This window comes from Delphinapterus leucas, chromosome 17 (assembly GCF_059928025.1).
Source record: "Delphinapterus leucas isolate spDelLeu-1000000601 "Yukka" chromosome 17, BTC_Dleu_Yukka2, whole genome shotgun sequence".
NCBI classification, from domain to species: domain Eukaryota; kingdom Metazoa; phylum Chordata; class Mammalia; order Artiodactyla; family Monodontidae; genus Delphinapterus; species Delphinapterus leucas.
Window position 1 is genome coordinate 26,128,755 of NC_143145.1, and position 144,179 is coordinate 26,272,933.

Genomic DNA, 144,179 nt, shown 5'->3' on the forward strand with positions numbered 1-144,179 from the left:
CAATGTCAAAAAAACAAACAATCCAACTAAATGGATAGAGGATCTGAATAGACATTTTTTCAAGAAGACATACAAATGGCCAACAGGCACAAGAAAATATTCTGAAAGTCACTTATTGTCAGGGAAATGCATACCAAAACCACAATGAGATATCAACTCACACCTGTCAGAATAGCTATTATCAAAAAGACAACAAATAACAACTGTTGGTGAGTATGTGGAGAAAAGGAAACCCTTGTGTACTGTTGGTGAGGGTGTAAATTGGTGCAGCCAGTATGGAAAAATTATGGAGATTCCTCCAAAAGTTAAAAATACAACTACCATATAATCCAGCAATTCCACTCCTAGGTATTTATCCAAGGAAAATGAAATACTAATTCAAAAAGATATATGCACCCCTATGTTCATGGGAGCATTATTTACAATAGCCAAGATATGGAAGCAACCTAAGTGTCCATAGATAGATGAATGGATAAAAAATATGTGGTACATAGATACAATGGAATATTACTCAGCCATAAAAGAATTAAACCTTGCCATTTGTTACAACACAGATAGACCTCAAGGGTATTATGCTAAATGAGCTAAGTCAGACAGAGGAAGGAAGAAAAATACTGTATGATTTCACTTGAATGTGGAATCTAAAAAACAAAACAAATGAACAAAACAGAAACATAATTATTGATACAGAGAACACACAGGTGGTTGCCAGAGGGGAAAAGGATGGAGGAAGAAGAGCAATAGGTAAGGGAGATTAAGGGGTACAAATTTAAGTTACAAAATAAAAGAGTCACAGGTATGAAATGTACATTTTGGGGAATATAGTCAATAATTATATATTATCTTTTTATGCTGATATAGATGACAGACTTATTATGGTGATCATTTTGAAATGTATAGAAAAACCAAATCACTATGTTGTGTAATAGGAAATAACATAGTGTTGTAGGTCAAATATACTTCAAAAACAAACTCACAGAAAAATAGATAAGATTTATGGTTACCAGAGGCAGGGGTTGGGGGGAAGAGGAGTTGAGTGAATGCAGTCAAAAGGTTCAAACTTCCAATTATAAGATAAATAAGTACTAGTGATGTAATGTACAATATAATCAACACTGTTTTATGTTATCTATGAAAGTTTTTAAGAGAGTAAATCCTAAGTAAATTTTTTCTATTTATTTAATTTTATATCTATATGTGATGATGGATGTTCACTAAACTTATGATAATCACTTCATAATGTACGTAAATCAAATCAATCATGCTGTAAACCTTAAACTTATACAGTGCTGTATGTTAACTATACCTCAATAAAACTGGAAGAAAAAAATTGGAGGAGAGGATGAGAATTACTTTCAATCACGAAATCAAGTGCTGTGACAGAGTTTATAGTTCTTCCCACTCATTTCTGTCTTCTGAGTTTTCTCTTAGGGAAGGAAGCCCACAGGAGTCAAGGATGAGCTGCTCTCCAAACTTATGTGGAGAAATAGACCACTATGGCACAAAGTATGGACTGTGGCAGGCATAAAATACAATATTCAGATCTCCTGCTCATGCAGTGTAATTGACTGCTGGTCCCAGGTTCTGCTCTCTGAATCTAGCAGTGCATTTGCACTAGGCCAGGTGTCTCCTGGGCTGTTTCTAGCCAGTGACTAAATGCAGCAAGGATACAGATGCAGGCTCATTTTTGCAAGATGTGGGACTCTTCTGATGGGTGGCTTTGGCTGAAAATTTCTAATAACCATACTGCACTCTGAGACTCTTTCTATCCAACCGACAGGTCTTCTGTCTCTGACAGTGTTGTCAAACTTGCACTGCAGTCTGAAATCTCTTCCAGCCTCCCTGCCCACCCTCACTTTCCCTCACGGGTATTTCTCACAATAAAATCTCCTCCACGTCAAGCATCTCCTTCTCCAAGAACCCAAACTACACAAATGAAAGTCTTACTCTAAAGATATCACATTTATTGTCATAATGTCCATACGACTCTCTCTAAATAATGCTAGTCATTGGGGAGAGTACTTTAAAATTAAATAATTTAGTTTAAATAAAATAAATATTAACAAATGGGGAATACCGAGTCGTGACTTGTTTTTTCCGCTCTCTTGTTTACCTTAATGTAAACTGGTGCTTTCTTAATTATAGGTGTATAATGTTAAAAAAAGTAAACAGCTTTGTTTCTTGATTGCATTTCTAAAATTGATTTCAGTATATTGATCCTGATTTGCTGTTTACTTTATCTGAATGCCATCAACTGTCATCATTTAATCTTAAAGTACTGAATTAAATATCATGTGCATATATTAACCTTAATGTCATAAGTGTATTATATTTTAAATAAACATAACTTGTTTGACACGCTCCAAATATTATTAGAGGAAAACATTATTACCACAAGAAGATGAGAAAAAAATGGTGTGTCATGTGGGGATACATATATATTAGATTCTAGTATTATCCTCCAAAACATGGTTTCCTAAAATCTATTCTTTTAGTGCTTTATATCCATGCATTATTCAATTATTCTTTGGATTGCATATGATAATTTTTGTTACTTGAATTGGTTTAAATAAAGGTAGCAGAATAAAAAAAAAGCTGTCAAATGAAAAAGTTTAACAATGCAATTGGATACAGTAATATTTGTAACTATAGGCTTAAATGCTTCTAGGTATTTCTGTCTCCTTCCTCTTTAATTCTCTGAAAGGTTGTTTCATTTTTTCCTCACCAAATACTGTCTTTAATTTCATGCTGCCCAAGTCTTGAGATGTATATTTTAATATTTCTGCCACTTAAGATTTTTGAATAATTAAATTTGAGAAATTACAGAAATGTTCTCTGGTTATTTTATCTTATATCAGCACCTTCTCTTGGACCAAGAACTTGCAGTTAATGGGACTATAGTAAAATATGAAAGATTTTTCTAGAATCAAATGTTTAGAGTAAGAATAAGAGTAGGACCTATAGGACCTAGTAGAAGCAACTATTTCAAGAATAAAGGAAGAGGTTATTTAGTTTAAAAAAAGAAAGAAAAAGATATTGTCCACTTTATTCTGAAATTTATGTCAGTCTTTCAGGATTTATGTTAAAATAGACAGATGTTAGAACAGGACCTTTTGTATTAATGTGATTAGCTAGATTGGGAAATATTGTTAAAATTAACTCAAATAACAGAGGAAGTTCAGGGATGGTTTGATCTAAAAGGTTTGCACTCATTAGCAATTTGTAAAAACTTTTAGATGAGTATTTTGTTTGAAAGGACAGAAAAACAATACTCTCATGAGTCAGGTTCATTAGTCATTCTAAGTCAGAAATCATTCTAGACTGCAAAACATTTATTAAATACAGTTCAGAGTCTTCCACTGATAAAGATCTAAGCACAGAAAGTTACATACAATCTTAATAATGTAATACCCTACTAGATTGATATATATATATTTTTTACAATTCTATACCTTGTCTACGTCATATCACTCATATGTACTGAAGTTATTTATGTATTTGCCATTGCTGCTTGACAGTAAGCTTCTTGAAGGTGAGGACACTTTTTTTTTTTTTTAAAGTGAGCTACACTGATTTCTCACTGAGATTTGCAGTTCTGGTATGTCTTTTTGTTTGCTTGTTTGTTTGTTTTTTGCGGTATGGGCCTCTCACTGTTGTGGCCTCTCCCGTCGCGGAGCACAGGCTCTGGACGCGCAGGCCCAGTGGCCATGGCCCACGGGCCCAGCCGCTCCGCGGCACGCGGTATCCCCCCAGACCGAGTCACGAACCTGCATCCCCCGCATCAGCAGGCGGACTCCCAACCACTGCGCCACCAGGGAAGCCCGAGGACACTTTTAAATTCATATTTATATCCTTTGTATTCTATAAAATGCCTAGAAGTGTGCACTCTGTAAAAAATTATTTTTTAATAAGGAAGAACTAACCCAAAACAAATTTATTACTACACATTCAGGATTCATGGGATATAGAGGAAAGACCATCTATTTAAGGTTTTTAGGTCCTAAACAAGAGAAAATTACACAGAAGGCTAAAGAAGTAACATACTTATTGGAAGCATCTTTTACAAAGAACAAGTTCAGACCTACTCAATATTGAGTCATTGAACTACAGACCACAACCAAGGTCAAGTGTGACTCAGGGTTTAAAGCATACTTAAGCATTCAGGTAAAAGTCAAGAGGATCAAGAGGATGTAACTTCAAAGCTGAAGATAAAACAAGAGTAGAAACTATTTCTTCCTTGTACATAGCAAGAAATTCCCATGAATTTCTGGCACTGTAACAGAACTGGATTATACATTGTGCTATTAAAACAGTTAAACTGTATTTTCTAAACTGTTTTAGACATGGTATTTCTGTTATAAATATGTTTTAAATATAAAGTGAGGAAAATCTAGAAAAACAGGAAGCAAAGGTATAGATAGGATAGTTCAGTTTTTCAAATGCCTGCTTTTTAAAATATGAGTAAAATTAAATAACAGGTAAAACAAAAACAATTGGCAAGTCTTCATGTGCTTTTTTTTTCCTGTAGTTGGTACTGATAGAGATAACTAGAGGAGTATAACGTGTTTAATAACTTAGGTTAAAATCTAACTATCCAAATAAAAGAATGAAATGCAGAACAATGTAAGTGGTGATTTTTTCACATGAAATATAAAAAAGAAATGAGAATGATATACTGAAAAAGCTATAATTATATGCTTCACTTTCATAATACTAGGCATAATGATAAATGATGATGAGAAAAATATTCTAGGGATATACTGTTTATTCTCAGGAGCTATGGAAGTCTTAAGGCATCAGGTATTAGTTGTAAATTACTTCTTTCTGGGCACTAAATGGCAGCCTGCTGCTCAGGAAAAATTAATTTAGTGTTTTATGTCTTTAGAATACACAAGTTAATGTCAAATCATGAAATAATATCACATAGTTTTATTAATAATAGTAATATATTCATATTATACTCCAAAATCAGCAAGATTCTTCCAGTAAGCCACTCCGTAAAAATAAGTTAAATACTTTGGAAGCTAATTAACTTTTTTAGGCTACCAAGCACCATTTAACATACTAAAGTTGCAATTTACTAGGTGGCAGAAGTTGACCTAAAAAAGACATATGCAGCTTTGCAATTCAAAATTATTGCAGTTTTGTGATCTCTAAAACTTCCGTTCTGTAGTGGGTCTCACCTGAGAAATACTCTTACAAATATTTAAAGAGGATACATTTATTCAGATTGTTATCCCTACTATCACACTATTGCAACCAAGACCATGGACTGCTCAGTTCTGGGTGCTGAGCACAAGCTCCATTGGCTGGCTTCTAATGACACATTCACAGGAGAATTCAGCACTATGCCCATGACAAAATTAATAGATGAGAAAGTTCTTAGTGCCAGCACATATTTCTTCAAGGAAGCCTTTCATGCAATTGGTCACATTTTAAAATTTCACACGATACTGTAACATCAGAAATCATGCTTACTTAGTCTTTTTCCTTATTTGTCAACACTAAGAAATAATCATTTCCAGTTTCTTAATCTATGACAAAGGAGGCAAGAATATAAATCAGGAAAGGACAGTCTCTTCAATAAGTGGTGCTGGGAAAACTGGACAGCTACATGTAAAATAATGAAATTAGAACATTTTCTCACACCATATACAAAAATAAATTCAAAATGTATTAAAAGCCTAAATGTAAGACTGAAAACCATAAAACTCCTGGAAGAAAACATATGCAGAACATTCTTTGACATAAATTGTAGTAATATTTTTTGGATGTGTGTCCTAAGGCAAAAGAAACAAAAGCAAAAATAAACAAATGGGACCTAATTAAACGTAAAAGCTTTTTCACAGCAAAGGAAACCACTGACAAAATAAAAAGACAACTTACAGAATGGGAGAAAATATTTGAAAATGATATGACCAATGAAGGATTAATATCCAAAATATATAAACAGCTCATGCAACTCAATAACAAAAAAATGATTAAAAAATGGGCAGAAGATCTGAACAGGTATTTTTCCAAGGAGGATATGCAGATGTCCAACAAGGACATGAAAAGATGCTCAACATCATTAATCATCAGAGAAACGCAAATCAAAACTACAATGAGTAATCACCTCACACCTGTCAGAATGGCTATCATCAAAGAGAACACAAATAACAAATGTTGGTGAGGATCTGGAAAAAAGTAGACCCTTGTACACTGTTGATGGGAATGTAAACTGGTGCAGCCACTGTGGAAAACAGTATGAAGATTCCTCAAAAAATTAAAAACAGAACTACCACATGAGTCAGCACTTCCATACCTGAGTATATATCCAAATAAAATGAAAACACTAATTTGAAAAGATACATGTAACCCAATGTTCATAGCAGCATTATTTACAATAGCCAAAATATGGAAGCAACCTAAGTGTCCACCAACAGATGAATGGATAAAGAAGATCTGGTATATACATACAAAATAGAATATTACTCACCCATTTAAAAAATGAAAATTTGCCATTTACAACAACATGGATGGACCTGGAGGGTATTACGCTTAATGAAATAAGTCAGAGAGAGAAAGAGAAATACCGTGTGTTATCACTTATATGTGGAATTTAAGAAACGAAACAAACAAATGAATATAATGAAACAGAAATAGACTTACAGATATAGAGAATATACTAGTGGTTACCAGTGGGGAGAGGGAAGGAGGGAGGAGAAAGATAGGAGTAAGGAATAAAGAGGCAGAAACTACGATGTTTAAAATAAATAAGCTACAAGTATATATTGTACACCACATGGAATTTAGTCAATATTTTATAACTTCAAATGGAGTATAGTCTATAAAAGTTTTGAATTACTATGTTGTACACCTACTATTAACATATTGTAAATTAACTATACCTCAAGAAAAGACATGTATCAATCATAATAGTATCATACAGAATAGTTTAACTGCTCTAAAAATCCTCTGTGCTCTGCCTATTCATCTCTTTTTCCCTTGGCATCCTCTGATCTTTTTATTGTGTCCATAGTTTTGCCTTTCTCAGAATGTCATACCATTGGAATCACAGTATATGTAGCCTTTTCATATTGGCTTCTTTCACTTGGTAATATGCATTTAAGGTTCCTCCATGTTTTTTCATGGCTTGATAGCTCATTTCTTCTTAGCACTGAATAATATTCCACTGTTTGGATGTATCACAATTTACTTAACCATTCACCTACGATGGACCTCTCGGTTGTTTCCAAGTTTTGGCATTCATGAATAAAGATAGCTGCTGTTTACCGCCTTTGCAGGATTTTGTGTGAACATAAGTTTTCCACTCATTTTGGTAAATAAATAACAGAGTGCAATTGCTGATTTGGAGTGTATAGTTTTGTAAAAAACTATCAAACTGTCTTTCAAAGTGGCTATACTATTTTGCATTCCCATCAGCATTGAATTAGGGTTATTATGACCTTTTTTTTTTTTCAATGAGTGCTGGAGCTATTAGGAATCTCAGTGACAATATCCCTCGATAATAGCTTAAAATAACATGTTCACATGTGGCTAAAAATTTTTTCTCTTCTCTTTTTTCTCTTTCTTTCTTAATTTCTTTTTTTCTATCTTTTTGGTGATAAAAGATAATGGAGATTTTGGTGGCCACAATTTGGGGGTATAGAAGACTAAACTTATCCATGGAAAAATGATAAAGTACAGGATTTAAAGATGTAGAAAGTAGGATACTATCACTTTAATCTATTACTCAGGTCATCCAGAGTCTGGTATTCTGAACTGCTTGAATAATTTTCTTCTTTAATTGCAAAATTGGTATCTTAAATCTGCTTCATGACATTCATATTCTCTATTAAAGCAGTTTTTAACAGAGACAGAATTAATGTTCAAGAAATTCCTGGAGAAAGGACTAATGAGAATGATTCTGAGTAGCCAATTTCTTGCTCTGTTCATGATGCATTATATATTCTGGACAGAGACAAACTACCTGATCATAGTATTTTTCTTTAGAAAACTAGTTCCTTAAAACCATAAAAACCATAGTAGAGAATTAATAAAATTTAAAGTGATTCGTTCAATGGCAGAAAGAGTTAAACTCTCAGAATCAACTATATCTAGGTCAAAAGCCTTGACAGATGATCAACTTGGACAGTAAAAAGTTCTGGGAAAGAAGCCAAGAGGGATAGCACCAAGATCAAGAGCTGTAAATTTTAAGAATGAAGTTCTCCCTGAATCTAAAGGACCACCTTACTTATCCATCTCTTTTAAAATTTAAGAATATTTGCCTTTGGGGGCTTCCCTGGTGGCGCAGTGGTTGAGAGTCCACCTGCCGATGCAGGGGACACGGGCTCGTGCCCCGGTCCGGGAAGATCTCACATGCCGCGGAGTGGCTAGGCCCGTAAGCCATGGCCGCTGAGCCTGCGCGTCCGGAGCCTGTGCTCCGCAACGGGAGAGGCCGCAACAGTGAGAGGCCCGCGTACCGCAAAAAAAAAAAAAAAAAAAAGAATATTTGCCTTATAAACTCTGAGGCAGATAGTCAGGACCCATCAAAGGTAGGGGCAATAAGCCTTAATCTTTCTCTCCAGATTCATTAAAATATCAGAACTGTCAGGAGGGACCCTAAGCTGTATGCCAGAGTTTAGGTATTTTGGATGAGATAAGGTTTTGTTTTGTTTTATTTTTTTTCTTTTTGCGGTACGTGGGCCTCTCACTGCTGTGGCCTCTCCCATTGTGGAGCACAGGCTCCGGACGCGCAGGCTCAGCTGCCATGGCTCACGGGCCCAGCCGCTCCGCGGCATGTGGGATCTTCCCGGACCAGGGCACGAACCCGTGTCCACTGTATCGGCAGGTGGACTCTCAACCACTGCGCCACCAGGGAAGCCCTTGTTTTGTTTTTTTAAATGGTGGGATTACATTAAAAGAGAAAGACTAATTTTTGAATAAGGGACATAAATATGAGTTTTCTAGGTTGGAAATGTTTTAATGTTTCCCTAGGTGAGTTTTGGAATTAATTTATGCAGCTGTTGCAAAAAGGCCATTCTTGACTAAATACATCACATACAGTACAGACCACTAAAAACTGGACATTGTAAATGATAGAGCTCAGAGACCCTAATCATGACCAAAATAGTAAAAAAGAAAACAATACTGAGTACTAGAGTTAGTGAGTAAAATTACAATTATAGTCCAGAATTTGAAGAAATGATCTAATCCACTATTTATGATTTACTTATCTAGATGACACCTGGAAATAACCTCTGGGTATTAAAAAACTAAATAAAGATATGCCATCCATGTATAGGACATTTACTATAACATTTATTTTGAAAAATCTCTCTACATTCCAATATCTTTGATAAGAAGTCAGTGATCTGAGAAATGGATTAATTCAATACAAGTACACGTTGACCATGAACAATAGTTTCACATGATTTTGGTAAAGAAAAAATTTCTATTTCCTGTTTTTTTTTTATACCAGAACATATAAATCTATCAGATGTTTCATAATTTTAAAAATCAGAATATAAAAAAGTGGGCTTTGAAGTTGGGTACTCTGGGAAACAGAATCTGAGACTGAAGTTTATGTCCAAGAGATTAATTGGGGAGTGCTCTTTTGATGACTTGCTTTTAGTAGACAGTACCCATTCGTCTAGGATTACTTATAGTAAATAACTCTGCAATATGTGAATTTTTGAGGTATGACTTCCTGGAAAATGTCAGGTAAGCCATTTAGCTATCTGAGTACAAAATTGAGATGTTTCAGATCCTGGCTCCTATGTCAGTATAGTTACTGCCCACCTAATTTAGAAATGTAGCTTTTAATCTGGGCCAGTCCATATCAGATGAGAAAAGGAAAGACGGAGGGGCATCATGCCATAAGTCCTGACCCTCTTCATATTTTACCTTGTACTTATTTGAAAAGCTTGATACTACAATCTTTGACTCATGAGAGTTTTATTGGAAAATCTAATACCTGTGCTATTTTAGCAATATAATATAAAAGCAAGCATTATCCTGAATCATCTAGACCAAATCAGTGCTGGCAATGTACCTGTGCTGGCTTGTCACACAGCTCTTAGGTTAATGTAATTTTAGGGCTGTCTATTTTTTGTTCTCATTTTCTGAGGAGATTCAGTAGGTCAAAGGCAGATAGATATTTACAGATATACTACTAATGGAATTACTAGTCTCTACATTCAGTAAAACATATCCTCAGTGGAAAAGTTATAAACATTGTTAATTCAGATAAATATGTCAATTAGAATACACAATTTATTTGAACAACAAAAAGAGACCTAAGATAATGGTGGGAGTCTATTTAAGACCCCTGCCTGGGATATAATAAGAACATTGTGATATCAGGCAGTTGCTGGATTTGTCACAATTTTACTTACAGCACTCAGAGGGTATAATATTATACTTCAGATCCAAATACATGAAAATGTGTGGCTATTCACTAAATAAAGACATAATCTTCAAAAGTGTAAACAGTAAATTGAAATGATAAGGGAATGAAGTGCATTTCCTTTCTAATAAAACCATTAAAAATAATTTGATTTTCTTTATGCTTGAAACAAAACTTAAACATATAGCAACAATTAAGATATAAGCATAAAATTAATCTGATAGAGGAAGAACAATATTTTGATCAAAATATTTCATACTTTGTTATAAAACATCAAAACACTTAAAACTTTACTGAAAAACAATGTAATAGATATTTTAATTTCAAACAAGTATAGTCTTATATTTCCCATGTTTACCTTCATAAAAATATTCATTACTTCCCTAGGCTTTGGGGCATTGCTTCTCCCCTCCGTAATTTAGCTTCAGAGTTATTTTATACACATACAATCTTCTACTTGGTCAAAGGGAGTTTTCATTTTAACTTCACCATTCTTGGTATACTGTCACGTATCAATCATCAGGTTGCTTTTGTAAACTGTATAAAGATGTATGTGGATATTTAGTTTGAATACCACATGTATCATTATAGTTACCATCATGATTTTAATATTTGATTTATTTAGGCAACTGTAGTGATACTGTGGTATGTTGCTTAGATACCATCTCTACTTCTTTCAGGAATAAAATACTCTTCCCCCAACCCCTGTGTTGAGCATGTTAATGGTTGAGAGTCAACAGCTGAGTCAGTATCAAGTATGGACTTAGCTGTCACCAGGTTTCAGTTCAACTTCTCTTTCTGCCTTACTCTTGTCTCCAGACTGTCCAAATGACAAGACTTTTCCTCTGCTCCTCAAAGTTGTCTACGAAACTGGTTGTGTTTGTACAGTTTCTATGAGTCTAGTGGAGACTGGTGTTCTTAAACCCAGCATGGTGGTCACATTTGCTCTAGTCAACAATACTACTGACTAGAAATTTCCATTGAAATTGCACCACGAAGCTTTGAATAAAGCTCTTCCTGGTGACAGAATGGGCTTCAACGTGTCTGTCCAAGATATCCGTTATGGCAACATAGCTGATAACAGCAAAAATGACCCACTAATGGAAGCAGCTGGCTTCACTGCTTAGATGATTATCCTGAATCGTCTAGGCCAAATCAGTGCTGGCAATGTACCTGTGCTGGCTTGTCACACAGCTCTCATTGCTTGCAAGTTTGCTGAGCTGGAGGAGGATTTTTCATTATTCTGCTAAGAAGCTGGATGATGGCTCTAAAGCCATCATCTGGAAGTCCATGTGTGTTGAGTGTTTCTCTGACTAGCCTCCTCTGGGTTGTTTTGCTCTTCTTGATATTAGATAGACTGTTGCTGTGGGTATCTTCCAAGCACTGGACAGGAAGACTGCTAGAGCTAGCAATGTCACCAAGTCTGCTCAGAAAGCTCAGAAGGTTAAGTGAATATTATCTGTAACACCTGCCACCACAGTCTTAATCAGTGGTGGAAAAAATGGTCTTAGAACTGTTTGTTTTAATTGCCCATTTAAGTTTAATAGTAAAAGAGATTAATGATAACCATCTGTAGTAAAACCTTTGGGAGGAGGATAATTTACAGACCATTGTGGGGGGCAGTTTTAAATCATTAGTTTTTAAAATCAGTACTTTTTAAATAAAAACAAGGACCAAAAATCTCTCAAAATTTTGAAGCTCATTAAAACAAACTTAATGAGAGAAAAGAATCCCCTGCCCCAAACAGATTGACCCCACTTCTACCCCAGTTTGAAGACTTAGTGGCTCCTGCCTCTCCCATTCCCTTGCTCACCGGAAAGATCCACAACACTGGCTCTACTTTCAAGCTGATCACAGCTATTTTACCTATCCAGACTTCAGTGGGACACAAAATATTTAGAGAAACCAGATGTCTTTCAAGGGATTTGTTGCTAAGTGTAATAGTAACGACTACTTGTATTACTACTACTTTCTAATCAAGAAAGAACTCAAAGCTCTGTCCTATGAAGAGTTCACAACATGAAGGCATTGCTTTAAATTCTCTTTTTACATCATTTTGTCAGTCTTTCTGAATTATCTTTGATGCTAGCTGAGACTCAAATTTACATAAGAGCTAGAAATCATCTAGCTATTTCCCAGCCTCTTCACCTTCTAATGTTTACATTGTTCCTTTTAAAAAGGATTTAAAACTGAGGCTGAGGTAGGAGGTGGTGGTAGTGATGGAGATTTAAGAAAATGTGCTTTCTATTTCCTGCAGAGGAAATATTGTACCCTCAACATCTTTTTCCTACCCGTTTGCTTCCTGCCTGTTTTGTGTCATAATTATAATCCTATTACCTCATCATGCTGCAGAGATCGTAGAAGGAGAAGAAAGAATGAACATCCCTGGGTTCTTCTCACTTTCACAAGGTGTTCTGGCTGAGGGCTAATTACAGAACCAAATGGGAGAGGCCCTGCAACCATTATAAATCCTGCAATTACAAGGTCTGGACCAATCCAAGAGCTGGAAGAGGGACTCAGAGCAGGCCCATTGGGACCTTGGACTACATTTACCAGAAGCCTTCGCCTCAGGAACAGGGCCTTTACTGGGGGGGAGGGGGAGTTCTTTAGAGAGGGCTGCCATAGAAGGTGGGGCAGGAGAGCAGATGAGGGGAGCCTTGGCTAATTCTATTACGTGGCCTGAAAAACACAAATGTAGATCCTGAGAGTAACACCCCCCACTCCCACTCCCACCCCCTGACCAGAAGGTCTTGTGTGTAAATCCCAGTCTCAGAGTCAGCTTCCCAGAGAACCTGGCCAATAGACAATTGAAGCCGGGAATCATCCAAAGTAACCAACTGGAAAATGGGAGTTTAGAGCTGGATTGCTTGCTGGCTGGTTGGCAGTGAAGACCTCATTAATAGTGGTAGTTGAATCACTAATAGCCCATGTGGCAGTGGTATAATTATTAAAATCCCATTGCTGTTGAACTAAGATGAAATATCAGTGAAAGGGAATATATGGAAAGTGAAATGGCTTAGGATTTGAGAGTTGCATAAGAATTAGTAAGAATAACTTTATGAAATCCAATGGCTACTGCTGCATTCAATTGAAGCCTTAGAAAGGATAAGGATGATTAATCTCCAATTAAAACTGAAGTGTGAAAGCCAGATGGCCTTGGCAGCATATAGAGGAACTCTCATTTACTGCACCTGAAACATAGAAAATATACAGGATCTGGGCTGAGGCTTAATTATGAGAGAAGCAGAGCTCCAGAGAAGGTTGTATTCTCATTCCCAGCAAAATGTTACACTAAGGTAGGGGTCCTGACAGGAAGGATTGAGACTCTAGATTTCCTATGGAGTTTTTTGTATATGCACTCAGAAGTGTTCAAATCTCAGATTATTCTGGGAACTTTACACTTGCAAAATTGCCCCTCTGTGTATCTGTCAAAACATAGAACCCACCTCGTGGCTGAAGAAAATACAAATGTCTCCTCCTTGTAGGAATGTGTTTCCCTCATCGTTAACTCCATATCTCCTATCAGCCACAATTTCAATAATTAGCATTGTATTAGTTTCCTGTGGCTGCTGTAACAAATTGCCACTATTTTGGTGCTTACAAAAACAAACATTTATTCTCTCAAATTCCAAAATCAGTATTACCTAGTCAAAATCAAAGAGGTGTTAGAAACGTGCTCTAGAGAGAGAGAGGCTCTAGAGAAGAATCCATTCCTTGCCTCTTCTAGCTTACAACTTTACTCTTTTCTAGCTTTTGGTGGATCCCGGCATTCCTTGGTTTGTGGTCTTAACACTAAAATCTCTGCCTCCATTTTCACTTTTCTTTTTCCTCTCCTGTGTAAAATCTTCCACTGCCTCCCTTATATGAGGATGCATGTGATTATATACATGCTCACCCTGAAAATCCAAGATAATCTTTCCATCTTAAGATCCTTAGCGCAATCTCATCTCAAAGACCCCTTTTCCTCATAAGATAACATTTACAGGCCTCAAGGATTATGACTTGATATAGTTGGCCATTATTTAGCCTACTAGAAGCACTACTTTGCATACTATCTGATGTGGAAAGAACTAGGCAGAGTAAAAAAGGAACAGACTATACTATACTTGTATACTTTAGTCATCAAATACTAGCAGGAGATAAAATGATATGATTGGATCCTGATGATGCTGAATCAAGCAGTGATTTTCACCACTGATTAAGACTGTGGTGGCAGGTGTTACAGATAATATTCACTTAACCTTCTGAGCTTTCTGAGCAGACTTGGTGACATTGCTAGCTCTAGCAGTCTTCCTGTCCAGTGCTTGGAAGATACCCACAGCAACAGTCTATCTAATATCAAGAAGAGCAAAACAACCCAGAGGAGGCTAGTCAGAGAAACACTCAACACACATGGACTTCCAGATGATGGCTTTAGAGCCATCATCCAGCTTCTTAGCAGAATAATGAAAAATCCTCCTCCAGCTCAGCAAACTTGCAAGCAATGAGAGCTGTGTGACAAGCCAGCACAGGTACATTGCCAGCACTGATTTGGCCTAGACGATTCAGGATAATCATCTAAGCAGTGAAGCCAGCTGCTTCCATTAGTGGGTCATTTTTGCTGTTATCAGCTATGTTGCCATAACGGATATCTTGGACAGACACGTTGAAGCCCATTCTGTCACCAGGAAGAGCTTTATTCAAAGCTTCATAGTGCAATTTCAATGGAAATTTCTAGTCAGTAGTATTGTTGACTAGAGCAAATGTGACCACCATGCTGGGTTTAAGAACACCAGTCTCCACTAGACTCATAGAAACTGTACAAACACAACCAGTTTCGTAGACAACTTTGAGGAGCAGAGGAAAAGTCTTGTCATTTGGACAGTCTGGCGACAAGAGTAAGGCAGAAAGAGAAGTTGAACTGAAACCTGGTGACAGCTAAGTCCATACTTGATACTAACTCAGCTGTTGACTCTCAACCATCAACATGCTCAACACAGGGGTTGGGGGAAGAGTATTTTATTCCTGAAAGAAGTAGAGATGGTATCTAAGCAACATACCACAGTATCACTACAGTTGCCTAAATAAATCAAATATTAAAATCATGATGGTAATTATAATGATACATGTGGTATTCAAACTAAATATCCACATACATCTTTATACAGTTTACAAAAGCAACTTGATGATTGATACGTGACAGTATACCAAGAATGGTGAAGTTAAAATGAAAACTCCCTTTGACCAAGTAGAAGATTGTATGTGTATAAAATAACTCTGAAGCTAAATTACGGAGGGGAGAAGCAATGCCCCAAAGCCTAGGGAAGTAATGAATATTTTTATGAAGGTAAACATGGGAAATATAAGACTATACTTGTTTGAAATTAAAATATCTATTACATTGTTTTTCAGTAAAGTTTTAAGTGTTTTGATGTTTTATAACAAAGTATGAAATATTTTGATCAAAATATTGTTCTTCCTCTATCAGATTAATTTTATGCTTATATCTTAATTGTTGCTATATGTTTAAGTTTTGTTTCAAGCATAAAGAAAATCAAATTATTTTTAATGGTTTTATTAGAAAGGAAATGCACTTCATTCCCTTATCATTTCAATTTACTGTTTATACTTTTGAAGATTATGTCTTTATTTAGTGAATAGCCACACATTTTCACGTATTTTGATCTGGAGTATAATTTTTTTTTTTTTTTTTTTTTTTGCGGTATGTGGGCCTCTCCCCGCCGCGGCCTCTCCCGCAGCGGAGCACAGGCTCCGGACGCGCAGGCCCAGCGGCCATGGCCCACAGGCCCAGCCGCTCCGCGGCACATGGGATCCTCCCAGACCAGGGCACGAACCCGCGCCCCTGCATCGGCAGGCGGACCCCCAACCATTGCGCCACCAGGGAAGCCCTGAAGTATAATAATATTTGTTAAAAATACATCAAGACATTTATGCAAGATATGAAAACATAATACGTGAAAATTAGAAATAATGTGAAATGGAGTGATAGAATCAAAGAAATAAAGTAAAATAAAAAATATTAATTAGGCTTTAAGATTAAAGAAATAAGAATGCAAGAGTGAATTAAAGTGATGATAATATTTTAAGAAACATAGAAGGTAAAAAGGACAATTTAAAAGTCAAACTCGAAAAAGTGATATAAATTATTCAAGAGAAAGTAATGTATATTAAATATAGACAATGAAACTCTAAGTTAACAGGAATTCTTGAAAAAGAAAACAAGCTAGGAAGCAGAACATATACTAAAATTCATTATTTAGGAAAACTTTGTTGATATAAAATAAATGAAAACTACGTAATGACCCAGAATTAGCAATACATATTCCAATAAAACTACTAGACTTTGAGACACAGCAGTCCTTTGAGCATCTAGGCAGAAAAAGAGCACATGATGTGTAAGGAAAAAGTGTTGTAAGTTTTTTTGTTTGTTTTGCGGTACGCGGGCCCCTCATTGCTGCGGCCTCTCACGCTGCGGAGCACAGGCTCCGGATGCGCAGGCCCAGCGGCCATGGCTCACGGGCCCAGCCGCTCCGCGGCACGTGGGACCCTCCCGGACCGGAGCAGGAACCCTTGTCCCCTGCATCGGCAAGCGGACTCCCAACCACTGCGCCACCAGGGAAGCCCTGTTGTAAGTCTTTGATAGCACCAATTTATGCCAGAAGAATATATCAGAAATAATATTTTAAAATTCTCAAGGAAAGAAAATGTTACCTTATACTTCAACCATTGCTGACCAGATGAATATTTAAGTTCCAAAAGTTCATAACTCTTCCTCCAGTAGAGAAGAGAATGGCTGAGTTAAATGTAACCTTTCACTTGTAATAAGCATTCTTTTTTTATTATTTATTTATTTATTTTTTACATCTTTATTGGAGTATAATTGCTTTACAATGGTGTTAGTTTCTGCTTCATAACAAAGTGGATCAGTTATACATACACATATGTTCTCATATCTCTTCCCTCTTGCGTCTCCCTCCCTCCCACCCTCCCTATCCCACCCCTCCAGGCGGTCACAAGGCACCAAGCTGATCTCCCTGTGCTATGCCGCTGCTTCCCACTAGCTATCTACCTTACGTTTGGTAGTGTATATATGTCCATGCCTCTCTCGTGCTTTGTCACAGCTTACCCTACCCGCTCCCCATATCCTCAAGTCCATTCTCTAGTAGGTCTGTGTCTTTATTCCTGTCTTAAGCATTCTTTAGAGGTGAATAAAGCTATGAAAGTGTCTCTTTCGAAGTACATAATTACCCTAGGAGATAGGTGCCAGAGAGGATCACAACTGCTCATGAGTAAAGGCCTGGTAATAGGAAAGGGCAGTTGTAATGTTCAAACTTCATCTTTGAATAATATTTTGTGAACTGAATGGACATGAGAGCTTCCCACAAATGAATAAACTATTTAATTAGAAGCCTAAACTGCAGATGACAGCCACTGAGGAGTCAACTTTATCAGGAGAGACAATGCTTAGCCACAAAAATAATACTGCTTGAGGATGAAGGATGGAAGCCTAAAAGGGTATGGAGTTGTTTTCAGTTCTTTCTCCTTGGACCATTGCTGTTTATCACGGCAAAGGAAAAGAAATCGAAGAATCATACCTAAGCTTTCCACCATTTCAGTAAAAAAAAATTATGAAATCAAACAGACTATATTTTTCTTTGCCAAAACAAGTCACTTTACCTTGAGCTTACTTCCAGGGGACTGGGAAATGAAGGAGTAAATGGAATATTTGGTGAGTACCATGATATTCACACAATTAAATATTATTTCCATTATTCAGGTGAGGAAACTGATGCTGGAAGTACTAAAGCACTTATGAAGGTAACAGTTTTTGAGTGATGGAGAAAAAATCCACCTCAAGCAGTCTGACCCAAGAACTCACATGCTAAGACACTATGCTATGGTACCTCTCTTTACATTCCACAGATTGTACCATTAGAGCCACGTTAAATTATATTCATAGGCACTATCCTGGCTTTATGCAGGAGAATCCTGATTTCTAGTTGGAGTATTCCTTCTGTGGAATTTACTGCCTTTATGGACTAATGAAATTGTGAAAAAGAAAAAATCTGAGATATTACATAATAAAAAAAATAAGTGCCATTACTTTAGTTATAAATAAACATCTCAGAGTTAATTAACTGAAATTGAAGTGAGAAATTCATATTAGAAATACTACTAGCAATGAGATAAACATCAAATATTAATTTAATGTACTGGACAAATGCAGTAGCTGAAATAAAGAAAAATTTAGGGCACTATAAATATACTGTCTGGGTGTGAAAAATAAAAAGTACAATAGCTATATAGATACTTCATATGTCTTCTGAAAAACAAGTCCAGTGATGTACTACAACAACTGAAAGATACTGCACACTAAACTAATTCTATATTCAGAGATGAGGGATGGGGAAGCACATTTTAGCAATAATTCAGATAGATTCCAAAGCTAGGAGTAAAGGCATGCAGAAATTAGTTTTTGAGGTTACAAATTAAAGGGTGGTGATTATGCAGTTTTATGCTCAATGTCTTACAACTTACCATTATTTTTATCCATAATAATTGATGTAAAAATTAATGTTATTTTTCCAAAGAATAGCTTATTATAATTATATGTGTCAGCCTGCATTGTTGAAGATTAAGTTCATTTGTATGTTAGGAAAAAAGCTTAACAGCCTTGAATTAATCAAAGCTTTAAAAATATTTCTTTCATACAAAAGAAGTCTGGAGTAAGCAATCCGGAGTTGAGCATCTCCATGGAGCTCTGTATACACATCTTCACCATATTTACATGGGGTTTCTATACCTAAGTCAACTGATATTTCTCTTTGACTTCTGGAACTGCAATCATGACAACATAGGCCAGCATAAGAAGGAAAGGGAGAAGGGCAAGCCCTTCCCTTATGAATCAGTTCCATCAAAGTTCCACTGGCAATCTCACCCAACACCTGTACTTATAATTCACTATCCAGAACTTGACAATGTGGCAAAAAAAAAAAAAAGTGTTGCAGTTGAAATTTGAAAACATATTCCTTTTTTTCCTCCTAAGGAATATTGTGCCCAGATTTTTTTTTTAATATTTATTTATTTATTTGCCTGCATCAGGTCTTCGTTGCAGCATGCGAGCTCTTCATTGTGGCACAGGGTTTCTCCACGGGTTTCTCTCTAGCTGCGGGGCACAGGCTCTAGAGCGCACAAGCTCAGTGGTTGTGGCACACGGGCTTAGTTGCCCCACAGCATATGGGATCTTAGTTCCCTAACCAGGGATAGAACCTGCGTCCCCTGCATTGGAAGGCAGACTCTTAACCACTGGACAGCCAGGGAAGTCTCTGTGCCCAGATTTTAAAATAAGGAAAGAGGGTTTGTGTTTCTAAGGAAAAAGAGTAACATGGATGTTGTAATCTCTGCCAGAGTCCAAAATGAAATGGCCCACTTGTAAACTGAACAGTTGTAGAGTACTGAACTCAAAGTTTTCAGATTTTCAATTATGTAAACAGGGTGAATTAAGCCCATAAACATTAAATCACTTTCCCAAAGTCACACCAATGCTTAATGGAACTACAAGAATATGAATCTTGATCTCCTGGTCACTAGTTCATCACTGATTTGTGCCACCTTCAAATTTAATTGTTTCTAACTGAGAACAAAAAAATTTACATCTTAAACAAAAAGTGGCCTTAAAGCTTTGTTTTTTTAAACCTTTTTTGTTAATTTTTTAAATGCAGTGTAACACATAGATGTAAGTGCCCAAATCATGTGTTCATTTCAATAACTTATCACAAAATAAACAAATCTATAACTACCCACCAATTAAAAAAATTACTAGAACTCTGATGCCCCTGATCTGCCACCTCCTATTCAATAGTTCCTCCCACCAACCAGAGTTAAGCACAGGCTTAATTTTTAACACCAAAAATTAATTTTGCCTGACTTTGTTTTTTTATTTATAGAATCATACATTTGTATGTATTATTTTGTCAAATTTATCCTTTTATGTAGCAGTAACTCATTAATTCTCATTTTGTACAGATAAATATTCTATTGATAGACATTTGAGTCATTTCAGTGTTCTGAATACTGCCTCTATGAATATTCTGGTATGTGGGTTTTGAAACACGCATACAGACATTCCGATTTGCTATATAAAGCTTAAGAGAAGAATTGCTGTGTTATATTGTGTGTGGGTATTCAATTCTGTTAAACTCGCCGAAGTGTTTGCACCAATTTCACTTCTACCATTAGTACTGAGAGTTCTACTTTGTTCCACGTTCTTAACAAGATACAGGATATCTGTTATAAATCAACAGTTCTTCATAGTTATGCTGTATTGCAGAGAAGGGGCCAGGTCTTTATAGCCCTACATCGGCATTAATTGGGGGAAGCTCTTTCCATTTCAGGACAATTTCTTAGAAGAAGGTTAGCAGCAGAGTAGCCAGAAGACCCCAGCAGCTGGAGGAATAAGTCATTTATTTACTGAAAGGGCATATGCCTGATGCATACAAACACTACATTAGTCCAGCTCACGATTATGTAGAAATGGCAGTTTTAGGAATAGAGCAATTAAATGGTTAAAATACTGGAGCTATTTAGAAGTAAATGCTTTTTTCCCTTCAACAACAATGCTGACTTCATGAGGGATACTAAAGTCATCCTAATAAGTCATCCTGATAAGAATTACAGATATTACTATAGCTATTCCTTTAGATATTTGAAAGAATGCATGTTGTTTTTAATGTATCTTGATTTGGTCTTTTAAATTTTAATTCAAAATCAAGTCACAGTCTTAATAATCGGGAATAAGCTTGTCTTAAAAGTGATTCAGGCCATTGCTAATGTAAAATCAATTAGGTGTAACACTCCTTAAGTCTTAGAAAAGGAGCTGGTTAATACTGTTATTACCCTGAGCTGTGATTAGGAATGTGTTTTATATGTGATTGACATCTTGATTAAGATGCCTTTTCCAGTGCTTACAAACACAACACTTGTTCAGAGATATGCTCTATGGTGGTAGAAAAGGTATCATTTATCATGATATATTTTATATGAATATTTTCATTGTTAAGATATATTTCTAAATTTGTATTTTTGTAATTTTCTGAGCATAGAGATTGAACATACACCATATAGGTAAATTTCTTTTAAAATTATTCCAATCTTAAGCCAAAAACAACATCAACAGAAAAAAACTGACAAAGAGACTGCTAGATATAAGAAAAGACAATATCTTAATATTTCAGAGAAAACAAACAGGTCAAGAAAAAATTATGGCAGTGGCCTTTGTGGGTTTTTTTTTTTAATGGAAGATGCATTGACCTATACAAGTGGAATCCCACTTGATAATACAAAATGTGTATTGTAAAGCTTTATAGAAATAGTCATTTTCCCACAACCTCTACCAATAAATACTCTATCCATCATTCATGGATCATGTCAAATACCAACTTTGAAGCAATCATACCTGAATTGTTCAACTGGATGTTTTACACTCTTTCCTCTCTATGTCTCTTATTTTTCACGTATGTTTTCTCATCCATTTGAGGATGTTTCTTACTACAGACAAAAATATGTATTTAGGTTTGGTTTACCCAGGGATTGTTGAACATTTTCTTGCATTTAATTGGTGTATAACATTTCTTTCAATGAATAATGATTTCTGTCTCTGAGCAGTTATAATACATTTTACAACACAGTTATAATACAATACAGATGTGGCTCAGTTATTTTGATCATATCCTATAAAATATGTATTCAAAAAGATAAGAAAATACACATTTTCACTATTTGCATAAATAGATAATCTCTGGAAGTGTTTAGGTACTCTCCATATTTAAGAGTATGTGTGTCTGTGTGTATGATTTTCCCCAAAATTTCATGATGAAACAAAAAGATTTTAGCAATGGTAACGTCTATGCATTGTGGCTCAGCCATAAAATGGTAATTAGGTAATCATGTAACCTGGTACATCGCCTTTGTATGTGCACACATGTACGTGTGTGTTAGGCTTTATTCTTGTTTTACAAATGAAGAGACAAGTTCCTAGGACTTTAAGTGATTTATACAAAATCATAGAAATAGTAAATGAAGAAAATCACTTGCACTCAGGTAGCTTTTATATTTGCATTGTTGTTTCTCTTGTTTTTCTCTTAATTCCACTCTATTACCAGTAAACAATTTATGTTTCCATTTTTACTCATTGTGATACTACATGAATTATTTTTTACGCTTGTAATCTTACATAATTTAAACTGATAAATGCCATCTTATTTATTGATAATGTCCATTTAAATATTTATTAATAATAATAAAAGTTAATAAGTGCATGTTTCTAATATATTTCAGAGATAATCTAGCCTAGAACCTGGGTCCTTATTAATATTTACTTCATATTTCATTGCAACACTGGACATTATAATGACCAAGTCCTTACTAGCAAATGATTATAAAGCTTTGTATGTAACAAATAAAATTTTAATAACATTCTTTTAACAGAGAAATATTTTGAAAGATTGAATTTAAATGTATACTGTGTATGTTTATTTAGTATGAAAATTTCCAGGTAAAGTACAAGAATTGGTGTACAGTTTCTAATTAATTGCATGCTTTAGATTTGTACTTTAACATATTTTGGAACACTTATTATATACAAAACTTTTTTCATGGCATTCCTTACCAAAATCATGTAATGATTAATGAGCAGAATGAGTATATACATACTTATCAGAGAGCTGGTGCCCCAGGGCTGAATCATCCCATAGGAATAAGAGGTTCATACGAGCTGCCTAACTTGGAAAGTTCCCAATTTGTATCTGGGCCTTTTCCTCAACCAGTAGCGACTTTTATTCTTATGACTTCAATTAGAAGATCCCTGACTCACTGTCCCTATAATAAATCACTCAGGAGGCGAGGGCACCCTGTAATGGAGGAGCAGCCATTGTGAGTGTAGTCCACTGGGCACAGCTCACTATGAGACCATGGGAGCCTGGGGATCTTGTGTGCTCTGCTTTCTCTCTGCTTGTAAGCCCTCCTCTACACCCTCTTCAAAAACCCTATGTTTTATAACTATACTATGTGGCACTAATCTATGTGCTCCTGTTCCTCTGCAATAAATCCTGATTAAACAGATAAGTAGTGAATATAATCTTTTACAAGTAATTATTTTAAAACACATTTCAAAAGAGAAAAACATCTAGCACTTCTTTGAGCAATCAGTTTTATTTTTTTCCTTATATTTCCTTCAATAAGAAATTTTCAATCACTGAAAAGCATATCCTTTGGGAAGAGTGATAGTATATGAAATAAAATATAGGTACAACATGAGGTAATCTCTCTGAAGCCCAGTAACAATTTTAAGAAACTCTTCAGGTAAAAACAGAAAGCCTCATTAATATCACTAGCTTATTTGGAAAGAAGACAAAAGAGTTCTAAAATGTAATTATAAGTAAAAATGCAATTTATTCATTCTCCCAGTTTTAATGGTTTTTTACATAAATAAAAAGAATAAAGCAAGATATATGTTTATTTTTTAGTTTTCAGTTTTACCTCAGTGAGAAAGGAGTGATCATTAGTTTTTCAGAAATAAAATGCTCAAATTATTTAAATAATTATATAATAGTAATAATTTTTTTTTTTTTTTTTTTGCAGTACACGGGCCTCTCACTGTTGTGGCCTCTCCCATTGCAGAGCACAGGCTCCAGACATGCAGGCTCAGCGGCCATGGCTCACGGGCCTAGCCGCTCCATGGCATGTGGGATCTTCCCGGACCGGGGCACGAACCCGTGTCCCCTGAATTGGCAGGCAGACTCTCAACCACTGCGCCACCAGGGAAGCCCAAGAGTAATAATAATTTTAATAATAATAATAAAGGGTGTGACTTAAGCTGCAAATTAATTTGCTGAGTGTAGAAGTTGCACCACATCAGTGAATTAGAAATAAATAAATAAATCTGTTTTCAATTTTATACTTTTTCAAACCTTTTGTGTGGACAGTAGGTTAGTATCTTTCAAGCCCTTGATAACCCAAGTGCAGTCCATGAACCACAAGCACCAGCACCATCTATGAGTTTTTTAGAAGTTCAGAATCCGAGAATCCCCCAGGACTACTCAGAGTCTACATTTTAACTAGAACCTCAGTAGATCAATTTTTAGGTATGAGAACCCTTGTTGCAGGCCTATAATTCTTGTAGCTGGCTGTACATTAGAATCACCTGGGAGGATATCAAAACTGCTGATGTCTGGATTCCATCCACGAATTATTCCAAGGTGATACCAAGTTTGAAAACTTATTATTGATGCTTTTTAAGAGTGTCTAGACAGACATTATTGCCTCCAATTTGTATATGAAAAGTGAGGGCACAAAGAACTGAAGCTTTCATGTGGCAGAGCTAGTATTTAAATTATACCCACCATTTTTCTGTAAAAGACATATTGACTCCAGTATATGGTCATAGGTCTGAGAGAAACTCAAGAGCACATATATTAAGCCATATATATATATTTTTTTTTAATTTAAAAAGAAAACTCTTGGGTTATTCTCTTTACCAAAGAATCATTAAGACTAAAGAGATTTACCAGCCTATTTCAATTAAAACCTGGCTTTTACTGTTTACCCTTATTTTCTATGAAATATCACAGAGTACCATAAAAGTTGAAGAGTGTCTTTAACTACTAATTAAGTCTTTTAAGTGTATGATATTTGTTTTTCTGTGTGTGTGTAGTTTTATGTATAAACAGGCTATTCCAAAAAGCATTTGGATACATGATGGATACATGTAAATTAGTAAAATGAAAGTTTCCCAATTAGGTGCCACACTGAAAGAATAAAGGAAAGTTTGGTTAGGGGCAAACAGATATCCTGAGTTTATTTGCCTACTTGAAAGTCATATTAATTGCTTTATGTAGGGCACATGCTCATTGCTACATTCTTGCAACAAATATGAAAATAGAAACTTCAGCAGTTTCAATAATCACACTTTTCATTAGACAAAAGTAAAATGATTGTACAGAAATAGAAAAAAAACTAGATATTAAGCCCTGAAAAAGCTTCTTCATAGAGAAAAAATAATCTCCAAATAGATAAAAAACAACTGAATATTTGTGGGTTTTTAAAAATATTTATAAAAGCTTTTTAAACAACTGAACATAAAGATGAAGAAATCTTAATCTATAATTTTAAATTATGTTTTAGCAGAAGACTAATTATATGACAGTATTACATGTATCTGTAAAATACAAGGCAACAACTGTAAATTTGGCCAAGTGCTTATATGATACTAGATAATTTATAAATTTTATTTTATACATACTTAGTAACAGCTTTTTAGAAAGATATAATTCTCATTACATTTTATAGATGAGGAAAGCAGAGATTAGATTAAATTATTAGAGTAGATTTAGTTTAACTAATGGCTTGTGAAAGTAACAGCTATTAGACTGAGCAGCTATAAGTGAAGCATAGAAGATCTTGGTCTACTTACTCTCCCTTATTTTCACCAATAAAGCACATCCTTTTATCATAGGCCTTGTGAACTACAGATTGAGAATAGGTGATATGGATTAGGAATCAGCCAACAAATGGGCAAATCTAGGCTTCTTCAGAATTTTGTATATGAAATTTTATTGGAACACAGTCACGCCCATTTTGTTTCTGTCTGCTTACGGCTGCTTTCACACTACAATGGTAGACTTCAGCAGTGGTGATAGAGATAACAGAGACTTTCTGGCCTGTAAAGCAAAAAATATTTACTCTATGGCCCCTTATTGAAAAAGTTTGCCAAGCCATGATATAGAAAAAAGTTTTCTTAAATGTTAAACTTGGAATATTAAGATGATAATTGGTGGGCCTTGAAAAAAGTTTTTCATTATCAGGTATTTCTGGGAAATGATAAAGAAGCTAAACTTTTTTTTAACTGTTTCTTGGAGTTTCAAATAAATTAATATCTTTTGTGAATCTTAAGGAAACTATAAGGTACAGCTTTAATAAAAATTTTTTTTAACTACAGATTTTTTTTCTTTAGAACAACTAGTTTGTGAATGTTAGGGTTTCAGGAGAGCACGACTCTTTAACATTGCGCTAGATAATTACAAGTTAATTTCTTATTTCAAAAAACATACTTTCTATTGTGTATTTTATTTTACCATTAAATTAGAGAATATGACGTTTGTGTAATCATTGTCTATAAACAATGTCTTTTAAAGGTCAAATAAATAATAATTCTGAAAAGCTAGGAAATTATTGCTTTTTTATATTAACTTTAAACTGATTGAATATCCAAGTTTATTTTCTTCTACATAATTACTTTTGAAATCATCAGCTCTTTCCATAAAATCTTTATAGGAATACAAAGATGTTTTCATTGGGCATTTTCTTATATTGTCCCTGCAAAAACACAAGCAAGTCAAAGCAATAAAACAGAGAGTGTTGTTAAGATTCTGTCCTGGTTCCTAGCCCCTCTAGTGGCTACAGTAAGTCTTAGAGTTGATTTTATAGTAATGGAAGGTGGGGTCAGAGAAAATAATCTTAGTGTAATACTCCAAGAAGCATTCGTTTCTCTGTTTAGATACTGATAGCTGTTTGACAGTAGTAGGTTTGAGGTCACACTCTCCAGAAAGAATCATTGAAAGGTTGCTCTTTTACCATCGCTAAGAAATTCAAACATTTATGCTTCAACAGCATTCAGTCATTGACAGGACTGACACTGAGGAACTGGACAGGGATACTGGTTATTGTAGAAGTCCATACTCTCTGAGTCGGTGACATTTCCAAAGGCCAAGTTTGCTTTAGAAAAAATATTTTTAAACATTTGTTTGTGAAGTCAAGTTGGTGGCTGACGTCTACACATTATTTCACATGGTCAGAATAAAAATGTGCTAGTGTGAAAAAATTTAAAGAGGAATGAATCTAAAATTCCATAACTTTAAGCCAAAAAAAAGGTAAATATGAAAAAGGGAAGAAAAATTTAAAAAAAACTAACATTGGTTAAAATATCAATAGCCCTCTACTTGACAAGAGTTTATCCTATCCAGAGTTTATGATGTTTCTCAATTACTTTGTTACTTTGATTTAGTTTTAAAATATATTGGCAAAGATTTTAGTGTGTTGATATATTAAATGCACTATGGATCATAAGATGTGAAATCTCTTTAAATAGGGTTAAATGATTTCTAGTATTACTTTTAGGAATATGCTGCAAAAGTATATAAGGCAGCAGTTAGCAACATGTATATTAATAAATCTGTCTAATGGTAGAAAATAAAAATATTACAAAAATAAAAATGTTACAAAATCTTATTATCACTATATCTATCTAAAAAGGTCAAAATCATTTACAAAACCTCAAACAAAATGTGTTTTATCTTATGCATTGTCCTGTTATACTCTTGAGGGAAAAGTAAGAACCATACTATCAACTCTATTTAGGGAAAGAGAAAAGGACCTCTTTTAAAAAACGTCAACTTAAAACCCCAGGTAATTTAGTTTGTGTGTTTAACTGGACTCTCCCGTTTTCTGATGTTGGTATAATGCCATGACACATGTGATTCAAAAAAAAAAGAATAACAGAAAAATGGACAAGAGAAATGCATGGGCAAGAATATTCTGTTGAGAAATATGGCAAAGTTAAAGTAACTGACCTTGCTTAGCCTATGTGAGTAAGGTATAACTGAATGGAACTGGCATTAAAAAAAGTGTCTGTTATTCAATTTTCCATCAAATGTTCATAAATGACTGTGGTATTGACTGCTGTACTCAGCCCACATCTGTTCTCAGGAGCACTGCAATAACCAGTTTGGTTGCAAAGATAGCTTTTCATTAGTTAGGGCATTCCACAATAGCCAGGGTATTTTTAATCTGGATTTGCAGTTTGTGAAGAAGGAGCTTGAAAAGAGACTCATAGATTGAAAAGGACTCATAGACTCAGACTTGTTTGACAGTTATAGTAATATGCTGTTTAAAAAACAATAACAAAGAGGAATAAATGCACTTTATTGATCTTAAAAGTCACAGCATTCACAGTTTTTTGTGCATGAATTTTAAGAGGCTCAAAGTTGACAATCTCAACAGATACTCCAAACACTACATTTGATTTTCTTAAGGGTAAATGCTTACAAGGAAAGATATTTGCCTTTTTAGTATAAAAAGACCCCTTCCTATTTCCATAAATTCAAAATAAGTTGCTTATTTTGGTGAGAGCATGAAAAAGAAAATGGGTAAAATTTTATATATCTCTTATGTAATGAGGGATGATGTAAAGTATACCATTTCAGAAGGCATGGCATGTTTAGTGAGGTCAGTAAGTTCAGAATAAGTAAATACATATTAAATAATTTGCCCCAACCTATGGAAACTTTGTCATTACCCTTATCAATGTTTTATCAAATGTACATTCTAATTGCTGATTTTATACTCACTGCTTAACTAGAAGATACTTTTTTATAGTTACATTTTACCACTGTTTAAAATCAAGACTGATTCATTACATGTGTGTGTGTTTGTGTAGAAAACTAGTTCAACTGCATGGCACACACAGGTAACACTTTCAGAATTAACTCCTTATATGATTTTTGTGTACATTTGTTTGTATTTTACTTCATATGTACTAGTCTTCCTTTGTATATTAAGCCATTTTAAATGTAACTTATACAACAGGGAAATAAAACCATTTACTGAAGTCATTTTGGGGTGATATATATATATATATGTATATATATATGTACATGTAAAACATTCAAGGATTTCTAATCCATAGCCACCAAACATACATCTGAGAAAAACAAAACATGCTACCTATTTCATTTCACTAATGAAATAAAAAAATACACCATTAGCACTTTAAACCTAAAATGATAACATATACTCAAAAATAACTTATTGAAGATTTATGTGCATGAGAAAGAGCTAAGCAGTAGAGAAAAAAACAAATAATTATTTCTAATTATTTCTAGGCTTATATCTTCAACAGTTAGCTATTAAGAGCACACTTCTATACAAATAACTACAAAGATACTGCTGTAAAAGATAAGATTGGTAAATTAATGTAATATTATGGTAATAAAAGAAGTGGTGGCTAACCTTCCCTGGAAAAGGTAAATGTTTTACAGAGCAGAAAATACTGTAGGGGGAATCATTATTGTTGTTTTTCTTTTTATAATTAGAATTTTGCCATTTGGGAATGGAGTACAAGACAATTCTGGAGCATAAGGAGAAAATTACATACCAAACTACAGTTTAAGGAAGGGTCTTGACTATTTTGAGGACAAGGCTATTACTTTAACCAAAGTACACAGTACCAGTCAAAGTAATAAAAAGTAAATGAGAAGAGGTATGTTGTGATTAATGCTTTGGGCAATCAAACAAACAAACAAAAAAACTAATATTCCCTGAGAAAGTGGATTATATTATGTAAGTTTTTAGGAGTTAGAAGGTGAATATTTCAAAGCAGTAAATGACATAATTAATATATATATATTTAATAAAAGGAAGTTGGCTTTTATCAACTCTATATATTTCAATCCTTATCTTTTTTAAACTTGTAATTAATAACACATTGAACAATATATAAAATATTGTTAAATTAATGAAAAAATAGGTGAACAAATATCTTGGAAACAAACTATGATGGATAATTAAAGACTATTGAATAATCAAAAAATGTGAAATCTAATCCTTCAAAGAGTTGGGGAAAAGAAAGAAAAAGTCAATAAGCAAAATTATGTTTGTTAAGAATTAGAACACTTCTTGGACATGGAGACACCATATACCTCAGAAGCCAGGGATGCAGAGTAGGACTGAGAACAAGGATTGGTGGAAAGATTTATGAGGAAGTGTTAAATATTTAGATCCCCTTTCGTACATCACATAGCATATGAGTGACCCACCTGTAACAGGGAAGAATCTGAGGGGTAGGGTAGAGAGGAATTACTTTTTGCCCTTTGGAAATGTTTGCACAACAGGAAAAGAGAAACTAGTATATAAAAGTAAGATAATGAAAAGAAATGTTGCATTCTGATAATCCCAGTCTACCTTTTCTTTACCAGGTCCCAGAATTCTGACCACCAGTCTCAAAGCCTCAAAGTAGATTTGACATATATCTCTCTAGGGAACTAACCAAAACAAGAAAACAAAACTATCAATAAAAAAATTTAAGGAACCCATACTGAAAAGTGTCTTGCAGTTTTCCACCAAATTTGTGAATATAACAAGTCAATACACACTTTAATATTGTTTTAAATTATAGAGGGAAATGTAGCATCAGGAATCAGTAGAAATAAAGCCTCTGAATGAAAGAGAAAAATAGTAAAAGAAAAAGGAAAGAGAAAAGCAAGAGATTACAAGGACCAAAAAAAATTATACAAAAACTATAAATGATTATTTCATAAAAATCCAATAGTAGAATAAGAACATAATTATAAAGATAAATATATATTTTTATTTACTTAACACAATAATAATATTACTATATATATCAAGTATATATAATAAAAATAGAAAGTCATTATGAAGAGTGGAAGATAAAGTGAAGAGACCTCCAAGAAAGTGTACTAAAAAACAAAGATATATTATATGGGAGGAAAAAAGATAAAGTTAAAGAATTAATCTGTAGGAGCAATGTCTGCTCATGAAAGACAATGTAGAAAAACAGAGCACAGAAAGAAATAAGAATTATCAAATGCATAGTTTAATAAAAATGCCCAAGATTTAAAAAGAAAAGTTTTCATAGTGGAATGGCCCACCCAATAAGATGAATAAAGATTCACACCAGTGTGTATAATAATGAGTTATCAGAGCACTGAAGATGAACAGAAGTATATAAAGAGTCCAGAAAGAAACAAAGTAACAAAAAATCTCCTTGAGAGAACAAAGTTGGAGGCATCACAAGCCCTGATTTCAAACTACATTATAAAGCTATACTAAATAAAACAGTATGGTATTGGCATAAAAAAGACACATAGATCAGTGGAACAGAATAGATACCCCAGAAATAAACCATGTGTATGTGGTCAATTAATTTATACAAAAAAGCCAAGAATATACAATAGTCTCTTCAATAAATGGTGTTTTTTCACATGCAAAAGAATGAAACCTGACCACTATCTTATATTACACACAAAATAATATACGCACACAAAAAAATTCCAAATGGACTAAAGCCTTGAATATAGACTTGAAACCATAAAACTCCTATAAGAAAACACAGGCAGTAAAGCTCCTTGACATAGGTCTTGGTGATGATTTTTAAATCTGACACCAAAAGCAAAAACACAAAATCAAAAATAAATAATTGGGACTATATCATACTAAAAAGCTTTTGCACAGCAAAGGAAATCATCAAAAAAAATTAAAAGGTAACCTATTGAATAGGAGAAAATAATTGAAAATCAGTATCTGATGAGGGGCTAATATCAAAAATATTTAAATACTCATAAAACTCAATAGCAAAAAAAAAAAAACGATTAAAAAATAGACAGAAGATCTGAATAGACAATTTTCCAAAGAAGACGTACAGATGGTCAACAGGTACATTAAAAGTTGCTCAAAAAAAAAAAAAAAGTTGCTCAATAGGACTTCCCTGGTGGCACAGTGGTTAAGAGTCCCCCTGCCAATGCAGGGGACATGAGTTCAAGCCCTGGTCCAGGAAGATCCCACATGCCATGGAGCAACTAAGCCCATGTGCCACATCTACTGAGCCTGTGCTCTTAAGCCCATGAACCACAGCTACAGAGCCCGCGTGCCACAACTACTGAAGCCCATGCACCTAGAGCCCGTGTTCCACAACAAAGAGAACCCACCACAATGAGAAGCCTTTGCACTGCAATGGAGTAGCCCCCTCTTGCTGCAACTAGAGAAAGCTCATGCACAGTAAAAAAGAGCCAATGCACCCAAAATAATAAAAATAAAAAAGAAATAAATAAAAGTTGCTCAATATAATTAATCATCAGGGAAATGCAAATCAACACTATAATAACATATCACCTCACACCTGTTAGAATAACTATTATCAAAAAGACAAGAAATATCTGGGCTTCCCTGGTGGTGCAGTGGTTGGGAGTCCGCCTGCCGATGCAGGAGACACAGGTTTGTGCCCCCGTCCGGGAGGATCCCGCATGCCGTGGAGTGGCTGGGCCCGTAAGTCATGGCCGCTAAGCCTGCGCGTCTGCAGCCTGTGCTCTGCAGCGGGAGAGGCCGCAACGGTGAGAGGCCCACGTACAGCAAAAAAAAAAAAAAAAAAAAAAAGACAAGAAATATCAAGTGTTGGGAAGGATATGGAGAAAAGGGAGCCCTTGTGCACTGTTGATGGGAATGTAAATTGGTGCAGCCACTTTGGAAAACAGTATGAAGTTCCTCAAAAAATTAAAAATAGAACTTCCATATGATCCAGCAATTCCGCTTCTGGATATTTATCCAAAGAAAATGAAAACACTAACTCAAAAATATATGCACCCCATGTTCACTGCAGCATTATTTACAATAGCCAAGACATGGAAATAAGCTAAGTGTCCACTGATGGATGAATGGATAAAGAAAATATAATATATATGTATATATGTAGAGATTATTCAGCCATAAATAAGAATGAAATCTTGCCATTTGTAATGACATGAATGGACCTTGAGGGCATAATGCTAAGTGACATGAATCAGACAAAAAAAGACAAATATCATATGATCTACCTTATATGTGCAACTGAAAAACAACAACAAGCTCATAGATACAGAGAACAGATTGGAGGTTGCCAGATGGGGGGAAGGGGAGTGGGAGAAATGAGCAAAGGGAATCAAAAGGAAAAGAAGAACAAAAACAATATTGCCAAATACTGATTAATATTTAGTGTGGACTTTAGGGTTTTCATGACACAGGATATTTTCCAATTCTAGCTTTGTGTCTCAGGAGTCATTTAAATTACACTTACAGCTAAATAAGGGAAAACACACACAAACACACACACACAAAAGATATAGTCAGAGAAGTCTTACAGATAACTAGTTTCATTTGTTTCTGGTTTATCCTGCCTTTTCTTTTTTCCTTTTTTGTTTTATGTTTGTTTGTGTGTGTGTTTCAATAATAAGCATGTATATTCTTACTTCTTTTTTAAAAAAGCAACAAATAATAAAAATAACATCATCTGCAAAGGATAAGGGTTAAAAACGGCATTGGATGTCTTGATGATAATGCTGGAAGACAGAAGCAATGTGAACAAAGTCTTCAATTATAAAAGAGAAATATTTCCATCTAGAATTCTACCTCTAGCCAAATTCTAAATCTAAACTTAGGATAGAATAAAGACATATTCAGATTGTAGCATTTTAATAAATTGATCTTCCATCCATTTACATTGGAAAGCCACTGGGAGATCTGTTACATACCAAATGTGCTGTAGTAAACCAAGAAAAAAATAGACACAAATCTCAAGAAACAATAGAAGTGTGAGAGCCATCACTTCCAGAAGGATGTTTAAAGAATTCTGTGGATGATGATTAAGGAATAAGCCAGGATGCCTAATGTAGAGAAGACACAGTGAGCAAACATTCCAAACTGGGAAGGACAGAGGGTTCCACAGTGGATGACAGAGGTAAGAGAGTGAGGAAGAATGCTGATGGATGATGATGATGTGATGTGCTCAATCCATACTGAATAAAGTTTCAGAGCTGCAGTAGGTGACTGGGAAGAGTCAGTGAAAGGTACATATAAAAGTAAGCCTAAGGAAGACAGGTTTCCCTTTAACTCCAGAGAAATCACGCAATTAAAGAAACAAACAGGGACTTCCCTGGTGGCGCAGTGGTTAAGAATCCACTTGCCAATGCAGGGGTCATGGGTTCGAGCCCTGGTCTGGGAAGATCCCACATGCAGCAGAGCAACTAAGCCCTTGTACCATAGCTACTGAAGCCTGTGCACCTAGAGCCCATGCTCTGCAATGAGAAGCCACTGAAATGAGAAGCCCATGCACCGCAACGAAGAGTAGCCCCTGCTCGCCACAACTAGAGAAAGCACGTGCACAGCAAAGAAGACACAAAGCAGTCATAAATAAATTTAAACAAACAAAAAAAACCCACAAAAGTTAGTCTAGATATGCACAATTTAGTCTTATTTTTTCTTCTCTATATCTCATCATTTTTAATCTAATATTTGTTTTACAAATAGCTATTCCTGTTTTTGTTGTTGTCATGATTCGCACTTTAAATTTACGATATAATTATTAATTGATATCATTACCCATTTGTTTAAAAATCTCATTTAATATTTCTTGAGATAATCTTTGTGCCTTGTATAGGATCAAGTTTGGAAAATATCCTGTAAGTGATACATGTACATTATTTTGTTTGAGTTTATTGATTGATGTATAATTGACATCAAAAAAAGTTTAACATATTCTCATTTTGTTTAATTTACTGCGTTTGGTGTCTCCTTTTCGCAGGATGCAGGTTTGTAGTTCCCATTGCTTTTGTTGTGTGCCCCCCATTGGTGATTTTGGCTCAGTGGCTTGTGTAGGCTTTGGTGGAGGGGACTGGTGCCTGTGTTCTGGTGGCTGAGGCTGGATCTTGTCTTTCTGGTGAGCAGGGCCGTGTCTGGTGGTGTGTTTTGGGGTGTCTGTGAACTTAGTATGATTTTAGACAGCGTCTCTGCTAATGGGCGGGGTTGTGTTCCTCTCTTGCTAGTTGTTTGGCATGGGGCATCCAGCAATGGATCTTGCTGGCCATTGGGTGGAGCTGGGTCTTAGCGTTGAGATGGAGATCTCTGGGAGAGTTCTCGTGAATTGCTATTACGTGGGTCTGGGAGTTTTCTGGTGGTCCAATGTCCTGAACTTGGCTCTCCCACCTCTGAGGCTCAGGCTTGACACCAGGTCAGAGCACCAAGACCCTGTCAGCCACACGGCTCAGAAGAAAAGGGAGAAAAAAGAGAAAGAAAATTAAAAAGATTAAAATTAAAGAAATAAAATAAAAATAAATTATTAAAATAAAAATATTTAAAAATTAAATTAAAAAAAGAGAGCAACCAAACAAAGAAATCCATGAATGATAACCAGCGCTAAAAACTAAACTAAGGTAAACATAAAAGTCAGAAATAAATCAGTTGCCAACAGCAAACCCCAAGTCTACATTTGCTCCCAAAGTCCACTGCCTAAATTTTGGGACAGTTCATTGTCTATTCAGGTATTCCACAGATGAATGGTACATCAAGTTGACTATGGGGATTTAACCCGCTGCTCCTGAGGCTGCACAAAGAAATTTCCCTTTCTCTTCTTTGTGGTCACAGCTCCTAGGGTTCAGCTTTGGTTTTGGCTCCACCTCTGCGTGTAGGTAGCCCTCAGGTGTCTGTCCCCCCGCCCAGATAGGAGGGGGTTAAAGCAGCGGCTGATTAGGGAGCTCTTGGTCACTCAGGCCAGAGGGGAGGGAGGGGTACTGTAGTCATAATTGGAATGCAGAGCAAGCTTGCAGTGGCAGAGGCCCTTGTGATATTGTAACAGTCTGAGGCATTCCATGTACTCTCCCGGGGAAATTGTCTCTGGATCACAGGACCCTGGCAGTGGCGGGCTACACAGGATCCCAGGAGGGGAGGTGTGGATAGTGACCTGTGCTTGCACACAGGATTCTTGGTGGCTGCAGCAGCAGCGTTAGCACTTCATGCCTGTCTCTGGGGTCTGAGCTGATAGCCGCAGCTCGCAGCCATCTCTGGAGCTTGCTTAGGTGGTGCTCTGCCTCCTGTGGGCACATGGGGAAGGGATCCCCTCCCTTCCTGCACTCCAAAACAATGGTCTCTTGACTCTTCGGCAGGTCCAGAACTTTTCCCGGACTCCTTCCCAGATAGCTGTGGCACACTAGCCCCCTCATGCTGTCTTCACGCAGCCAACTCCAGTCCTCTCCCTGGGATCTGACCTCCAAGGCCCGAGCCTCAGCTCCCAGCCCCCACTTGCCCTGGCGGGTGAGCAGACCAGCCTCTCAGGCTGGTGAGCTGGTCAGCACCGATCCTCTGTGTGGGGATCTCTCCACTTTGCCCTCTGCACCCCTGTTGCTGCACTCTCCTCCGCGGCTCCGAAACTTCCCCCTCTGCCCATCCCCCATCTCTGCCAGTAAAGGGGCTTCCTAGTGTGTGGAAATTTTCCTCTTCACAGCTCCCTCCCACAGGTGCAGGTCTCATCTGTATTCTTTTGTCTCTGTTTTTTCTTTTTTCTTTTGTCCTAACCAGGTATGTGGGGAGTTTCTTGCCTTTTGGGAAGTCTGAGGTCTTCTGTCAGCGTTCAGTAGGTGTTCTGTAGGAGTTGTTCTACATGTAGATGTATTTTTGATGTATTTGTTGGGAGGAAGGTGATGTCCACATCTTACTTCTCCACCATCTTGAAGGTCTCTCGCTTCTACCCAAATACGATATTTTAAACTAAAGCCATATAAAATCTTCCAACTAGCAAATGACTACTGGCTTGTATATCCAAAGGGAAAATTATTGTGCAAATGTTCATTTGATATTAATGGAATTTTACATTTATATGATAGCAATTTTTATTGAAAATATTTGACATCACTCTCTTTAAGATTACTTATTAGAAATGATTTAACTAGTTCATTATTAAAAATATATCATAAATCAATTTGAAAGCCATAAAATGTAGGCTGGAAAAGTTTCTGAATATAAATGGCAGTATAAATGTATGAAATGAAACGATGGAGTGAAGAACAAGAAATGGCATGGAAATAAGATGGAAAGGATGGGAAATATATCAAGGTCAAGACAGTAGTTAAGCTTCACTTTCTGATTTCAATGTTTCAAAGGACATAACTATAGTCTTTTAAAATATAGAGTAAAATCAATGGGAAAAAAATCAATAAAAATAACTCAGAATGATCACTAACTAGTCTATGGTCATACCACCATGAATGCGCTTGATATCGTCAGAATGATCGTGAACTAACCAGTTCAACAGTGACACCCTGCATACAAATTATTTGAAGTCAAATTGAATATACAAGGATATAATAAACTCTTGCAGAATTAAGAAAAAATTCACTTTGTTATTTTGCATTTTAATATTCTTCCATTTAAAGAATTATTTTTTAAATAATAAATAGAGTGGAAGGAAACTTTTGGAGATGATGGATATGTTTACAGCATAGATTGTGGTGATGGTTTCAAGAGTGTATACTTATCTCCAAACTCATGAAATTGTACACGTTATATATGGAGAATTTTTGGCATGCCAATCATACCTCAATAAAATGTTTTAAAGATTATTTTCATGTTTATCTCATCAAGGCTGTTTGCTTCTTGGAACATACATTATCTTAGACTAATGTGTATCAATAGCTGCTACATAAAACTGTATAGTAACTACTCATTATGTATTTGTTAGAAGTTTAAGTTTGTTCCGTATAATGATGCATTCTCATATAACTACCCAATCATCCACTGGTAGGCATAATGTTGGAAATACAGAAGTAAATGTCATTTTATGGGGGAAGCATTATTCCCAAGTGAGAAGGGGAAACAATCAGAGGCAAATGAAAAAATAACTAGGCTTCATCTTTGTCCTTTCATCATTACCCATCTTGGTTTTTATTGAAGCTCCATAGCTTTAATTAAGTGTATAGTCTAGAGTCACGGAACATGGAATCCAATTTTTAATCTACCATTTCTAGATATGTGATTTTAACTTATAAGAGACTCTGTTTATTCCTTGCTAAAATGAATACAGAATTGATACCTACAAACAGGATTGCTTTTGTTAATTAAATAGGTTATTTAGTTAATTTCTTAGTTACTACTATAAAGTAACTAATTTCTTAGTATTATAAAGTAACTAATTACTTTTATAAAGTAATGTCTTAGTTACTATTATAAACTATCTCACTTTATAATGGGAATCTGGATTTTTTTTACCATACCTACTCTTTCATATTTTCTTTACTCTGTTGATATAACAATTGAATAGGAAATGACCCAACATAAGGGCTTATTTGAAACATAACCTAGTGGCTCTATAAAGAGATTTTCCTTTTTCAGCATCTTCTGTTTTCAAGAGCTTCAATATATAAGTTATGTGTGTATCTTTGATGTTTGTGTATATTTGCTCCAAAAGAACAAAGCCCCAGCAGATTAAATTTATATTGTTACAGAATGAAAAAATATTACATTTCTTATTGTGGCCATGATTAGTAAATTTTAAAAGATTATGTCAAAATATGTATTACGTATCTCAAAGTGACACCCAGTAAATATCCCCACCTTCATACCAGGAAAAACTATGAGAAAACAAAGAGAAAGATACAAACTTTATTTATGATTAAGTCTAATGTGGAGGTTACAATTTGTCAGCCAAACTGACCCACTAGCTTAATCTCTGAATCAAGTAGATTACCCATTCAGTCACAGTATAACTAAATGAAGGTACTTTTCCCCCTCTTCAGGATCAGAACCCTCTCCTGTGGGAAACTCATGCCCAAGGGAAAGAAGGACATAGCAGTGTTAATTAAGCATTGTTTTTTAAATCATTTCCAAGTTTCCCTTGGTGAAATTAGTTAAAGGGGGTTGGAGTGAGAAGAGTTTTAAGAGAATTCTTACTACTTGGAAAGAACCATCAGGAAGAGAGACTAAATAATGCCCCCATGATCATTCCTCAGCTGCTTTTCCTTAAGCTATCTGACTTAATCGTTAAGACCATGATTAACCAAAGACAAGGTTATTTGTCTTGTTATAGGTGATTAACAGTCTGAGAGCACAAGCCTGCTCCCACCTTCCTGACACTGCCCCTCGGAAAACAACCCCTCCTTCCTTGAATATGGTTAACATTTTGCTGTCTGGGGCTCTGAAATGATCTGAATAATACACTAATTAAATTTCATGTCAAATCTACTCTGCTCCAAGGCTGAAAATCTATTCTCTATTCCATTTCTCATCTCAAATTAGGTTTATCCAGATTACAACATAGCCTATCAGAAATTATCCAATTAATTTAAATGACTTAGAAATTTAATAATAAAATCCATAAAGACATTCAATAATAAAATGTCAACACCACAGACATGCCATAAATTTGAATATAAGCCCCTTAGCAATATGAACTTTACAAGAACGTATTAAAGTTCAAAGATTAAATCCTCCCACTAGTTAAATTTCAAGTCTGAAATAAAAAAATCCTGCCTTAGTATATATGTTAAAGATCCAAAGGAATTAAAATCTGTCCCAATATCATATATCGCTTTGCCTTAGCCAAAGTGGTTCTTTAACATCAGGCAGTGTTTGAGTTCTATCAGCTGCTTGAATATGAGATATCTTTTGTTGGAACTATTGTGGTTCTTTTTTTTTTTTTTTTGCTGTACGCGGGCCTCTCACTGTTGTGGCCTCTCCCGTTGCGGAGCACAGGCTCCGGGCGCGCAGGCTCAGCGGCCATGGCTCACGGGCCTAGCCGCTTCCCGGACCAAGGCACGAACCTGTGTCCCCTGCATCGGCAGGCGGACTCTCAACCACCGAGCCACGAGGGAAGCCCTATTGTGGTTATTTTAGATACCCCAAAGTTGTATTAGCTTAAGGCCAAGTCTTGAGGTATCTCATATTGTTATTTAATAGGGCAAAAATATTACAGAACTCACAACTATTTAAAAACAAGCTTATTCCCACTTTGAGAGGAATTAAGTCTAGGCAAAATTATGTTTTCAGAATCAATCTCTTGGTGATGTCCAAGACTGTAGCAAAGATTCAGTGATATTTGAGGGAGCAAGTGTCTATGAAGATTTTTGTTTTCATATGCATCATTCATCAAATGCATGATATTAAATCGGTTAATGGCTTTTGTTCAGAGTTAACAATGTGTGAACTTGAGTTAAACTCGCTGAACAGCAATGAGTGTTATTCAACTATAGATAGACTTTTGTTTAGCTTTATGTGTTTCCTATATCTGGGCTAAAAATATGCTTAAATCTCTTAGGTCCAAGAACCCTGACTCCTAAAACAGACTTTCAGGTGGTATTCATATGTCTTTAGCTAGTAAACAACATTTAGGAGAACATAACTAAAGTTAAAATTTTAAATCTGAATCTTATTTCCACTCAACCAACAGAGAACCAGTACCTCTGTCTTGTTCTTCAGGTGCTGCCTGTCTTCTCTTTAGATTTTTATATTTTTGTAGGCAAATTTGTAAGCCCATGTACATAAATGTTAGCAGCTTAAAATTAAATAATCATTTCTCCCCTACTCTTGATCCCATGATCAAGCTACATGCACTTAAGGTTAGTTCTTCTAAAGATTTCCTTGTCTATTTATGCCTATTCAAATTTAAAGGAATGGATCTAAAGTTACTTATCTAAATCTCATACTGGTAATTTCTCAGTAGTTGCTCTCTAAGGCAAGCAAAACTCATTAGTTCAAAAGGTCTAGAAAGATTACATTATTTCAAAAACAAAACCATGCCTACTAGAAAAATGCATGTCTGTGTAGAGACAAATAGCAGCCTTTCATTCTAAAGTTGTGTGCCTCTGCTACAGGCCCTCCAGGCTGGTTCCTTGCTGAAATTTGTTTGGGTAGTATATACTTCTTGGACACTGCAGCAGTCTACTGAAATTACCCACAAATTTGCCAAGACTGGACACACAGCACTCATTTCTGCTAAGGCCTAAAATTTACTAACTGTATTCAAGGTGACTCAGTGGATAGCCTTACTATAAGTAGGAGTCAAAATACTGTGTGGCTCCTTCTTTAGGTCAGAACAGTTTAAAATCACCTAATTACTGCAACAACCTGCTCAGCCACACTGAAGCCTCTACAAACTACCAAGTTCAAAATGCCCTGTGCACATATTAACCAATGTTTCTACACTGTACCTCACCACAGGACACTGACATGTTATTTTGGTCTGAAATTCTATTCCCTACTTTGTTTTTCTCCATTTCTGACCAATGCCCAATTGTTGGAGACTTTGTGGCAACTCCCCAAATTGTCCCTCTATTCTCTGACAGAGAAATAAAGGAATAAAAGATGGTGATTCAAATATTACTCTTGTTGCTAATAACTTAATTGGCAATGTTGCTTTGCAGATCAAAATGGGCCTGCAAACTGAACCCCAGATTGGGAAGACCCTAGACACACAGAGGCAATCCTGTAGTGGCAGGGACCCCCACATAGTGGAGGAGAGCCTGTCCTCTGGAGGATATGGGGAAGCTATCTTCCAATAGAGACGGGTATAACTGAACTGAAGATGTCCAGTTCATTTTCTGACTTTTTACAAAAGGCAAATAAGCCTACCTTTTCTTGAGGAGAATGAGTAAGGAAAGGTGAAAAGTGAAGGCAAAACAGCTGTATGGGACTATTTTGTTACTTATATTTGAGTAGAGTGATGAAGAGAATCACCTAAAAGCTCACAAACTAGAGAATGTATAACATTCAGTAACTTCCGGTTTTAGATATCATTTAATGCAAAAAACTATTACTAAATATTCAATAACATACTAAATTGCTAAATATATAACAACAATTACTAAAAATAAAAACTGTATCTTTAAAGAAAGTTTATGGAAACAAGTTATGGGCTAATTGTTTTTGCATTAATCACATCTGTAAGTCAAAGCAAGTATTTGATAAAATTCAAGCTTACATCTTTATTTCTACATATGGATCCTAAAATAGTTATACTGATTGGTTTAACTTCTAGGAGATGGAGGGAAGATCTTTTTTTGAGAAATAGTGATTGTATTTGAGATTTAAATATAAACAACAAATAAACATTTTATGATGAATGGATAATTTCATTTAGGCAGAAATGTTTAGTTGCTTCTCAGTCTTTCAAAAACTAAAGATTTTTCTATTGATATTTATTAAAGTTCAAAAATCAATACAATCTACTCTCCTTCTTCTTCTGTCAGTATAATTAATAAATTATTATTTTACCAAGGTTTAATTTATAACCAAAAGACATGTTAGGTCTGCCTAAATAGTAGAAAAGCTCATTTAGATGGCTGGTCATTGGAGTTGAAGGGCATTTCAAAAATCATCCAGCCCAACCCTCTAAATTGTGTTAGGTCCCACAGCAAAGTATGTGGTAATAATGGGATGATACTCAGTTCTTCTGATTTCTGTTTCAGTACCCTTTATCTGTAGCAAATAGCCTCTTACTTTTTTTTGTACAACTACTGCCACATTCAAGATGATTTCAGTGAGCTCTCAGAAGAATCACATTAAATGATTCATTTCTGCATACTGATAACCTGAAATAGAATCAGCGTAGGGACAATCCTTGAGTCCTTAGGAGTATTAGGAGTCTGGCTGACAGCAAACCCTATACTATTTTTCAGTTACAGGAGGTGCACTGAAGCTTGTTAACTCTATGTCATGCAGCTCAAGAAACAGTGATAGACTGAGTCAATCCAAGATTAAGCATTAACACAATACTAGTTTCAGAACAGGTGTAGTTAATGTACTCAGAAAGGAAAATACTTATTTCAATTAGTTCAATTCTGTTGACATGAAAGGATTTTATAAAATAAGATGCTACTATATAGTAAGAATAATGTTTATGCACTGAATATATTACAGAAGGTTGAAAGTTAACAATTTGGTAACAAACAAAATATGCCTTCTATGAAAAAATGTGTAGAAAATTTCTTACTTTATACGACTTCTGGAGTGCCAGGAAAGCTCCAGATCCCTAAACTATTTTTCTCATGAGAATGTTCCTATATCTGAAATTCCACTGTTATAAATTACTGATTTACTTTTAACTTATTATTCTCTGTTAAAATGGAATTGTATCTTTATAAGATGGTACCTGAATAAGATAGAAGAGAAACAAAACAAAACAAAACAAAACCCTCTGGAGTAAGGAAGTATAGCTAATTACCAAACTCTAATTCACACAAAAGGGCTCATTCAAAAAAAGCACATTCTAGGAAGTAGGGAGTCTAATCTATTAAGGCACTGGACAAAAATAAGGCAGAAAGAAATTTTACTACATCCCTAATGTCTTGCATTAGCCTCACACTATTCATCCTCCACTTGAATTGATACACTATGATGGGTATGATAGTGGTCACTCTTCTTGAAACATGGCTTTATATCTATAAAGTTCATTGTTCTCCTTCTCCTTCTCCTTCCCCTCTCCCTCCTTCTCCTTCTTCTTCTCCTTTTTTGGGTGAGAGCTGATGCACCTGGACAAGCCTTAAAGTATTGTACACACATGCAGAAATTTGTACCATAACTGTTCTAGTCTGGAATGAGGAATCAATTTTCTTTCTTTTGTTAAATTTCAGTCTCTAGAAATAGAGTCTGATTTCTCTCTGCCTCGTTACTCTCTAAATTAAAAATATTATGAAGAAAGCCTCACCTCTAAGACACCTTTTCTTTGAAGACTCCCACAATGAGCTACAACTTTCTCCTTATTGGCTGAACATGTCACAGCCTCAGTAATCAGAATGTATAGTGTATTAATGTAACTGCTGCTTTCTTTATTAATTCATTTGGACAACATTTATTTATTGAACAATGTAAAAATAAGTGTCTTGCAAGGAAATGAGAAACATTCTAGGTATTTTGTTCAGTCATAATTTTATACAGGGAACTGTGTAGATAGTACAGGACCTGAAAAGATAAAGAAGAGATGGTGAAGTGACATGAACAACAATTGGGAGGATAGTTAACATCCAGGATAGGACAGACACAGAAATGAAATAGTATTACTAGAACTCAGAAGCCAAACCACCTGTAACTATACAGGGACTCCCAGGAAGGATCTGGACAAGTAACAAGGCAAACAGGGGAGATGCACCTGCTGTAGAAAACTCAACTTGAGAGGGAGCTAGAGAAAGAGGAATACACTGGATTCTCCCCTTGTCTCTTTCATTTTACAACAGTGGCTCAATGGCTAAACTAGTAGCCACTTAGCAAAAGAAAAACAAATACAAAAACAAAAAAAACCCCTAAAAAATAGAGTTTTCAGGATAACAGTAAGGAATTAATTGAAATTCAAGTAATAAAAATTGGTACAAATGCCAACTATGCACCAGGCACTCTTTTAAGTAACAGGAATTCAGTAATAAACAAAATTGACCAATTCCCTATCCTTGGGAGGTTTACATGTAGTACTTAATATGTACCAGTTACTCAAAATTACTGTAAATATACCAACATACTTTAAAAACACGAATCCATTAAACCTTATAAAACTCTATGGGGTGAATATTATTACTGTCTCTCCCATTGAGATGAGAAGTGGAAAGACAGGGAGGTTGAACCCCTTCAGGCACAATGCTCACAAGTGACAGAGCCAGGATTCTAAACAAGCATTCTAGCTCAGAGTATGTTCTCTTTAATCCTATTCTACCTTATGATGCTTATAGTTTCTATCCTTTACTTAATATCATAAATTAAGATAACCATACACATAACATTGAGGAAAATTTTAAAAATCTTAAAGTGTTTACATACTAAGATTTAGAATATTTCAAACCCTTAGCATAAATTTGTTCACTAACCCCTGCAAATATAAAAATTATTTCAAACATAAGTGGATGGCCATGTATTATTAATGTTGCACAAAAGCACACTGAATTTCATGAGCAACAACAAAAAAAAGAGAACTTCTAGGGAATGTTTCTACACCTCAGTTTTTAGGATTTTCAGATGGTGAGGACAAAGACTCAGAACCAGAAAATAGTATTGTAAATTAAATGTCACATGGAGATAGGGGGGCCCATAAGGGCAATGAGAATATTTGAATATAGAATATGAACTTAGCCTACTTTACAATTTCTCCATGGCTACACAAAATCAAAGAAAGCTAATAGAGGGATTTTCTAAATTACTGAGTGTAGCATTCTAAATGCTCGTTACAAGGCACCAGAAGAATTCACCAGAAGAGTCTATGCTGTGATTTCCTTCGTAAATGTGTCAATGTGAAAGCATTTTGATGCAAAATACATTTTACCTCTTTCCCCCTTATGTATTCAGAGGATCAGAGATAACATTTGTGAAACCATCATTTATTGTGCGGTACTTCACATAGAACAATAAAACAAAAAAATGTTTCCTCATAAAAGACTGAGCCATTTTGACAGTAGTTTCTTTCCTCTATTCATGGTTCTTACAAGAATACTTGCTGTGCCTTGGCCCAAATGAATGGCACATCTTCTGGTTTAAAATTATATGGATGCAGGTCATAATGACTGACTATATGATCTTTGATTCTTTTTAACTTAAAAACTCCTAAAGTTTAAAACAATTGAAGTGTGAACTGACGACTGTGGAATCCTTGCTGCTCTTTGTGAATGATATATGAAGTGAAAATCTCTGCCTAGTGCATGGAATACTGACATCATGTAATTATAGCCATGCAAGCCAGCAGTCCATTTAGTCAGAAGGCCATCAGAAAAAACACACCTGTTCTATAAGTAGTGGGGTCTGCATGAAGGATACTACATGATGGGAGCCTTAGGTCTGCAGTCTAAACTTTTATTTTCCCATTCCCATTTCTCAGCTACAAGGTTTATGTTTAAAAGTCATTCACATCCCAAATTCCTTCTTATCCTAATTTCAAATAGGTGTAAAATTTAATTTCTTAAAAATATTGAAATTCTAGTTATCCACTTACATGTTGTTACATAAAAGCAATTTTTAAAAACCTATTCACCTGTTTGTGGAACTCTCCTTTTGTGAATATTAAGAGGAACTGGGGCTTCCCTGTTGGTGCAGTGGTTAAGAATCCACCTGCCAATGCAGGGGAAACAGGTTTGAGCCCTGGTCCGGGAAGATCCCACAGGCCACGGAGCAATTAATCCTGTGTGCCACAAATACTGAGCCTGTGCTCTAGAGCCTGTGAGCCACAACTACTGAGACCACGTGTCACAACTACTGAAGCCTGCATGCCTAGAGTCCATGCTCCACAACAAGAGAAGCCACTGCAATGAGAAGCCTGTGCACCACAACGAAGAGTAGCCCTAACTCACTGCAACTAGAGAAAGCCTGCGCACAGCAATGAAGACCCAACACAGCCAAAAAATAATAATAATAAAAAATAAATAATAAAAAAATTATCAAGAGGAACTAAAGAGTAAAAAAAGAGAACAGAGGCTTGACCATGATAATTGTCTTGAAATAAATGTGAGGCTTCATTTATTTTCTAAAGACAAATGAGAAGGTGGGTCTGCTATTCACAACTAAGAATTATTTATTGCAAAAATTCTGTAAATATATCTTTTTAAGTATTTGCGCATATCTATAAATATGCTTTTAGGACTTCCCTGGTGGCACAGTGATTAAGAATCTGCGTGCCAATGCAGGGGACATGGGTGCGATCCCTGGTCTGGGAAGATCCCACATGCTGCAGAGCAACTAAGCCAGTGCGTCACAACTACTGAGCCTGCACTCTAGAGCCTGTGAGCCACAACTACTGAGCCCACAAGCCACAATTACTGAAGCCTGTGTGCTCTAGGGCCTGTGTGCCACAACTACTGAAGCCCATGTGCCTAGAGCCCGTGCTCCACTGCAGTGAGAAGCCCATGCACCGCAACGAAGAGTAGTTCCTGCTCGCTGCAACCAGAGAAAGCCCACGCCCAGCAACAAAGACCCAATGCAGCCAATAAATAAATAAAACTTGTACTTATCTTTAAAAAAAAAATAAATATGCTTTTAAATAAAATATGTACATGTAAAATATTTCTTATAATTCTATGGTAGAATTGAACTCTTTATATTGGCACACTATATATATGTGGTGTAAATAAAAGTAACGATACTGATAAGAAAAAAAACAAAAATACATATTAGACCTTAAATACCCCAGTACATGTTATCTTTATAAGTAGCCATCCTTGGAGTCTGTGAATTTATTAAAATAATGTGATCACTGAACTTAATTTTGAAGTTGTCTTGAGACTTGTAAGACTCATAGAACTTAATAAATTTTTTAATACAGGAAAAATCATAACTTTTGTATAATATGATATTTAGGTAAGGGTTACTGAACATTGGAGACATTATGAAAGTCAACATCAGGAAGTATGTCTTTTATTAGCGTTGCAATTTCATAGTAAATTAATTTATGATATGTTTCCCCTATAATTATCCACTAAGGTACAGGGATTTTTACATCCAGAACTGTTACTCAGACTTAAACCCCCAAGACCACACTGGGCTTTGTAATGCAGGGGCAGAGAGTATACAAAAAATATTTCTGCTCTGACTGCTGCCTCTTTGTCATGCTCACCTGTAGGGGGTACAAGAGGGAGTGAAAAGGCTAGAGGGAGAACAGACTCTCCTTTCTGTTTTCTACCTGTTGATTTTTCTTTCTTTTTCTATTTGCTTCCTATTTGATTCACTACAGTGACATAGTAGTAGGCCATCACAACAGTGACATAGTAGTAGGCCATTCACAACAGTGACAACCAGTGAACAGTTTGTTCTAGTAAGAGTATGATTCCTTTCCTAAAAGTCAACACTTTCAAAACCATCCTCATCATATACCTTCAGAGATGCCAGCATTTATGAAAGACTGAATGAGATTGAATAGAGGGTTAATATGCTAATATGTAAAATGTCTGGACCCATCCATGGGGCCCTCTGTTGGCTTTGAGAAAACAGTATCAGCTGAGTAGTACCTTCTCATCAGGAGTCCAGACTCATGTGGCTTTTATTCCTATCTTTTAAGTTTTAATTATCCCCCTCTCTTCTCTTTGTTCCAACAACCCTAGGTGGAGAGCTACCTTTTGCAGTTGCTACCGCCATGTACTTCATGTTTTCTTAATGCCTTGTCTTCAATGACAATTGTCCACTATTCTCCCATCCTTGTATATTTTTGCAATTCCTCCCATTAAGTGGAGTTACTTCCCTTCCTCCTGAATCTGAGTTGGCATTGCAACATGCTTTGACCAATAGCATGGGACAGAAATGAAGCGAGGCAACTTTATATTTGCTCTCTTAGAGTTTTGCACCACCATGTAAGAAGTCCAACTTTGCTGTTTTCAGAGAAGCAGAAGCAGACCCTGACATTTCAGCTACCCTGAGATGCCAGACATGTGGATGAGCTGTTAGGATTTTCTAGCTCCAGCTGAGCTCCCAGTTGCATGAAGTTGCATGATTTATACTAGTTGGACCATTTGGAATAGAAGGACAGCCCGGATGATCCCTGCCAACCCACAGAATCATTAGAAAAAATAAATCATGATTGTGTTAAGTCATTAGGTAAAGGAGTAGTTGGTTACATAGTAGTATACAACTGATAAAGCCTTTTTAGTTTTTCAAGAACTAAACTTTATAATAAATATTGTCTGTTAAAATAATTGTGTTTTTGTTTTTGTTCTTTTTTTTAATTGGGGTATAGTTTTTTACAATGTAGTGTTAATTTCTACTGTTGTGCAGTTTCTATTTCCTGGCTGGACCAGGACAGATTCAAACATAAATACTGAAACCAATAAAATAATTTGTGCAAAGTGAGATTATATGTTTTGCTAGTGTTTTCTACATGCTAAACTGGTATTTTAAAAATAACATTAATTCTAAGCCATAAAGCAACTAATTATAACAGGAATCTGATTTTCAGAAAAATTTAAACAGGATAATGATGGGACAGGCTAATAGCTACTTTTGAAGAAACAGCACATTTTATTAAAGGAAATGTTTGGTATTTAACTACACACCTACTATTTGTCTTAAATCTATTGTACAGGTCACTGACAATATATTAAACAGAATGACATTCAGGTCACTTTATATAGTCTTCAGATGAAGATAATAAAGCTAATATTATGTTACCAATGAAACTATTATAATGAAACTGTTATAATATATTAATAGCATTTTTTATTGTAGGGTAAAATACTAATGTCAGTGTGAGGTGCTATGAATGGATAATAATTACAGCAGTGAGTGTTAATAGGTATAAGTTGATGGATAAATTGTAACTATAATGGGTTTAAAACATTGAGTCTTAAATTTGGTTTACGAGAAGATATCAATGAGAAATGATATTAGAAAGTTTGTAATAGTAAAAGGCCATAAGACAGAGACATTTTACTTTACAAAGCATTTCAACAGAGGAGCTTATGATATTAAAGAAGACTGTCTTCCACAGACAGATCTGAGCAGGATTTAGCATAATTTTCTTGGAATCAGGTACTCCTAAGACCATCGAGACATAGAAAGAAAACATTCCTAGGAACCACATAATATCAATTTATTTATATCAGAGCATTCTATCAAGGCAGGATTTTAGTACATCAAGATGCATAGAAGACCACCAAGTCTGCAAGTATAAGGATTATCTGAGCATGCAAAAATGTGGAAGGAATGAATCTCCAAATTTTACCCTCATGAGTCTTTAATAACAATCAGTCCTCAATCAGGGGAGAGGGAAGGATGCACAAGCCCTATAATAGCAATGGTATACTGTGTTTCCTTCTTCTTTTTCCTTTTAGTGAGTCTTCCCTAATACCCTCAGGTGAAAGATCTGAAATAACTTCTTCCTGCTATGATTTTAACGTGTATATCTCATATAAAACCAATTTATACTCTTGTTTAAATACATATAATGCTTGAAATAAAGTTTCATGCCTATTTGTAACATCCTAAAACTAGGAATGCTGTGAGTTTCCTCCAGTGAGTACAAAGTGTGTGTGTGGTGGGGTGGGCATACTTAGAAATGAATAGTTGATAAACAAAGGTAGGAAGTAACTTCCACTTCTGCAAAATAGTATTGAAAAATATGTGTATGTGGGTAGGCAATTGGAAAAGACACACGGAGGACAATAAAGATAGTCAAATCATATTCCTCTGTATGCCTGTCTGAATAAAAGTTCCACATCTGGGGCTTCCCTGGTGGCGCAGTGGTTGAGAGTCCGCCTGCCAATGCAGGGGGGACGGGATGGTGCCCCGGTCCGGGAGGATCCCACATGCCGTGGAGCGGCTGGGCCCGTGAGCCATGGCCGCTGAGCCTGCGCGTCTGAAGACTGCGTGTCTGGAGCCTGTGCTCCGCAACGGGAGAGGCCACAGCAGTGAGAGGCCCGCCTACCACACACAAAAAAAGAAAGTTCCACATCTGAAAAAAAGTTACTTTAATAACTTTTATAAGGTGCCTACTCTCTGCCAGGCACTGTTCTAAATTCTTTATACATATCAAGTAGATCAGTCCTCACAACATTATTACTTAATCACAATTATTACTACCATTTTATAGATGAAGAAACAAATAAATAGTAGGTAAAATCACTACTCATATCATATAGCTAATTAATGGTGTAGTCAGGATTTAAAAACAAGCTATGTATATACTGCTGTGACTATGCTTAAAATTATGCTGTTGTCACTAAAACATATGTGATTAAGTTTCACCACAAAATAATAAATCAAATTAGATAAAAAAGATGTTCTGTAACATTTAACTTGCATATCAAGTCAATAAAAACCTATTTTCTTGAGTTCATTGTAAAAGGAGAAGAATTCTGACCATCAAAGGTGGGAAGAATTGTCTTTTTCATGCTTATTAAAAAGTACACATATTTATATAAATAGCATAGAAAGCAGACATTTTTACAGTGAACACATACTGTGTCCAACATTGTAGGGCATGCACTCTATAACACAGTAATTTTCCACATTATGAGCCTAGGTTTCCTAAGGTAAAAACTAGGCAATAAATGTTTCCAGATTCCTTTGCTTCTGGTGTGCATGCACCTTCCTAGGTACTGCCAGTTCAAAGCAACCCAATGAGTCCTTAATTCAAAAGTGGTTGTAGTTGCATATTCTAGCAAACATTTGGGAGAGGTGCAACTATCTTTGAGGGTGGCAGAGGTGGTTTAATTTATTAAGTATGTTGCTGTGGTTAGAAACTTGTTATTCCTAAATGTTTGGTGTTTGTATAAATGTTTTGGCATGTGTGTACAATATTGGCTAATATTTTCAAATCTTTCTCTCAGAAGATAGAGTCCCAGGGCTCACTTATATGGGTGTACTAATGTACATGGGGTATTTAAGTATTTTCATAAATGTCTTATTAACTTACACAACTCTGATCAGCTTTGAATGTCTTGAATACTGCCTTACCTTCAAGTTAAATATTATAATTAAAAAATGCCAATCTGATGGGTGAAAAATGCTGTCTTACACTTAATGCTTATTTCTTTGTTCATATTTTATTTGTGTTCATATTTTATTATCCATGTGTATTTTGTTTTTAGTTTTCTGCTGATGTCCTTTAAGCATTTTGTTTGTATTCTTTTATTTTTTTTCTTTTATACTTGCAAGCTAGAAATATATTAAATATGTTAAATCTTGTTTCATATTGGTTAAAAGTAGTTTTATATTTGTTTTAGAAAAAATAAATTATAATTACAGGTGTTTATGATATTAACAATAATAATTTTGTTTACTGTTTTACTTTTCATGTACAACATCCCCTGACAAGTGGAGAAACAACTTTGGTTATTCATGTTTTATTTTAAAATTATTTTTGAAAAGCTCTTATTTGTTCAAACCATAACAATGGTTTTAGAATTCAAAGAGCTAACAAAAGGCTAGAATATGCAAGGAAAATTTAGGTATTGAAAGCTTATTCTTACATAAATATAAGTGAAATGACATATGTTAAAGTATATATAAAAATATGATTTTATTAACTCGCAAATATGTACTAAGTACTATTTATACTGTTTTTTATTGGTAACATAAAAGATACAAAGTGAATCATAATGAAATTTTTCTTAATGCACTTTTGCTTGGTAAATGAATAATAGTTTAAAAAACAATAGTTTTAAAAAATACTATTTGAAAATGTTCTATTGTTTTACCACCATAAAAATTCAATTAGTGAAATCAATGTCAGTTTTTTTTAGTGGGCTTTTTTTCTCTTTTCATAAATGTTGCTATACTTCTTTCTACACAACAAATACAATGACTGAGCAATTCTAACAAGGGGATATACATGGAGCTCCTGAAAGGGAGGAAGAACAAGAAAAAGTAAAGAACTATGGAAAAATAATCAAGCGTCCTGTGCAGATGGGAAAAGGAAGTTTTCCATGAGAAAATGTTTATCAGCACCAGATAAGTATCTGAGGAATGCCACATTGAAGTCTGTCAAAGGTGATGTGGAAAATCTTGGAGTCTAAAGGTTAGGTAATGGAATCAGTGATGCTTACTTTTTTTTCGGAACTGAGACTAATTTGCTGTCTTAGTTTTAACTCTCAAATTTTACTAGTTAGAATGTGCAAACTAAAAATAACTGAAGCTGACACTTTGATCAAGATGTGGATTATGATAGAGGAATGGAGTGTGGAAAACTTTGAGGCTGATAAGCATTTTAAATGTAGACCAAACAATGTGTGCATTTTTTTCCTTTTTGTAAGTTAGAATAATAAGTGTCCAATATTTGCCCTTCTCATTCCCTGTGAGAAACAGGAAAGGGCATTTCCCTCATATTGTCAATTTAAAAATATAACTGGGAGCATAAATTTTACAGTGGTTAGAGTAGGTGATTTGAAGCATCACCAAGGTTTGCCTGTTTATTCTGTTTAGAAGGACTTTAAAAATCTGTATAGGAATTTGGAGTGCTGCACTTTTGTATGGGCAAGGGAATGTAGGAAAAGGATCATCTACAATTTGGCATGTTTATCAGGTAGGGACCAATGTGAAATCGATGTTATTGGGATATAACAATGCAAATTATTAAGCAATAATATTGAACAAAAACAGCTGGTATATTATATGATTGTTTACTTATAAGAAGGAAATCATATGGCTTTGTGAATGCATACTTAAGAAATAGACACTGAAGCAAAAATTCCAAATGAAGACTTGTGAAATGAGTTTTGTTTAGTTGTCCATTGATTAATACACATCAATATAAACAATAAAACTACTAATCTCAGTTCTGAATTTCACTTACGATAAATATATTCTAAATTTTGTGTACGTTCCCTCTTAGAATCAAGCATTCAAATTTTCATTTTTATTGCTACTATATATATTTTTTCTCTGATTATCTATCCAATTTTTTGTCATGCAATCAAAAATTTGGATAACTTATGATACAACAAATGACAGATTTCAATTTTTCTTAACATTTAGATCAATATCAAAGATAACACATACAGAAAATCAGTAACAAATCTATTTTTAAAAAGTTTAGCAATAAATATGCCTCTTCTAAACTCCCAATCATAGCATTCACTTGACACCTAATTACATCTCATCTTAATTTTAGTCAATTGGAAAATATTCTGAGTAGTTACTCTGTGAAAATGACCATGTGGATATAAACACGTTAAAACTTGTTTCCCACTTACCCCTAACTCTTAATTGAGTGCATCTTATTTCTTTGAGATGATCACTTTCTCCATCAAAGTACATGCTGTAAACATTTTTCCCCACGTAAGTACTACATAACTGCTATATCGTACAGTAGGTACGTAAATAATTCATTTTATAACAATACAAATGAGGAGTCACAGAGTTTTAAGTACAAATATTGCTATGTGTGTGGGTTTGAAAGTTCTTGTGAGCTAACATGATGGATTTCAGCTAGGCAAAGTTAAACACATGCATTTGTTCAAGAACTAATTCTTCTATAATTTATAGGTGGCAAGTTGGAATTCAGAGACTCAATCTATTTGATCAACTAGAATATATTTAAACTAAAATTGTCATGCTACTTTTTATTCCCAGAATTAGTGGCTATTTACTTTTTAACACGCTTTTATCTTTAGTGTTATTGTTTGAGAAATCAAATCAGACTATTACCTACCAGATACAAGTTTGTTTGTTTTAAAAATGTAATGAAAGTATATCGTTCTATACATTCTTAAATGTGCTGTCAAATTTCCCTTTTATGATTTAAATATGGTTATAAATTGTTTTGGTTACATTCTGCACCATAACAAACCAGCCTAAGATGTAACGGCTTAAAATAAGTGTTGACAAAATACCCACAGTCTGTGGCTGGGTTTTGTACAACCTGTTAGTTAAGCATGATTTTCACACTTTTTAAACAACAGGGACCATATGTGGATCACAAATCCTAAAACATTTGATATATGACCCTTCACAAAAATGGGTCAATAGCTGGCTTAAACCAACCACCATTTTTTTATATATCACAATTTGGATGGGGCTCAGCTGATTGATTTGTTTACTAGTCTTGCTTCAGGTCTCTCAGGTGGTTGCAGTCAGATGGTAGCTGGGATTCAGCTGATGTTGGTTAACTATAACCTTGTACTTCTCCATGTGGCTTTTCTCTCCGGTTGTTACCTCATCATCCAGGACCTCTCCACACGGACTTCTCTGTTTACAGGGTAGCCTGGATTTCCTGCATGATGTCTTACAGCCCCAAAAGCATAAAAAAGGAAGCTGCGTTAATGCTCTTCTTTTTTTTGGTGGGGAGTGGTTGGAGATCTTCCATGTACTCTTTTTTTTTTTCCTTGTTGGTTTATTTTAAATATAGCAGTGTGTACATGTCAATGCCAAGCTCCCTATCCCTGCCCCCCACCCTTCTTCCCTGGTAACCATAAGTTCGTTTTCTAAGTCTCTGAGTCTGTTTCTATTTTGTAAATAAGTTCATTTGTATCTTTTTTTTTTTTAGTTTCTGCATATAAGCAATATCATACAATATTTCTCTTTCTCTGTCTTAGTTCTCTCAGTATGACAATCTCTAGGTCCAACCATGTCGCTGTAAATGGCATTACTTCATTCTTTATCATGGCTGAGTAATATTCCATTGTATACATGTACCACATTTTCTTTATCCATTCCTCTGTCGATGGACATTTAGGTTGCTTCCATGTCTTGACTAATGTAAACAGTGCTGCAATGAACACTGGGGTGCAGGTATCTTTCGGACCATGTTTTCCTCTGGATATATGTCCAGGAATAGGATTGCTGGATCATATGGTAGCTCTATTTTTAGTTTTTTAAGGAACCTCCATACTGTTCTCCACAGTGGCTATACCAATTTACATTCCCACCAACAGTGTAGGAGGGTTCTCTTCTCTCCATACCTCCTCCAGCATTTAGTGTTTGGGGATTTGTTTTGATGAGAGCCATTTTGACTGGTGTGAGGTGATATCTTACTGTAGTTTTGATTTGAATTTCTCTAATAATTAATGATGCTGAACATTTCATGTGCCTCTTGACCATCTGTATATCTGCTTTGGAGAAATGTCTATTTAGGTCTTCTGCCTATTTTTTGATTGGGTTGTTTGTTTTGATGATATTAAGCCACATAAGCTGTTTGTAAATTTTGGAGACTAATCTCTTGTCAGTCACATCATTTGCAAATATTTTCTCCCATTCTGACTTAATGCTCTTCTTAATGCCTGGGCTCAGAACTTCCAGAATGCCACTGCATTCTATTTATCAAATTAGTCACAATTCTAGCCTGAATTCAACTGGAAAGACCCACCTCCTGACTTATGGAGTACCACTTGCATACCGTGAGGGGCAGATGTTTTGAGACCATCCACCTCCTGGCCATAACAATTTATTTCCTTCCATGTGCCATGTATACCCATTCCTTACTAGACACCCCAAAGTATTGTCCCTTTACAGTATCAGCTTGAATTCTAGAATTCCCTTGTCTAAATTAGGAACAGTGTGGATGAGGCTCCTCTGGTGTAATTTCTGTTTCACCTCCTTGGATACTGACACTTTTGAACTAGGAACCTTTGAAATAGGGAGTTTTCTGTACTCCATTCACCCAACATATAACAGCGAGCAGGGACAAAGAATCTGTAGTTGGCTCTCACACAAATAAGTGGAAAGTAGTAGGAAGAGAGGAATAAGCAGCTCAAAGCAATTTTAATATGCAACTGGATATATATATCTAGTTCCTTGATTAGAGCTTCCAGCTCCATTAAAGTGGTTCCCCACAGATGTTGGCTCCAATCTCCAGCACTCACTCTGTCCTCTGAGTTAACCTCACTTTTGTATAAGAAATAACTCATGTTTGCAGCTCAGTAACTATTTCAGCCTGCATCCTGCTTATAGATTCTGAGGTCCCAGGGCGACTCTTGCCATTATGAATTTCATCTGTTCCTTTCAGAACACTGTGATATAATTCCTTTAATAATATTTATGGATTTTTGTGTGTCAAGTTATAATAAAATCCTTTAGATTAAAAAAAATACCACTCATTTCTTTCAAAGGTGAAATCCTAGCCACCTTGGACCTCCTGTGAGGCTGCTGAGGTAAAGTGTCCTTAAGATTCTTAGAAATCCTATTTTGGACCAAGAGACTTTTTCATCTAGGTGAAAATGTCTAGAGATAACAAATTAGATTTTTCTTAGGTTTAACAAAGGTGTTTACACTAATCCTTGATCTAAAATTTACCCTGAGGTTAGGTTTTACTGGCAATGGCCCAGATTTGACCTTTACTCTGAGGCTACTGCCTACTTTATTTCCTTTTCCTTCTAGAAAAACTGAAAATAAGACAAAGTTTTATTTTTGGAGTTAGAACATTCCTGCTTCTTTATGTTTCCTCTAAATTATCCTGCCAAATTGAGGAGTCCCTTTTTAGCTCATCCGGCTTCTTCTATACTTCATCATCGACAGATTTTATTTTGTTTTTAACCAAACAAAACCATAAAACAGTTTACATTCTCAACATTCTGCCTAGATATCTCATTAGCCAGACCAACAAGTTTTATAGGTCTCCTTTCAATCTTTCATGATGCCTTCATTGACTGTTTTATTATTTTGTTTTGTTTATTATAACTTAGGTCTCTTTCTTTCCAGCTCAAATAATTTCCTTCTTTCCTTCAATCCTAAGTCTTCTCAAGGTGCTTCCAGCTTCTACCCACCACACTGTCCCAAAATGAATGACACATTTTAAGGTTTTTTTTTTTTTGGTGTGATAGCAATACACCATTTCTATATAAGTCTATTGCACTTCAATATTGTCAAATAACAGATAACTCCAAAATTTGGTGGTTTATAGAACAACGATTTTATTTTATCTTGTGATTCTGTGGGTTGGCCAGAATGAGCTATCAGGTTGTTTTACAGATCTAGCTTGAGGTCTCTTAAGTAGGTGTAGGTGTAATCTTATGTAGGTGTAATCAGATAGTAGCTGGGCTGTCTGCTGCTTCTCTTTGTGGCCACTCTATGTTGTGTCTAATCTTCCAAGACCTCATCACGTGGCTCTCTTTCTAGCAGGACAACTTGGATTTCTTGGCAGCTCAGGACTCTGTGATGGAGACCTTAGGCTGCCAGGTCTTCTTAATAGCTGGGTCAGAAGCCCTGAAACCCCACTTTAGAGTCCACATTCTATTGACAAAGCAGTCACAGGACTAGCTCGGGTTCAAGGGGAGGAGCATTACCACTTTTGATGATAGACAGTGAAGGGGGTGGTGAATAGGTTTCACTATCTTTGGAAACCAGCTAACACATATCGGGGTGGGGGTGGGGGCGGTGTGTGTGTGTATCTTTAAAGCCAAATTAAATTGCTGAAAAGCAGGCTTATAATCTATTTTACTATTTTTCTTTCCATTTTGGAGAATAAAAAAGATGCTGGTTTACCCATCTTTTCTCACTGGGAGGAAAAAATAAAAGAAATGGATACTAGAAATAAAGTGAGGCAATGTATAAATCAGAATACTTTTTGTCAGTTTGCACCATTTTAGGAGATCACTTTTATTAGTCTAACTGGAACATTTAATTGCCATCTAGAAATCTGTGACAATACTGGAGTTTATAACAATTTGATAATATATTCTATCCTTGTTCTAAGGGAGGATGTGGGCTGTATGAATGATATAATAAATTTGCCTTCAAAACTTGAAACCCAGAAAACTGGAAAACAAGTAAGAGCATTCAATACCACAAATGATAAAAACATTAGAATTGAAATTTTTGGAGGAGTTGGTGTCCCAGAATTAGCAACATCTTAATATGTGTAGCCTAAGACCCTGGCCCCTCACCCTGACAGTTACACAAATTAGACACTGAATGTCCAGTACTACTAAACTTTTATCATTGTGTAAATGGGGCAATATGGCTCATATAGATAGCAATCACAGTTATCTTTTATAACAAATCATAATTTGGTTAGCTGCTCAACTTAGAGATAAATTTTAGCAGCAACATTTAATGCTCAATTATTTCATTTCTTTTACTGATATTGAAAACAGCACTTGATTTCTCTTTGGAGGATTACATTTGCATTATTTTGTGAACGTTTGGAAAGAGTAGACAAACTGCTGAAAGACCATATTTTTTTTCTTTGTCTTTTGGGGGAAGGAAATTCAGACTTCCTTTCAATATATTTTTAGCTATGTTGATATCTCACATACAAACATTACTCAGATAATACTGACATATATATTATTACCGAGGTGCTGGTTTCAATAGAAAGTAAATTATAAGTTCTCGGAATGTGAGTTGATGCCTAGAATTAGAAAGTTTTATGCAATTGTATGTGAAAATTATGCATGATAACTGCCAACTCCAGGTTACTGTAACACCTTTTGAAACTTGCTGAATTATTGAGTTTAATACTCTCTCTTAACATCCCCTCACTGTAGTGAAAACACCCGTACAATGATTTTATACTCAGGCAATATTCCAGATATGTTGCCATTCTTAAGGTAAAAGTGTGTGAATTTATTTTAGAAATTGAGCAAACTATCTATTTTAATATAATCTCCACTTGGGTAATTACCTTGTGAAGAGTGTGCATACTTTTCTTTTTTCAGCTCTTCTAATTTACCATGGCTGCATATTTGTACAGGTCCTAGAAGACACAGAAACTCACGCATTAGAATCCCTGCAATCTGCTAGTGTTAGTCTATGTGAAATTTACAATCCTTGCATGGAATTGATCACTGAATATATTAAATCTCTTTAGAGTAGATCAATTTTAGTATAGTGATCATTCTGTACTTTCCAAATAATTGCGTTTGGTTGAATATATAAATTAAGCTTCAGAGACATGTTTTTCTGAACTCCAATGTGCAATAGTGCAGACACACAGTAAACCTTGGAGTTTCATACAAGCAAATTGGCTTCTGAGCAACAATAGAGCAAATGGTGACTTTTGCACTCAAAGGAGAAAAGCAGATGGTGAATAAAATTCAGAGAGACTCAAAATATTCCAAACTTTGAAAACTGTAGGAATAAATCACAAGCACAATATGAAAAGGGGTTGGCTGGTTTGGACTCTTACACCACAGTTCAAATAGCTTTATATGTGAAGAAACCAAACTTTAATCCAGGTGGCTGCATGAATCACTAAAATTACAGGTGATTTAAATACCTCCTTAGTCTTGTGGAAGGTCAATATATTTTGCAATATGCTGACAAATACCCATGGCTTATGATTTCATGCTTCCCTCTGGTTCCAATCCTATTGCTACCAAATTCTCTTACTCACTGTTGCCATGTCTCATGTCCCTGCCCAGCATCAATTCAAATTGGAACATTCAATTTTCACATGCTGTCTTTTATAAACTAATTAAATAATATATGTATATTTAGATAGCAAAAGATACTCAAGATCTATGGGAAAATCATTAACATTGCAATGCAAATAGCAAATAAGGTTAAGTTAAATGTTTGATTTTTCTTAAACTCCCTTGTTTACACACCTCCCCAAATTCTCCTAGATGCCATTATGAAGCCTTATTTCTCTCTTACGGTGCACTTCATATTTATCCCTTTTTATCTGCTCCTATCACTTGACATTCCTAAGCAATTTAGATGAATAAAAGGAAGATAACTTTAAAAAATGTGTAAAATCTGTGAAAAAATTATCCATAGGGGAATGATAGCCTGAGGACAAGAATTGAGGTGTTATTCTTTGCTAAAATCAAGATGAATTATTTAACCTATTTAAATATTAAAATATTTAAAATATAACATTGAAAATATGCATGCAAAATACTAAAATTAATCATAATCTAGCATTGATATATAACTGCTGTTAACTTTTTAGTGTATTCCTTCCTAGTCCTTTGATATATGATTGTCTATCCATTCAGAGGTAACCTCACCTAACATTACAGCTTATTTCTGTATAATAATTTTTATCTGCATATTTGACACTATGGAGGCAAAGACCAACATATTAATCTATAAAGATAATAACATTTAGTGGACCTAAATGCAAGAGAATATGTAAAGAGGCTTGCTGAAAAATCACAGTAGTTGGTTTACTATTCAGACTTATTAAGTAAATAAAATCTGATAGTTCAAGTAACTCATATGAGCTTTAGAATACAGGAATAATTACTGATACTTCTTGGCAATTAAAGTGATACTTATTTTGCAAATTTTGTAGATTAATAAGTAAATTTTTAATATCCATGTTCCCTAAATGCAAATATGTTATTTTTGGCTGGTGATAGAACAAAAGTGTGTTCATTGTTTTTTTTAAATGATCATCAGACACATGAAAACATGTCATCTGTATTATATTAATAGGGAAATGGCTCAAGGTAAACATATTTTCCCAGGAAAGTATCTCAAAAAAACTCTCAACAAACTAAGATAGTGAAAGAATGACTTTTTCTCCCTAAAATCGGGACTATGGCAAAATGTCCTCTCTTACCACTTCTGTTCAGTATGGTGCATAAGGTTCTTGCCAGCGCAATCAGCCAATCAGGCAAGATGAAAAAATAAAAGCTATCCGGGTTTCAAACTGCTTTACTCACAGGTAGTATGAACATGTATAAAGAAAACCTTAAGAATTATAAAGAAAAAAAAACTATGAAAACTAATGAGTCCAGGAAGGACTCAGAAAAAAAATCAATATACAAAAGTCAAATGTATTTCCACACACTAGCAAAAAATAATCCAAAAAATGAAATTAAGAAACTAAGTATATACACATAGTATCAAAAAGAAGTTAGAAATATAGTTGACAAAAGAAGTGGAAAAAGGGAGACACACAAATCCACAAAATCTTCCTGAGGGAAATTAAAAAAAAAATCTTAAGTACAGAAGAATATTATGTCCATGCATTCAAAAGCTTATGATTATTAAGATGGCAATTTCTGTTCTACAGATTTAGTGCAGCCTCTAACAAAGTCTAAGCAGAATATTTCAAAAGTTACAAGGTAACTACTAAAATACATATGGAAAAGCATAAGACATAGAGAATCAAAAACAGCCTTAAAAAAAAAAACGGAGAATTTTCACTGCCTGACTTCAAAAGTTAGTACAAAGAGGAATGACATTAGCAACAATGGCAGAGTAGGTAGTTTCCAGGGCTCATCTCTCCACAAAAACAGCGAAAAAATGAGCAAAAAGTGTCAGAATCAACTTGTGGGAACGCTGGAAAACAGAAGTTTACACGAACCAAGTGAACGCTAAATCAAATAAAAGTCACCTGGAAAGGAGTAAGAGGGCTTTGCAACATTTTTACTTGTCCTGAGCCACCACACTCCCCGACTCACCGGCGGTCTTGAAGAAGGCAGCCCAGGTTCCCAGCGTGCGGCCTGGCTCCACACAGAGCAGAGCAGACCTTCTCATAAAATTGCATCTGTCGGTTTTTCTAGAAGCTGCCTGAAGAACTGCTCTGTTATAAGGAAATTGGAACTCTCTGAGAGAGAAAAAGTTGCTATGTAGCCGGCATCCTCAAAACATTGAAAGCCAAATGAAAAACCTCTCTGCCACCTCGGACAAATGATTCCCACCTGAGGAAAACAGAAAACTATAGGGAGTCTGAGAGGAAAAGCTGAGGAGAGAGCTTTTTCCGGGGAAGCGGGGTATGGGAAAGCTCCGGCTCAGACTGGGGATTTAAAAGCCATGCGCATGCCCAGGAGAAGGCGCATGCTCAGAGAAGACCTGAGAAGACCCGAAGCTTTCCTCTGGTCTGATCTTCCCGCTTAAAGGCGGGAAATGAGTTGCCGACTGGAGTGGTGAGCAGCCTTGCTGAGCGTCAGAAGAGTGACCTAATTAGAGCCAATCTGCAAGGATTGGAAAGGTAGTGTTTTCTTACTTTTGCTTCAGGCATTTAAGGAAACCTCTGTTCACACGGCAGCCTGTACCTGTTGCAAGCTTTCTTTTGTTACAGGCTCCACTGGAAACTAGCTGCTTTTTCGGGTTAGTAAATGCGCGGGAGTGGCACACGCCAATGAGAATTATACTGCCTCAAAATTCTGAGGCCCACTAGTCCGTTGTGTGTGTGTATTTTTTTTTTTTTTTTTTTGTAGGAAGGGCCAGATACAGGAACTTATTCATGGCTATAAAAGGGAGAGGGCTTCCCTGGTGGCGCAGTGGTTGAGAGTCCGCCTGCCAATGCAAGGAATTCGGGTTCGTGCCTCGGTCCGCGAAGATCCCACATGCCGCTGAGCGGCTGGGCCCGTGAGCCATGGCCGCTGAGCCTGCGCGTCCGGAGCCTGTGCTTCGCAACGGGAGAGGCCACAACAGTGAGAGGCCCGCGTACCGCAAAAAAATAAATAAATAAAAGGGAGGAGAGCTTGACATGCCCACACGCCTGGACCTCTAGAAACTCTCCTGAGGTAAGGGCCCGGAATTTTTTTTTTCTTTTTTTTTTTGCGGTATGCGGGCCTCTCACTGTTGTGACCTCTCCCGTTGCGGAGCACAGGCTCCGGACGCGCAGGCTCAGCGGCCATGGCTCACGGGCCCAGCCGCTCAGCGGCATGTGGGATCTTCGCGGACCGAGGCACGAACCCAAATTCCTTGCATTGGCAGGCGGACTCTCAACCACTGCGCCACCAGGGAAGCCCTTGAATATGTTTTGAATGGAGACATTCTCTGAGATGGGGAATACAGGGAGAGGCTCTTGTTCTGATCTGGAATTTGGTTACAAATTCAGGTGCTACATATTGATAATTTATAGACCTCAATTATATGCACGCCACACTTTTCTCTCTGTGAAAAAAGCTGAACTGGCTTTTTATGGTAAACTTTGTGTCCCTCGTCTTTTTAAATTAAAAAAAAAATTGAAGTATAGTTGACCTACAGTGTAATACTAGTTTCAGGTGTACAGTGATTTGATATTTTTATATGATTATTCTCCATATAAAGTTATTATAAAGTATTTGGCTATATTTCCTGTGCTATCCTTGTATCTTATTTATTTTATACCTAGTAGTTTATGCCTCTTAGTCCCCTTCCCCTATTTTGACCCTCCCATCACCTCTCTCTCCCCACTGGTATCTACTAGTTTGTTCTGTATATCTGTGAGTTTGTTTCTGTTTTGTTATATATGTCATTTGTTTTATTTTTTAGATTACACGTGTAAGTGAAATGCTAGGTATTTTGAAAGTAAATAAAGCATTTGTTCCCAAAGGGTTCATAGTCTGGTGGGAGAAAAAGCTTATTTATTGAGTACCCACTGTAGGCCAGACATGATTTTAGACACTAGAATCTTGAATAAAACAGAGGTAGTCGTTTCCCTTGTGACTCACATTTTAATAGAAGTATGCACAGGGTATAAAACAGCATGGAGAAGGAACAGGTAATTGGCCCCAGTGACTCAGAGAATGCTCAGAAGAAAAGGTGAATTCAAAAGAAATCTTGGAAGGATGTGTTTAGCAGGATGATAGGATGGGAAAACATCCTAGCAGAGGGAGAAAGCAAGTGAAGCAGCAGAGAGGCGTGACAGGGACCTCTGGGGAGGAAGGCAAGGACGAGGGGAGAAGCAGGGCTGACCTGGAACTAGGCAACTCTCCATGTAGACGTCAAGATGCTGGAATCGAGGATGAATTGAGACTTCTATCTCTGGCTATGTGAACATATATCAAGACGGTATGGAATGGAAGGGAGATAATGATAAATTTAAAATTCACTGATGATGAAATGTCGGTGGGACTGACAAATAAATCAATAGGTAATAAAAACAACAGGGAAGAAGTATGGACTGAAAATGTAGAGTTCAAATCACCCATCACTTCAGCTTACACTCCTTCCATGACTTCCCACCCTCTATCTGCATCATCTCACATACGGCTGCCAACCCTTTAAAACAAACAAAACCCCACAATCTAACAATATTTTTCTAAAAGATCACTGAACACCAAACAGAACCATCTCTTCTCAATACTCAATTATTTAAATTAGCTAAATTTATGTAAAACCTATTACACTGCCCTTATTTTTCTATTTCATGGTAGCCTATCTGAAACCCTAATTTTGAAAACCACCAATGTATTCCAAGAGATCAAGTTCAAACATAGCTTTAGCGTCAGAATATTATGGTCAAAACATTTCCTCCTCTTTCTCCTGATTGTATCCTGATGCTGCTTCCAGCACATCTTGCCCTCTGACTGTTCTTCAAGTCTCATACCCTGCTCTTTCTGCCCAGTCTGGCTGTCCTTCTTGACACCAACACATGCATGTGGCAAGCACCCACTCATTTTAGGTGAGACTCAGCTTAAATGTCATCTCTTCCAGAAAGCTCTCCCTAGAAGATCACCACCACTCCTATTCTTCCACATAATGAACTGGTGAGTTCCCTAATTTAAAGAGATTGCTTTGGTACATATGATGTTCATCAAAGTGTACCTGGAACACAGGGCTTATTACTCAACAGGAAGAAAATGATTGTATCTGCACTGGTCAAAATCATGCAGTCCAGCATGGGCATCATCTACAAAGACATGGCCACCAAAATGCTGCAGGAGATCACTCTTCATGATGTCACAGAGTGTTAGTGTGGACATGATTATTTTGGAGAAGAGTGCATTTTTAGCCCTCAGGGCAGAAAATAAGAAAACAAACTACATCAATTAAAACATCAGAAATGAAATGATCAAAGTATGAGTAGACTTCAGTCTGGAAAAAAGCAGGGTATGACTGTATGTACTGCATGAGAGGAAGCTGCCTATGCTGAGCATAGACCAGTGGTGTCTTAGGGCTCACACCCAAGCAGACAGGGAGATATCAGGTTGCTGGCCTGCAAACCAAGCTCAAACCACACAAGCCTGATAATATTAAATACTTAGCAGGGTTTGTATCTACATAGGCTCTAGGATTTTATCACCCATAGATATAACAAAATATCTACTTATAGATAAAAACAGCTTTTATCTTAGTACCCCTGGAGATAGTAGAGAATAAAGGTTATTTTATTTTTTAATAAATTTTTATTGGAGTATAGTTGATTTACAATAAGATAATTTTAACTGCATTTATTTGTTTAGCTTCAATAAATTATGAGCTCCTTAAGAATCAAAAAAAAGAAGAAAAGAACGTAATCAGGTGAACAGTATTATGTATTTTTAATGCAACCACCTACACCTTTCTCTGTTCACTGGCTTCTCTGCACTAGCAGTAGTGGGATTTGGCATCAAAATTGATGCCAAAAATAGGCTGGATGTAGAACTAGAGCTTTGTTCTCCTCTGCCTCAGGAAAGACACCTCAGCAAAGCCAATAAATCAGCTATCATGTGATAAGTGCCAAAGCAGGCAAACCACTAAGTGAAGTTACCTTGGATAAAGTATTGAGGCAACATTTTTGGCTTTGAATAACTTATGTTTTGGCTATAAAAATTTAAAAAAGAAAGAACTAAAATATAAATAGACAAAGATATGTGGATGTGTGTGTGCATATGTGTCCAGAAAATAAGAAGTGCTTGAGGAGTGGTATAGACATATTAAAATGATATATAAGAAAGCTTACATGGCATGTAGTTACCAAATATGGGATACTTGAATATCAGCATATGTAATAGTGGCAGATTATAATCTACTGAGAAGAGTAAGATTCATGAGTTTATATACTCCTTTGAATGAATGAATGAATAAGAAAAAATGTTCTTCCTTATTGTAAAATGTCACCTAGTAAAATGTTTAAGGACTGGTGGAATTAGAGGACCACCATTTAGCAACCAAAATAGTTACACTTGACAAGAGAAAAATCATCAGTTGTTGCTAAAATTGTTGAATGAAAGCATAATAGGAAATAGGACTTTAGTTTCAAAGCATCGCCTCACAACACACTCAATAATTATAGACTTTGAATTTGTAACTTAACTCTGGAAAAACCTGGCAGATACCACCTTAACCATGTGACCAAAATGAACATCACCAGTACTGGAAGAGATCAAAACCTTGTATCACCTGATAAAATATAATGGAAAAAAAACCACATTTCTGATAAGATATAATGAAACGTAATGAAAATAAAATACTTCTGTGATATTTCTGCCAAAAATTCATAACTAGAATCTAAACAGAGGGAGAGGGAGAAGACATTAGATAAAAGTAAACTAACATAATCAATAAAATGGCAAGCTTGTAGTCTTCAAGATATTAAGATTATGAAAGATATCCTGGACATATCATTGTGCTATAAAGTTCTTTATTGGATAGAGGGTAAAATTTGAATGGTGTTTGTAGATTAGATGGTAGGATGATTATCAATATTTATTTCCTGATTTTTATGGTTATACTATATATATTTTGTGATTATTTTTAGGGCAATTTCAGGTTCACAGCAAAATTGAGAGAAAGTTACAGAGATATTTCATATCGCCCCTTGCTCCACACATGCATAGCCTCCGCAATTAATAACATCCCCCACCAGAGTGATATATTTGTTACAGTTGATAAACCTACATTGAAACATCATTATCAACAAATTCATAGTTTACATTACAGTTCACTCTTGCTGTTGTACATTCTGTGGGTTTTGACAAAGGCATCATACCATATACCTATAATTATAGTATCATACAGTGTATTTTCACTACCCTAAAGATACTCTGTTATGCATTTGTTCCTCCCCCCCGCAACATGCATGGATCTTCTTACTGTCTCCATAGTTTTGCCTTTTCCAGAATTTCATATAGTTGGAATCATACAATGTGTAGCTTTCTCATATAGGCTTCTTTCACTTAGTAATATGTATTTGAAGTTCTTTCATGTCTTTTCATGGCTTGATAACTCATTTCTTTCTAGCTCTGAATATTCCACTTCTCAATATACCACAGTTTATTTTTCAACTGAAGAACATCTTTGTTGCTTCCAAACATTGGCAATTGTGAATAAAGCTGCTATAAACATAAGTGTAGAGATTTTTGTGTGGACTCATGTTTTCAACTCCTTTGGGTAGATACTAATGAGTGTTATTGCTAGATCATATGGTAAGAGTATGTTTAGTTTTGTAGGAAACTGCCAAACTGTCTTCCAAAGAGGCTTACCATTTTGCATTCTCATCAGCAATGGATAAGAGCCCCTATTGTTACACATACTCGTCAGCATTTGGTGTTGTCAGTGTTCCTGATATTGGCCATTCTAAGAGGTGTGTCATAGTATCTCAGTGTTTTGTTTTGTTTTTTTTTTTGATTTTGCATTTCCCTGATGACAGATGATGTGGAACATCTTTTCATATGTATGCTTTCCATCTGTATATTCTCTTTGATAAGGTGTCTGTTAAGGTCTTTGACTCATTTTTAAATTAGATTCTTTGCTTTCTTGTTGTTGAGTTTTAAGAGTTCTTTCTGTATTTTGAATAACAGTCCTTTACTGGATGTGTCTTTTGTAAATATTTTCTCCCAGTCTGTGACTTCTCTTTTCATTCCATGACAGTGTCTTTCACAGAACAGAAAATTTAAATTTAATTAGGTCCAGTTTATCAGTTCTTTCTTCCATGGATTGAACCTTTGGTGTTATGTCTAAAAAGCCATTGCCAAACTCAAGGTCATCTAGATTTCTCCTATGTTATTTTATTGTTTTGCATACTACATTTAGGTCTGCAATCCATTTTGAGTTAATGTTTGAGAAGGGTGTAAGGTCTCTGTCTAGCTTTTTGTGTTTTTACAGTTTTTCTAGTACCATTTGTTGAAAAGACTGTCTTTGCTCCATTGTATTGCCTTTGCTGATTTGTCAAAGATCAGGATATGGTATTTATGCATGTATATTTCTGGGATCTATTCAGTTCCATTGATCTATTTGTCTATTATTTTGCAGATACCATAGTGTGGTGATTACTCTAGCTTTATGGTAAGTCTTTAAGTCTTGAATTTGGGCAGTGTCAGTCCTCTAACTTTGTTCTTCTCCTTCAGTGTTTGTATTGGCTATTCTGGGTCCTTTGCTCTCCGTATAAACTTTAGAACCAGTTTGTCAAAATTAACAAAATAACTTGCTGGGATTTTGATTGGGATTGCATTGAATATGTAGGTCAAGTTGGGAAGTACTGATATCTTGACAATATTGAGCCTTCCTATACATGAACGTGGAATATCTCTCTGTTTATTTAGTTCTTTTTTTTTTAACATCTTTATTGGAGTATAGTTGCTTTACAGTGTTGTGTTAGTTTCTGCTGTATAACAAAGTGAATCAGCTAGTTTCTTTCATCAACGTTTTATAGTTTTCCTTATATAGCTCTTGTGTATATTTTCTTAGATTTATACCTAACCATTTCATTTTTGTGGGTGCTAGTGTATATGTTACTATGTTTTTAAGTTTAAATTCCACTAGTTTGTTGCCGGTATATAGAAACATGATTGACCTTTGTATATTAACTTTTCATCCTGCAACCTTGCTACATAATCTCTTATTAGTTGTGGTTTTTTGGTTGATTCTTTCAGATTTTCTACATGGAGAATCATTTCATCTGTGAACAAAGACAGCTTTGTTTCTTTTCTCCCAATCAGTATATATTTCATCTTCTTTGCTTATTGCATCAGCTAGGAGTTCAAATACAATGTTGAAAAGGAGTGATGAATGAAGACACCTTTGTCTTTTTCCCAATCTTAGGGATAAAGCTTTGTTCACTCACCTTTAAGTATGATGTTAACTGTGTAGGGTTTTTTTTACATCTTTATCAGGATGAGGAAGTTCCTCTGCTTTCCTAGTTTACTAAGAGTTTTTATTACAAATGGGTGTTGGATTTTGTCAAATACTTGTTCTACATCTATTACTGCATGTATGTGATTTTTCTGTTTTAGAATGTTGATGTGATGAATTGCATTGGTCAATGTTCTAATGCTGAACAAGCATTACATGTTTGGAATAAATTCCACTTGGTCATGGTATATACTTCCTTTTATATATTGTTGGGTTTGATTTGCTAGTGTTTTGTTGAAGATCAATTTTTGCATCTGTGTTCATCAGAGATATTGGTCTGTAGTTTCATTTTCTTGTAATGTCTTTGTTTTTCATTTTAGGGCAATACTGGTCTCATAGAATGAGTTAGGAAGTATTTCCTCTGCTTCTGTCTTCTGAAAGAGTTTGTAAAGAATTGGTATAATGTGTTCTTTAAATGTTTGGTAAAAGAAAGTTATATTGTAATTTTGGCAATACTCTTGCTACCTATTGATCTGTAGTAGACCATCCCAAATTTTAGACACTAAAACAAACATAAAGTGAAAACATTTAAAGACATTTCCCACAGTCCTGTGGTTGAGTGGACTCAAAAGGAAGATTCACATGTGATTTCAGTGAGAAGCAAAGGCTACAGTGATCTAAAGCTATACCAGCCTGAGTTAGAAGCCTGAGGGGGCTCTACACACGGGTGGCAGTTGATGTTGGATGTCAATTAGATGCTAAGCTAGTGCTACTGACCATGATATTTTCATGTGGCTTGGACTTCTTATGATGCCAGAGTTCCTAGAAAAGTGTTTATGGCTTTGCTACTTAAGTCCCAGAACGTCATTCCTGCTCCAGTTTATTGGTCAAGTAAATTAGTAATCCCAGCTCAGATTCAAGGTTTCTTTGATATGCTGACCTTAAGCTGTAAGGAGGGCAGAAAAATAAAGGCTGAGATTGAAGCTTTTCATTTGGTTATGTTGGGGAATTATAATTAAAAATAAAATCTTCTCTCAACTACTTCACAAAGGTAGTAGAGAAAGAAAATTCTTTTATTATTAAGTAAGATTAAACCAGAATGTGATGCATATCACAGGCAATCCACTAAGAGATTACAGACAGAAAGGAATTTTACTCCCTTGTATAGCCAAACTTATACAAGCCATTAAATACATGTTTTCATGATAAACAATAGTTCTCAAGTAAGAGGACCTGACAGTACTCTCTGTCATATATAGTTCATACAAACTTTACTTAGTAATTGAGGTAACCATCCGTGTTAGCTTATTGACTCTATCCGGACGAAAAACAAACTTCTCATATCTTTATGATAGGAGGTAATTTTGCAACTTGGAGCAAGGTGTCTGTTGAAGTTAGGCTTTAGGCTCTTAACTGTCCCCCAAACTGGGAAATAGGGGTGCTATCTTTCTTAATGTTTACATTTCAAAATGATGGCTCCTAGGTCCTTGAAAAAGACATCCCTGGTTCACAAAGCTAACAAAAAGCCTATTTTGTTTTCAAATAATTTATATGAATCTCAAAGAAAAGAGGAATTACTTATAATTTTGTTTTCTTTTATAAATCCTCTAAGGAAAAGTAGGGGAAGGGAATATTTTCTCTTATTTTCAAAAAATAATTAAGCCTCCTACTTTTAACTTTTATTTGTTCTTACAGTTAATAGTGGACACAATGTCACAAGAAACTTTCTAATATAGTCCAGTCCATAACATTTCTGGGAAGATCATCCAGTATATATGATTGAATTATTCAACACCTCTATAACTCATGATCCACAAGTTTAAATGTATGCTCTTTGAATAGTCAGGTTCTTTGAAACTCTACCTCCAACTGATTCTTATTTTCTGTTAATTGTGGCTATAGAGACTTAATTTTCTTCCATCCTCAAATGTATGTTTTTGGCCATTCTGTTTTCTTATTTCAGAATTTTCTCTTGCACATGATGAATAAGGGTGGGATTTCTAATTATCTATAAATGATTTGTTTCCAAGTTTCTTAAGTACCCTGCTTGTTCATGTAAACTTATGCAAGCTTATGTGAATTGTTGAAATCCCATAAATCTCCCTTGATCCTGTACATATTGGATGGGCTTAATTCTTTCCTTATAGACTAAAGCATTCATGATTATTCATTCCCTAACTCAAAAACATTTACCTTAGTGTTTTTATGAAGTATTTCAATCAAAGTCAAGGGAAACAGCTATTATCTTTTGATGAGCTATTGAAAGCAGTAACGAATAAAACAAATATACAAATTAAGGGAAAATAGTAAAAGTAAACCCTTCAAACATTTTTAGTGTTATATGGTGGGTCATTTTTTACTTAAAAGTTGGAAGGGACTTATTGAGAAACTGCCAAATAAATATGGACGTATCCAATATTGTAAGACATAGAAAGGTTTTAAATAGGAACTGTGTAGTAATGCTTCAATTAGTGTGTTCTCTGTAGAAAATGTCCTTTCATACTGAGTCAGATGAATAAAAAAAAATCTTCATAATTCTGATGAAGCAGACTGCTGTGCTGCTACATGAAAAAAATATTTTTAATCAGGAGCATCTATTTGCTGTGGGCCAATTGAAGCAAACATAGTCAACCCAAGGGAAGTTTATGAAGTCTTTCAAGTTTATTGTCCATGTACAGTCTCTTCTTTCTTTTCTGCTATGAGATTGTTAACCTCAATTTCAAATAGAATGCCCTATGCTTTCCTCATTTTATACTTATCTTTGAACTTGGGGAAGACACTGATAAGTAGTTATTTATAGATTATGATTGCTATACAGTTATTTAAACATCTTCAATTAAATGGATTTTTAAATACTGAACAATGGATTAAAGGATTTTGCATCACTTCTTTCTCCTCTTCCTCTCGCTTCTTACCCCCCCGTCACCTTCCTCCTCATTTTCCCACCTCCTCCTCTTCTTCCTCTTCCCCTTCCTTCTTCTTGAAAGCACAATAATACTAGGAGATGAGATGTTAGGGTGGTAGATAGAGGGAAAGCTGGACATTGCAGTCGATCTTCCTAATTATAAAGTATACACACACACAAACACATTATCTCTCTCTCACAAAATGAAGTAAGCCTATCTGACTCAAGTCAACTAGTTATTGTTTGTGTGTGTATGAGTGTATGTGTGTATGCAATTTTTAGTGTGTTTATAATTGTATAAATATCTACATATGTTTTTCTATTAGTTATCTATTGGTTCTGTAACAAATTACCACACATTTTGGATTTAAATCAACAGAATTGTATTATCATGTGGTTTAACAAGTCAGGAGTCTAAAATGGGTCAGCAAGGCAGCCTTCCTTCTGGAGGCTCTAAGGGAGAATCCAACCTGTTTCCTTGCCTTTTCCAGCCTTTAGAAGCTGCCTGCATTTCTTGGCTCAGAGCTCTGCATCACTCTGACTTCTGTTTCCATTATCATATCTTCTTTCACACTGCATCCATTGTCACATCACCTCAAATTCTGACCCTCCTGTCTCTTGTAAGGATGCTTTTAATTACGTTTAGTTTGTCTGGATAATTCAGGATTATCTCCCCCATCTCAAGTTCCTTAACTTAGTCACGTCTGGAACATTCCTTTTGTCTAGTAAGGTAAGATATTCACAGATTCTGGGGTTTAGGACATGGATACATTTGTGGGGGTAGGGCAATTATTCAGCCTACCACAATTTTGAAAAAAAATAGAATAATTCATATTTTAAATAAAAATTACAAATACTAATATAAAATATCTATCACCCAATAAAGAAGAGATAGTTTTATGTTATCATAACAGTCAGGATATGAATATATAATAATGGAATTTTATAGATAAATATCCTTGGAGCATCTCTTCACTTCCATTCCCATGTCGTCCTCTCCAGTCATGTCCTAACTGAATTTTACAAGTAGACTTCTAGTTTATAGTTAATGGACCTTTTTAATACGGTGTTGATCTTTAATTTATATTTGGACATAATAAATATGTGTAAAGCTAAACATTAGAGGGTGTCTATCAAGGATAATTACTTTTTTAGCATAATTGAAATTGAGTCTTTTTTTCTCCTTGAATCTAATTAGATGATAACATTAGGTTAATATTTCATCACATTCGTATTGGTGAATATAGAAAAAAAAGAAACACTAAAAATTGAAATATTAAAACATTTTTAAATTAAAAAAATGGACCAGCGAGATTTTTTTTTTGCGGTATGCGGGCCTCTCACTGTTGTGGCCTCTCCCGTTGTGGAGCACAGGCTCTGGACGTGCAGGCTCAGCAGCCATGGCTCACGGGCCCAGCCGCTCCGCGGCATGTGGGATCTTCCCGGACCGGGGCACGAACCCGTGTCACCTGCATCGGCAGGCGGACTCTCAACCACTGCGCCACCAGGGAAGCCCTACAATTTTTTAATATATATATAAATTTATTTATTTATTTTTGGCTGCGTTGGGTCTTCCTTGCGTGAGGGCTTTCTCTAGTTGCGGCGAGCGGGGGCTACTCTTCATTGCGATGCGCAGTCGTCTCGTTGCGGTGGCTTCTCTTGTTGCAGAGCATGGGCTCTAGGCATGCAGGCTTCAGTAGTTGTGGCTTGCGGGCTCTAGAGCGCAGGCTCAGTAGTTGTGGCGCACGGGCTTAGTTGCTCTGAAGCATGTGGGATCTTCCCAGACCAGGGCTCGAACCCGTGTCCCCTGCATTGGCAGGCGATTCTTAACCACTGCACCACCAGGGAAGTTCCTTATATGATATTTAGATTTTACATATAATACTATGAGTAGTTATTCTAATTTAAGATTATAACCGTCTTTTTAAAGGTAAATGCTTTATGTTGATTAATATTACAAATGATATAATGTTATTATTGTGATTTAAATTTAACTACTTTCTATTGTTTATCTTTATGTTTTATGTTATGGTTTGTTTTTTAATTACATTTTCTCCTTTCTTTTCTTCCAAGTTAATATGAAACACATTTTTATTATTTTCTAAAATAACAATTTGATATTTGCATTGGATTTCATGAAACTAGTACTTTATCTATGAAAGTATTACTGTAATAACACATCCAGAAAAAAATCTTCTGTCCGTTCATTTTGAAGTAATTTTCCTTCTTGAAAAAAGTCATGTTGTTGTTCTTTGCTTGTTTTGCTTTCATATAACATAATTAAATATTAATAGATTTTAAAGAACTATTGTTTGCATGTGAAGATAACTAAATAATAACTAACTAAAATAATAGAGAAATAAGTTATAATTTAAGAGAAACAGTGAACTGAATTTATATATTAAAATACCACACTGTGACCTATAAAAATGGACACAGTGATTTACATACAGGAATATGCTACTAAATTTAGGCAGTAGACTAAAAAAGGCAGCCTGAAGAATGGGGCAAAATATTTGCAAACCATATATCTGATAAGGTGTTATTATCCAAAATACATAAGGTACTCCTACAGCTCAACAGCTAAAAACAAAACATAACAAAAATATAATAATAATAAATTTTAAAAAGGACTAAGGTTTTGAACAGACATTTTTCCAAAGAAGACATACAAATGGCCAACAGGTATATGAAAACATGCTCAACATCGCTAATCATCAGGGAAATATGAATGAGATGTTACCTCATATCTGTCAGGATGGCTATTATCAAAACAAAAGATAACAAGTGTTGTCAAGGATGGGGAGAAATTGGAACTCTGTACACTGTTGGTAGGAATGTAAAATGGTATATATATAGCCTGTAAGATAAATAGTATGAAGTTTCCTCAAAAAATTAAAAATAGAACTGTCATGTGATCCAGCATTCCCACTTCTGGATATTTAAAATTGAGTATCTAAAAGAGTTGAAATCTAAAAGAATTGAAATCAGATCTTGAAGAGATATTTGCTCTCCCATGTTCATTGCAACATTATTCACAATAGCCAAGTTGTGGAAGTAACCTAAATGTCCATCAAGTGATGAATAAAGATAATGTGTTAAATACGTACAATGGAATTTTATTCAGCCTTAGAAAAAGAAGGAAATCCTGTCATTTGCAGCAGCATGGGTCAACCTAAAGGTCATTATTCTAAGTGAAATAAGCCAATCACAGAAGAACAAACACTGCATGACTCCACTTATGCAAGATATCTAAAGTAGCCAGAATCACAGAAGCAGAAGGTAAAATGGTAGTAACCAGGGGCTGGAGAGAGAGGGAGATGGAGAGTTGATGTTCAATGGGTGTAAAGTTTCAGTTATACAAGATTAGAAAGTTCTAGAGATCCTCTGTACAACATTGTACTTACATTTAACAATACTGTACTGTACAAAAATTCGTTGAGGTTAAAGCTGTTATATGTTTTTTACCACAATAAAAAAGTGTTATTTAACTTACTTTAAGTGTTATATCAGATAGTGAAACATTTTTAACATTTTGATTGACACACAGAATATAATGTAAAATAGAAATATCTCCAACAGCATTATCATTTCCATAATTACTATGATTAGAACTGCAAAAATATCAGGTGCATAGTTCAGTAAGGATAAGTGATTATATATATATGTATATTTGTGTGTGTATATATAGAATTCAAAGTAAGTTATTATATAATAGGTTGAGGTTTATACTACTATATTTTTTCTAAATTTTCCTAACATGTAAACATTTTATAGTTCAGACTTTAATGTTATTGTGAATTTCAAACTACTACAGAGAAACAAAATATAAAATTAATTTCACCCACAAAGAGATAATGATAGAAATTTAATTGAAGTTACTGAATTATGATGTTAAAAATAAGTAGTCAAATCTAAAATGATTATCATAAGATTACAACTTTAATATGTAATTTCACCTAGATATAGCTATTTAAAATATGTGTTTGGAAAATAAAATACAGGTTTCCCTCACAGTCTGAAAGTAGAGCATTCCTATGAAACCTTTTGTAAGCTGAAATGGCATAAGTGAAAGAAGCAGTTACCTTAGGACACATCTTGCTGATGGATGCACAAAATAAATTGAGATAAAGCATAGACGTTCTAAAAATAATAGTTTCTAAGTTTAGATCTTGGGAAATAAGGCAAATTTCTATTAACTAGGAAGTTTCCTCTGATTCTTCAGATCACAAGATTTAGCAGGATCCTTTTATCCGTTGAGCTCTAATTACAATTTAAAACATCGTACTTATTTAAGCTTTACCACTGGTACCTACGAAAGTCTGGAGAAGAATGCCACTCTGACAAATACAAAAGAATGATTTCCTTTCTAATTTCGTGTCCTTAACTTTTAAATTACATATACATACTTTTCACTATTTGCTTCATTAATAACGTTTAATTCAGTTTTACTTTTTGTCTAAATACTTGGCATCTACTCATATGACTTCTTTGTACTACATCTTCAAATGCATGTGGTAATTGGTGCCTAGTGATAGAATTTGGAAACAAATCACCTATTAGGTAAGCAAAAGTGCCTCTTCACTTGAAAACAGACCCCTTTTCACAGGCTAATGAATGTTTGTGAATTTCATGGATGTAGTTGTGTCTGTTTAGTTTGACAGATGATTTATTCAAATGAGGCATGTAGAAAAAAAAGAAATTAACAAGGTTATGTATCTGTGAAATATGATGACCTTGATTAAATGTGGCAGGCATCTTAAGAATATATGCATGGATCATAGATTATCCCTAATGAGTTCCAAAATGCTGCAAATTCTTATGGAGCTCCATTAATTTTAACAGAAGTAATGTGGTTACAAATGTGAAATAGAAGATCTGCAAATGTATTACACAAGTGAAGAATTGCCTAAGCTGCCACTTTATTGAATATATAGTATATTATTTGTGCATATTAAAAGATAATAAGCAAACCTGCCCTCCTGGCCAAAAATAAACTGAAGAAAAAGATGTCATTATTTTTACTTTTCAACCATTATGCTGTTTCCTCTTTACACATGCATCAGTTTTTGAGGTTATTTTTAAAAAATATATGGAGCATGAGAGACACCTACTGGTTCTTGTAAACTATTGAATATTTTAAGCAACTTAAAATTCAGTTAGGACCTTTTATAGTTACCTCAATTCATGTTTTCATTTGTCGTGCATTTAAAAATATTTTAATAGACTATTTTTAGAGCAGTTTTAGGTTCACAACAAAATTGAGCAGAAAGTACAACATTCCTGTACACCCTCTTTGCCCCTTTCCACAGCCTTCCCTGCTACCTGCATCCCCCACTCGAGATGTACGTTTGTTGCAATTGATTAACCTACATGAACATGGCATTATCACACAAAGCCCATAGTTTCCATTAGGGTCCAGTCTTGGTGGTGGTCATTCTATGTGTTTTGATAAATTTATAGTGACATGTATCCACCATTATACATACAGAATAATTTCACTTCATAAAAATCCTCTGTGCTCTGCCTGTTCATCTCTCCCTTCCCTGCCAACCTCTCATCTTTCTACTGTCTCCATAGTTTTGCCTTTTTCAGAATATCATATACTTTGAATCATACAGCATGTAGCCTTTTCAGATTGGCTTGCCATGCATTTTTTACATTAAAGATGGAATATAGTTTATGTATAGTTTATGTATATCTCCCTCCACCGTGAGTTTTCAGTACTTTATCATTGTAACTGTGTTCACCTCCAGAGTGATACAAGTATTGATGTAACGTTTAAGTTTAAAGTATTCTACCTGATTACACCCAAATTGTCAACAATATGAGGGAACAGGATTTTATGTTTCAGATGTTAGTAGTTTAAGCAATGCTTAAGATGCAAACAAATAAAAATCCTACTTACACCTGTAGAATAAATCCTTAAAATTTCTATTATTTGCATAATAACTTTAATCTCAATCTACTTTATGTTCCCACCTAATTGTGTTTCCTGTTCTTGGCCTCTGTTATCTTTTCTCTGTACCCTTTTGCTCTCTGCTCTTCCTATATTCAAGATAAGATGCCTGTTTCCTTTTTCAAGATGAATTTGTTTTCTGTCTTACCCATTATTGCCAAAATAGTTAATGAAATTTTGCTCTATGTTTATTTCAGTCCGCTGGTGGTAACTGAAGTGTTGTACTCAGAGAAACTCTGTATTGTTTATAATAATAATAGCTGCTTAACAAATTTCTAAATATATAATGTCTCTAAAACTAGTAGAAGATCCTTTATAATTAACCTACAGTTCTAAACATGAATTTTACTTCTCAGTATTTATTCATAACCCATGCTGATTCAATCTAGTGGATCCACCATATTAACATTAGACTTTCAAAAAAACCGAAGCCACCAAATGGGAGAGAACATGGAAGAGAGTGTGTAGGAGATTTTTATGGGCCGATTCTGGAAGTGGTCATATCACTTCTTCTCACAGCCCATCATTGCTAGACCTCAAGCCAACAGAATTCTAAAGGAGACCTGGAAGAGTAGTACTAAGGAAAAATAGAAAAGTCTGTTTACCAGTTAGCTGTTCACTGTCAGATTAAATGTGAGCTATGCTGGAGAATATTGTGATGTATTGGTAGAGGACAGTATGGCCTGGGTTACCTGGACAATCTGGGGTCATGTTTATCTTATTGTCTTAATTAATAGTCCCACTTCACTTTCCAAAGTCTCCTGGTATCTATGATAAATTATATAGTGATTTTATGTATTATGTATATTCTCTATGGGGAATACCTGTCCAAAGCCTTCCCTGAGGCTTTAAATATACATTTTAAACCGTATATTTTAGACATTTGTATCCTCCATTATTTCCTTTTTGACTACCACATTTCAGTAGACCTCTGTCTTGTTCTAAATACAATATTTGTAATTCTGTCACCCTATCCGGTTATCATTTGGATTTTCTTTGTTTTATTGCCAGGTTTTTCATATGTGTAGATGGTAGACATTGCTTCTTACTTTTTGTAATTATCTTTAAATTCTTTGCAAACAGAATCTCGGCCATGATTGAACAAAACAATGCTTTAAATGAACACCAGTGATTTCCAAAGACCAAGATAAATGATCTGTTCGAGATTTTATTCTTCGTCAATCTGCATAGCATTTGGCATTATTGATTCTCCTTCTCCTTTGAAATGTCGTCCTTCCTCCAATAATTGTAAACTGTTTTGGCCCTATACCTACTTTTCTACCTCCTTTTCTCTTTCTTTTTTAAATTCTGCTTTCTATTAGTATACCTTTTAATGGGTGTTTCCTCAAGTTTAGCCATATCTCTTCTTTACCTAGAAATACTTTTGTTCTTGCTTTTGTTCTTAGAAATGGAATTTGTTGTTTTTCTGAGGATCTATAAAAGCAATTTTATAAATCCTTTGTATTCTGATGTTGTATAGAGGTTCTGCAGTCTGACAACCCCTTGTGCATAGGTATTAGGCTTTTCTTTCTCAGAAACGCAGCAATGGGTGTGTGCCAGGTGATTACACAAGTGGAGACCAATATGAAGCAAATCAATAGTCCTCCAAGGGAAAATAAATTAACAAAAAAGCAATGTCGACAACAGTACATGACAAATCTTAGGAAATGGGATGCAAAGATGTTAAAATGAGCATAATTAATATAATCAGAGGAATAAGGTGATATTCTAGAAACAAGAAGGATCACTTTTTAAAAAAGAGCTGACTAGGAGCATGTTGGTTGTCTAACCATCACCCATTCTTGCTGTGTTATCTACTAACAGAGAGACATATTTGTGCAGCTGTTTTGCCATGTGGCTAAGAGGAAGACAACCCATTCCTTTATCTAGGATGAGTCTTTTGTTCATCCATGCTAATTATTTCATTCTATTTTCTAGTAAGGTGGCTTAATTCTTTGCAGTATGCTTTAGTGGGAAGCTTTAAAATTCATCTGCTGGGGTATTTGGGTGACTCTTTTGTTTACTTCTTTTTTTGTCTTGTGGATTTATTTTCCCCACTCATTCCTTCTGGACTTGAAATTAAAGCATTTAGCTCTGAACTCTACTGGCTGTCATTTTCAAACCACGAGTAAAAACAGGCTTAAAATTATGCAAATGCCAAAGAGAAGAGCAACATAAAACAAAGATAAACAAGCAAACACAAAAGTAAAACAAACAGTGTGAAGAAGAAATGGGAATTTGGAGGCATAATTAAACCAGTTACTATTTCTCAAAGCTGAAAGTATCTTACCTGACACAGAAATGGAAACAACACTTGTTATGATAAATTTTAGATAGAATGGATACAAATGAAAAGTAAGCTATTGAAGTAGAAAATGGAGCATAGGAGTTCTCCCAGAACGTAGTATAAAGATTTGGAAAAGGATTATCTTTTTAATATTTAAAATGTAAAAATATAAATGTATGTAATATTTGTTGTATTAGTAAGAAATGGGGAAGGGGTGAAGGTTTTAGTAATTATGTTGCCATAGTGTATAGAATAACCTTAGTTTTACTATATTAAATCATATTTTGCAAGCAAACATAATGTTTTGGAAGTATTTTACCATAAACATAAAAGATCCAAAGACCCCCAGAAGACAGTTTGTGGAAAAAAGAATTAATTTCCTTCATGGGCTTTGGTCTTTCATTTTATGCCTCATATTGAGTTGGCTTTGTTAATTTAATTTTCTGAGAAAAATGGGATTATTTGAGTTTTTAATTTAATATTATAGAATTAGTAAATATTCGATCTCATCTTTGTTTGGAATCATGTAACATATGTAATTCCTAACAGTGTATACTGGAATACTTGTGTTTTTTATTTTACTTTAAAAAAATCAGGCATTTTTCAGTTTGATCTCTATACAGAATAAGATATTTGAAAAATTCTACTGCTTCTAATTTACAAGTTTCTACTATGATTTTCAATTTTTCCATTAGACAATTTTTAGATTTGTTTCACTGATTTTCTTGGTGTCTTCACTTGAAAATCAGTTTCCCTTATATTTCTTTCTCTCTCTTTGTATATATAATATATTATTAAGCTTATATGGCTTGTATTTATATAACATATACGTTTAATAAAATTTTAGTTACTGAATCTTAATAGAGTTATTTCATAATTTCATACTTGCCTAATATTTTTCTTTATTATATATGCCAATAAGTTAATTCATCCCAAGATCAATAAATATGTTGGTACCCTCATTCAAAAGTATCTTAAAAATAAATTCTCTTAAATATATTTTTGGTTACTTGGGAACAAATATTGTATGTAAATTATTACAGGTCTATTTGTATACATGCACACGGACATGTACACACACACACACACAGTCACATACCAGCATATCTCACAGTCTCAAAGATCTGGTAATGAACTGATAGAATCATTTATTGCATAAATTAGTACAAGATTTTTTATGAGTAATTAAAATCATTTTATGTATTATACTTACTGAAGTCTGAATATATAGCAGTTACTCAAGGACTAATATTTTGATTTTGATATTACACAGTTCAAACTTTTTCCTGATTTCCTAAAAATAATTTATGTATGAAAACTCAAATGATGCTTTTCTTATAAAATTTATTCCATTAGCCTATCATATATTCTGCTAAACATTATTTCCATAAATCTATTTATTTGGGAGACCAAGAGCAAAATCCTATTTCTCTCTGACTCAGTCATATGGCTGATATTTAATTAAAAACAAAAACTGATTATAGACTAATGATTCAGAACATCCCCCTAGAGGATCAGAGAGGAAAAGCTGACATAATATGACAGATGCTTCCTTTCAACCACTAGATATAGGAAACACATTCTAAATATGAAAAGTCAGTTTCTTTTCAGAAAACATATTACTGGTGTAGTAAAAAGAAAATTAAACAAATACTCTTTGAAAGAGGGAGACATCAGCGTTGTGAATAGTAAATCACTGATATTTGACCTGGAAAAAATAAAGGAATAGTTTGCTTCATCAATTGTTCATTTCCCTTTGACAGTGAATTACAACAGGAGAAAATCAGACTTCTATGCAGTGGATGCTTGATGCATTTTTAGAAGCCTAAGGTAAGCAGCAGCCTCAGTTAGCAGAGGCTCTTACTGCTTTCTGTCCATGCGATGTATTTCAATTAAATACAGATACTTGTGATGTAGTAAGATAATTTAAAAGAAAAAAATGTCACTTATCTGTCACAATAAAATTACTCTCTATGTAATATCGTTTGCATTGAATTTATGTATAAGTCAGAAATGCATAAAATGAAGGAAGTATGAGAAAATAAAGATTTTTTTAAATCAAGGAGTTACGGAAGGTTTGACTTCAGGATAAATTAAATCTTTATAATTGTTGCACTGTAAAGACATCTGCATAGAGAACTAAAAGGTGTTAAAATCTATTCTAAAATCTGACATGCAGAAAAACCGAGTTACCAGTGAAGATGGAGAACAATGGGTATAAAACAAATTATATGACATTTAGGAATCTGTCTTGAATGAATCTATGCTTTGTTGTTCACCTGAATAAGAATAAATTTCTAGAGGATATAATTTGTAGAAACATGTGTCAAACACCATTGTTGTTAGGCCTAATCCGATGTTTCCAAGTCATTTTTTCCTTTCTCTCAAGCAAGAGATGCCCAAGTACCAGGATTTTGGCTGACATAAATTCTGATGTACTTTCCTGGATTGTATTTTAATTTTCCTAAGATGTCCACACCCCTTTTTCCTCTCCCTTAATCCTGTTGGAATGCAGATATTGCAGCAAAGATACAGGATCCATATTGAGGCCACATAATAATAAAAATGAGAAATGGAAAAAAGAATCATGCAGATACATGCCCTGATACAGTTGATTCACTGAACTGACAGTCTTAACAATGCTTGTCATCATCTTCCAGAGTCTCATCCTTTAATATTAGCTGCATTCCATTATCTTCAGACTAAGGCATGCAAGATAACTGATACAAGGCTTATTATTTTCTTGTGGCCCAGTTTTACTAGTTGTAGGTAGACAGTATAATTGTTGAATTGTTCAGAGGACACTTGATAATGTAGGGACAAATGATAGTGTAAGGAGATAATGTAAGGAAACATTTACTTTGCAATATTGGGGGCAAAAATCTGGGAAGCAGAAAGCAAATGCTACAAGGAACAAGCACCTTATACAGGGAGCTCACAGTTGAATTCTCACATCTGCCACTAAACATCAGTTTAACAGCTCATAAAACTACTGCAGTGTGGGAACTGATGACTCCTGCACCTAGGTGCCAGAAGCTTTGTCTCTACAGCCCTTGATTTGATGAACACTTACAATGACTGAAATAGGCAGAAGATAAATTCTTCAAATCAAAATTTTTCTTATGTTCATTTTCTGTATTGACAGCTCACACAGATATATCATGTTGGTGAAACTCATGTCACCTATTAGTTCCTTAGCGGAAATGATGAGAGAGTGAATTTTCTGGTTTCCACCTTGGTAAATCAGGGCATGTAAGACAAGTGATCCTCTAAAGGATACAAAAATATTCAAAAGATACTTGGAAGTCAGAAAACAGGACAGTTTACCACTTCGTGGCAGAGAAATTCTAATTCTCTCTTTTCTACTTTATAAGCTATTTACTCAAAACTTCTGTGTAAATATTATTATTAGTATGGTTATGGATATTAAATTAGTATCTATATGTATTTTTAATACATTTCAGTAAATATATATATGTAAGATAACATATGATATATAACATCTGTTCACCTAAAATAACTAGCCTTTGTTAAAAAAAAAAGCTAGTTATTTTAGGTAAATAAGTAAAATAAGCTACATTGGTAAAATAAACTATATATTAATATCTGTCTGACAGAAGTTTTGCTAAGAGGAAAACGTATTCTGTAATACAAGTGAAAATGCTTTGTTTAGACTGGAGGCTCAGGCTATAGATTTAAAATAAAAGAATCCTCGGGCTTCCCTGGTGGCGCAGTGGTTGAGAGTCCACCTGCCAATGCTAAAAGATGTAAGTAGGGCCAAGAGTCTCCTAACATAGTAGACAAATATCCAGTACAGGATAAAAAATCCTTCATTATACGAAGAACCAAGATAATCACAACTTGATTAAGAAGGGACAGTTGACAGACATGAACACTGAAAGGAATCAGCTGTTTGATTTATCTGACAAGAATTTTAAAGCAGCTTTCATAAGTTTTTCAACAATCAATTTTCTTGAAACTAATAAAAATAGGAAAGTATTGGTAAAGATATAAAAGTTATAACTAAATACAGTTATAGAACTAAAAATTATAGAACTAAAATAACATGAAAAACAAATTGCTAGATGGGCTTAATGGTAGAGTAAAGATGACGGGATAGAATCAAGTGAACTTGTGGACAAGTCAATAGAATTCATTCAGTCTGAACAACAAAGAAATGTAGACTGAAAAAAAAAGAACAGAGACTCAGGGACCTATGGGAAAATAACAAAAGTTCAAGCGTTTATATCATTGAAGAAGACCCAGAAGGACTGGAGAAAGAATGAGTCTGGAGGAGTAGTCACAAAAGTAATGATTGAACATTTCACAAGTTTGACGAAAGACACAAACGTACAGATTAAAAAAGCTAAAGATGTCCCAAACAGTAAACACCAAAAGAGCGCCAAGAAACATGTTAATTATATTTAAAAAATAAAGGACAGGGACTTCCCTGGTGGTACAATGGTTAAGACTCCATGCTCCCAATGAAGAGGGCCCGGGTTTGACCCCAGGTCAGGGAACTAGATCCACATGCATGCCACAACTAAATGTTCACACGCCACGCCTAGAGAGCCTGCCTGCCTCAACTAAGACCCAGCACAACCAAATAAAAATAAATAAATAAATATTTTTTTTAAAATAAAGGACAGGGCTTCCCTGGTGGCGCAGTGGTTGAGAGTCCACCTGCCGATGCAGGAGACACGGGTTCGTGCCCTGGTCCGGGAAGATCCCACATGCCGCGGAGCAGCTGGGCCCGTGAGCCATGGCCTCTGAGGCTGTGCGTCCGGAGCCTGTGCTCTGCAACGGGAGAGGCCACAACAGTGAGAGGCCCGCGTACCACAAAAAAAAAAAAAATGGCTTTGTCACTAGCAGACCTTCCCTTAAAGATTGGATAAGGGAAGTTATTGAAATAGAAAGGCAATAATAAAAGATTTTGGATCATCAGGAAGGGAAAAAGCACAGAAAGAGCAGAAATACATGTACATACAATTAGTAGCTCTTTCCTCATGAGTTTTATAAATCATAATGATTAGAACAAAATTATAACACAAGATGATACTCATGACATGATATTTAAAGGTGGAGACAGTAAAGGGACCTAAATGGAAGCAGAGCTTTCACAATTTACTCTAAATGTTGATACCAGTAGACTGGTAATAAATCAACTATTTCTATTACAATACCCAGAGCAACCAGTAAGCAAAATATATAAAGATATATTCAAAAACACAAAAAGTGTTAAGTAACTTGGGAAGGCAAGACAAGAGGAACAGAAGAAAAAGAAGCAGAGGAAACCAACAGAAGACAAATAATAAAATGATGGATTTAAGAGCTAATATTATCAATAATTGCCCTAAATATAAATTGTTTGAATACCCAATCAAAGAGAGATTGGCAGAATGGAGGAAAAATATGACCAAATTGTATGCCATGTACAAGAGACTCACTTCAAATTCAATAACAAAGGTAGATTCAAAGCCGAAGGATGGAAAAAATATATACCATACAAATATTAAGGAAACAAATGCAAGAGTGAGTATATTATTATCCAAAGAAGTAGATCTCAGAACAAATAAAATTACTAGAGACAAAAAGGGACAGTATACACTGATAAAATGATCAATTCACCATAAAGACATAAAGATTCTAATTGTGTATTCACCAAACATGAGACGCAAAATACATGACACAAAATTTAATGACATAAGAGAAATACATAAACATACAACTATAATTGGAGAATTTAACATGTCTTTTTTTAATTCTTTTTTCAAGCTTCACTAAAATTTATTAGGATTCTCATGTTGGCATGACTTTAGTTTACGAAGGGGTTATCAACAGCCCTGATCACAATCACACCCACTTTCTATGTATAGCTTAAGTGTGTATGAATTACTTCTCCTAAACAAGATTAATTGCAGAACAGTTTGTCCATGAGTATTGTGTCCCAGAATGTGCATGATAAAGATTTAGGATTATCACTTACATTCATGATTCACTGGTTTTAATTATTAAATAATAATTGAAAATCATTAATAGACTATAATGGACTTTATAAATACAAAACAGTGATTGTGAAAATGATAAATTTTAAGTGGTTGAGCAATACAAGCCCAGCAATATAATAAAAAAGTATCTTCTTTTTCATAAGCATGGGAAGGAAGTATGTATTTTTAATAGGAACAGTTAAATTATACTCTTCATAATAAAAGTAATTATCCTCCAATGATTGAAATTTAAAATAGAAAATTAAACAAAAGAGCAAAACAATATTTAGTCAAAATACTCCAAATGATAGATTTAAAGGTTTTAAACTAAAACTATAAAACAAAGGTAGAAATGTGCTAAATGATTAAGCAAACAATTTTCTATTGAAAACTTTTCAAAGAGAAAACTAGGTAACATACTTTGCATGTGGGCATAAAGGAGTTAATTAAAATTATATCTCCTAATAGGAGTTTTAAAACAGTTTTATTGATATTCATATGCCATGCAATTTACCCATTTAAAGTGTACAGTTCGTTTCTAAAAAATATATTCAGAAAGGGCAACCATTACCACATTCTAATTCTAGAACACTTTCATCACCTCAAAAAGAAACCCATACTCATCAGCAGTCATACTTTATTACCACCACCCAACACCCCGCCATCCAAAATACTCAGTTTTAGGTGACCATTAATCTACTTTCTATATGTAGATTTCCCTATTCTGGACATTTTATGTAAATTGAATCATATAATATGTCACCTCTCATGACTGACTTCTTTCATTTAGCATAATGTTTTCAAAGTTCATCCATGTTGTACATGTATTGGTGTTCTACTCTTTTTATTGTCAAATAATACCCCATTTGTGAATATATAACATTGTGTTTATCCATTTATCATGGATGGATATTTAAGGGCTTCCACTTTTTCCTATTATGAATAACATTGCTATGAACATTTGTGTAAAAGTTTTGTGTGGACCTGTTTTCCTTTCTCTTGAGTATATACCTAGGAGTAGTCTAATGTTTTGATGAATCACCAATTTTCCAAAACAGTTGCACCATTTTACAGTCACGTTGGTAATGTATCCGTGTTCCGATTTCTTTTGTCTCCACTACAACCTAGTGTGTGTAAAATGGCCTCTCATTGTGGTTTTGATTTGCATTTTCCTAATGACTACTTTCATAATGTTCAAATGTGCTTATTCTAACACTGATATTTTAAAATAAAACACTTTAAGCATATTTATATAAACACTGAAGAGTTACTCTGATGACAATAAAAAAGATATGTTTAATAAAAAATTACTGTTTCAGGCTTGGGAAAATCCAGTTATATGTTCCACTAAAGATACCATTTGCTTTTCTTTCCTTTGGCTAGTTAAGATGAGTCAGAGGAGATGCTTTTCTTTCCTTTGGCTAGTTAAGATGAGTCAGAGGAAGACAATATTCTTTTAATATTTTTTTATAATATGAACTGAAACATACAGAGTACAAGATGCATTATTCATAGATAGTAAACTAAAAGTCTAAAATAATTCTAAAAAATGACATAATACTGGAGTTAATTCACAATGACAGATTTTGCTGGAAAACTATTCATCTAAAGCAGATTTCCTCTATAGACTAATATATTTCCAGAACACCTTTCTATATCTATTTTAAATGTAATTTTATTTCCCCATTATTCTGCCCTCCCTAAAAAAGCTAAGAAGAAAAATATTCTTAAAAATCAAGCAATATGTTGAATATTTTATTTTAATTTTCTTGAATGAACAACCTGTTGATACATTAACACTTTATCACTTCAAATTTATGGAGGAATTGGGTTAGCTGAATTCTAGTAGGCTTACTGAACAAATATTATAATATAAAGAGAAGCCTGTCTCTTTTTATCTACCTGATTTTCCCCTAATCTAAATAAATTTTCAAGGTTTTCTCAAGTTTCTGAGCTAATTCTTCAAGTTTTAGGGATATTATCAAGAGCCCTAGTACCTCTGTATAGCAGTCTAGGTCATTTTAAAAGCAGGTGCTGAGATGGAATAGAAATATAAGAGATTTGTTAGGGAAAATACCTGTTTAGTTTTACAAGGAAAGGGAACAGGAATCAGTGAGGAAAGCTTCCAGACCATGATACAAGTCTGAGGCTTATAAAGGGAGAGGGGTGGGGAAGAAGGATTGGGTAGAAAAAGACTTAAAATGCAGTGTGACTCTGAAAGAATATTAGCAAGACCCCTAAAGAGCTCAAAAGCAAAGACTGACAATTAGAGGGGTTCGTTATGTTTATGAATTAACCAGCTCTAGAACCTTCATTCAGTCATTGACTGGGAGCATCCTGGAAATAGTGGCATGAGGATTAATGGGAGATTTCAGTGGTGCAGCAGCAGAAAGCTATCAGTTAACTACATTACTTACAGTATTTTCCCTCTTAAATGGAGATCTGAGGGACATACATCCATGGCTTCCATAGTTCATCTCTTGCATATTAATAATTCACTTATCCATCTATAGTTTTGGAACAATTCTTTCATTGTTTCCATGTGAAGATTTGAAGAAGGAGTTTCGTTGGATAAACTATAGGCCTCACCCTTGCAGTTGACCTCAGGGCTACAACTGGTACTCTCTTTTCCCCTATTATCCATTCTACCTTTTCCTCACCGTTATTTTCATTTCCATGCTTTTGTTAATCTGGTACTATGTGCCAAATGCTTGTTTCTATGGGGTCTGACACCCTGGTGATGAAAATCTTCTCGTGGGGAAGGGGGCTGCTGCCCATGGTCATTGACATTCACAATTTGGCAAGGTAACACCAAGTATTAGCCAAGTAGGATATCACCAATATTCATCTCTGCTACCATTGTGTTAAAAAGAAGTGTCACCTTCTCCTGTTAATCTGGATAGAATATCCCTGCCAGAATAAATATTTTGCTGTCCCTTACTCGTCTCTGGAAACCAGGCATTCAGAATGTCCAGGCAGTGGCTGTAGTAGGTAGTTCATTAAGACTTTACTGTGTCTTGGCAAAGAGTGCCCCCTCATCCTTTGGGACCAGATCCTCTAACTTTATAGAGGCTCGGTTGAAGGTTTAGAAGCACAAAGTTCCCCAGCGGGTCATTGGAACTAATGTTAATTGGGGCCCCTCTTGCTTTCACACCTTGGTTCCTGGACCATGTATTTTACCTCTTTTGGTCTTCAATAGTCATTTTTAACTTGATGTCATGTTAAGGTACTTTACCTTCAATTTATGACACCCAGTTAGTCCTCTGTGAGGCTTGTAGAAGTCACAGTGTATCACAAAGACTTCTAATTTCTATGGTAATGTTTCTGAATACAGACTTCTGTCCAGTACTCACTTGTATAACTAAGTTAAACTGATCAAAGGTACCCTGCCTGGCCCTTTAGTGAAGTGAAGGGTCTCTGGAGATAAACTGCATGCTCAGAACATGTGAGTGCCATACAGCCACAGGAGGAACATGAGCTTTGGCAAAGTAGGGAAGAAATGTATGGAAACTGGAAAATGCTATTGAAAATTGCTACATGTGTAAAGTAAGACCATAATAATAAGTAAGAATTGCATCAGTGAAATTCTTATCCACTTTAACTTCTAAATGGCCATTATCAAGTCATTTAAATTAGGATAAAATCCTCCCAACTCGAATATTTGCTTTTTGTGTTGTTCATTTTCCAAAGTCAGCTCTTTATATAGCAAATATGATTATATTCCTCTACTGTTAAAACCATCCATTGCCTTTCTATTGCCTCCAGCCCACCTATCAACTATATTTGCTATGCCAGGCATTCATTATGTGAGTTGTAAATTATTCAGTGTTTCAAAATCTTTGTGGGTCAAAGACCCTGCCTGACCTTGCATTTGTTTACTTCTCCAATTTCAAACTGTTTCTTCCAGCCATCCTGAACTAACTTTAGAACTTCAACTCACAGTCCTCTACCCAGAAATTTCATGGGGATTAGAATCAGAAAAACTAATTCTACTTCTTCCACCCCTAATGAACAAGTAGTTTTCCTGGAACTTCGTTTTCGTCATTTCAGTAATGGAAATTTTTATGTGGCTTGTAGACAATTCCCTGTTTGCCTACAAATATGAGTTTTTTATTTTAAGTAACATAATATGTGCTCAAGAAAAGGAACTGCAATTTAACAATATTGTAAATGGAGATTTTGAATATTTTGCTACATTGCAGGTATTAGTAAATCTTTCATTCTTACATCTATTGATATAATTTGTTTCAAAATTCTTTTGAGGCAGTCCAGGAAATTGTGGGACTCTATAAAGGTGATCAAGCATTTTATTATTTTTAAATATACTGCAGAAATAAGTGAAGCAGCAACTGAATAGTGCAAAATGTAGATTAGTATGAAAGCATGATTTTCTGAATGATTTCCTGCTGTGGTAAAAGAATAGTTATGGAAGTGACTGATAATTTCTTATATATGATCACTTTTTAAAATATGAGTTTGAAGACCTAAGAAATTACAAGCATATTAATATTCCCTAATTATCTTTCACTAATAAATGCTCTTAGATTAATGTATCCATGACAATAAATAATGATGAATTAATCTTTAGTTTTGTTTTTTATTTTGAGAATTTTCTGTTCTGAAGCTGTATTTCTCAGGCTAAAGGGAAGAGGATATTTTCAGTAAATGGAAACTTTCAGAATCTTTTGAATCACACTAACTAAATGTCTTTTCTAGCCTGTATCCATTTTCCAAGCAACATAGATAGCAAAGGCACCCTTTTATTAAGGTCAAATGCACTTGTTAGGAGGTTTGTAGTGTGAGCAAATAATTAGTGAATCTCTGTGACCTTAGTTGCCAAAGGAAAATAGATGTACTATACCTCTGAAATTCTGACTAATTCTAAACACCTTATCATTAGAGATGAAAAAGCATTGGTAATATTACTCTAAATACATAAATTCTTAATAAAATTAGGATTAGGGAAAATAAAGTAAGCATCTTAATTATGAGGCATTACTGTGATCCTTTACACAGTGGGAAAACAAAACAAAATTCTAAATAATTCACAAGGTCTAGAAGCAATGTAAAATTTATGAAATTCATGTCAGTAATATGCATTAGCTTAATTCATCTTTTCTTAGCATTACATTTTGATGATCAGCTTCTAAGTATAAAATGTCAAAAAATAGGTGATTGGTAATTTGACTGGTTAAATTTTGAAATATCACCTTTCTTAAATTATAGTTAACAGTATTGCACCCAAGATGTCATTGTTGCATCATCAATTTTAATGGATATAAGATTTATAAATCTGTAATAAAATGTACTGAAGAATTTTTTTAAAAGATATCCGTATCAAACTGCATTTGAATGCCTTCCCAGTGCTTTAGTCATAACAATAAATTGATGGCATTACTCTCATTCTCTTGGCAACAAATCATCAAAGAAAGTCTGAGATATAGGGGAAAAGCTTTTATTCACACACACAACTTGAATAATACAAGGGGAGTGTACCAAATTACCAGTAAGCAAGTTGGTTTTTGTAGACATGTTCTATATTTAACAAGCTTTCTCCACTGTGAAAATTTCAACCAAAGATATCAAATATAGATGTATACACATAGCACAATCCTCTAATCAATTCCACAGGATTTGGAGACAGATGAGAAACATCTCTGTTTCATGAGAGCAGGAGCCAAATACATTGTCGGTTTGCATATGCTTTTGATTTACCGTTATGTACTTTTTCCTGCAGGTTCCTGAGACTTCCAGAACTCAGCGAACAGTAACATTTAGCCTTTAAAGTAAACTACCATTGAATTACATTAATATTAAGAATACCGTGTGTGTGTGTGTGTGTGTGTGTAAGTAGCTACACAGAATTCAGATTAAAAAGAATGTAAAGTGCTCAAAAGAATAGGACTAAAAAAATAAGACTTTGTAAAGATAAAAGGAGGGAAATTATCTGTGCATCCAGCTCTCATTTTAGATCTAGATATGCAGATTTATAGATATATAGAATGATGTTTTATTTTTTTAGCAATATGTATTTCAATCTTCTGTTCTTTATAAAAGCAATTTTGGGAACAACTACACTAAAAACTATGTGTACCACTGGTAACATTTTCTAAAGAAATGCTTAAGATTAGTCCACAGTTTTGGTCTTAGAATTCTATGTCTTTTGTGATACAAACATTTTAATTCTAAAATAGTTTTAGTACAGTATTCTTTTCTTTAGAGTGAGTGTATTAAAGGATGTGACTCCATTTTGTTTTTATATTTTCCCGTTACACCCTTTAAACTTCATCCCTTTTTCATCCTCATCTGCCGCACATGTGAGAAAGCTAATATGAAAGACAGGCTCCTGCTCCTTTGCTACCAGTGGGAAGTTCAAGCCACGTAAGCCCTTAGTTGCACAGAAACCCTCATCTATGTCCCATCCTTACACTCCATAAAAACCTAAAGGCAGTCCTCTTTTCTTGCTCTCTCTTCTACAAGCCATTTTTCGGAGCAGCTTAGGAAGTCTGCACTACTCTCCTCAGAAAGCCTTATCATGTTAGTAATAAACCTTTTCGAATCCTCTTGGGGGTGTGTGTTGGGGGAGGAGCGTCATCAGTGTCAACATCTCAGCCAGATTTTGGGTGAAAGTCCATCCTGACTCTGAAGAGTAGATACAATAGTGAGAATACTATACTCATTAATATATTTTCTTAAACATAAGAATTACTAATATTTGTTGTCATAATTTGACTTAAATATTAATTATTTCATTATAATTAAGGTGCTACAACTGTATGAAAGAAAATATTATCTAAAAATGGAAAACATACCAATACTATTACTTATTATATATTTAAACTTAAAACATTTTCTAAAGAATTAGTATAGAATGACATTTTCATATAATAAAACTTATTCTATTAGAATGAGGAAAAATACATGAAATGAGTATTCAATTTTAAATGTTATTCATTTGGCAAAATGGTAAAATAAGCATGTTAAGGAGTCATGTACTGTAAAATAAATTATTTCCAGAGTATGACATGGAGAATTAGTAATATGTTAAAGGGAATTACCTGCATCGCAATTCATGAGTCTGGTTTGTTTAAGTAAATTAATTATTATTAATGTCCTAAAGAGGTGGCTGCAGTAAAATTATAAAAGCTGTAATCGATGATGAGAATGTCAATTCCTATCTGCAATAATTGTTTTTAGTTAGATAATAGTGTTTATTTTAACCTGATTACATTAAGAAATGCTGGCATTTTAAATCATCTGTTTTTTAAAGTAAAATTTATAAGACTAAAATCAATGTAATTTCTAACAGAAATGAAAAAAAATTGCATTGTTCTACTGTTATATGTTTATATCTAGTGTTTTTGACAAATGATTTTACATTATGCAACATATTAACATATTATGCTCTCTTGGTGATTTCAGTCTCTTTCATGGCTATAAATACCTGCCCAGATTCCCCTCTCTGATCATTAAGGTCATATCCAACTACCTATTTCAACATTACGTGGGTGTCAAACTTTTTGAATTCATATATACAAAACTGAACTTCTAAGCAACCTACTATTTCTCAGCAATTCTTTTTTTTGGTGTTTAAGCCAAAATATTTGGAATCATCTTGTTTAATATGTCCCCTCATAGGTCACATCTAATCTGCCATCTAATACTTCCAGCTCTATCCCCAAAATATATCCAGAATCTGATCATTTTTCAGAACTTAGACTTCTATACACTCTAGGCCAAGCCCTCATCATTGTTCATTTCTATTATTGCAATAGATTCCAAGTTACTCTACCTTTTTATTGCCTTGACTTTTTCAGCCTATACTCAACAAGCTGCAAAAGTGATTGTGATATAAATTAAATCAGTCGTATCACTCCAATGGCTCCCTGTCTCATCCAAGAGAAAAACAAAGATCCTAAAATAGCCTTCAGGTTCCACAGGATCTGGCCCTTCTTATTTCCCTAAACTTCTGCTGTTACACTTCATACTCTTCTATAAATATGCCAGTTAAGTTTCACTCAGGGTCTTTGCACTGGTCATTTTCTCTGCTTTGAATGTTCTTGCGCTAAATATCTGGAAGTCTCAGTTCCTCACCTCCTCAGTTTTTCACCTCTTCCTAATAATTTTTATGTAAGAATCTATTTTCATATACTTCCAGCTGCTGACTAGCTAATGCATATTTTAAAAATCTATTTGTGGATGCTTCTAACTAATAGCAAGTTCTCCTCATATTCCTGGGTGTAAAAATAGACTACATACCAGAGTCTTTGTGCTGTTAAAACTTCCTATGCAATATTCTCCCTTTCCGCTTCCATGGCTGATGCAGGTGCTCACATCACCAAAGCCTCAAGATATAAAAAGGCATCTAAATCATCATTTAGAGTAATATTACCACTGATAAGGACAACTAATTTGGACTCTATATGAACAAACAACTTTCATATCATTTGGACTGCATACTTTATGGTTTATTTCTTAAAACATCAATGTTATTTTCATTAATACAACACTCCATATAAAATTGCAATCTTCTCCAGCAATCTCAAGGCCCTTCTCTACTTAATTTTTGACCTTGACACTTGTCAGTTCTGACGTATACAATATTTTATTTATTTACGTCTTCACTGTCCCATGGTTTATATAATAATGCTTCTAATTTGGTCATCATTTTTAGGATCTACTCCAGAAATCTGCTAGGTTTTCTGCCCAGCTCCAAGGCCGTCTCTTCTGTTTTTTGGAAGTAACAAAAATTTCAAAAATTCTTCCTTATGGAAGAGTTTTAAGTTTCAATCAATGAAATCCAAGTCTATCTCTATATCTGAGTTCAATCACTTGGATGCTCATCTATCCTGAAAACCACTAAATATCAGGCTCTCACTGCCATTGGTTTTGAATTAAAGATGAACAGTGTTTACTTTTTTCCTGAATGAATGAAATACCAGGAGTGACTGGAAAATTCTATGACCAAATTTTTACTCTTCTTGATGCTACCTAATTTCCATACCTTAGTGATAAAAATGGATATTGTATAGAAATATCCTTTTGTCTCTTTGTTCAATGCTATATCACAGCACCTAGATTTGTACCTGGCAAGTGGTAGATACTCATTAAATATTTATAGATTGAAAGAAAGAATAAATATTTTTCTACCTAACATTTGGTGAATGAAACATAGTCATGGTTTAAAGAGTGTAGTCTCTGGAGTTGAATTGGTCTACAAACCTGAAAATTACATAATGGGTACATGAATTACATAGCCACTGAACCACTCTCTGTCAATTTTCTCATCAATAAAGTGGAGGTAATAATAATTATAATAATAATAAAGCTAATCTCAGTGTTTTTTTCAGAATTCAGTTAAAAGTTTAGACAAAATTCTATAAACAGAGCTTAGGGCACTTTAACATATAAGATATATTAATTTTTAATCTAACATTTTGGAATGCTTTCCTTTTGCATAATATGTATTATATCATATAAGTTGATATAGCTTAAAATAAACAGGTTTAATTATTTTGTTTATGATTGTTTTCATAATCTTATGATTAAGGGAATCTAAGCCATGGACACCAATGTAATTTTTGAAACATGCATTTTTTTTAAAGTTCCTGTTGTATTCTTTTTTTTTTTTTTTTTTTTTTGCAGTACGCGGGCCTCTCACTGTTGTGGCCTCTCCCGTTGCGGAGCACAGGCTCCGGACACGCAGGCTCAGTGGCCATGGCTCACGGGCCTAGCCGCTCCGCGGCATGTGGGATCTTCCCGGACCGGGGCATGAACCCGTGTCCCCTGCATCGGCAGGCGGACTCTCAACCACTGTGCCACCAGGGAAGCCCCTGTATTTATTCTTTGTAGCATCTAGTAGAACCTACATTATGAAAGAACAAACACTGATTCTTTTTTATTTTCTTACCACATGGTTATATTGTAAAGCCACTTCAAAAACTGTGGAAAATATTACCACCTAAAGTCTTGGATTCCTGATAGTGGTCTTTTTTTAGCTTTTTTTTTTTGTTGTTATTCTAGGGGGAAGACTTGATAATTTTGATATTTGATGATTTATCCTGACATAATTTCATGTGATCTAGGTAGAGAAGACAAAAAGTAGAAATATTACACAACCAAAAGATCATGATGGAATAGGAATCACTGGAGAAAAATGGATAGGAAGTTTATATTATATTTTTGTCTGTACTAATTTGAAATCATTCTAATTTAGACATATTAATTTCAAGATATAAGTGAAAATGCATTAGCAGATTATTCTAGAGATGTAACAGCTATTCTTGGAATATGCTTAATAGGTCTGAGTTTCCTTAGAACTTTGAATCCTTCTGGGAACCACATGTCTGAGATAAATGAAGTGTTACAGAGAGAACACTTCTACAAAGTTTCAGGTTTTAATTATATTATTTTTTCAGAATGAAAGGGATTTGTTATCCCAGTATTATCTTCACCATTTGTAAAGAATTAACTTGAAAACAAAACATTTTTCTAGTGGTCTAAATTCATAGATTCCTGGTATTTATAGATCCCTCTTTGCTTCACAGCAGCCAAAGGAACATTTTGCTTTCAGCAAGCACCGTGCTTACTCTATTTTTCATCTTCTTTGACTATACCTAATCAACAAACAAAACAAACAAAATAAAAATTCTTAATCTATCAAAAATATCAAAGAGCCGAACTTAGATAAAAAGACAGCATATTAGCCATGCCTTAGTAGCTATATATATATATATATATATATATATATATATATATACATATATATATATGTATAAAAAGCAGACCATATAGTGACTTATTTCATGATGTTCGAATGGTTAGAGCAAAACATTTGTCATTAAGTCTATTTAATACTACTACTAATATCTGCTTTTATTTAGGAATTCCACCAGTTTTTAATCATATCATTCATATGTAATAAAATATAACTGAATGCTTAGTTTCTAGTCACTGCTTTTCCTTATTGAGAAGAAACTCACTCATTTATATGGTATCTGTATTATTCACTATATATGATTATTAAAAATTTCAAACAGATTTATGAACTCCAAATACTGTCACAGTCTATAAACTGGTATAACCTGAAGTACATGTTAAGCACTTTTTGCTACCTAATAATTATTTTAATATGTCTACTTTGTTGCCTTTCCCATTACGTACATATACCCTTTTCCATATACCTAGAAGAGTGACTCTTCTAAAACCACTTAAACTTCAGACAGGTTGAGATGATAGATATAGAGGCAAAAATCTCCCATGCTCAGAGGCTTAATCTCAATATATTTCATGTTTTTTCTTCCCCCTACTAAATCACTCAATATTTATTGTACTGATGTACAGAGGTATCACATACTGTTTTATTAGATAACAGATAACATGGCAAATGGTGACTCTGCTCTTCTCTAGAGTACACTTTAGTGGGGGAAAGAGAAACTTATTTAAAGACCTAAATGCTTTAAATAAATAAAAATTGGTACTGGTGCCATGAAAGGAATAAATTAGGGGTTTTGATGAAGAAAACCAAAGGGCAAGGCCCTTAGAGTGTTTAGAAAAAACCTCTCTGTGAAAGTTTATATTTATGCCATGTATGCCGAAAACTGGAAGATGAGAAAGAGCCAGACATGAGAAGACCTGAAGGGCACATCTTCCCTGATAACAATAAGGACTCTGTCAGGAAAAACCAATGTGACCGGAGTACAGTGAGCTAGGTAAACAGTAGTACACATACCGCAGCCAGGACCAGATCAGGCTGGACCTAATAGGAAATACTAATTTTTTAAAGTTTATTAATGTTTCAAAGCTCATTAGGAAGCCATATAATGTTTTTCAGTGCAGTGATTTTGTAAATATTTAGACATTTTCTGATAAATATTATACACACATATAATATATGTGGTTATGTATGTATATATGTATGTATATAAAATAGTTATTTAGGAAGAGGACATACTTGTAAAAGCTAGTAAAGGTTTTTCAATTGAGTCAGCCTAAGATTGGTATTTTTATCAAACCACATCTCTATAAATAATATTATAGTTATGAGAACAATTATGGCGGATATTGTAGGTTTGAGATATTAATATTGATGTGCCAAGGGGAAACTGACCTGTAAGGGAAGCAAAATGAAAATGACCAACCTTCCCGTTTTATAGAAACATAAATGAGAGTAAAAATCCTGGCACCAAGGAAATATATCAACTGTATGGCTTAAAAATATGTAGGATTTTTAAAAAACTTGAGTCACCAAACAAATGAAAAATCAAACATCTGAATGTATTTCTGCCAAGAAAAATCTGCTTGTTTTTTTTTTCTTTATTGGAGTATAATTGCTTTACAATGGTGTGTTAGTTTCTGCTTTATAACAAAGTGAATCAGTTATACATATACATATGTTCCCATATCTCTTCCCTCTTGCGTCTCCCTCCCTCCCACCTTCCCTATCCAACCCCTCTAGGCAGTCACAAAGCACCAAGCTGATCTCCCTGTGCTATGCGGCTGCTTCCCACTAGCTGTCTACCTTACATTTGGTAGTGTATATATGTCCATGCCTCTCTCTTATTTTGTCACAGCTTACCCTTCCCCCTCCCCATATCCTCAAGTCCATTCTCTAGTAGGTCTGTGTCTTTATTTCCGTCTTACCCCTAGGTTCTTCATGACATTTTTTTTTCTTAAATTCCGTATATATCTGTTAGCATATGGTATTTGTCTTTCTCTTTCTGACTTACTTCACTCTGTATGACAGACTCTAGGTCTATCCACCTCATTACAAATAGCTCAATTTAATTTCTTTTTAAGGCTGAGTAATATTCCATTGTATATATGTGCCACATCTTCTTTATCCATTCATCCGATGATGGACACTTAGGTTGTTTCCATCTCTGGGCTATTGTAAATAGAGCTGCAATGAACATTTTGGTACATGACTCGTTTTGAATTATGGTTTTCTCAGGGTATATGCCCAGTAGTGGGATTGCTGGTCATATGGTAGTTCTATTTGTAGTTTTTTAAGGAACCTTCATACTGTTCTCCATAGTGGCTGTACCAATTCACATTCCCACCAGCAGTGCAAGAGGGTTCCCTTTTCTCCACACCCTCTCCAGCATTTATTGTTTGGAGATTTTTTGAGGATGGCCATTCTTACTGGTGTGAGATGATATCTCATTGTAGTCTTGATTTGCATTTCTCTAATGATTAATGATGTTGAACATTCTTTCAGAGATAAACCCACGCACATATGGTCACCTTATCTTTGATAAAGGAGGCAGGAATGTACAGTGGAGAAAGGACAGCCTCTTCAATAAGTGGTGCTGGGAAAACTGGACAGGGACATGTAAAAGTATGAGATTAGATCACTCCCTAACACCATACACAAAAATACGCTCAAAATGGATTAAAGACCTAAATGTAAGGCCAGAAACTGTCGAACTCTTAGAGGAAAACATAGGCAGAACACTCTATGACATAAATCACAGCAAGATCCTTTTTGACCCACCTCCTAGAGAAATGGAAATAAAAACAAAGATAAACAAATGGGACCTAATGAAACTTCAAAGCTTTTGCACAGCAAAGGAAACCATAAACAAGACCAAAAGACAACCCTCAGAATGGGAGAAAATATTTGCAAATGAAGCAACTGACAAAGGATTAATCTCCAAAATTTATAAGCAGCTCATGCAGCTCAATAACAAAAAAACAAACAACGCAATCCAAAAATGGGCAGACCTAAATAGACATTTCTTCAAAGAAGATATACAGACTGCTCTTGTTTTTCAAAATAACATGTAGTTTATTACAAACATCTTTCTTTAAAAAAGTGAATATATAGCCATGCAGATATCTCGTAAGTGTCAAGTTAGTGACAATGTTATATAATTACGGAAAGGATGAAAACTCCTCAGGGTGATATGGTTTAAGATTTTGTTTTCCTAAAAAACAGGAACTATTTCTTCCAGACAGGCTATGTGAACAGAATAGAAGAGTTGTCAAGAGGCAACATACATGGCTCAAACAGTGTGTCAGTAATTTAAAATATATTCTATTAGGTATTTCTGTAATATAGTTAATTATAAATATACACAATCAGTGATGTCAGTTCTTAAAATGCCCAAGTACTCAGTTAAACTTTAATCTTCTCACCACAAATGTACAATAAATATTCACTGAACACACCCGCAGGCATTGTTGCAGATGCTATGTATGTACAGTACTAATGTAATTATCATCTCTGCCTACAAAGAACTTATATTTAATAGAGCAGACAGACAAGGAAACTATTGGTTATGACACAATGTGATACATACAGCAATAAAGCAGAAATATTTGGGAATACAGGGTTAAGGTCTAACATGGACAAAACAGCAGTTTTCTGAAGAATGTGACATATAAGTTCTAGTGGAATGGTACCACAAGCCAGGGTAACATAGCATATCAGCAGATCCCAGGTATCTGTATGTGTGTATGTTCACACACACAATACACACACACACACACAATACCAAAAAGTTTCCAGACATTAAGCAATTAAACAAAAAAAGCCCTACAGTATAATTGAGAAAAAGAGATGCAGAAGCCCTGTTCTGGGAGACCACCCCATCTAAAACAAACCTCCCTATTAGGTTTTTCTTGTAGTACCATAGTTTCTTTCATACTACTACTACTACTACTGCGATTTCATATTAAGTTGCTTATTAATTTGTGTGCTTTTTTTTCCTGACTCTCCCCAATGCCCACAACCAGAATGCAATCTCCTTGAGGAGTGTTTCACACACAAAAATTATTATTTTAAAAATTCAAAATATAATTATTATTTTAAAAATTCAAAATTATAAAGTATAATATAAATGGAGCTAACATTAATTACAAGAAAGTTAAAAAGGAGGCATAAATAGAAAGGTATCAGAAGAGACATTTAAGTGCACACAAAATCAGTTTCACAGTAGAGCTTGGAGAAACTTTTCCAGCTATTCGTAATTAAAGGAAAATATTAAGATAAATGAACTATTGACATTTTTATGTTAAATATTTCTAAAATCATAACGTTCCCAACAACTTTGTCAGGTACAGTGAGTCATCTAGCTAACTCAAATAAAGAAATAGAGGAACATGTAAGAACACAAAATGAAACCTCCCAGGATTTCAAATCAGTTTTTATCCATGCCTTAGAGGAAGAGAAGCTAGACAGTTTTTGTTGCCGAGATCAGAGTCTCCTTTCTCAGAGTATGCATGCTTTTTCTTTTCCTGTTGTCTCTCAGGGTCCTTACAGTCTAATTTATTTTCCTTTCTTCACTGACTTCTTGTTCTCTTGGAGGATTATTTTGCTTGCTTGTAGCCCAGCATGACCCTTGGACCTAAGTAAATACACACGTACATTCAAGTGGCCACTACCAAGGGATTATAGCAGTAGACAATTTTCAGAGAGAATACAATAGGTGGCTTGTCATCTATTGGACTGGTTTCCTCACTTAGGTGTGTTTAGCCCTGTTAAAATTAAGCTGTGGCCCAAGGAACATGTCCACATAGAATATAAGGCTGCACTTTCTTCCTTTCTTCTGGCTTGGTATGAGGCCAATTAATACAAAGTGGTAAATGGCATTTCATTAAATGCCAGATAACTTTCAAATTTCCAAGTTTCAAAATTCCTTAAATTCAGAATATATTTATTGAGATCTTGCTACGTAGCAGATATCATTCTAAGTTTTGGAGATTCCCCAAGCTAATACACAGAGAGAAATCCCGGTTCTAGTAAGAGAAGAAAGAAAATTAGTAAAAAGTAAAAAGAAAGTCAATTTTATAGTATGTTATAGAAGAATAAAGAGCATACAAGTAAAGAGATTGCTAAGGGCTTGGGTCTTACGATTTTAAATTAATTGACTTTACTAAGAAGGTGGCATTTGCTAAAAGACTTGGAATGGTCATGCAGGATGGGAAAATGTCCAGACAGAGAGAAGGGCCAGTAAAAAATCCTTGGAGCGGGAACGTGCCTGCTCTGTTTGAGAAGCAGAGGACAGAAAGGTAGCTTGACCATAGTGATCAAGAGAGAGTTGGGAAGATGAGATCCAGGGTTTGTTGATGTGCAGAAGAAATTGTATTCATGTGCCAGATAATAATGCCATGAAGGTCCCTCCAAAGGCTTTAAATCTAACTTTTGCTCTTGATGTTATTTCTTCCAACAGTCTTCATATTTAGTTTCTCTCAGTGATACTCACTTTGATGCTGTAATTGCTTCTTTTATTGTCTGCCTCTGTGTGTGTGAGTTTAAATGTAGCCATTGGGGAATTCCCTAGTGGTCCAGTGGTTGGGATTCTGTGCTTCCACTGCAGGCGACTCAGGTTCGATCCCTGGTTGGGGAACTAGGATCCTGCAAGCCACTCAGCACAGTCAAATAAATAAATAAATAAATACAACCTTAAAAAAATAAATGTAGCCATTGACCGAAACAAAGAAACAAAATATTCCTTGACCAACTTGCTTCCTTTAATGTCAAAACCGTTCCCTAGCCATTCCAGGAATAGTTTTATTTTTAAATATGTAGAACAGGTGAGCTAAAGTTTGGGCCAAATTGATATGAAAGGCTTTTCCTTTAAGAAAAAGTAGCGGTTAACATTTTATAATCATTCTGTCTTTAACTCCTTTCAATTCTGCACTTCAGAATTGATTTCTTAATTATTCTCCATTATTACTACTACTTAAATTATTCATGAATGTATTTTATGCTCCTAATCCTTTTCAAGTATCTCTATCATTATGTTTCAGTGCCTATTATACATAGATAAAGTTATCCTAGAGGCTTTAGTAATCCAACACATTCAAAATTAAAATCATCTTCCCTTCCTTCAAGTGCAGTTCAAACCACACCCTTCTATTTATCCACTAACATCTCAGGCAGGAGCCCTGTCATGGAGCAAGCCCAGGTATTTGGACAACTTGAAGACATCTTTATACCTTGTCTTACTTCAGTCTCTTTATCTTGAACACCAGTGAGTCTTCTTAACCTTTTTTACATTTTTTTATTCTTCCATATTCCCTACTTCCAGTATACAAATCCAAGTATTTATCATTTCTTACCTCAACTCTAATAGTAACCTTAAAATGAGTTTCTCTCTGTTCCCTATTCTTCCATCTCTGCAATGAGTTGCAAATATTACTGCCAAAGTAATGTTCCATGTTGAAGACAGAGATCTGCTTGTTTCTTCTCTGTTCAAACATCTTAAAGAATTTCCCATTGACTACAAAAGAAGAGTCAATATAACTGCTTCCATTCTGATTTCTGTCTCAAAGTTTCAGCTCCAGTAGTTCCCTTCCCTGAAAAATATCTGACCCCCCTTTCAAGGCTGAGCTTTTAGCCACCTTTAATACATATCTCTTTATCAATCCTTTCCAGTATTTCCTTTCAGAATCACATCCTTTATCTTCGATGTTTTCTTATTGCTATGTTTGTACCTATTCTACAAAATGCATTCTATCTTGTATTCTAGTTACTTGTGAATAGCTTATGCCCTTACTAGACTTTTATTTTCTATGGGACAGACACTATATCTTGTCCATTTAAAAATTTTAAGAATTTTAGAAAATCACATTTTTCATAGGTTAGTCATTAAGCAAAATGTTTTTGTATTATATTTCTTTTTTAAGTTAATTTTATTTATGTATTTGGCTGTGTTGGGTCTTCGTTGCTGTGTGCAGGCCTTGTGTAGTTGTGGTGAGTGGGGTCTACTCTTTGTTGCGATGCGCGGGCTTCTCATTGTCATGGCTTCTCTTGTTGCGGAGCACGGGCTCTAGGTGCGCAGGCTTCAGTAGTTGTGGCACGTGGGCTCAGTAGTTGTGGCTTGAGAGCTGTAGAGCTCAGGCTCAGTGGTTGTGGCGCATGGGCTTAGTTGCTCCGTGGCACGTGGGAATCTTCCTGGGCCAGGGCTCGAACCTGTGTCCCTTGCATTGGCAGGCAGATTCTTAACCACTGTGGCACCAGGGAAGCCCTGTATTATATTTATTAATCAATATTTTTCTTTTATTAAATGGCTTAAATTTTCTTTCACTTTATTTCAGTGTTTCAGAGGGAAGAATTTCATCCAGATTGTTAAAAAAAAAAGCAGGTCAAAGATAAAATACCTACTTGATATGGAAATAGCACTGAAGTCTTTGAACAGATGCCAGTGTACTAGCACAGATCGTTGGGTAAGGCATATAGGTACAAGCAAAGAGCAAGATGGTATAGAAATAAGATAATGAAGACTGTAGTGTTATATTTAGAAACAAGGTTTGAATGTCTGCATACTTGCCTGATTTCAAGATTCAGATGCCCATATAAAGAAAGAAATCAACAAAACATACCGTTAGTTTAAAAAGAAGGGAAGGGTAATACAATCAAAGGTAAATATGTAAGGGTTTATCAGAAATATCCGTAACGTTTTAACTTTGATCAGTTTTCAAATAGTCTGTGGTACTTAGAGTTTGCCAAATTGGTGGCATCCAATTACAGGTCATACCAATGGCTCAGTTTTCAGTGAAACGGGGCAAAGACAAATGGGATAGGGTTTCAGTTATCACATATATTCTTTCTGGACTAACCTGAGACTACAGGTATACACTGAAATACTGACGATTACTATCTTTGAAAATAATATGAAGTATCTTCAATTATAAACATACTTAATTTTTACATTGGTCTTTCCTAATATTGCAAACTGTGCCTTTTAATTTTACTAAATCTTTTAACCAAAGCTAATCCAGTAGAATTTGTTATGCAATTTTTTCAGTTTTGTTCGTTTGCACGAACATTTCATTTACACTTAACCTTAGAATATTTTTACATAGATTCATGTTCTTTCATCTTCAATGCAGGATTCTTCTCATTTTCCATGTCTTATCACCAAAGCTGCAGTAATAACATTGGTGCAATTCATGCTTTTTAACTTTGAGGCTGAAGTAAGATGTTGGTAGATTTTGGACAAGTGATTATAGTGATAGATGATTGTTATTCATGGAGAGAAGGACATATCTACTTGCTACCATGCGTGCAGTGAGTGAGGCAATTAGAGTTCATTCTGATGATTCTGATAAGAAACACGTGGCTTATGAGTACATATGTGAAGTGTAATAAGAGGAGGTGTCAAAAGCAGTAAATTCAGAATATGGAGGTACATGAGAATAACCTGGGAAATATTTTTAAATAATAATTTCTGAATTCCATCTTCAATATAAGAATCACTGGAAGTGAGGCTGCAGAGTGTGCATTAAAAAAAATGTTCTCATAGGATTCTGAAGCAACAAACCAAATAACTACTATGTTGGAACTCTGATTCTCTGAATGTTTGGACGTAATAAGAACAATAGGATCTACTGAAGAAAGATTTTCTTTTTAGTAAGATCATCTGAAAATTTAAGAAGGAAATGTAGTCCTATTATTACTAATAGTTCTGTTTCAGGGTACCTACAAAACACACCATGTATGTTGCCTATGTATTTTATTCTGTCTTATAAGAATTGTGCATGATTAGGAAGTCAAAACCCATGGAGTTTAGATTATCAGTCTGTGGCATGTTTTTGACTTGAGCAACATTCTGTCTAATTTTCCAGAATCATGCTTGGCTTCCAGAGATATATTTCAGACCCTTAAGGGCTGGGTAAGACTCAGAGATCCTAGAGCAAAGACTAGGCTATCTAAGGGCCTATCTCTTTTCATCCTGTCCTCTATATCATAAGGAGCTTATAAGTAAGGAGATAAGAGAGCCCCTTTTTTCGCTTGTATTTTTTGTGCTTGTATTTCATGTACGAACACTTTGAGAAGTTAGCAGCTGCCATAAAGACAGATTTCCTCTCTTAATCCTGTTTGCCCTTTCTCTTGCTCCTAGTCAGGCATGATTGGAGTTGGTGTTTGTGACTGGGGTGATATTTGTCAGGCAATTTAATTTTTCTTTTTGCTACTACATCTGTGATTACCACTACTTAGGATATCCAGAGCCTGAAAAGGCTTGTAATTACCGTGATAAGCTTAAATTAAAAGAAGATAGATTATTTATTAAAATAAAGAACTTTAGAAGTGTATTTTTCTGGATACATTTTTTTCATAAGAAGGATAGCATACACACATTCATAAATACACACACAGTATTTTCGCAAAGTAATAAGAAAGGTGTATCTGTTTATCCTACTTTATATCACTTGCAAAATCATTGAGTAGTTGACTTACTTTAAAACATATACATATGAACACACACACATATATATATATACGTACATACAGGCACATATATGAACATCATTTTATTAGGGTGACCAATATAAAATTAGTTTTTGTACTGAAAAAATTATCAATTTCATGCGGTTGGACAAAATGTGTATGTAAAGATGTTCTTGAAATTTTTCAGACGCGTGAGGATGGTTTCAAACATTATAATTTCCTTTTAAATTCCTTAATGGGATAATACAGTAAGGCTAATTAAAAATAAACACTAGTATTGTTTCTTATTAACTTTTACAAAATAGATGGCATTTAGAACTCAATGTAGAAATAAAGGGCAAATATAACTATTTTAAAGGTTCATGTATCTCTTTTACTCTGGACCTAAAATAAGATCTATTTTACAGTATAAAAGTAAGAAAAAAAAGTTTTTCTTTTTTCAGAGTCGAGAGTCAAGATGTATGGGCGCCCTAAAAAAGTAAATGGAACATTTGTTTCCTGCATGAACATTACTTAGAATAATGCAGTCATCTTATTAAACAGTTTTCTTAGGTCAAAATTCTGCCTTAAAAGTTTTTCAGAATGATTGGCTTGAGTTTTTATTTAGAGAATGTACCCTATTTTAGTAGTATAGATTATATTTGCATTTCCTAGAATTTTCCACACTTCACATGAGTGACAGTTCTTCACATATGGATTTTTACTTTAACTGACATATATAAATTTATTTAATTAGCAATTCAGGTTGACCATAATAACTTATTAAGAGAGAAAACAGTGAAATTATGTCACTTCATAGTTCACAATTGTGATGGACAGACCGTAAAATGATCCTGTCTTCTGGTACCCATCCTTTGTATATAATTCCCTCTCCTTGAAGCTGGTCATGTACTGAGAGTTGTTTCTAACCAACAGAATATGTCAAACATTATGGAAGATTATTCCCGTTACTATGTCCTATTTTATAAGATTCCATTTCACTAGCAGATTCAGACTAAAAACATTCTCCTTTGCTGGCTTTTGAAAAAGTAAGCTGCCATGGTGTGAAAGTGTCTTTAGAGAGGACCCATAGTAAAGGAACTGCAAGGAAGCTTCTAGGAGCTCAGAGCAAGCCCTGGACAACAACTAGCATGAAATTGGGCCCTCATTCCTACAATTGCAAGGGGAATTCTGCCAACAGCCTAAATAAGCTAAGAGAAGAATCCATCCCCCCTGAAGCCTCCACAGGACAACCCAGTCTTGGCACATTGCAGCTTTGCACAGGACCCAGTGAAGTTGTATCCAGACTCCTGATCCACAGAAATTATGATATAATAAATGTTTTTTGATTTAAGATGCTAAGTTCATGGTAATTAAATGGCACAGCAATTAAAACCTAATAAACATATTTAAATAAGAAACAAAAATAACATGAGTGTTATAGTTAGCTAGTCTTAGAAATCATTTTATATAGCACTCCAGGGAAAGAATTTTTGACAAAATATTATAAATATATTCCTACATAATATTTAAAACAACAAATCTATTATTTTATTTGTCATTGCTGTGTTTTGAATATTCCTATTAATACCTTTTCTAAGTTACTAAACAAAATACATATGTACTTATAATTAATTTCATAACTGTTACATACTTTAGGTTTCTTTCTGTTGAGTATAGTTTTCTCATGTTAATATAATATAAAATATTAGGTTTCCACTCAGTTATAAAGAATTTCATACCTCCCAGACTTATATTCCACAAAATTTATTAATTTTAGTAATTTCTAGTGGGGAGGCTCTTAGCCCACACATGATCAGAGGTGCTACGCACTGATATCCACTGTTCTTGGCATCCTTTTACTCAAGTGATCCTCTCTCTGCTCTTACAATATATAGTCCCTGAGGTTATGGCTTATCTAAATGCTAGAATACTGCCTCATTTATGTAACCTTATTTCATTGTCTTATTTTTTTTATTCCATATGATTCAATGCCAATGATTAACCTCACTTCCTCAGATAAATCTGCATGTATCTGAATCTCATTTGTGACCTGGGTATAAGCTGTGTCCTGTAGGGTTCCTGGTCACATGAAATAGAGTGGCATGTTAGAGCTTCTGATTACATCTATAAACATCCCTGAGAATTAAGAAATTCCCCCAAATTCAAGGCACTCTGAAGTCTGATTTCCCCAAATCACACAAAATTGTCTGGGACATATCATAACATCAGATAGCAAACTAACAAATACATGTTTAGTTCTAGCTCTGACAAAACAGTTTTTAAAAAAATATATTATTAAAATAGAAGTCAATACAATATAAAAAAAGAAAATGGAGGTAACTCTAAAGAGAACAAATTTAACAAGTCATTCACATACACCAATGTGTCTCTTTACCTTAAAATAAATATTCTAAATTAAATTATTATTTTATAATAAAAATATATAGCTTCTCTATTTTCCAATTTAACTTTTGACTAATTTTTTTAAATTTAAAATATAGAGATATATAGTGTATGCATTTTAAAGTGTTAATAGTACAAGTGCCTATATTTTAATAATTTGTGTATTTGCAAATATATGATACACATGTGACTCTTATTATAGGTCTTCTTAATAATGTCTAAAATAATAAAATTCAGCTTACCATGGACTTTCAAATACAATATATCATATGATTTTTCATAATAATTTTGTGAGGTAGGCATGTGCTATGATTTTACCTTCATTCCTCAGTAGAGAAATAAGGACTCCATAAAACTAACACAATGTGTTCCCAAAGTATCATTAAGAATACTGGAATGGGGGTTAGATTGTCCAAGGCAATGTATAATGTTGCCACTAAATTTTATGAAAGCTGAAACTTAGTAAAATTAAAAGTAAACTAAAAATGGCTAGAGTTGAGGGAACTTCCCTTTATTGATTTGTCAGTTGCACGGGACTTTTCTCTCCTGTCATTTTAATCTTTCAGTTATAATCCCAGGAATTCTGACATCTCTGGAAGATGATTTTTTTTGTTACCCTGGTATCTAGTAACTATTTTAAATCCAAAATATGTTTTAATTATCATTCATTTCTTCAACTGATATTTCTTGACTGCCTATCAGGTGCAAGATATAATGTCAGGCTGAGGCACTCTACCTTTTTATTTGATAGGGCATGTATCTTTATATTTTCTCACTATAGTTCATGCATCTTTATATTTTAATTTATAGTTTTGAACTCCAAACTCTGGAAAAACTAAGAGAATAGGCTTAACCTGGTGTTTTGAAACCTACCTTTTCTTTCATGTATTTACTTATTTTTCCAAATAATACATCTGACCCTACTGAATTCAGCACTGTGATTGCACAAAGTGGTTTCTCTCTGACTAACTTGGACTGATGTAATGACAATGATAAACTGAAAGCATGTTTCTAATACAGAGTAGCAGACATTTCTGTAGAACAAGTATTTCAGTCTGTGCCATGAACAACTGACATATTTATGAGTTTAATATGTCCCTGGCCTGTATACTGGAACTATTTCATTTTTAGCTAATGACAAAAAAAAAAAAAAAAAAAGCTTTCCAAAAAGAAGTCTCCACTCCTCCCCAAAATGTATGTAAAACATAATATACTTTAATGAGTTAATCAGTAAAACAAATTTAATTATCTGGGGAACCTACTCTGTTTACAGTTATTCTGTGATAGTAAAAACAAAACTATATCAAAATAATTTGCAGTTGAAAAATGTAATGAACTAAATATCCTTTACCATATTGTTTTAATAACATTTAAAAGGGGATAACAATTTTTAAATTTCTGGTTACAGAAATAATTCACATTCAGTTATTTTTAACGAATATTCATTTATTAGTAAAAGAAAGACTTTGTACTGAGCACTAGTGATTAAAAAATACAGAATTAGAAAAGAAGCCTTACTTGTAATGAACTTGGAAAACAATTGGAAAGACCTGCAATTTAACTGTAAAATAGTAATAGTTCTATGATAATAATATAAGAAAGAGTATTTGGGAAATAAGGAAGAATAATTAATTTGCCTTTATGGAACTGGAAAATTTTATTAAAAATAAGGTATCATTTATATTGGGTCTTGGGTGACAATTGGAATTTTCCAGATAAACCGGTAGACCATTCCAGAGGCACAGACACATAGTGTAAAGAAAATTAATGTTGTGAATGAGGAGTGTGGAAGGTGAAGAGCAAAGAGCAAGTACAGGTGGATCAGGGCAGAGGAGGGTGGTGGAGTGCACAAGTAATTTGACATGGTGACCTGAAAAAACATTTAGTGGTAGGAGATGAAAGGGATTAGTGATCAGTGATAGGCTTGGTAAAAGGTGCTGGGGTAGGGCTTGAATACAAGACATTTAAGGTAATTGGAAGAGTTAAGCAGAAAACCATATGGTGACTATTTCGGGTGTCAATGATAAGAACAATGTTGGCAGTAAAAATTAAGGGATAAAAAATTCATAAAAAGGTTGAATCCGTAGGATATAATAACGAAGTACAAATGAGAGATTTCTAATTTATACATTATTGCTAACTGAAATACAGAATATAGGAGGAGGAGCCAGGTTACTGGTAGAGATTATCATTGATTTCTTTTATTTCCTACTAACTTACGTTAACATGGATGTCTTCCAGGAAGTATACTCCTTGAAGCCTGGATGATTTAATGAAAAAATAAAAATATGAACAGAATTTTATTAGGCTAACTCACTTAAAAGTTTTAAGAATCGCTTTATTCCAATTCTGGCACTTTCTGGGAAAACATGTAAGAAGGTGGTGAGGGGTTGTGGTTAGATGTGAAACTTACAATATCTTTAAGAACTGAAACTAAATATGAACATATTAATAACAAGTGGGTTTGAGGACTTGACTAGTTGTACAGAGGGTTGCATTTTATTCTCCCTCCACCCCCAGCCTTTCTCTCCTAACGTAAAGATTCAATTATATATCAACCATAAAATGGGGGTAACTGTCCCTCTCATGAAAAAGTGAATATGATCCACATTTCTTTCCCTGTTTTTATCCTGAACTCTTTTGGTATTTACTCTGACTACTAAACAGCAAGGATTTTGGGTGGAAAAGCTATCCATTGAAAGGATATATGGAGGGGTCAGGAAATAGGAATGAGGTTTAAAATGAATAGATTAGGTTAAATGAAATTTTGTCTTTGGTATCACTTCATATTTTTCATTTTTTGATTCATATTAACAGCTTATAAGAAAATAGAATTAGCTTACAAAAACGTTGTCATTCCATATTTATAATTAAAATATTAACTAAGTTCTTTCATAAACCATTTGTGTGTGTATATGTGTGCATATGTAGCAGTGTGCATATGTATGTTTATGCATGTGTATATATATATCGCAGTTGAGATTATATTATATGAAACATTATGTACAGCTTTATCAAGATATAATTCATATACCTTAAAATTCTGTCGTTTCAAGTATAAATGTCAGTGATTTTTATAAATTGACAGAATTGTACAACCTTCACTACAGTCCAAATTTGGAAGATTTCTATCACTCCAAAAGCTTCTTCCTGCTCATTTGCAATCGTTTCATGTCCCTACTCACATACACAGACAGTATTTTCTGTCTCCATGCACTTGCCTTTTCTAGATAGTTCATGCATATGGAATCTAGATTTTTTTTCACTTAGCATATGTTTTTGAGGTTTAATTGTGTCTCACTATGTATCAGTAGCTTGCTCCTTTTTATTGTTGAAATAGTAGTCCATTGTGTGGACCTAATACAGTTTGTTTATTTATTTTTTTGATTTATTTTATTTATTTGTTTATTTATTTAATGACCAATGACGGTGAAGATAATTGCTTTGTATGGCGTATGGTAAAGGTCTTAATTCATCGTTTGTATGTGGATGTCCAATTTTCTAAGACTGTCATTTCCCCATTGACTTGCCATGGCATCTTTGTCAAAACTGAAATCATCTACAAATGTAAAGATTTATTTCTAAATCCTCAGTTAAGTTCCAATGATTTATATCTGTATTATTGTGGCAGTAACAAACTTTGGTTGCTGTGGCATTGTGATACATTTTGAAATCAGTAAGTATATGTGTTCTAAATTTATTCTTCCTTTTCAAGATTATTTTGGCTATTTTGGGTCCTTTGCATTTACATATAAATTTTAGCAAGCACTTGCTAAAATTTCTCCAAAAATGTCTGCTGGTATTTTTATTATTTTATTTATAAAAAAAATTTAAACATCTTTATTGGAGTATAATTGCTTTATAATGGTGTGTTAGTTTCTGCCGTATAACAAAGTGAATCAGTTATACATATACAAATATCCCCATATCTCCTCCCTCTTGCCTCTTCCTCCCACCCTCCCTATCTCACACCTCTAGATGGACACAAAGCACCGAGTTAATCTCCCTGTGTTATTCGGCTGCTTCCCACTAGCTATCTATTTCACATTAGGTAGTATATGTATGTCCATGCCACTCTCTCACTTCGTCCCAGCTTACCCTTCTCCTTCCCCGTGTCCTCATCTCATGTCCATTCTCTATGTCTGCGTCTTTATTCCGGTCGAGTCATGCCCCTAGATTCTTCAGAACCTTTTTTTTTCTTTTTTAGATTCCATATATATGTGTTAGCATATGGTATTTGTTTTTCTCTTTCTGACTTACTTCACTCTGTATGACAGACTCTAGGTCCATCCACCTCACTACAAATAACTCAATTTCGTTTCTTTTTATGGCTGAGTAATATTCCATTGTGTATATGTGCCACATCTTCTTTATCCGTTCATCTGTTGAAGGACACTTAGGTTGCTTCCATGTCCTGGCTATTATAAATAGAGCTGCAATGAATATTGTGGTACATGAATCTTTTTGAATTATGGTTTTCTCAGGGTATATGCCTAGAAGTGGGATTGCTGGGTCATATGCTAGGTCTATTTTTAGTTTTTTAAGGAACTTCCATAATGTTCTCCATAGTGGCTGTATCAATTTACATTGCCACCAACAGTGCAAGAGGGTTCCCTTTTCTCCACACCCTCTCCAGCATTTATTGTTTGGAGATTTTTTGGTGATGGCCATTCTGACAGTTGTGAGGTGATATCTCATTGTAGTTTTGATTTGCATTTCTCTAATGATTAGTGATGTTGAGGGTCCTTTCATGTGTTTGTTGGCAATCTGTATATCTTCTTTGGAGAAATGTTCATTTAGGTCTTCTGCCCATTTTTGGATTGGGTTGTTTGTTTTTTTGTTATTGAGCTGCATGAGCTGCTTGTACATTTGGAGATTAATCCTTTGTCAGTTGCTTCGTTGGCAAATATTTTATCCCATTCTGAGTGTTGCCTTTTTGCCTTGTTTATGGTTTCCTTGGCTGTGCAAAAGCTTTGAAGTTTCATTAGGTCCCATTTGCTTATTTTTGTTTTTATTTCCATTTCTCTAGGAGGGGAGTCAAAAAGGATCTTGCTGTGATTTGTGTCCGAGTATTCTGCCTATGTTTTCCTCTAAGAGTTTGATAGTGTCTGGCCTTACATTTAGGTCTTTAATCCATTTTGAATTTATTTTTGTGTATGGTGTTAGGGAGTGTTCTAATTTCATTCTTTTACATGTAGCTGTTCAGTTTTCCCAGCACCACTTATTGAAGAGGCTATCTGTTTTCCATTGTATAATCTTGCCTCCTTTATCAAAGATAAGGTGACCATATGTGCGTAGGTTTATTTCTGTGCTTTCTATCCTGTTCCATTGATCTATCTTTCTGTTTTTGTGCCAGTACGATACTGTCTTGATTACTGTAGCTTTGTAGTATAGTCTGAAGTCAGGGAGCCTGATTCCTCCAGCTCCATTTTTCTTTCTTGAGATTACTTTGGCTATTCGGGGTCTTTTTTGTTTCCATACAAATTGTGAAATTTTTTGTTCTAGTGCTGTGAAAAATGCCATTGGTACTTTGATAGGGATTGCACTGAATCTGTAGATTGCTTTCAGTAGTATAGTCATTTTCACACTGTTGTTTCTTCCATTCCAAGAGCATGGTATATCGATCTGTCCGTTTGTATCCTCTTTAATTTCTTTCACCAGTGTCTTATAGTTTTCCGCATATAGGTCTTTCTTCCCCTTAGGTAGGTTTATTCCTAGGTATTTTATTCTTTTGGTTGCAGGCATAAATGTGAGGGTTTCTTTAATTTCTCTTTCAGATTTTCCATCATTAGTGTATAGGAATGCCAGAGATTTCTGTGCATTAATTTTGTATCCTGCTACTTTACCAAACTCATTGATTAGCTCTTATAGTTTTCTGGTAGCATCTTTAGGATTCTATATGTATACTGTCATGTCATCTGCAAACAGCGACAGTTTTACTTCTTCTTTTTCAATTTGGATTCCTTTTATTTATTTTTTTCTTCTTTAATTGCTGTGGCTAAAATTTCCAAAACTATGTTGAATAACAGTGGTGAGAGTGGGCAACCTTGTCTTGTTCCTGCTCTTAGTGGAAATGGTTTCAGGTTTTCACCATTGAGAGTGATGTTGGCTGTGGGATTGTCATATATGGCCTTTATTATGTTGAGGTAAGTTCTCTCTATGCCTACTTTCTGCAGGGTTTTTATCATAAATGAGTGTTGAATTTTGTCAAAAGCTTTTTCTGTATCTGTTGAGATGATCATATGGTTTTTCTTCTTCAGTTTGTTAATATGGTTTTTTACATTGATTGATTTGCGTATATTGAAGAATCTTTGCATTCCTGGGATAAACCCCACTTAATCATCCTGTGTGATCCTTTTAATGTGCTGTTGGATTCTGTTTGCTAGTATTTTGTTGAGGATTTTTTCATGTATGTTCATCAGTGATATTGGCCTGTAGTTTTCTTTTTTTGTGACATCTTTGTCTGGTTTTGGTATCAGGGTGATAGTGGCCTCATAATTAGTTTGGGAGTGATCCTCTCTTTGTTATATTTTGGAAGAGTTTGAGAAGGATAGGTTTTAGCTCTTCTGTAAATATATGATAGAATTTGCCCATGAAGCCGTCTGGTCTTGGGCTTTTGTTTGTTGGAAGTTTTTTTTTTTTTTTTTTTTTTTTTGTGGTACACGGGCCTCTCACTGCTGCGGCCTCTCCCATTGTGGAGCACAGGCTCCAGACGTGCAGGCACAGTGGCCATGACCCACGGGCCCAGCCTCTCCGTGGCACGTGGGATCCTCCCTTATCGGGGCACGAACCCGCGTCCCCATCATCGGCAGGCGGACGCCCAACCACTGCGCCACCAGGGAAGCCCTGTTGAAAGATTTTTAATCACAGTCTCAATTTCAGTGCTTGTGATTGGTCTGTTTATATTTTCTATTTCTTCTTGGTTCAGTCTCAGGAGGTTGTGTTTTTCTAAGAATTTTTCCATTTCATCCAGGTTATCCATTCTATTGGCATATGGTTGCTTCTAGTAATCTCTCATGATCCTTTGTATTTCTGCAGTGTCAGTTGTTACTTCTCATTTTTCATTTCTAATTCTGTTGATTTGAGTGTTCTCCCTTTTTTTCTTGATGAGTCTTTATAGTGGTTTATCAGGTTTTTTTTGGTTTATCAATTTTGTTTATGTTCTCAAAGAACAAACTTTTAGTTTTATTAATCTTTGCGATAATTTCCTTCATTTCTTTTTCTTTTATTTCTGATCTGATCTTTATGATTACTTTCCCTCTGCTAACATTGAGGGGTTTTGTTCTTCTTTCTCTAGTTGCTTTAGGTGTACGTTTAGGGTTTTTTTTTCTTTTTTTGAGTTGTTTCTTGTTTCCTAATATAGGATTGTATTGCTATAAACTTCCCTCTTAGAACTGTTTTTGTTGCATCCCATAGGTTTTGGGTCATAGTGTTTTCATTGTCATTTGTTTCTAGGTATCTTTTGATTTCGTCTTTGATTTCTTCAGTGATCTCTTGGTTATTTAGTAGTGTATTGTTTAGCCTCCATGTGTTTTTATTTTTACAGATTTTTTCCTGTAATTGATATCTAGTCTCATAACGTTGTAGTTGGAGAAGATACTTGATACGATTTCAATTTTCTTAAATTTACCAAGACTTGTTCTGTGACCCAAGATATGATCTATCCTGCAGATGGTTCCTTGAGCACTTTAGAAGAAAGTCTATTCTGTTGTTTTTGGATGGAATGTCCTATAAATATCAATTAAGTCCATCCTGTTTATTGTATCATTTAAAGCTTGTGTTTCCTTATTTATTTTCATTTTGGATGATCTGTCCATTGGTGAAAGTGGGGTGTTAAAGTCCCCTACTATGATTGTGTTGCTGTTGATTTCCCCTTTTATGACTGTTAGCATTTGCCTTATGTATTGTGGTGTTGCTATGTTGGGTGCATAAATATTTACAATTGTTATATCTTCTTCTTGGATTGATCTCTTGATCATTATGTAGTGTCATTTTTTGTCTCTTCTAATAGTCTTTATTTTAAAGTCTATTTTGTCTGATATGAGAATTGCTACTCCAGCTTTCTTTTGATTTCATGGAATATCTTTTTCCATCCCCTCAATTTCAGTCTGTATGTGTCCCTAGGTCTGAATTGGGTCTCTGGTAGACAGTATATATATTGGTCTTGTTTTTGTATCCATTCAGCCTGCCTGTGTCTTTGGTTGGAGTATTTAATCCATTTACATTTAAGGTAGTTATCGATATGTATTTTCCTCTTACCATTTTCTTAACTGTTTTAGGTTTGTTATTGTAGGTCTTTTCCTTCTCTTGTGTTTCCTGCCTAGATAAGTTTCTTTAGCATTTGTTGTAGAGCTGGTTTGGTGGTGCTGAATTCTCTTAGCTTTTGCTTCTATGTAAATATTTTAATTTCTCTGTCAAATCTGAATGAGGTAATTTCTGGGTAGAGTAATCTTTGTTGTAGGTTTTTCCCTTTCATCACTTTAAATATGTCCTGCCACTCCCTCTGGCTTGTAGAGTTTCTTCTGAAAAATCAGCTGTTAACCTTATGGGGGTTCACTTGCATGTTATTTGTTGCTTTTCCCTTGCTGCTTTTAATATTTTTTCTTTGTATTTAATTTTTGATAGTTTGATTAATATGTGTCTTGGTGTGTTTCTCATTGGATTTACCCTGTATGCGACTCTCTGCACTTCCTGGCCTCGATTGACTATTTCCTTTCCCATGTTAGGGAATTTTTCAACTATAATCTTTTCAATATTTTCTCAGTCCCTTTCTTTATCTCTTCTTCTTCTGGACCCCTATAATTCGAATGTTGATGTATTTAATGATGTCCCAGAGGTCTCTGAGACTGTCCTCAATTCTTTTCATTCTTTTTTCTTTATTCTGCTCTGCAGTAGTTAATTCCAGTATCTTATCTTCCAGGTCAGTTATCCATTCTTCTGCTCAGTTATTCTGTTATTGATTCCTTGTATAGAATTTTTAATTTCATTTATTGTGTTCATCATTGTTTGTTTGCTCTTGTCCCCTGGTATTTTGATAGAGATTGCCTTGAATCTAGAGAGCAATTTGTGGAGAACTTCCATCTCAATATTGAATCTTGAAATGAAGAGGAATGTCATTTCATTTAATTAGATCTTCTTTAATTATTTTCAGCAATGTTGTGTAATATTTACAGTATTTGTACTTCTGTTGCTTAGTTTATTCCAAAGTGTTATTCTTTTCTATATTATTATAAATGGAATTATTTTAACTTTAATTTTTACATTTTATTGCTAATATGTAGACATATGATTTTTATGCTTTAATATATTACAATGTTATAATAGTTGTACAGTACTTATGAATACATCATATATTTAAAGGCAAACTCCCTATTTTGACAGTACTGAACATGAGAATATGTGTTTGTTTTATTTTTTTGGCAGTCAGCCTAGGCAGTTTCTTTGTTTTTTTGGAATCTGACACTGAGATATATTTGGGGTAATAGATTTTCATTAGAATTAACACATGTGAAAAGAGGAGGGATGAAGCAGGATTGGGCATCAATTAATTTGGACAGCAATACAAAGCCTTGATCAATCCAGTGTGAAGCTCTGTAGTCACTATTGTCCATAAAAGTGTTTGGTGTTGTCACTCTGGAATGGTCAAGCCCTAGTACTCTCACCTTGCTCAGTCATGAGTTGAGTTGTCGGCTTCCCAGGGAAGGACATGACCTTACTCCTCACTGCTGGAGATCCAGTCATTCATGAAGGGTGATATGGACAGTGTATATTCATATTCAACCACACAGTTTTGTACAATTATTTGCTTAAATTTGAGGGTAAAATGGAGTCACTTTCTGGTTGGAATTGGGAGCTACATTTGTAATACCATCCTAGAGTTACATATTTTTTCTACCAAATCATGTAATGAATTACAGCTCCCTTAGAGTGGAAGCTAGATCTGTGTCTAGATCCAGTGTGATTATGCAGCAAGAATTGTGCCCTGCTTCTAGGGTCTTTCAGTCTTAGGCCTAGCTTTAGCCTCTGTAAACTCAGAATTTTGTTTAAATGATAGACAGTGTAATTAATTTAATTACTTTTGGAAATATTTTCTCTTTTGTTTCAACAAAAACTTATTCTTTGACTGCTTTGCTTGTTGAATGGTTTAAGTTTACCAAGTGGAGATTGTGAATTGGAGAAAGATTATTACTTATAATGTGAAATTCCCATAGGATGAAGTCCTTTCTGAAATTGAGGGAATTATTCTGGCATGTTTCCTTTTGTTCTTTAGTCTAACCTTACTATTTTTACTGTACTGAGGAAATAGCTTTCTCTTATGGATAGAACAAGTTCATGCAAATCCCAGAAAGTGTGCAATAAGCCCCTACCTATGTATTATTTATGAGGAAAACTTGGTCCTCTATGCTTTATTCTTCAAGACTATCATTCTGTTTCAACCCTAACTTGCTTATATCTTTTTTATTCCTGTCTTTGAAAAACATTGTTAAAATCAAATGAAACACAAGAAGAAAACAGTTAAATTATTTATATTTTTTTACAATCATCAATCTTTAGAACTTTAATGATGACTAAATCTATAACAAAATATATTAAGCCAAGAATATATGAGATATAAGGCACCTTGGAAAAGTTAATGAGAAAAGAAATATTTTGATCTAGATATCTGTAGCATAAATTTCCCTGACATGATAGAAAATCAACTTTTGTCTTTTTCCTGCCTCATCGGGAAGTGATCCAAGGAAATACCCTCAAATAACTGCTCACCAATAAGATGAGATATATTTTAAAAGTCCTATAAATGTGTGGTTGTGTCATTTTATTAATACTGAACTTCAGGACAGAGGCTGCTTACCACATCCAATTTAAGTTTAATCTGTATCTCATTATTCCTATAGAATTTGTATTTACAAATCAATAAATTGAGCTAAAGACATTCAGGAAATGTCTATTTTTAAAATTCAGATATTTACTATTCCTGAGGCATATAAAACATGAACTAAAAAAAGTGTAATATTGTGTAAAGCAGACTGTTCAATCTAAATATTTCCATGACTAAGGAAAATGTGAAGCAGAGCTTTTCATTGTTGTTCAACTAGCAGTTTCTAAAGATGTTTGCTATTATTTTAAGAAAATGAATTTTAAAACTCTATTACTAACACAGTTGCCTAAAATTAAACTTACTTAAGAATTATATTTTTCCTTACCATCAAATGTCACCAATTTCTCATTAAAATGCAAAAAGAGACTTTCAGTACCAAGTTCAAAATTCTAAATAAAAGTGTAATGAAAGTCAACAAAAAGGAGCTCTGAAAACTTCTGTACCTAACCTTTTTTAGCAAAGTGATTAAAATTTTTCTGCAAATACTTTGGATTAGAAATAAGAGATTTGATATGGTCAGCTTTCCACATGTATTACTCATGATTTTTGTATAGTTAGTGAATATGTATGGTAATAAATGTTATCAGTATTTGATAGAAGAGATTGCTTATGACAAGAAGTTATCCACATCACCAAATTATAAGGAAAGGATAATTTATTATATGGTTATTATCTATTTTCATGTGTGTGTCTTCCAGAACAAATTAATTTATACAACTGTGAGATCATAATATGATGCATGAACATAATTAAAGCAAGAATCTCACAGAAGTCCAAGATGGGCCATAAGGCTAGATTCCCAGAATAAGGCATAGCTTAGGATCAGTAGATGTTTTAGGATCCAGGAATCAATAGCAAACAACCATTAGTTGATTGTTCTTGCTGCATAATGACAAAACAAAATTCTCTAAATCTGACTGTCTCTACTTATCCTGTCAAAAAATCAGCTATATGGTTTTTTTTTGCATATCCATAAATACATTCTAGTTAAATGTGCATATGTAGAAAAATTCACACTTTACAAGCATGGAGCTCTGTGAAACCTCACAAAATCAGCACCAAGAAAAAGATCAAGAAGAAGATCATTTCTCCTCTGCATATATTTTTGATTTATGCTTACTCAAACTCTCTGTGTTCCCCCACCCTTTAACACTTTTGGTATTTATTGCTTCATGGGCTCTGCCTAGTTCAGAATCTCCTTTTGAATTCTATTTATGGTACTAACTACCTGACCATGCCTATATATTATTAGTGAGTTTCTGGTAAAGAGAACTTTTGGGGCACAGTGATTCATCAGCATCCCTCTTAGGCAGTGTTATTATATATTATTTTATTCATTTAAAACTCTAGTCATTGGGGGGCACCACACTAGATGCTGGAATTGCAGTTCATTTAATCACAAAGCATTCAGTGTGGTTTCAAGTATTCCTTAAAACATAATTACACAAATTGTTCAGTTGTTTACTATTCTTGTAAGTGCTATGAAGAAGTGCAGAGTTGCAGATGAGTTTAAAATGCAGTGTTTAACCTACTCTGGGGAGCCAAGAAAAGACTACAAAAGGAAAGTAACATTTAAGAAGAGGTCTGAAGGGTTAACAGATTTCAGCTACAAAAATCTCTGTGTGTGGCTATGTGTCTTTGTGTCTTTGTGCATGTTTGAGGGTTGTGGAAGTGGGGATGCAGTGACAACTTGTTTGCCAAAAGAAAAATTTTACTGTGATTAAAACACATAAAGTAAGAGACGTAGTAGTAAAATATGAGGGCTGCAAAGTAGAAAGCAACAGGATTTCCAACTGTATGATCTGAGAGCACTGGGAATGCAATTGGAAAATTTAAGCAAGTTAGTGAAATGTTCATTTGTCACTTTTTTGTGACATTTGTCAGAATTTCAAGCTCTATCATATTTGGAAATTATATTTATGTGTGTGTGTGTAATTATTTGGTTATTACATGTTATCTTTTATAGACTTCAGATTTCACGGGGGTTAAGGACATTTGCATCCTGTTCACTGTGGGATATCCTGTTTCTGTTTTAGAATTTGGGAAAGAGAAAATACTCAGTGAACAATTCTTGGAAAAAAATAATAATAATAAGATAGTCTTCTGACCGGAGGCTAGTGAAGTAGTAAACAAGTAGGTTTATCCCTGGAGTCATTAACTAGCATGGGTAGAAGTCTGGTTGGAGGCCAGGCTTGGAATCACATTTATAGTTTTCTTTGCAGAATCTAATTGAGAAAATGTCAATACTCTTATGAAAGTAAGGGGCTATTTGAAAATATATTTGGAGCTGGTAGCACCCCCACCCAACACACACACATATTCTTAGGAATAAAAAAGCTATGGAATTTAGAATAAATACAAATTACTTATAATAATCAACATGGCTTATATAAGGTGTTGCAAAAGCTACTGTCCTGTGGACTGAATTTGGCATGAGGGCATGTTTGTTTCTGGGTTTTGTTTTTCTTTTTTTTTTGAGGGGGGAAGTGTCTGACTCTTTCAACCAGCCCAATATTTTTTTTGTTTATTACTGAGTTTGACTACCTAATTTAGGTAGAGCACGAATTCTTCAGTTTACAGGAGGAATCTTACTCTCACAGACTAGATAATTTCTGCACATAGTAGGTACTCATAAATAATTATTTACTTATTCAGTAAGTAAAGTAAGAGTATCTTAGATTTTTATTGTAGCAGGGGAAAAGAAAAGATTAAACCAACTGTATTTTGTGAACAATTAGATATGGCTAGTAAAAGAGGAAGAAGTCTATTACTTCTTTTTTGTGTCAACCTACCCCAAAGCACATTTACCATGGTATAGACTGTATTTCCTAGAAAGATGTTTATTCCTGTAGAGATCAACTGAAACCAGAGTTAAGATCTAATTGAAGAGAAGTCATAGATATCCTTTCAAAGGGCAGAGAAGATTCCAATACAAGAGCCTGGAAGTGTGGCAGGTGCTAAAATTTTTCTCTTAAACTACAGAGCATTCTTTGTGGGATAACTAAACTGTCTCATTGGCCATAATTAGGTTGTTAGTCTAGGGCTAGGATATTAATATGATCATGATTGTCATTCATTGTGTTTTGCTTAGAGACAATAAAATAAAAAGTAACAATATGAACTGAGCTCTACTATATGTACATCACTGTAGGAAGTCCAGTGAAGTATAAAAAATGATAAGTTGAGCCCTACCCTTATATGAACTTGTATATCTTTATTGAAGTAATCTGTATAAAATGAGACTTTTAGTAGGATCCATGTATATAGGCATCTACATTTCAGAAAATGAATGTAGTATAAATTTAGAAGGAGCTGTGATATCCAGCTGTGAAAATTAAAATGAGGATGACTTTTGTAAAGTTAACATTTAAATGAGCTAATACATGTAAAGTACTTTGAATAGTTCTGGAACACACACACTTTGTCAAAGTTAGCTCTCCTGATTATTACTGTTAGCCCTGGACTGAGCTGAGCACTTGTATAGAGTAGATCATTTGACTTCCCCTCCTTCTATTAAAAGACTGCTAATTGTATTATTATCATCATTTTCAAAGACGAATAAATGGTGGTCTGGATATTTAGTAAGTAGTGGAAGCAGAATTTGATATCAATGGGCTTCGACTCAAGTGCCACACACTCTTTACCACAAAACATTTCTGACAGGACAACTCAGTACATTATTAAGGTGAGATTTTAAGGATAGGTGATATTTAAATTGAAAGAGAACAAGAAAGTTTAGGATTTCCAAGAAGACAGATTGATACGAGATCAAGCAATATAAACATTTTAAGGTCTGTTTAGGAGACATTGAGTTTATTCTTATTTATTCTTAATTAGAGTTTATGGTTTATGTTGAATAAAGGTAGAAAATAAAGCTAGAAAATTAAGCTGTGGCCAATTTGTGGAAGTAAAGCAAGGAATTAAAATGAATGTCTTCATAAGTTTTGTATATAGAATTCTTTAAACATGATTTTTCTTTCAAACTTAATATTTGTTATTAACCCTGTTTTTAAAAAGGGATATTGAATATTTTTAATATCTGGAAATTTGACACAATATTCTTGTTAAGTCAGAAGGTGGGAAGTGTCTGCAAACCTAACTTACTTGCAAATTAGCCTGCTACAGTTTCACATACATAGAGTAACAGAATACAAGAATCCTGGGTCAGAAAAACAATTTATTATTCACAGAATAAAGGAGCAGCTAGATCAGTACACTGTGTTGTTTTCCAACACCCAAATCACACAGGGCATCAGGAGGAGGGCCAAATATTTAACTGCACATGTAGTGGGCTGCAGCAGGAGAGAGGAATGCAAAAATTAGGAGACTGCCTAATTTTTCTTACAATACATTTAAAACCAAACAGACTGAATAAACTATTTTTTTTCAGGTGTTTTTCGAGCACAAAATGTTATCATTGTTTTCTATTACTGCATAGGAAATTCTGGAAAGAGAGCAACGTCATTTGCAGCCTGAAAATATGCAGCTTTAAAATACAATGATAAAGCAATAGAAAGTTAAAATCAAGCCAAGTGGAAGAAGGGCACCCATAATAATGCATACCTATAGAAAATATAGAAAAATATACTTATAGAAAACCATCATTTTCTAAATGTGTTTTATTATTTTTCTCAGATGAAGTTTTCAACTCCAACAGTAACTGCCTATACAAATTAACAAATAGAGGAGACATTTTTTTGACTAATTAATATACAGCCACTCTTACCTAAAATCCACAATAAACTCACAGATTCTTGGGAATAACTTTTTTTCTCATTGATGTCATTTACAATTGCAGTAGATTGAATTTTGTTTTATTGACCTAAATTTTTCTTGCTCTGTTGTTACAAATCCAGGATATTGTCTTCTCTACTGAAAGGAAAAATGGCCATAATCTTAATTGTAACCAATGGAGGAAGTTGTCAAAATTAGTTGTTTCTTCTATTTGTGTTAACACTAGACATGATGATAAAGTGAACAGTGCTCTCCTTCAATGTCTCCAGCTGTCATATTCTTATCCTCTCTTGACGAAGACTTTTGAATGTTCATTAATTTTGTGCTTCCATCCTGGCTGAGTGTACTTAGGTTTACAACTAGGTTTCTCAAAAGTAGTCTAACTCTATCCCTCAATTACTGACTTTACATTTATTTCTCGAGTAAGGTGATTTGTGTTCCTGTATCATTGATGTCCTCAATCCGAAGTATTGACTTATTTATCAACTGCACAGATTTCTTAGCTGCATTTACACTATTTTTCCCTAAACTGGCTTCATTTCTGAAAACATCTTCTCTCTTAGATTCTATAGTATTGTTAATTCAGCATTTTCATTAATCTATCCATTGTTCATTTGACAATAAATGTTAAGATTAATACATATTTTCTGCTCTTAAATAGAAGAGACAGAAAGAAGTGAATTTTTATCAATAAGAATTATTACTTCCATGACAGAAATAAGTAATACTAATCAGGTAGAGATGACACTCTTTACAGATGGTGGTTGCAATCATGGTTATGAATGTTAAAGATTTCCTGGAGGGGGTAGTACATGAGTTAAGCATCAAAAAATGAGTAGGCATTGGCTAAAATAAATGAAGGTAGAAGAAAAGGCCATGTAAGTTGGAAAGGATAGTTTTATCAAAAGAATGAAGATATTTTTAAAAATAGAGTCCAGTGTAAACGGAAAATCACGGGAATTATGATTCAGTGGGACATAAATATGATACAAAAAGTAGAAAAAAACATACTTAACAATTTTGTCAGAGGAAAATATTTCTTCTGAGTCATTTCCTGAAATGATGCATTAAGACTTTAAAAAACACAGATAAAAATATATGTAGCATATCAAATTTGACAAGTTATATGGATTTAAAGTATTCCAAAGTTCTTGTATTATCTGAAAAATTATAAAAGTAACAATATGTGTTAGATTCTTAAAACCAAGGCTGTAGGTTTAAATGCTGTAGTGATCATTTAAAGAATAAATCTTTATATGAAAGATCTCTCTATATGAAATCTCTTATATGAAAGACTGCTGTTAAGCCTTCTTGACCTTTGAGTAAGTAGTTCATATTTTGTATTTCAGAGCCATCAAAAGTTCGAGGATTTTGTGGCTTGTGCTTTCGATGTCATATCTAGGGATCCATTGCCAAGTCACAAAAGCACAAGCAACAAATTTGGAGGACTTAATACACAAATTTTAATCACATTAATAGAATGAATGATTAAACACACACACACACACACACACACACACAGAGTCATTTCACTTGCTATAGAAAAATCATTTGACAAAACCAGCATTCTATAATATGGTATGATATGATATATGATAGAAATACCTAACAATCTTGGAATAGAAATTAACTTTCTCAATCTGATAAAAGGAATTTAGGGAAAAACCTACAGCTAATATTATATTCAGTGGTGTAAAACTGGAAGTCTTCCCCCTAACAGCAAGAATAAGACAAAAGCTGAAATAGCTATATTAATTATAGAAAAAACAGACTTCACAATTTAGAAGATTACTAGGGATAAAGAGGGCATTGCATAATGAAAAGTGTCAATTCTCCAAGACATAAAAACTCTAAACATTAATGTATCTCACAAGAGAGATCAATATACATGAGATAGAAACTGATCAAACAGTGAGACAAAATAGTTAAATGCACTGTTATAGTGGATTATATTATTTCATTATACTAGTTTGAGAGTTTACTGAGTACCTTATATCACTCTAAGTAATTTATACTCCAATATTATCTTCAATTCATTAAAATAATCATGTGAGTTACATGCTATTGATATTCCCATTTTTACAGACAATTAAAGGGAGCCACAGGGAGCTTAAGTATGTCTCTATCAAGCAGCTAGCAAGCTGGGCAAGATATGTGAGCATCAGACTGCTATGAAAGAAATTATTTAGAAAACTCCTTTGATAAAAATAATACAACTAAAAGACTGCCTAGCCTGAATTCGTGGCTCTCTAGTTATAGTGAGGGTTTATTCAATAAGTTTAAAAGAAATAAGAGTAACTTGAGGAATGAGTGTCATGCATATGTTATATCTAAACACACCCCTCACATTTTGGACACGCACAGATTTTGGAAGTCTACTATGGAATTCATAAAAAAATGTTCATTTGAGCACATGTGTTCATGTGGGGAATTGTTAATTTTAGCTGGTTGACTGTTAAAGGCTCTGGTAGCATTTAGTAATGTTGAGTGGGTAATGGAAATACAAAGCCAAGGTTCGTGGTCAGGCCTGGAAATAATGTTTTAAATTTTCTCCACCTATTCCTAAATTCATGGAAGTAGATTAACTTTTTCAGAAGAGAAAAGAAAAATAGAAGTAGAGGACCATGGTTCAGCATCTTGTAGGAAAACAACACTTAAGTGTGGAAGGAAGCCTTATGTAAATGGTATGACAAAAGAAATGGGGGATGACTATAAAGTTTAGAATAAGAAGCCACAAAAAGGCAGGCTTTTGGGGTGGAATGAAAGAATGCTTATGTTCAATGCTGCAGAGAAGGAGAATGTAAGAATGGAATATTACTGTTATGGTTGGCTTTAACACCCTCAATTGTCCTAAAGTAAGGAGAGAATGCGGGGAGGGGGCTGTGAGAAAACAGAAACCGTCAGTATAAGCTACCCTTGTGAGAAAACAGATTGGAAAGAAAGAAAATTCAGTAGCTGAAAGGAGGTGCAGATTGGAGCAACTTCAGCTTATTTAATTTATAACTGAAGGTTTGTGATTGTTGTTATATAACATGTTCTTGGATCCCTTGTCTTAATTTATATAAATATTATTGACATGGGGAAAGAAAACTTCATGTTCAGTGCAATACTGGCAATATACAAATACTACAAATTAGCCATGATTGAATGTTAAAGAAATACTTAACTCAGCTGTCCTCTGAGAAAGAAACAAATGAATCCTAACCTCCCTTATATCCCTGCCAAGTGGAATGCTAGAGCTTTTATGGTACTTATAAGCATTCTTCTTCCAGAAACAATGGAATTGCTAAATAACCGGGTCTATTAAATGAATTCCTAAGGCTTCTTTATGTAGGCACATCAAGGGAAAGCATGTAAAATTGCATTATAGTACTACAGAATTATAATATTTGTAGAACCACAAAAGAAAAACAGATGTTTATAATACAGATTGGCTCCATCTTTTTGAGCCTTTAGAATGGGTATAAAGTGCCTTATTTACAAACATTTCAAATTTGTATTCTTAATCTAGGAATTCAGTAGCTAGAAAAGTCATTACACTTGGAATCTGGTGTTTGTTATCACATTACATTCTGTTCTTCCTAAACATACCAACATTAGTTATTTTTGCTTGCATATTGATATAATAGTTTTAACTAATATTAACTTCTGGAAGGTAATGTTAAATATGTCTATACACTATTAGACATTGAATACACTGAGGTGCCCAGTAAGAGTAAAATATTCATAATTTTTTCTCTATTAAGAAAAAGCCCAAATACTTCTGAGTATTTACCTAAAAGAGTTGAAAGCAGGATCTTGAAGAGATATTAGCACTCCCATATTCATTGCAATCACTATTCACAATAGCCAAGATATGGAAATAAATGTCCATTGATAGGTGAATGGATTAAAAAAGTAGTATATACATAACATGGAATACTTTTCAGCCTTAAAAAAGAAGGAACTTCTGTAATGTGTGACCACATGGATGAACCTTGAGGGAATTATAAGTGAAATAAGCCAGTCACAGAAGGACAAATACTGCATGATTCCCTAAAATAGTCACACTCATAGAAACAAACAGTAGAATGGCAGTTGCCAGGAGCTGGGGTGGGAGGGAGGAGGAATTGTTAATCAACAGGTATAAAATTGCAGTTATGCAAGATGAATAAGTTCTAGAGATCTACTGTACAACACTGTGCTTACAGATAACACTATATTGTACACTTGAAAATTTGTTAAAAGGATAGATCTCTTGTTAGGTGTTCTTACCATAATAAAATTTTAAAAAAGTTCCCATGGATGTAATGAAAATATTTCAAAACCCAATTCCCATTTCCAATGGAATATCTTTTTATTATAAGCAAATTAAATTCAGCTTTACCTATCATTTTATAGTTTGTGTGGACCTTTAACATATTGATATTCACACGGTTTTACTATGTCAGTGATAGCATACTACTCAAAACTGGTTAACTAGAAGTGACAGTTATGACAGATGTCCTAGTAAGACCCATGCTTGCAGAGGTGATTATAAACTCTCCAGAAAGAGCTGTTTCCTATTTGTGAAGATTTTAGGAGTTCAATGATCTGAGTCTTTTGGAATAGTCTTTCCAAGATGGAAAAGAAAACAAACAAGGTATTTTACATTATACTCCCTTACCACTAAGAAAGACACCCAGTGTTGTCTTTTACAGTTAAGGTATAGCTTTGCATGTCCCCTGCTCCCTTAGTTTAGCTCTAATTGATATTTATTACTGATATGTTTTTTTTTTCTCAACCACTAATCATTTTTTAATAAAATGACCCTTTGTTAAGTAGTCAGACATTAGAAGCAAGGAGGTGACAGTGGCGGCAAGACAAGAGGGGAATAATCAAGTCACACCCCCCAGCCATCTGGGGACCCTCCCTAGACATTAGCAGCAAAGAGGTGACAGTGGCAAAAAGACAAGAGGGGAGTTGTCAAGTTACACCCCAACCACCTTGGGACCCTCCTCTGACCCCACCCAGAATGGGCGAAACTATGGTCGGGTGGTGGGCAACTTATCCTGATAAAGAGGGAGTACAGTAACAGGAGGGAACTTCCCCGGGCTGCGCATGCCCAGACTAGACAGACATATAGCCTATAGTAAACCCAAACTCATTATACCATCATTATAATAAAATCAGCATGAGTGTGGTTTTGCCGCATGGGCTTTTCTTAGCAAATCAAGGATGAGGGCATGCGCAATAATGAACTTGTTACATAGCTCAGGACTGTCAATCAAATAATGATCTCCTGTCACTCCCCCATGATCACACCCTAGCTCCTCGCAGAACGCTCCTTATAAACACCCTTAAGCCTGTACAGGAGTGCTGATTTCACTTCGCAGAAACAGCCCGCTCTCCCTCTGAGAGTGTATGCTTTAATAAACTTCGCTTTGCGCTTAAGCCGGAAGTGGTAGGCTGTAGTTCTTTGCTTGCACAGGGGCAGAGATTGTTGGTCCAGGTCTTCTGTTGACCTCCTCCATTGAAGCTGTTTGACACAATGCACGCCAACCGGTAACACCTTCACCTTTTTCCCCTTATAATATCACAAAAATCTTGAGGAAAAAAGTGTAAACTCTAACCCTTACTTCCCAAATTTCACAATCTCAGAACTATAACTCTAAATTTGAAACAATAATAGAGACTTAACTAATGCCTTGCCTAATAGCTAATTCCTTTTATATAGCTGTTATAACTTTGGATATGGTTATATATAATTATTATAACTAATTCCTTATAGTGATATACTTGTTTGCTAAGTTCTGACACATCACCATACCTTCATCCTTATCAAGAGTGGAACCATTAAAGTCATATCACTTTATTAAAGTACATATGACCTGCAGTTTAAAATATATACAACTTTATAAAATATAATACTCTTATTATTGCCTTTCATATTTAAGACATTTTAACACATTGCAAAAAGTACAATTTTTAAGATATTCTCAGATGAACTTTCCATGTTCTTCCATTCTCCCGTATGGGTCTTGGAAAGTTGGACTTCTCAAAATCTATGTCACTCTGGATTTATGCATTTTGGAAATATGTGTCCCCAGAATACATGAGTACATGCCCACTTTTCCAGCAGTGTCAACTTTTACTGAAAGTTTGGGAAAATGCATTAATATTAAAAATCCAGATATATTATTTAAGGTAATTGCATTAATGTTAAAATAAAATATAAGACTTCAAATACATTTTACACTTACCAATATTACTTTGAGCTACAGACCCAGACCGCAGAGGAACAAGTTCACTTTTCTCACTATACATTTGAAATCAAAGTTTGTGAAGCAAATTTTAGATGTCTGTACTACGTATGAAACTCCAGTACTTCATGTTATTTCTCTTTGGGAAAAAGAAAAAGTATTACAATATGACTGCTGCAAAAAGTTATATGCATTTTATGTAAAAATGAACCAGAATATATAAGCATCTGTTTTCAAAATCTGTTGTTGAAATGTTGATACACGTGCATTGCTACATCTTTTAGATAATTTTCAAGCATTTGCCTTTCATTGTTCTATAAATCTTCTCTTGCCAAAGGGATCAGTAGGGATTAGAGTTTTATCCTAAGGCTAAAATATACAAAGCAAAAGGCCAAGTGGAGAGTAATCTTACCTTTCAAAGAAATGCATTTAAGCAGTAGTTGCAGATGTTTCTGCTTTGTGAGTTTTTCTCCCTCTGAATGTGGTTCTATTTAAAAGAACAGTGCTTACTTTTTAACATAACATAGCCCTAATGCAAGGTAACTACCTATCATGTGCTATTACGAAGAAGAATTTTTCTGTTGTAAGAAAAGTGGCTGTTTTAGACTTATTGAGAGATATTATGTGGATTTCTAGCTTGATGCCTACCTAAGGGATTTTAACAGTGCTTTTTACTATAGAAGAAAAGAAAAATAGTATTTTTTAAACAGTACAGTTATTACTAGCTCGTTCATAGATAATTTATCACTTAGCAATATTAAGTTTTTCTTTTCTATATGAAAGGTTTAAATACATGGTTATTTTAATTGTTCAAAAAGACATTGATAAAGTATAAGGATACTTTTGAAATCAGTTGAATAGTTTGGGAAAGAAATTTCTTACACAGTAGTTGAACAGCAGACTTAGATTTTTTAAATGTGAGTTTTCATAAGTAAAAGTTATATTTACTATGAGTTTGTCATAAATGGACTTTATAGTACTTATTGGATTCACAGACTCTAAGGAATGTGTAACTTCATAATAAAGACTCAGTAAACTCATTTAAATGTATGTGAATATGCTTAAAATCACATACTATCATCTAATAATGTCAAAGGTTTAACAAAATATTTTATTAAAATTCACGGTATTAAAACATTTTCATTTTTTCAAGTCTATTTTGATTCTTATATGAGAAAGTCAAAATAGTGACAATCCTAGGCAAAATGTATATTAAGCTAAATCTTTACTGATCAGCATTTTACTGTACTTCCCTCTAACCTAGGCTTTCTTGGAACTCAAGACTTAACATGCTTTATGCCACAAAATTACTCCAGATATGCTGTTTCTGTACTATCTGCAAGATTTTATTTCTATCATCCCCACTGTCAATCTTCACATTCATTCTGAATCTGTTTGGGTGCCTGAGATTGCCAGTGCCCATTTGTGCATGCTAACTAATAATATAGGAAAATGCATTATTTTAACTTGAAGTGATGTACCTCTGCTATGGAAGAATATTTTGCCTCTTGAAAAATTAATGTATTTTCATTAACAACTTAAAATAGTAAACACCTTTTCCCAAAATAACAGTATTAAAAATTTGTTTGGTTTCCATATATTATCTCCTTTAATTTGCAGGGCAACTTTCAAGTAGGCAGAGACACTAACATCCTAGTTTTATAAAAGAGGAAAATGAGTACAGAGAGCTTTTTTGAAGTATTATAAGGTTCACACATCCAGTGAGTGCAAACTCTAGAATTCACATATGTGTTTTCTGATTCTTTGACTGGTGTGCTTTTTCACTGTAAGTGCAACCTTCGGATGAAATAACAGTATGTGGTTAACATTTAAGATTAAATATGCATGAGATGTAAAAATTAGCATAGAGGATAAGGATGAAAATTTTAAAAGTAAATAAAATATTTTTGATTTCTAATAAACTGAAGATGGAATACTATAAAAGTGATATTAATAATTGATATAATATCAATTATTTACATATTAATCGTTTATACATGTATATATCTATATATAATATATATTTTATTTGATGAATATACTTTATATAAGTTTTATTTACAAAACTCATTTGGAAGAAGATTTAAACCTATTAGAATATTTTCATGTTTTATGTTGCTGTTAAAGATACTTTTAGTTTGCTATCCAAAACCTTTCTCAACTCCTTTCTCTAGCTTCCTTCTACAATACAAAATGAAAGCCAAAAGCTCATTTTCTCAATTTTTCCTGCTTTACATGGAAACCAATCCATGAGGAGTGAATGCAAACTGGCAAGGAGTAAATTAGAGAATTTTTAATGTTTTTGTAAAAAGAGACAAAGATGACTGAGCAGCCCTTCCCTGTTTTTCCAGGTTCCTTTCTTGAAGGTGAATGGATTGCTGAGCAGCAATAGCCATCTTGTAACTATGTGAGAGATATTAAAAAATTAAGTTCCTTAGCTTTAATATTGTTGAACCATGAAACCAACACAAGCAGTACTGTTTACTATCAGACTACTTGTTATATCAGAAAAATAAAATCCTATATCTATAATATACTGTTGGGTTTTCCATGTCAATTATACCTCAATAAAGCTGAAGAAAACTTGGGTTTTCCTTTAATTACCAGAGAGAATGTAATATTAATCATTACAACTGTTCTTAAAACTTCCACTTGAAAAATAGTAAATATAATTTTCACCCTTTGAAAGTATTGTGTATGAGCTTTCATATTATTATCAAATGTGAAGATGAATATCACTGAACTCTATATTTTTGTAAATGCTTTGGGTTTGAATGGAGCCATATATGTCATTTAATTCAATTTCCCCCTTCATTTTAACTTTGTTAACTGAAGGATCAAATAACTGGAAGGTTGGCATGAGCAAACATACTTTGGGTAGTAACTGATAAAAATTAACAATAACTCATTATGGCTCTTTTGGCAAACAGATACATGGGCAAACATAAAGCTTTTCTATTGCAATTGTAATGAGGAAAGTAGAACGATTATTTAGTGGTTAAGATATAACTGCATTATTATGAGTAAATCCTTGTTAAAATACACATAGAGGAATAAAAATACAGTAGAAAACAATATATTTCCTGATTTTTTTCTGCTTTCCAAAAGAACTCCTTTCCTTGACAAATCTGATACTCCTATGACTTGGCTTCAACTGCCCACTTTATGCTAGAGATTCAAATAGGTAGACCTGTAGCTCCAAATTATATACCTAACTACTTGGTATATGTTTCCAACTCATCTTAACCTCCCTCAAAACCTACTTTATTATCATGTCTTACAAAATTATTTGTCTCCTACATTCTCTATCATATTTTAAGGCACTTTTACCTCCACATTAGTCACCATTTAATCCAGCTTCTTATTTTTTATTATATTTAATTTTATTTCCAAATACTTTTTTACTACCATGATCTCCTACTTATTTGCACTGACATTTTAGTCCTTCAGTATCTTACCTAGATTAATGAAGTAGCGGTAGAAGAAGAAATTTCCCTACTTGCAACCTTTCTATTTTATATATTGTCTCATCTCTTTAATCATACATTTTCTCCTTCCTCCCTCCCTCCTTCCCTTCCTTCCTTCCTTCTTTCCTTCCCTCCCTCCTTTCCTTCCATCCTTCCTTCCTTTCTTTCTTTTTTGGTTTGGTTAAAAACACTTCAGTAGCTTCATAGTGGCAATCAAGCCCCTTACAGCCAGCAAAGCCATTCACAAGATGGCTCTATCTATAGTCATCCTTACATCCTGTTCTTTTTCTAACCAAAACTACACTTTACACAGAGAAAACTACGTGTCCTTCAATGGAAACAAAATTGCCTTTTATGCCTCTCTTGATTTGCTCATATTTAAGTGTCCTTCCACCTGTGTAAGCCACATTTACCATGTAAGACATAGGGTAAAGTGTGACATATACTGATAGGACTTCTTGATTTGATAGGATACAAACTGCCCCAAAGACTCTGCCGTAATGCCATCAGAAGAAATGCCTGAGTGAGCTTGCTGCAGAGGATAGGACTAGGAGTCATTGTGTTGTATATGAATGCATACTATTGTGAGATTTCACTGTAGTGATTTCCTCTGCCTTCATAAAAATATGAGTCTATTTGTAACATGCTATTTCATGTATTATAATTATTATCAATTATGTTTATCACCTCTGAGAGCCTCTTTGCAGAAAGAAATGGTCTCATATACTTTTTAAATAAATACTTCTGTGTCTGACTAAATGTAGATCCACAGGCAATGTATTAACTGACCAGAAAAGGTCAAGAAGACTAAAAGTGAGATAGCATGGTTGATATTATGGTTACTTATCTCACCAAGCAATTCTTGTTGTTTTAACATTACTATAATTAAGTCTGTGTTGATAATAAAAACACAGGATAAAAATCATTTTTAAAGATTATTTATGATATTTCATCTATCATGGTTCTTTCCTCCCAACAACGAATCACCTTGTTATGATAAACATTATTTTTTTGAACAAAAAACAACAAAAAAGTATGTACTGGAGTAAAACCTGGCATTAACTTCATGATGTGGAATATTTGGCGATGAAAAATTATATTCTCTGATGACAATTGTACTTCTATCGATACATACTAATAGGGCATTACTGAAAATATTGTCTCAATACTATTTTTCTATAAGCTTTAATATATGTCATTCTAAACACAGGGGGGGCAAAAGGGTTGAGAAAAGATGGATTTGACCAGAAAGATGCGGGAAGAAATGATGTATGCATCCTGATGATAGGAAGGAAAGAGAATTTGAACATTTGATGGTTTTAGAAATGAAAGCAGCATAACACCATGTAATCCTAGATTGCAGATTTTAAATAATTTGGGTAAAAATGTGTTTCTCCTAAAACTGTAAAGACGGATTTCTCTCTTGTCTTCCAGGATCTTATTGGTACACAGAAAAATTCTGGATACACTTTGAGTTTGGATTCTATGAAGGTACTCTGTTTTGTGTGAGAGTTTTTCTTTCTTTCCTTAAGATTTTTGTTTGGTTTCTTTTGGCTTTCCGGCTATATACTTGGTAAAGATTTTCGCCTTATCCTAACACATACCCAAACCCTAACGTGTTGTCGTACCTAACCTGTACCTTAAATCATGCCGATTCCCTGACCATAAACCTAACCCTAACCCTTACCCGATGCCATACCCTAAACCATACCATAATCCTAACCAGTACACTGACACTAAACCATAGCATAACACGTATGCTAACACTGAACCGTTGTCGTGCACTAACCTGTAAACTAATCCGTACCCGTTCCCTAACCCTAACATTAGCCCTAAACCTAAACCATACCCAAAGCCTTACGGTAACCCGTACCCTAATCATAACCCTTACACTAACACTAAACCATACCGTAATATACACCCTAACGCTGACCCATGGTTGTACCCTAATCTGTACCCAAAACCGTACCAGTTCCCTAACCCTAACCTGAACACTAACCCTAACCCTAACCCTTACCCAAAGCCTTACACTAACCCGTCCCCTAATCCTAACCCGTATGCGAACACTAACGCGTACCCTAACACGTACGCTCACCATAAACTGTTGTCGTGCCCTAACCTGTACCCTAAACCGTCCCCGTCCCCGTCCCCTAAAACTAAACCTAATTCTTCCCGAGGCCTTACCCTAAGCCGCCCCTAAACCTAACCCGTATGCTAACACTAACCCATACCCTAACACATACACTCAGCCTAAACAGTTGTCCTACCCTAACTTGTACCCTAAAACAACCACATCCCTTAACCCTAACCCTAACCGTAACCCTTACCCGAAGCCTTACACTAACCCGTCCCCTAATCCTAAAACGTACACTAACACTAACATGTACCCTAACACGTACGCTCACCCTAAACTGCTGTCGTACCCTAACCAGTACCCTAAACTGTCCCCGCCCCCTAACCCTAACCCTAATTCTTGCCCGAGGCCTTACCCTAAGCCGCCCCTAAACCTAACCCGTACGCTAACACTAACGCATAACTTAACACGTACGCTCAGCCTAAACCGTTGTCATACCCTAACCTGTACCCTAAACCATCCCTGTCCCCTAACCCTAACCCTAATCGTAACCCTAACCCTTAGCCGAATCCTTACACTAACCTGTCCACTAATCCTAACCCGTACACTAACACTAAACCGTACCCTAACACGTACACTCACCCTAAACAGTTGTCGTACCCTAACCTGTACAAGAAACCGTCCCCGTCCCCTAACGCTAACCCTAACTCTAACCCTACCCAGAAGCCTTACCCTAACTTGTCCCCTAATCCTAACCCGTACGCTAACACTAACCCATACCCTAACACGTACGCTCACCCTAAACCGTGGTCGTACCCTAACCTGTACGCTAAACCGTCCCCATCCCCGTCCCCTAACCCTAACCCCTACCCTAACCCTTACCGGAAGCCTTACCCTAGCCCGCCTCCTTATCCTATCCCATACGCTAACACTAAACCGTACCCTAACACGTATGCTCACCCAAAACCATTGTCGTACACTTACCTGTACCCTAAACCGTCCGCGTCCCCTAACCCTAACCTTGACCCTAACCCTAAACCTAACCCTTACCCGAGGCCTTACCCTAACCCGTCCCCTAATCCTAACATGTACGCTAACACTAACCCATAACCTAACACATACGCTCACCCGAAACCGTTGTTGGACCCTTACCTGTACCCTAAACTGTCCCCGTTCCCTAACCCTAACCCTAAACCTAACTTTAACCCTTACCCGAAGCCTTACCCTAACCCGTCCCCTAATCCTAACAAGTACGCTAACACTAATCCGTACCCTAACACGTATGCTCACCCTAAACCGTTGTCGTACCCTAACCTGTACCCTAAACCGTCCCTGTCCCCGAACCCTAAGCCTAACCTTAAACCTAACCCTTACCCAAAGCCTTACCCTAACCCGTCCCCTAATCCTAACACGTACGCTAACACTAACCCGTACCCTAACAGGTACACTAACCCTAAACCGTTGTCGTACCCTAACCTGTACCCTAAACCGTCCCCGTCCCCTAACCCTAAGCCTAACCCTAACCTTAACCCTTACCTGAAGCCTTATCCTAACCCGTCCCCTAATCCTAACCCGTACGCTAACAGTAACCCTTACCCTAACACGTACGCTCACCATAAACCATTGTCGTACCCTAACCTGTACGCTAAACCGTCCCCGTCCCCTAACCCTAACCCTAACCCTAACCCTTACCCGAAGACTTACCCTAACACATCCCCTAATCCTAACACGTACACTAACAGTAAGCCGTACCATAACACGTACGCTCACCCTAAACGGTTGTCATACACTAACCTGTACCCTAAACCATCCCCGTCCCCGTCTCCTAACCCTAACCCTAACCCTAACCCTAACCCTTACCCGAAGCCTTACCCTAACCCGTCCCTAATCCTAACTCATACGCTAACACTAACCCATACCCTAACACGTATGCTCACCCTAAACCGTTGTCGTACCCTAACCTGTACCCTAAACCGTCCCCGTCCCCGAACCCTAAGCTTAACCCTATACCTAAACCTTACCCTAAGCCTTACCCTAACCCGTCCCGTAATCCTAACCTGTACGCCAACACTAACCCGTACACTAACACATACGCTCACCCTAAACCGTTGTCGTACCCAAACCTGTACCCTAATCCGTCCCCGTCCCCTAAACCTAACTCTATCCTTAACCCTAACCCTAACCCTAACCCTTACCCGAAGCCTTACCCTAACCCGTTCCCTAATCCTAACCCGTACGCTAACCCTAACCCATACCGTAACACGTACGCTCACCCTAAACCGTTGTTGTTCCCTAACCTGTACCCTAAACCGTCCCCGTCCCCTAACCCTAACCCTTACCCGAAGCCTTACCCTAACCCGTCCCCTAATCCTAACCCGTACGCTAACACTAACCCGTACCCCAACACGTACGATCACCCTAAACCGTTGTCGTACCCTAACCTTTACCCTAAACCGTCCCCGTCCCCTAACCCTAACCCTAACCCTAACCCTTACCCGAAGCCTTACCCTAACCCGTCCCCTAATCCTAACCCGTACGCTAACACTAACCCGTACCCTAAGATGTACGCTCACCCTAAATCGTTGTCGTACCATAACCTGTACACTAAACCGTCCCCGTCCCCTAACCCTAACCCTAAGCCTAACCCTTACCCGAAGCCTTACCCTAACCCGTCCCCTAATCCTAACCCGTACGCAAAGACTAACCCGTACCCTAACACGTACGCTCACCTTAAACCGTTGTCATACCCTAACCTGCACCCTAAACCGTCTGCATCCCCTAACACTAAACCTAACCCTAACCCTAACCCTTACCCGAAGCCTTACCCTAAGCTGTCCCCTAATCCTAACACGTACGATAACACTAACCCGTACCCTAACACTTACGCTCAACTTAAACCGTTGTGGTACCCTAACCTGTACCCTAAACCGTCCCCGTCCCCTAACCCTAAACCTAAACCTAACCCTAAGGCTAACCCTTACCTGAAGCCTTACCCTAACCCATCCACTAATCCTAACCCGTACGCTAACACTAACCCGTACCCTAACACGTATGCTCACCCTAAACCGTTGTCGTACCCTAACCTGTACCCTAAACCGTCCCCGTACCCTAAAGCTAACCCTAACCCTAACCCTAACCCTTACCGAAGCCTTACCCTAACCCGTCCCCTAATCCTAACCGTACGCTAACACTAACCCGTACCCTAACACGTACGCTCACCCTAAACAGTTGTCGTACCCTAACCTGTACCCTAAACCTTCCCCGTCCCCATCCCCTAACCCTAACCCTAACCGTTACCCGAAGCCTTACCCTAACCCGTCCCCTAATCCTAACCCGTACGCTAACACTAACCCGTACCCTAACATGTACGCTCACCCTAAACCGTTGTCGTACCATAACCTGTACCCTAAACCGTCCCCGTCCCCTAACCCTAAACCTAATCCTAACCCTAACCCTAACCCTAACCCTTACCCGAAGCCTTACCCTAACCCGTTCCCTTATGCTAACCCGTACGCTAACACTAACCCATACCCTAACACGTACGCTCACCCTAAACCGTTGTCGTACCCTAACCTGTACGCTAAACCGTCCCCGTCCCCTAACCCTAACCCTAACCCTAACCCTTACCCGAAGCCTTACCCTAACCCGTCCCCTAATCCTAACCCGTACGCTAACACTAACCGTACACTAACACGTACGCTCACCCTAAACCGTTGTCATACCCTAACCTGCACCCTAAACCGTCCGCGTCCCCTAACCCTAAACCTAACCCTAACCTTATCCCTTTCCCGAAGCCTTACCCTAAACTGTCCCCTAATCCTAACCCGTACGAAAACACTAACCCGTACCCTAACACTTACGCTCACCTTAAACCGTTGTGGTACCCTAACCTGTACCCTAAACCGTCCCCGTCCCCTAACCCTAACCCTAACCCTAAACCTAACCCTACCCCTAACGCTAACACTTACCCGAAGCCTTACCCTAACCCGTCCACTAATCCTAACCGTACGCTAACACTAACCCGTACCCTAACACGTATGCTCAACCTAAACCGTTTTCGTACCCTAACCTGTACCCTAAACCGTCCCCGTACCCTAAAGCTAACCCTAACCCTAACCCTAACCCTTACCCGAAGCCTTACCCTAACACGTCCCCTAATCCTAACCGTAGGCTAACACTAACCCGTACCCTAACACGTACGCTCACCCTAAACTGTTGTCGTACCCTAACCTGTACCCTAAACCGTCCCCGTCCCCGTCCCCTAACCCTAACCCTAACCGTAAAGCTAACCCTTACCCGAAGCCTTACCCTAACCCGTCCCCTAATCCTAACCCGTATGCTAACAGTAAACCGTACCCTAACTCGTACGCTCACCCTAAAGCGTTGTCGTACCCTAACCTGTACCCTAAATTGTCCCCGTCCCCTAACCCTAACCCTAACCCTAACCCTAACCCTTACCTGAAGCCTTACCCTAACCCGGCCCCAATCCTAACCCGTACGCTAACAGTAACCCGTAACCTAACACGTACGCTCACCCTAAACCGTTGTCGTACCCTAACCTGTACCCTAAACCTCCCCGTCCCTAACCCTAACCCTAACCCTAACCCTTACCCGAAGCCTTACCCTAAACCGTCCCCTAATCCTAACTCGTACGCTAACACTAACCCGTACCCTAACACGTACGCTCATCCAAAACCGTTGTTGTACACTAACCTGTACCCTAAACCCTCCCCTAAGCCTAACCCTAACCCTAACCCTACCTTAACCCTTACCCGAAGCCTTACTCTAACCCGTCCCCTAATCCTAACCCGTACGCTAACTCTAACCCATACCCAAACACATACGCTCACCCTAAACCATTGTCGTACCCTAACCTGTACCCTAAATCGTCCCCATCCCCTAACCCTAACCGTAACCGTAACCCTAACCCTAAGCCTTACCCGAAGCCTTACCCTAACCAGTCCCCTAATCCTAAACCGTACGCTAACACTAACCTGTACCCTAACACGTACGCTCACCCTAAACCATGGTCGTACTCTAACCTGTACCCTAAACCGTCCCCGTCCCCTAACGCTAACCCTACCCCTAACCCTTACCCGAAGCCTTACCCTAACCCGTCCCCTAATCCTAACCCATACGCTAACACTAACCCATACCCTAACAGGTACGCTCACCCTAAACCGTTGTCGTACCCTAACCTGTACCCTAAACCGTCCCCGTTCCCTAACCGTAACCGTAACCCTAACCCTAACGCTTACCCGAAGCCTTACCCTCACCCGTCCCCTAATCCTAACCCGTACGCGAACACTAAAGCGTACCATAAAACGTACGCTCATCCTAAACTGTTGTCGTACCCGAACCTGCACCCTAAACTGCCCCCATCCCCATCCCCTAACCCTAACCCTAACCCTAACCCTAAACCTTACCCGAAGCCTTACCCTAACCAGTCCCCTAATGCTAACCCGTACGCTAACACTAACCCGTATCCTAACACGTACGATCACCCTAAACCATTGTCGTATACTAACTTGTACCCTAAACCGTCCCCGTCCCCTAACCCTAACCCTAACCCTAACCCTAACCCTTACCCGAAGCCTTACCCTAACACGTTCCCTTATCCTAACCCGTACGCTAACACTAACACGTACCCTAACACGTACGCTCACCCTAAACCGTTTTCGTACCCTAACCTGTACCCTAAACTGTCCCCGTCACCTAACCCTAACCCGAACCCTAACCCTAACCCTAACCCTTACCCGAAGCCTTACCCTAAACTGTCCCCTAATCCTAACCCGTACGCTAACACTTACCGCTACCCTAACACTTACGCTCACCTTAAACTGTTGTGGTACCCTAACCTGTACCCTAAACCGTCCCCTAACCCGTCCCCTAACCCTAACCCTAACCCTAACCCTAACCCTAACACTTACCCGAAGCCTTACCCTAACCCGTCCCCTAATCCTAACCCGTACACTAACACTAAACCACACCCTAACACGTACGCTCAACCTAAACCGTTATCGTACCCAAACCTGTACCCTAAACCGTCCCCGTCCCCTAACCCTAACCCTAACCCTAACGCTAACCCTTACCCGAAGCCTTACCCTAACCTGTCCCCTAATCCTAACCCGTACGCTAACACTAACCCGTACCCTAACACGTATGCTCACCCTAAACCGTTGTCGTAACCTAAACTGTAGCCTAAACCGTCCCCTAACCCTAACCCTAACCCTAACCCTAACCCTAACTCTAACCCTTGCCCGAACCCTTACCCTAACCCGTCCCCTAATCCTAAACCGTACGCTAACACTAACCCATACCCTAATAGTTACGCTCACCCTAAACCGTTGTCGTACCCTAACCTGTACCCTAAACCGTCCCCGTCCCCTAACCCTAACCCTACCCCTAACCCTAACCGTTACCCGAAGCCTTACCCTAACCCGTACCCTAATCCTAACCCGTACGCTAATACTAACCCATACCCTAACATGTCGCTTACCCTAAAGCTTTGTCGTACCCTAACCTGTACCCTAAACCGTCCCCGTCCGCTAACCCTAACCCTAACCCTAACCCTTACCCGAAGCCTTACCCTAACCCGTCCCCTAATCCTAACCTATACGCTAACACTAACCCGTACCCTAACACGTACGCTCCCCTTAAAACGGTGTCGTACCCTAACCTGTACCCTAAACCGTCCCCGTCCCCTAACCTTAACCCTAACCATAACCCTAACCCTTACCCGAAGCCTTACCCTAACCAGTCCCCTTATCCTAACCCGTACGCTAACACTAACCCGTACCCTAACACATGCGCTCACCCTAAACCGTTGTTGTACCCTAACCTGTACCCCCAACCGTCCCTGTCCCCTAACCCTAACCCTAACCCTAAACCTAACCCTAACCCTAACCCTTACCCGAAGCCTTACCCTAACCCGTCCCCTATTCCTAACCCGTACGCTAACACTAACCCGTACCCTAACACGTACGCTCACCCTAAAACGTTGTCGTACCATAAACTGTACCCTAAACCATCCCCGTCCCCTAACCCTAACCCTAACCCTAACGCTAACCCTGACCCTTACCCGAAGCATTATGCTAACCCGTCCCCTAATCCTAACCCTATCCCTAACCCTAAGCCTTACCGGAAGCCTTACCCTAACCCGTCCCCTAATCCTAACCCGTACGCTAACAATAAACTGTACCCTAACACGTACGCTCGCCCTAAACCGTTGTTGTACCCTAACCTGTACCCTAAACCGTCCCCGTCCCCTAACCCAAACCCTAACCCTAACCCTAACCCTTACCTGAAGCCTTACCCTAAACCGTCCCCTAATCCTAACCCGTACGCTAACACTAAACCATACCCTAAGACATACGCTCACCCTAAACCGTTGTCGTACACTATCCTGTACCCTAAACCGTCCCCTTCCCCTAACCCTAACCCTACAACTAACAGTTACCCGAAGCCTTACCTTAACCTGTCCCCTAATCCTAACCCGTACGCAAACACTAACCCGTACTCTAACACGTACGCTCGCCTTATACCGTTATCGTACACGAACCTGTACCCTAAACAGTCCCCATCCCCTAACCATAACCCTAACCCTAACCCTAACCCTAACCCTTATCCGAAGCCTTACCCTACCCCGTCCCCTAATCCTTACCCGTACGATAACACTAACCCGTACACTAACACGTACGCTCACCCTAAACCGTTGTCGTACCCTAAACTGTACCCTAAACCGTCCCCGTCACCTAACCTCAACCCTAACCCTAACCCTAACCCTAACACTTACCCGAAGCCTTACCCTAACCCGTCCCCTAATCCTAACCCGTAAGCTAACACGAACCTGTACCCTAACACGTACGCTCACCCTAATCCATTGTCGTACCCTAACCTGTACCATAAACCATCCCCTAATGCTAACCTTAACTCTAACCCTAACCCTAACCCTAACCCTAACCCTTACCCGAAACCTTACCCTAAACCGTCCCCTACTCCTAACCCGTACGCTAACACTAACCCGTACCCAAACACGTACACTCACCCTAAACCATTGTCGTACCATAACCTGTAC